The sequence below is a fragment of the Vulpes vulpes genome, chromosome 2 (genome assembly GCF_048418805.1).
Source record: "Vulpes vulpes isolate BD-2025 chromosome 2, VulVul3, whole genome shotgun sequence".
Taxonomy (NCBI): domain Eukaryota; kingdom Metazoa; phylum Chordata; class Mammalia; order Carnivora; family Canidae; genus Vulpes; species Vulpes vulpes.
The window spans coordinates 25,472,672-25,604,274 of NC_132781.1; the positions used below are offsets into that span (position 1 = coordinate 25,472,672).

General features: G+C 45.2%; 2 protein-coding genes across 3 annotated transcripts; one reads left to right on the top strand and one right to left on the bottom strand.

Moving 5' to 3' along the window:
- The first annotated feature begins 34,732 nt into the window (after positions 1-34,732).
- On the top strand, positions 34,733-39,091 carry NXPH3 (neurexophilin 3). The gene is made up of 2 exons (XM_025995854.2): positions 34,733-34,934; positions 37,317-39,091. The coding sequence occupies exons 1-2, from the start codon at positions 34,881-34,883 to the stop codon at positions 38,019-38,021; spliced, it is 759 nt and encodes a 252-aa protein (XP_025851639.1). The 5' UTR covers positions 34,733-34,880; the 3' UTR covers positions 38,022-39,091.
- Positions 39,092-54,981: 15,890 nt separating this feature from the next.
- On the bottom strand, positions 54,982-121,671 carry SPOP (speckle type BTB/POZ protein). Of its 2 annotated transcripts, XM_025995855.2 has the most exons (11): positions 121,380-121,671; positions 88,533-88,584; positions 76,036-76,179; positions 75,258-75,379; positions 72,070-72,221; positions 71,813-71,940; positions 65,261-65,438; positions 62,416-62,471; positions 61,821-61,943; positions 57,535-57,677; positions 54,982-56,225 (listed from the first exon to the last, which is right to left on the bottom strand). In XM_025995855.2, the coding sequence occupies exons 3-11, from the start codon at positions 76,111-76,113 to the stop codon at positions 56,081-56,083; spliced, it is 1,125 nt and encodes a 374-aa protein (XP_025851640.1). In that variant the 5' UTR covers positions 76,114-76,179; positions 88,533-88,584; positions 121,380-121,671; the 3' UTR covers positions 54,982-56,080. The 2 variants fall into 2 exon arrangements, with proteins under 2 accessions (XP_025851640.1, XP_025851641.1); XM_025995856.2 differs by lacking the exon at positions 88,533-88,584 and having other exon boundaries at positions 121,380-121,654.
- Between the last annotated feature and the right edge of the window lie 9,932 nt (positions 121,672-131,603).

Sequence of the window (131,603 nt, forward strand, 5' to 3'; positions counted from 1 at the left end):
TGGGTAAGCGACAAAGCTCAGATCTCCCCCTTCTGCCTTAGACCTAACCTCAGCATCTCCTGCTCTTTAGAGCAGATTTTTTAAATGTCTAGAGCAACTGCTAGGAAGCCCCCAGACTGATGGGAAAGGCACAATTCTGGTCTCTGATCAGCTCCCGGTCTGATGGGAGAAACAGGTCACACGCACAGGACAGCACAGAGACAAAGAGTGGTGGGCACCCGTGCAGGGGGTGGGGGAGGCAGAGGGAAGGCCACACGGACGGACTGGTCAGCAGCAAAGAAGGCTCCGGCTGGTGGTGGGGGGAGTGTTTTTGGCTGGAGGAAAGGCCTGAGGGAGATGGGGAGGCTTGCGTGGGTGGGGGACGGAGGCCGCCTGCCAGGACCAGCAGAGGGAGCCGAGGTGGGGGTGTGTGCAGGACCCTGGCCCTGGGGGCCCCCAGATCCTGGACTGGGCTCCCGCTGAGAAACCTAAGCCGTGGGCCCTCCCCCTTTCCCAAGGCTCCGGTGCTAAAAAGCCCACGACATTTACGACTTCAGGAGGGTAAAGAGCCTGAGAAACGAATAGCAGACCATATGGATTTGTTTCCTGGGTTTAAAAAAAATCCCTCTAATTAGGCCGGGAAAAGCCATTGGCCTCTGTCTGGAGGCCCCTGGATTCAATTACTGCCCGGCCTCCCCCACTCTCCAGCGACCCTCTCTGCCTCCTCCACGCGCAGGGTCAGGGCTGGGCCCTTGGAGCAGGGTGGCCAGAGGGGGGGGGGCACAAGGTTTGGATTCATTTCTGATGAGTCCACATTAAATCCCAGCCAGCAACCCCCACACCCCGTGCCCTCACCCCTCCCAACCCCTAACCCCTCCCAGCCCCCTCTTCCCCCCACTCCCTAGCCCCCTACATCTACTAGGCTCTGCAAAGGCCAAGGTCTTGGGACAGGACCTCCTTGGTTCTCTTCCCTTCTGCCAGGAAAAGCTTCTGGACATCAGAAGAAAAAGAAATCTTTGAGCAAGATGAGGGCTGTCATTATGGGTGTTTTCCAAAAAAAAATGTTTTAAGAGTTGGTGTCATACCTTTTCCACAGTAAATCTAAATTAGCCATGAAAAAGTCCCTTACTCCTCCACCTGTGCTCTGGATTGTCTCAGAGTCTGTCCTCTTAGTCTATAAACACTCTCTCACTTCCCTTGTCCTATAAACACCTTTTCTGAGCACTGCCACCCTTGGACCTCTGTCCTCTCACCTTCCCTGGCAAACTCCAGATTCTGAGAGAAAGACATTCCCTCCGTCCTCCCTTCTGCCCTTGACCAAAGCACCCTGCTCCCCTCCTCCCCCAGTTGGTGCCCTTCCTTGTAGGATCTGGTGGGGCCTCCCAGGACTCACCCCCCAGCATCTAAGGGCCTCATCTTCCCTGAGCCATGGCCTTCCCTGTGCAGCCATGACACAGTTACCTGTCCACTGCCCCAAGGCCAGAGCTCCTGGGTCCCCTTCTGGGCCTTTACTCTTTGGGCCCTGCTGTCTTCCCAGCTCATGTGATCCACTGCCATGATGACCCCTATGTCTATGATCTCAGCACCCCCTCTCTCCTTGGCCCAATTTTCAGGGTACCTATAAATGCAGACATCTCCAACTCCACATGCTCAAAATGCAAGAAGAATTCTGCACTGCCCCTCCAAAAACAAAACAACAGTAACAGAAGTTCCCTCCCTCAGTGCTCTGTTCTTTTTTGTTTAATTAATAAACTTTATCTTTGGGGGGTCTGGGTGGCTCAGTGGTTAAGTATCTGCCTTCAGCCCAGGGTGTGTTCCTGGAGACCTGGGACCGAGTCCCACATCAGGCTCCCTGCATGGAGCCTGTCTCTCTCTCTGACTGTCTCTGCCTCTCTCTCTCTCTCTCTCTCTCTCTCTCTCTCTGTCTCTCATGAATAAATAAATAAAATCTTTTTTAAAAAAAAGTTAAAAAAATAAGTAAACTTTATCTTCTTTAGAGCAGTTTTAGGTTCACAGCAAAATTGAGTGGAAATACCAGGAGTTCCCACATACTCTGTCCTCACAACACACATCCTTCCTCACTGTCTCCATCCCGTACCACACATGCATTACAATGGATAAACCTACATTGGCATATCACGTCACCTGAAGTCCATATCTACACTAGAGTTCACTTTCCCTGTACATTCTACGGGTTTGGATAAATGTATAATGACATGGATACACCACTGTGAGTATCAAGAAACTGCCAAATCATCTTCCAAAGTGGCTGTACCATTTTTGCGTTTCCACCAGCCCTGTTGCTCCACCATCTCACCAGCTTTTGGTGCATCAAATCTGGGCCAATCTAATAGGTGTGGGGTGGTGTCTCACTATTGTTTTGATTTGCACTTTCCTAATGACAGATGATGTGGAACATCATACATCCCTTCGTATGCTTGCTTGTCATCTGTGTAGCTTCTCTGGTGAAGTGTCTGTTCAGGTGTTTTGCCTGTTTTGAATTGGGTTGTTCATTTTCTTATTGTGGACTTGTAAGAGTTCTTTGTATATTTGGGGTAACAGTTCTTTATTAGATGTATCTTTTGCAAGTATTTTCTCTCTGCGGCTCATCTTCTTGTTCTCTTTGACGTCTCCTTTCCCAGAGCAGAAGTTTTAAATTTTAATCAAATCTAACTCACCGATGATTTCTTTCTCAGGTTGTAATTTTGGTGTTGTATCTCAAAAGCTGTCAGTGGGGTGCATGGCTGGCTCAGTTGGTGGAACATATGACTCTTGATCTTGGGGTCATTGATATGAGCCCCACATTTGGCATAGAGATTACTTAAAAAGAAAATCTTTTAAAATCTATTTTGAAAAGGGACACTTGAATGGCTTAGCGGTTGAGTGTCTGCCTTCGGCTTGGGTCGTGAACCCACTGTCATGGGATCAAGCCCCACATCAGGCTCCCTGCATGGAGTCTGCTTCTGTCTCTGTTTACTTATAAATAAGTAAAATCTTTTTTAAAAATTTATTAAAAAAATAAATAGAAGTCATCACCATACTCAAGGTCAACTAGATTTTCTCCTGTACTGTCGTGTAGGAGTTTTATAGTTCTACATTTAACATTTAGATCTACGATGCATTTTGACTTAATTTTTGTGAAGAACATGAAGTCTGTCTAGATTCATGTTTTTGCACATGGATTCCTACATTGTTCCAGCACCATTTGTTGAAAAGACTATCTTTCCTTCATTGTATTGCCTTTGCTCCTTTGTCAAAAGATCAGTTAACTGTATTTGTATGGCTCTGGTTCTGGGCTCTCTATTCTTTTCCTTGATTTATTTCTCTGTTCCTTTGCCAATACTACACTGTTCTGATTACCATAACTTTATAGTGAAGTCTTGAAGTCAAGTATTATTAGTCTTCTGGCTTTTTCTCTTAATACTGAGTTGGTTCTTCTGGGTCTTTTGCTTTTCCACATTAAATTTCAGAATCATGTTGTTGATATCCATAAAATAACTTGCTGGTATTTTGATTAGGATTATACTGAATCTGTAGATCAAGTTGGGAAGAATTGAGCTCTTGACAAAATTGAGCTTTTAAATACACGAACATGGAATGTCTCTCCATTTATTTAGTTCTTCTTTGATATCTTTCATCAGTGTTTTGTAGCTTTCCTCCTACAGATCTTATCCATATGTTGTTAGATTTATATCTAAGTATTTCCTTTTGGGGGATGCTAATGTAAATGATGATGTGTTTTTAATTTCATCCATTGCTGGTTTATAGGAAAGTGATTGCCTTTTTATATAGATCTTGTATTCTGTAATTACTTATTAGTTTCAGGAGTTTCATTGCCAATTCTTTTAGATTTTCTATATAGATGATCATTTCATCTACAAACAAAGATAGTTTGATTTCTTCCTTCTCAGACCTTTTATTTCTTTCTCTTGTCTTACTGCAGTAGTTAGGACTTCCAGGACAATGTTGAAACACAATGATGAGAAAAGCATCTTTGCCTTGTTTCTGATCTTAATGGGAAAGCTTCCAGTTTCTCACTATTAAGTATGATGTTAGCTATAGGTTTTTGCAGATGTTCTTTCTTCAGTGAAGGAAGTGACTTTCTATTCCTAATTTACTGAGAGTTTCTGTCATGAATGGGTGTTGAATTTTGTCAAATACTTTTTCTGTAATGATCAACATGATCATGTAACTTTTCTTTAACCTGTTGATGTGATGGATTATATTAATCAATTTTTAAAAAGATTTTATTTATTTATTCATGTGAGACACACACACAGAGAGGCACAGACACAGGCAGAGGGAGAAGCAGGCTCCAAGCAGGGAGCCCCATGTGGGACTCAATCCCGGTTCTCCAGGATCACACCCTGGGCTGAAGGCAGTGCTAATCCGCTGAGCCACCCAGGCTGCCCATATGAATTGATTTTCAAGTACTAAACCAGACTTGCATATCTCAGATAAATCCTGCTTGGTCAAGGTGTGTAATTCTCTTTATACATTGCTAGATTTGATTTGCTAATATTTTCTGAGGATTTTCACATCTATGTTCATAAAAGATATTGATCTGTGGTTTTTTTTTTTTAAGATTCTGTTTGTTTATTCATGAGAGACACACAGAGAGAGGCAGAGACATAGGCAGAAGGGAGAAGCAGACTCCCCGCAGGGAGTCCAATATGGGACTTGATCCCGGACCCCAGGATCACGCCCTGAGCCAAAGGCAGATGCTCAACTGCTGAGCCACCCAGGTGTCCCTATAATATTCTTTTCTTGTAATTTCTTTGTCTGGTTTATGTATTTGGGTAATGATGGTCTCAGAGTTTGTTAGAAAATATTCTCCCATCTACTGTCTTCAGGAAAATTCTGTAGATAAATGGTAAAATTTCTTCCTTAAAGGTTAAAATTTACCAGTGAACCCATCTGGACCTGGTGGTTTCTGTTTTGAAAGGTTACTGTTGAATCAATCTCTTTCATAGAGACAAGCTCATTCAAAACCGTCTATTGGTGCTCTGTTAATTGATGGCACTTCTACCCATGAAGGCTTAGGGTCTTGGTTTTCATTGACTCCATTTCACCCCAATTTCTAACTGCAAACTAAGCAGCAACTACCTTGGTTCAGGTTTTCCCCCACTCCAGAGTAACCAAGAGTTTGGAAGCCATGTTCTAGGAGACCAGAAGGGTTGTTCTGATGACACTGAACGTCTCTGATCTCAGTTTCTTCATCCATAAAATGATGAGAGCTGGTTGTCACAGTCATATTGGATCATAGCACACTACCTGGCTCTGCAGTAAGTGATATTTACATGGTCAGATACTGGTTTTGATTGTTGTTTTTAAACAAAGATCAACTTTTAGACAAATCACAGAGGACTTATCTATGGTTACAGCCTAGGAGGTAAATGTTAATGGCTTGATGTCAAAAGTACACCTCAGGGGCTCCTGGGTGGCTCAGTCCGTTAAGCATCTGCCTTCAGTTCAGGTCATGATCCCAGTGTCCTGGGATCGTGGTCCACAATCAGTGAGTAGCCTGCATCTCCTCATATAACTCCCCCTGCTTGTGTACTTGTCTCTCTCTCTGTCAAATAAATAAATAAAATCTTAAAAAAAAAAAAGTATAGCTCATAGTAGCTGGGAGGTGGAATGGAGAGAAGATAGGTGGTGACCAATGTGGAGAATCAAGCGATACCATCTATGGTGGGCTGAAAAAGCAATAGAGGTCCTGATGTGTGATGTTTGATGTTGCACAGATGAGGCATGGAGGGTCTGAGAACAGTGAAGTGTGACCACATTTGGGAGGGAAAGAGGGATAGGGAGGTTGAGAGCCAAATTTTCATCAGTCCAAAAAGGCAAGCAATCAATAATGCCTAAAGTTGACAAGTCAAAGAAGAGAAAAAATGTTTTAAAATAACAGTATAAAAATTAGAGATAAGAAGACAATCACTGTAGAACCTAAAAATAAAAATGATTCAAAAGTTTCCCTGGGGAGCCCAGATGGGACAGGGAGAAGTTGTTTTTCATTTTAGTCTCTTCAGCATTCTTTAATTTTTCAACCATATGCATATTTTACTTAGTTAAAATAAAGATGTTTAAATAAATTAATTAAAAATTTTGACTGAAGGATATTTTAGTTTTCCTTCAAGATTTTTGTTTGTTTATTGAGGTATAACTGACATATAAAAAGCTGCACAGATTTAAAGTGTATAATTTGATAGTTTTGATATATGTATACAACTGTGAGACTCTCCCCACAATCAAGATATGGCATATGTCCATCACCCCTAAGAATTTCCTCATACCCTTTTTTTTTAAAGATTTTATTTATTTATCCATGAGACACACACACACACAGAGAGGCAGAGACATAGGCAGAGGGAGAAGCAGGCCCCATGTGGGGAGCCTGATGTGGGACTCGATCCCAGTACTTCAGGATCATGCCCTGAGCCGAAGGCAGGCACTAACCACTGAGCAACCCAGGCATCCCTCCTCATGCCCTTTGTAATCCCTCCTTCTTCCATACCTTCCTTCAACTCAATGCAACTACCGATCTGCTTTCTGTCACTCAGGTTATTTTCTATTTTTTAAAAAAAGATTTTATTTATTTATTCATAAGAGACACACAGAAAGAGGCAGAGACATAGGCAGAGGGAGAAGCAGGTTCCCTGCAGGGAGCCTGATGCAGGACTTGGTTCCAAGGACCCTGGGATCATGACCCGAGCCAAAGGCAGATGCTCACCCCTGAGCCACCCAAGTGTCCTAGTTTCTATTTTCTATAGTTTTACATAAATGGAATCATCTTGCATCTAGCATGCAACTTTTTTGTGGGGGAGGCAGATCTGGCTTCTTTCACTCAGTATAATTACCTTGAGATTCATTCATCTTGTTGCCAAAATCAATAGTTTATTCCTTTTTTTTTTTTTTTTGGAGAATCATATTCCATTGCATGGATGTGCTACAGTTTGTTTATCCATTCCCTTGTTGATGAAGGAAACATTTGTGTTGTTTCTCAATTTTGGCTATTACAAGTAAAGATGCTATGAATCTTCGTGTGTGGATCTTTGTATGGACATATATGTTACTTTTCTCTTAGAAAAACACTGAGGGGGTGGAATGGCTGCTGGATCGTATGGTAGGTATATATTTTACTTTTAAGAAACTGTTGGGGCACCTGTGTGGCTCAGTCAGTTGAACAACCGACTCTTGGTTTTAGCTCAAGTCATGATCTCATGGGTTGTGGGATGAAGCCTCCCCTCACCTCCCAATTGGGCTTCATGCTCAGTAGGGAGTCTGCTTGAAGATTCTCTCCCTCTGTCTCCCCTAACTCTCTCACATGCTCTCGCTCTCTAAATTAAATAAGTAAATCTTGAAAAAAAAAAAAAAAAGAAACTGTCTGCTTTCCAAAGTAGTTGTACCATTTTGCATTCCCACTAACAGTGAATGAGAATCTCACTTCCTCTGTGACCACATTACTTAGCACGATCAGTTTCATTTTTTAAAAAATTTAGCTATTAATTGGTGTGTGTGTAGTAGTAGTATTTCATTGTAGTTTTAATTTGCATTTCCCTAATGACTAATAGCATTGAACACTTTTCATGTACTTATTTGCCATCCATATATCATCTATATTAAAATGTCTCTTTAACTCTTTTGCCTACTGTTTATGGGATTGTATGTTTTCTTATTGAGTTTTGAGAGCTTTTTATGTTTCTGAATATAAATCTTTTATGAGATATATGCTTTATAAATATTTTTCTTATCTTTAAAAAAATAAGCCTTTTATTTTAGAACACTGTTAGATTTACAAAAAAAAAAAAAAAAAACAACTGTACACAGAGTTCCCATATATCACATACCCAGTTTTCCCTATTATTAAATCTTACACCAATATGGTACATTTGTTACAATTAATAAATCAGTATTGATACATTAATATTAATGAAGGTCCATTCTTTATTCAGATCTCCTTCGTTTTTGCCTAATGTCCTTTTTTTTTTCTTTTTTTAAAGATTTTATTTGGGCGGCAGCCCGGGTGGCTCAGCGGTTTAGCGCCGCCTTCAGCCCAGGGCGTGGTGATCGAATCCCACATCGGGCTCTGCGTGGAGCCTGCTTCTCCCAACGCCTGTGTCTGTGTCTCTGCCTCTGTGTGTGTGTGTGTCTCATGAATAAATAAATAAAATCTTTTTTTAAAAAAAGATTTTATTTATTTATTTGAGGGAGACAGAGCATGTGAGTGGGGGGAGGGGGAGAGGGAGAGAGAATCTCAAGGAGACTCCACATTGAGTGTGAAACCTAACTTGGGGCTTGATTTCACAACCCTGAGATCATAACCTGAGCCTAAATCAAGAGTCGGATGCTTAACCAACTAAGCCACCCAGGCACCCTCCTAATGTCCTTTTTCTGTTCCAAGTGCCTATACAGGATACCCCATAGTAGTCATGTTCTCCTTAGGCTGTAGCAAGCAATGTCTCGGACTTTCCTTGTATTGATGACCTTGACTTTTTTTGGGAGTACTGGTCAAGTATTTTGTGGACTGTCCCTCCATTGGGATTTCTCCATTGTTTTTATCATGATTACACTGGAGTTATGGGTTTGGGGAAAGAAGTACCATTTTTATTGTATCATATCAAGGGTACATACTAATAACATTGCTTGTCACTGTTTCTGTTAACCTTGATCACCCAGGTGAGATAATGCTTGTCAGTTGTTTCTGCTGTAAAATTATTCCTTGTCCCAACCCCCACTTTCCATACTGGACTCTTAGGAAAGAGCTCCATCTCAAGAATGGGAAACTATGCTCCACCTAGAGTGGGGCATATATATAAATTTTTTGGACTTCTGCATGGGAGATTTGTCTCTTTTCCCCCATTTATTTACTTACTCAATAATTTATATCAATATGGACTTAAGGATATTTGTTTTATGCTTTGAGTTATAATTCAATACTACTTTACTTATTTTGTTGCTCAAATTATTTACTTATTTTGTTGCTCAATAGCCAGCTTTGGCTATTTCAAGCTTTTTCAGTTAGGTCCTATTTTCCTTTGACATACCATGATTGAGGGGTTTTTTTGTTTGTCTATTTGTTTTGCTTTGTTTTGTTTGAGCACTTTCTTATCTCTGGCACTACAAGATTCTCCAGCCTCATCTGGTGTATTTCCTGCTCAGGTCTAAAATCAGCCATTTTTTTTTCCCTCCAAGAACCCCTGGTTTCTTTTGTTGGAGAATGGTATTAGAAATTAAGAAATTAGAAATTTGTAAATGTCTTATCAGACCAAGGGCTAGTATCCAAAATCTATAAAGAACTTACCAAACTCAACACCCCCCAAAACAAAAAACTCTAGTCAAGAAATGGGCAGAAGACATGAACAGACATTTCTCTAAAGAAGACATGCAAATGGCCAACAGACACATGAAAAAATATTCAATATCACTTGGCACTGGGGAAATACAAATCAAAACCACAACGAGATACCACCTCACATCAGTCAGAATGGCTAAAATTAACAGCTCAAGAAACAATAGATGTTGGTGAGGTTGTGGAGAAAGGGAAACCCTCTAATACTGTTGGTGGGATTGCAAACTTGTTCATGGAGTTTCCTCAAAAAGTTAAAAATAGAGCTACCCAGCGAGCTAGCAACGGCACTACTAGGTATTTATCCAAAGGATACAAACATAGTGATTCAAAGGGGCACATGCACCCTACTATTTATCACAGCAATGTCCACAATAGCCAAACTATGGAAAGAAGCCAGATGTTCATCGACAGATGAATGGATAAAGAAGATGTGGTATATATATATATATATATATATATATATATATATATATATATACACAATGGACTATTACTCAGCCATCAAAAGGAATGAAATCATGCCATCTGCAAAAATGTGGGTGGATGGAACTAGAGGGTATTAAGTCAGTTAATAAGCAAAATAAGTCAGAGAAAGACAAATACCATATGATTTCACTCATATGTGGAATTTAAGAAACAAAACATGAACATAGGGGAGTGAAGGATAAATAAAATAAGACGAAAACAGAGAGGGAGACAAACTGTGGGAGACTCCTAATCACTGGAAAGAAATTGAGGGTCCTTGGAGGGGAGGGGGGTGAGGGGATGGGGTAACTGGATGATGGGCATTAAAGAGGGTGCGTGATGTAAAGAGCACTGGGTGTTGTATGCAACTGATGAATCACTAAATTCTACTTCTGAAACTAACAATACACTATATGTTAAGTTAGAAAAGGAAGTTAAGATCTGGGCACTAAGTATGCTTATTTCTAATTTGGTGTTGTTACTTCTATGGGCTCTCAGTTGACAGAGCACCAAAATATACGAATACCTAGGGATCCCTGGGTGGCGCAGCGGTTTAGCGCCTGCCTTTGGCCCAGGGTGTGATCCTGGAGACCCGGGATCGAATCCCACGTCAGGCTCCCGGTGTATGGAGCCTGCTTCTCCCTCTGCCTATGTCTCTGCCTGTCTCTCTCTCTCTCTCTCTCTCTGTGACTATCATAAATAAATAAAAGATAAAAAAAAACAAAAACAAAATATACGAATCCCAACCTATGTAGATCTTTTCTTTTCTTAAATAATTTATTTATTTAGGGAAGCCTGGGTGGCTCAGCGGTTTAGCGCCTGCCTTCAGCCCAGGGCATGATCCTGGAGACCTGGGATTGAGTCCCATGTAGGGCTCCCTGCATGGAGCCTGCTTCTCCCTCTGCCTGTGTCTCTGCCTGTCTCTCTGTGTCTCTCATGAATAAATAAACACATTCATGAGAGAGAAAGAGAGAGGCAGAGACACAGGCAGAGGGAGAAGCAGGCTCCACGCAGGGAACTCAATGCGGGGCCTGATCCCAGGACTCCAGGATCATGCCCTGAGCTAAAGGCAGATGCTCAACTGTTGAGCCACCCAGGCATCCCCCCTTGTATCTTGTAGATAGATATGACTACAAATATTTCTACCTATAACCATATAGTAATGCTTCCAACTCTAATCCATAAATCATTCTATCATTCTAACCTCCTTTTCCCGCTTACCTACACCACTACCCCGTGAGAAACCTGGGTCTTGCAGCCTGCCACTTATTTATCCTGCTCAATTCCAGGATACATCTAGACCAATAGCAGAATTGCTTACCGTACCTATGTGAGTGCAGTGCTAACGTACAGTTTCTGTTGACTTTAGTCTCACAGAGGCTACTCAGTTCCAAGGCGACTTAGAAAAGTACCCTTTTTTCCCCATCTCCTTTTGCGATGTTGTTTCATACATTTTTAGTAGATCGTTTTGTCACATTCTGCATTCTTTCCTGAGGTCTCCCAACCTCTTAAATGATTTTTTAAATTTGCATACATGATTCATCATTCTTTGTAAAGTTCTACGGGTTTGACAAATGCACACTGTCATGTGTCCACTGTGACAGTGTCATACAGATTCGTTTTATCACCCTAAAACAGAATGCCCTGCATTTCAACCATTCAACCCTTCCTTCTTCCCCCACAAACTCCTTGCAAACATTGATATTTTTTTCGCCATCACTATAATTTTGCCTTCTCCAGAATCCTATAATTGGAATCATATGTAGCCTAAAAGACTGGTCTCTTTGACTTAGAAATATACACTTAAAATTCATCCATATCTTTTCTTTTATCACTGAATAATATTCCTCTGGAGATATATATATATATATATATATATATATATATATATATATATATATATACAGTTTGTTTATCCCTTCATCCTTTGAAAACATCTTGATCATTTCCAGTTTAGGGCAATTATAAAGCTACTAAAACATGTGTGTGGACATAAAGTTTTCAAGTCAGTTGGGTAAATGCTTCAGAGTGTGATTGCTGGATCATATATTTAGCTTTGTAGGAAACTGCCAAACTGTCTTCCAAAGTGGATGTACCATTTTGCATTCCCACCAGCAGTGAATGAGAGCTCCTCTTGTTTCCCGTCCTTGCCAGCAATTGGTGTTGTCTGTTTTTAAAACTGGAGCCATTCTAATAGGTGTCTTGTTTTTGTTTTAATTTGCAATTCCCTAATGACATATGATGTTGAGTGTCTTTTCACATGTTTATTTGCCATCTGTGTATTTTCTTTGGGGGAGGTGTCCATCCAGACTTTTTGCCCATTTTTTAATTGGTTTGTTTGTTTTCTTGTTGAGTTTTAAGACTTCTTTGTATATTTTGGATACAAGTCATTTTTCAGAAATATGTTTTGCAAATATTTTTCCCAGTCTGTGGCCTGTCTTTTCATTCTCTTAACAGTGTCTTTGAAAAGAAGATTTTTATTTTGATGAAGTTCGAGTTAGCAACTTGCTTTTTTATGGATCCTGGTTTTGGGGTGATAGCTAAGAAACCTTTGCCTAACCTAAGATTATAAGATAAACAATATTTTATTAACATTAATCATTAATATTCTATTATTAAAATAAGAATACTTTTTCTTATGTTTTCTCCTAAGAGTTATATAATTTTAAGTTTTACCTTTAAGTCTGTCACATTTTGAGTTTGTTTTTGTGTAGGATGTCATATGTGGATCAGTTTTTTTGTTTTTTGCATAAGGGTATCCACTTGTTCTAGCACCATTTGTTGAAAAGACTGTCCTTTCTCCACTGAATTGCCTTGGTACTTTGTCAAGAATCAGTGGTCCTTACATGAGTAGGTTATTTCTGGAATCCATTCTGTTTCATTGGTCTATTTGTCTATCTTTATACCAGTACCACATTGTTTTGATTATTATAGTTCTATAATGAGACTTGAAGTCAGGTAGTGAGCTCTCCAACTTTATTCTTTTTATAAAGTTTTTATTTACTTATTTAAGTAATCTCTACCCCTAACGTAGGGCTCAATCTCACGACCCCAAGATACAGAATCGCACCCTCCACCGACTGAGCCAGCCAGACGACCCCATTCTTCTTGTTCAAAAGCAGGTCCATGGGGCGCCTGGGTGGCTCAGTGGCTGAGCATCTGCCTTCATCTCAGGTCGTGATCCTGGGGTCCTGGGATCGAGTCCCACATCAGGCTCCCCAAGGGAGCCTGCTTTTCCCTCTGCCTATATCTCTCTTTTTTTTTAATTTTTTTATTATTTATTTATGATAGTCACACAGAGAGAGAGAGAGGCAGAGACACAGGCAGAGGGAGAAGCAGGCTCCATGCACCGGGAGCCTGATGTGGGATTCGATCCCGGGTCTCTAGGATTGTGCCCTGGGCCAAAGGCAGGCGCCGAATCGCTGCGCCACCCAGGGATCCCCCTCTGCCTATATCTCTTATGAATAAATAAATAAAATCTTTTTTTTTAAGGAGGTCCAGAGCAGTACTTAGTCTAGGGCTAATTTCTCCCCATTCCTGAGTAGTCTACCCAATACTACATGGGTTGTGAGCTTTTCTAGTCCAGCTGGTGGGAACAGACACTATTCCCAGATGGACACTGTTCTCTCCTCCTTTCAGAGAAGAGATCATCTTTCCAAGCCTTGGATAGTTTCCTCATCCATGTGTACTGATCAGTACTCAGCCTGACACTCAAGGAGTCCCCTCTGAAGACCTGGGGGTGCTGTCTGTGCAGACCTCTCCTCCTGGGTACTCTCTCCAACCAACTGTAGACACTGTGTGCCTTGGTCTCCCCCTGGCACTCACTCCTACCCCTCCTCTCTGGGAGCCCCCTAGCCCCCTGCCTGGGCCCTGCCTCAGTGTCTCTCCCTGGGCCACAACCTGGAAACCTCGGAGCAGGAAGCTGGGGGATCTGAGAGCCCAGCTTGCCGTTTCCTGGTTCCCTATCCCTCGGGGATTACTGTCCTTCATCGCCTGACCTTGTTTCACATATCCTGTCTGGTTGTTCGGGTTGGTTTGAGAGGGAGGGCAAACACAATCCGTTCACTCCGTCCAGGGCAGAGCGAAGGGATTGCGAGGTCTCTTCCAGCTTGAAATCTCGCAGTTAATTAAGACTCCTGGCTGAGCCCCCTGCGCCACGCAAGTCTCCTTGCTGAATCTAAGATGACCCTGCCAGGGCGCAGGAGGGGGAGATGGTTGCAGCACGGTGAAGTGTGCAAGGCGTGGGGGTGCTGGGGGCGGGGCCAGGGGCGGGGCTACGGGCCAGATTCAAATAGGAAGCAGGAGAGAAGAGAACTCAGGGGAGGGAAAGTCAGGTACCTGGCGGGAGAAAAGAGCAGAAGGAAGAGCAGTGGGACCCCAGGAGGCCCAGGGAATCACCCTGGGGTACTAGCTGGGGCAGGCCCAACCTGCCTTTGTCTGACCCGGGAGCTCAAACTCTGAGCTGCTTGCAACCCTGTCTGCTCTGAGACCCTGGTGAGAAAGATCAGGGAGGAAGGGGCTTGCGTGGACCTGGCCTGAGGCTTGCAGCCCCCTGGAGGAGCACAAAGGGAGGGCAGACCCAGGTTTTCCTGGGCCCGGGGGTGCTGCTTCCCTCCGGGAGGCTGAGGCGAGTCTGTGCTGTGCCAGAGGCTCTGGCCTGGAGATCTCACAGGAGTCCAGAGCTCCCATCCAGTGCCCCGCGGGGGTGCCGAGGACTAGGCTCAGGGGCAGCTCCTGGCGGATGATTTTTTGCGCCCCTGAAGATTGTGAGGGTGGCGAGTGGTGTGGCCCTATCGTGTCAGCCTGGCAACTTGTTGAACATGCACCCCATGGGGATTTGGGTTCAGTGGGGCGGGGGTCTCTGAGCTCCAGGTGATTCTCCTGCAGCACATGGTCTGGGGTTCCATCTGGAGAAGCACCATTCCACACAGTGGGCATCTGTCACCCGCAAAGTTGCTAGGAAGGTGGCCTCAGTGCTCTAAGGATGTCCCAGCCAGGAGTCCCATGGAGATTGAGGTCTGGGGAGAGCAGTGGCCTAGATGGAGGGAAGGAGCCCAGGCAGGCAGAGGGAAGCCTGCAGGAGAGGCTGCTGACACCCCCTTAAAGTCTCCTGTGTCCTGGGCTCCCTCCCATCCCAGATCTTATCTCTGGGTGCCTGTCCCTGGAGGGAGCTTTCTTCAGGGCACCTCAGAATCCCTGGGGCAGGAGAAGGGAGCAGATCAAAGGGCAGGCGCCCTGACAAGGGAATCTGAGATGCCTTCTTTGTCTGCATCCTGGAGAGGCCCTGCCTGAGACAGGATGGATGGGAGCCCTGGGCCAGGGGCTGGGGAGGGGGTGTGAGTTGGAGAAACCCAATCCTGGGGTATTCACTGTGGACAAAAGGAGGGCCTTAGAGAGGGGGTGAGGCTCTTCTCACCAGCTGCTCTGGCTGGAGGCTTCCGGCAAGGTCTTGGGACATCCAGGTCAGGTTCTCTTTGGGGGCAGAGAAGACCCAAAAGGGGGTGGCGTTTACACCCCTCTCGGTCAGGGACCTGGGTTACTCATACCCAGGAGGAGGCCTAGGAGCAGAGCTGGGGTGATGCAGTAGGAATAGACTCCTCCCAGAGTGTCCTATCCCAGACACCCTTGACCTTCCTGCCCCTCCTGGGAGGGCAGATCAGCCACTTGGGTGTAACACTATCCCTAGGCTCTGGGTTCCCCCACATCTGGAGCCCCAGCTGCCGACCCACCATGGAGGCTGTGAACTCTTCCCCTGAAGCCGGGCCTGGTCTCAACAACAGGAGAAGAGCCGAGGGGAGTAGCAGCTGTCTGTGCGGGGCTGTCTGGGCCGTGGGCAGGCGCCGAGGCCCAGGAGGGGGGTCGGAAGGGGGAGAATCCATGTTTCACCTGCCTCTATGGTAATTTGGGACCTTACAGTTGGTGTTAGGATTGAGGTGTGTGTTTGGGATACAGTTAACCTTATCCCAACTTTGGTCTGAATTCAAGGAAACTCGGAGATGAGGGCCCCCAAACAATGTACCCCTCAAATCTCCCACTGAGACCTATGGGACTTCATACAGGCTCGCTGGACCACACCCTGATACTGCCAGGCCATGTCTGGAGGTGGAGCTGAGTGGGAGCTGGGGCGGGTATGGGGTTTCCTCATACCCCATGACCTCCCACCCCTACCCCTACATTATTCCCTGGGGTCTGTTGTTCTCAAGCCCCCTGGATGAGTTCCTGAGTAACAAATTATCACAAATTTAGCAGCTTACAAAAACAACACACGTTTATGGTGTCCATGGATCCATGGATCAGAGTCTGGGTCCAGCTTCATTTCAGGGTCTCACAAGGCTGCGGTCAGGGTGCTGGCCAGGCTGCACTCCTTTCTAAGTTCAGGATGCTCTTCCGAGCTCTCTCTTTTCTTGGAAGAATTCAGTCCTGAGGCTAAGGATTGGCTTCTTCCCAGAGGCTGCCTTCAGCTCCTTGTCATGGGGTCCTCTCACTAAGGACAGGTGACCTCCTCAAGGCTGACAAGAGGATCTCTCTGACTCTTGTTTTAAGAGCTTTCACCTGATTAAGTCAGACCCACCCAGAACAGCTCCCTTTTGATAACTCCAAACCAACTGATTCAGAACCTTACATCTGCAAAAGCCCTCACCTTTGTCATATTTCATCGGCTAGACGTGAGTCACAGTTCTGTCCACGCTCAAAGGGAAGGGATTATCTGAAGGCACGATTCACTGGGCATCACCTTCGCCTTGCCTCTACCACACCCATCCATGGGGGGCCTCTGTAACATAACCATGTCCCCCTCCTCAGACCTCTGCCATCTCTGGGCTGTGTGACAGTGAGCATGCCCTTAGCCTGAGGAAGGGGGCCAGGTGTGGACCTTTCCTTTTTTTTGACTTCCATTCAACAAAGGGCAGTTGAACATGCATAAGACATGCAGGTTGGTGAGGCCATGACCCTGGCTGCTGAGATCCCCATCCTTGAGGGGGAGGCCAACTCCACATAAAGAAGTCACTTTATACCTTTAGGGGAGTCCAGGAAAGTTTTAGGGAAGTCCAGGAAAGCTTCTGAAAGGAGGAATGCTCTGAGTTGGCTCCAGTGGGATTTTGAAGGTAGCCAAGGTTGGGGGTGGGCAGGGGAAGGGCTGTTCTGGCAAAGGGACAGCTTGAGGGAAGTGAATTTGGGGAACAATGTGGCTGCTGACCACAGGGCTTCAGATTGAAAGATCAGACTAGAAAGCCGAGAGGGAGGGCTGAGAACGGACCAGCTGGGGAGGCGGCAGGGAGCCACGAACATGAACTTCTGTGAGCGGGGGAAGGACATGATGATATCTAGTCACGGACACCTCCTGAGAGTCCTGTCTCCCTCTCTCCGTGGAGCCCCCGCTACGAGACAGACACTGGGGTTGGCGCTGTAAACACGATATTGAATCAGCAGAGAGGGGACCTCAGGATCTCAGACGAGTCGGGGCACACGCAGTAACCAAATCATCGATCACATCTGGAGTATGCGCTGGGAGTGTGAGCGGCTATCGGAAGAGCAAGGATCTGGACCCTGACCTAGTCTGCCAAGCCGCTGAGGCTGGGGGTGGGTGAGGGTGGCCCATGTGTCACACCCCGGCAGAGAAAAGAACGTGGGTGTGTGCCTGGCCTGCTCGCCCACGTGGGTTCCCTCTGAAAGCAGACTGTCCCTAACAATCATCCTCTCTCAGCAAAGGCCGCCAGTGCTGCTGCGCGCCCAGCCCTGGGCCAGCGGCCCGCTCCCTCCACCTTCGCAGCCGCGCAGGGAAAGCCCCTGTGCCGAGCCCCCTGCACGACACAGCCCACGCCAGCCGGAGGAGCTTGGCGGTGTGTCCCCAGGCCCTGGGAGCCCCTCTGTGCCTCCGTGACACACCAGGGGCCCGGCCCCACTGCCTCCCAGCTCTGCACACCCAGCCCCAGATGTTCTCACGCCCCTCGTCCCAGACACGGTCTCAGACAGCTGCACAGCTGGCCGGCTGGCCTGTGGGACAGCGGGCCTGCCAATAGCCCTGGGAAGGAAGGCAAAGAGGGGACACCTCAGGCAGACAGAGCCAAAGCACACACCGGTCAGAAGCCTGAGCAAGCAGGCTGATGGGTGTGGGGTGTTTAACCCCTTCTTTCTCAGCATGGCCCCAAGAAGTCCCCCACCAAGGCTTCTCTGCCATTCCCTGCTTCCAGCCGATGTCCCTCACTCCTTAACCATCCCAGCAGACTCCTTTGGCTGGACAAGGAGAGTCCTTCCTTGCTCTCTAATGAACAAGTTCACTCATTTTTACAAAAACAAAAACACAGGTCTTGTCCCCAAGGAGTCAGGGTCTGGAAGTTTTTTCTGTTGTCTGACCTTGCTCCCACTCTGACTTGGTCACAGCTGTCCCTCTGCCATGATAGCTGCCGACCACCCCTCCTCTCATCTCTAATTGTCCTCAACCTCCAAGCAGAGAGCCAGGAAATGGGCCCAGGAGCAGTAGGAGCAGAAGCGGCGGTGGCAGGGTCTGGAGGAAGGTGTTGCCTTGCTCTGGAGGCAGCACAGCATAGTGGGTGAAGCCTGGGCTCCCACTAGAGCCCCCCTGGCCCACCGGCAGCATGTCACTGGCCAAGCTGCCCAGGTCTCTGCTACCGTGTTTGTAAGGGGACATCCGTGCAGAGCCCCCAGCCCGATGTTGGCACATCGCAACCGCTCAGCCAGTGTCCTCGACCATCATTTGGGCCATAGCAGTGCCCAGCTTTAGGCAGACAGACATAAAATCAGAACCGTCTTGAATTCATGCTTTAGTGGCCGAGACAGACACTGACCATGTAAGCAACCAGCAAACAGGATCATCTCAGACTGTGGCAGGTGATAGGAAGGAACTCAGAAGGTGGTGAGCAGAGCTCTGGGTGGGTGGGTGGGAAGCAGTGTGGGGAGGGCTGGGTGTTTACCGGGGGGCCGTTGGCCTATCTCTCCAACTTCCTCATCCTGGTGTTCGGACAGAGGTTTGCAGGTGAGCAGGCCAAGACTTCTAGGTCCTGAGAGATGTTCAGAGAGACAGATTACAGGAGCACAGAGCCGGCAGGGGGAGGTGAGGCTTGGGGCTTTGAGGCTAGGATGCGGGAAGGAAGTCCTGTGAGGCTGGGTGTGAAAGGCTCTGAGTGCCAGGCAAGGAGTCGGGTTGCTCCTGGGGCAGTGGGGAGCCATGGAAGGTTGGAGGCCTGGAAGTGGCTGTTCAGGTGCGGGTTTTGGCTGCAGTGAGATTGGAAGGGCTGCCCCTACCCAGGGGGGCGGGTAGGGGGAGCCAGGAAGCCCAAGCTGGGGCCATGTCTGTGTTTAGGAGGAGAATCAGTAGCTCCTGGAGAGCATCCGGACCTCCCCCGCCCCCCACCCCACCCCACCGCCCCGGCCCGCCGCCCCAGAAGTCAGCAGACTGGGACTCTGCACACACTGTTCAATGCAACACCTCTCTTTGAGCATCTGCGGGGGGCCAGGTGTTGTGCTGGTGCAAGACACAGCCGTGAACAAATCCAATGAGGATCTTGCTGAGATCCCAGCCGGTGGGGGGAGACAGACATTAAACAAACCGCACTGGGAAGGATGACTTGTGAATTATTAAAGGAAAGTGGGACGGGCTGTCTGCTCTAGACCTGGGCTCCCTGAGGGCAGGGGCTGTGTTTCCCCTTCATACCAGAGATGCCTGAGGTCAGGGCAGTGTTTGCTCCGGAAGAGAGGGTCTGCTTCCTGCCAGTGCTGGGGCTGCTCCAGCCGCCAGGCACCCGCCCGGCTCCCCACTCCTCCCAAGGGGCCAAAAGCAGGGGGGATCGGGTTGTATCATCCTGAAACACCCGCGGGCTGCCTGTCATTTCCTGAGCCGGTCCACTGCAGCTGGGGTTGCAGGGCCCCCACCGCCACCTACCTCAGGCACATCTCTGGGGTGTGGCCAGGCCTGGGGACAGTCACCTGCCCAGGGAGTCTCCCCTGGGGCTCAGCCCTGCTGCCTGCTGCCCTCCCTGCCACTGTAAGCTCACTCGGCTGCTGACCCCAGGGGTGGGTGCTAATGGGAGCACTGGGCTGAGATGGCAGGTCCCAGCTCACCATCAGAAGGGGCCTGAGGGCAGGACTGGAGTTGGAAGAAGACCCGGGAGAGGTTACTAGAACAATGAGGGCCTGAGAACAAGCTCTGGGAGGCACGACTCCCAGCCTCTGCCCTCAATTCCTGCAGGCCTTGGGCAATCCCTTTTTACTGGTCCATTTTCCCATGACACGATGGGCTTAGGCTGGTCACTGAAGTCCCTCTGGCCTTCAGTTTTTCCCCTTTTTATTACAAAAGGGACAAGACATTGTGGAAAACTGCAAGGTCAGAGACCTCGTGCAAAAGCTCCATGAAGCCAAATGAGAGGAAGTGCTCCAGCATGAGAGATTTGAGGCTGATACTAAGAAGGACTTCCTGGAAGGAAGGGGTACAGGTCTCTGGACAGAGCCTGTGTCACTGCTTCCCTGGGCCCCACCTGGCTGAATAGCAGGAGGGACCTGTGGCCAAGGTAGCATCGGGAGGTAGGTGAGGCTACCTCTTGGCAGGATTTTGGCTGGGTCAGGCTGGATTTCCCTTCCTGGCACTCTGAGGCTTTACCTTTGACTCACCACCCCCAGGGAGCTCTCACCTGATGGGCCATATGCATCTTCTGCCTTCAGGACCCCCAGGGGAAGGGAAGAGTCATAGCCCCTGCCTCAGGGAAGAGAATTTTCCCAGGGAGAAACGACCTAAGAGCCAGACAAACACCAAAGCTCCCCTTCTGGAGGCAGCTGGACCCCCCAACTGTGTGTGAACCTGAAACTAGATCAGAGAGAGAGAGATGGCAACATGCCCAGCAGTGAGTGCAACACATTGGGGGGCTTTTGGGGGCCAGGAAACCATGCACCCCTCTGCCCGCCCACCCCCACCCCGGCCTGTCTGGAGACATGTGCAGGGGTGTAGGGGAAGAGGGGTGGGTGAAGGCCCTGCTGGACATCCATGGACCGATGTCTGGGCGCCTGTGCTCAGGCCTGGGGGTGGGAGTGCCCAGGTAAATGGTTCCAGGTGCAGTAACAGGCTCAACGCAGAGACTCTGCAGAGCGTTTGTGGTGCAGTTGTGTGCACTGCACAGGCAGTGCATGCGCATGTGTCGGGATGTGGACCCCTGGTGAAGTGGGGATCCTGGGCCATTGGACCCCATGAAGTCACACTGGGTGGTCTCTGTGTGGTGTCCCTGGGTCCCGGGTCCCCTGCACACAGAAAGGGGGTCAGAGGGTCGCATGAGGCTTCCCCAGCCTCATCTATCTGTGCTCTGAGCTTCAGAGAAAGCCCCACCGGAAACCCCAGGGGCCCAGTTGCCCACCTCCAAGGCTTCTGTCTGCCCTTGATCCCTGTCCTGGCGCCCAGCAACTGCGTCTGACCATCGAATGCAGGCTGGGCCAGCTGTCACTGTGACATCCATTCTCCTCGGAGGTCTGGGAGCGCCCACCCAGCTCCCAGCCGCCCCCCTCCCACCTTTCTCCCTTCTCACTGCACTCCCACAGCTGGGAATCAGTCTGAGGGCACCTGGCGCCGGCTCCCATAGCCACAGAGCCTCATGGGGTTCAGAGCCTTCATCCGTGACCTGGGAGAGACCTAGGGGACAAAGAGCTCTGTTCCCATCACCCACGGAGCCTCAATTTCCACTGTCCCTGCCCCTGAGGACTCTCCAGCCTCAGCCCTGGCCAGGAAGGAAGAAATCTGCTTATTTGCACATAACTTGCATCTGATTTACATGTGCCTCCAGGTTAGTCATTTCTAAGGGACTCCAAAATTCTGATCTCTGGGGTGCTGAGCTTTCTCTAGAGGCCTGCTTCTCTCTATCGCCTCCCCCCATCAGATGCATACTAAGGGAGAGTCACACACATAAACACACACACACACACACACACACACACACACACACACACGAAGAGGCCAAGTGCACCATACACGTGTGAATTGGTGCATGGTACACACGACTCAGCCTTCCCTAGGGCCTCAGGCCCTGTGCTGGGTCCCCCTGCCGCGGCCGGCTGCCAGTAAGTGCTTTAAACAGAGGACTCCCAAATGGGCAAGACTGGCAGGGGTCCTGCACAGGAGACTATTTTTAGTAGCTCTCCCCCCAGTGGGTCCCCAGGACACTGCAGTCAAAGCTACAGTCCTGCAGTTGGAACCTTGTTGCCCCTGCAAGACGCTCCAGCCACATTCTCTGTCTTAACTCTGCTGCTCCCCCTCCCAGACCTTGCCCTATGAATCCTCAACACGGTTCCCTTGGGGGGCTTTGCCTTCGGACTTCATTCACCCTGCTCCCCACCAAGAAGACCTCCCTGACCCTCCTCCATGATAAATACACCTCTTTGCCTTTGCTCATGCTTTCCTTCTTCTTGGATGGGCTTCCCTCCAGAGGGCGCACTCCTATACATCCTTCAAATCCCACCTCCAACGTCACCTCCAGGGTAAATCCTCTACTATTACCACTCACTCCGCAAATCCAGAGGCCGAGCAGCGGGCTGAAAAGACAGGACTGGCTCCAGTTATCTGTCTAGGGGCTGGAGAGGGCTTTGAGGCCTGCAATCCTCCATTTGTAAGAAGGGGCTAGCCAATTACACGGAGCGCACTTTGGTCTAAATTATATTTTGTTTATTTTAGGAGGAGAGCTGTGTGCCAGAATCAGACAATGCTGTTTCCACCCTTTCTGCTGTGAACCTTTGGGCAAGTGTCACAGACTCGCAGGGCCCTGGTTTGCTTGTCTGTAACGTGGGCTCACTGCAGAGGATTATGAGGACCAAACAAGAGTCTGAACATTTATGGTTTGAATTCTCATTTCATCAAACAGGATAGACTCATTTGGCTCTAAGGATTTCTTTAGTTTAAGATTTTATTTATTTATTTGAGAGAGAGGATGGGAGTGTAAGCATGAGCAAGGGGGAGGGATTAGAGAGACAAACAGACTCCCTGCTGATGCGGGGCTCAATGCCAGGACCCCATGACTTGAGGCAAAGGCAGATGCTTAACTGAGCCACCCAGGCACCCCTACTGTTCACTTTTTACAACAACCTTGTGTTGCTGAAGATATGTTTTCCCTACTATACAGGTGGGGTAAGTGAGTCTGTGTTTAGGGCTTGTCCTTGCCCAGATTTGAACCTGGATTTGGCAGAGTCTTAAGCATGGTGCCCTCCTGCGCACCACCCCACCCCATCATGGTGACAGTTCCCAGCAAACCGATCAAGTGCCCAGCCCATGCCTTCCTGATACAGCTTATTCACACATGGTCACCTCCTTCACTGTATCTCTAAAGTACATAGATGTGAGCTCCATCTGGACTCAGGAACCAATGACAGCATGGAACACCCTGAAAAGGAGCTGCCCATTGGTCTGATTCTCAGAGCCAATCAAGGTTCATCAGCATCCTGAGAAGAGGACTCTGCATAGGGAAGGGGGGACAGGGGATGGACTTAGGGTATGGGGCTTTGTCCACACTGGCCCAAGGGTGCTGATTGTTCACTTCCTCCCCACACATTCATTCAGCCTCCCCGCCCTGAGAACCTGGTGGGAGAGACACTGTCCACTCTGCATGTCAGGTGGTGAGGGCCAGGGCTCCTCCTGCGAAGCTTGACCTGGAATGCATTGTCCTGAAGCCCCACCAACCCACTACTGACCCTGGATCAACAGCTTCACGGGGGCCCTTGGTCCTGCTGAGGGTCATCCCGGGGACCACAAATGGCCGGGGAGGCATGGCCAACATAGGTTTCCCCTTTGGCAGCTGGGCAACAACCAAGCCAGAGAGTGATTCCTCTACCTCCCACAGCAAGTCTGGGCCTGCCCAGCTCCTGGAATTGGTGGGAGCCCCCTTTCTCTGGCCCTGCTGGGGGCTTGACCCACAGGCAACAGGAGTCCTCTGTGTTCTGCTGAGGACCTGGTCCATCTGTGGGCCCAGGCAGCTCCAGGGAGAGTAGCCCGGATAGCCAGAAACCCAGGAGAGTCAAATGAGGCATCGGAGAGGCAGCAGCGCTTCCTCTGATGCCAGGACAACCCACACCTAACAGCCTGCTGGGTCTGGAATGGCAGAGCCAATGAGGCATGAAATCAGGAAGGAGAAACTTTCTTGGGATGAGATGAAGCAAGACTCCGGAGTGAGAGGCCTGCAGCTCAGGGCTGATCCTGCCCACAGATGTGGGGCCTGGGGGCCCAGCCAGCTCTGGATTTGGGCAGGCCTGGTGGGGTTGGGCGCGGGGGGTGGGGTGGGGGGAGGTAACACCCGGGGACACTCCAGGGAGGGAGGAGGAGAGGTGGAGGCATGGAAGGAATGACTCTCTGAGCCCTTCAGGCTCCAGATCCAGCCTGCTCCCCTCAGCCCAGGCCCAGAGAACCGGACACCCGAGTCCTGCGGACACTGGCGCGACCAGGGGAGCAGAGAGAAGGATCCGGGGATGGGGAGGCAGTAGACTCAGGGGCACCCCCAGGCCCTCAGCCCGCAAGTGGCTCTGAACCGCGCGGAACCCGCCAGGCCCGGCGGCGCCGCAGCGCCCTCTGTTGGCCGGAGGCGGAGGCGGCCCGTTCAGGGCTCCAGGCGGGCGGGGCAGGGTGGATCCGGGCTGCGCAGGCTCCGGCCCCGACGCTGGTTCCCCGGGCCCCGGGAGTCAGCGCCCACTGATGCGGCCATCCAAGCTGGGAGAACCTATTGTTGGAAAAACTGAAGCCAGGAGAGGGGAGATGAGAAGTCCCCACGGGGGCTTGAGCCAGGGACTGGACCCTGGGACTGGCTATGTCCCAGGGGTGACTCCAAGGGATGGCCAGGATTCCCAAGTTCCCCACTAACCGCCCCAAATCAATGCTAGACAGGCTTCCTATTCCACCTCTGCCTCCCACCCCTTCTACCCAGACCCTTCCTTTTTTTTTTTAAGATTTTATTTATTCATGAGAGACACACACAGAGAGAGAGAGGCAGAGATACAGGCAGAGGGAGGAGCAGGCTCCATGCAGGGAGCCCCATGTGGGACTTGATCCCAGGTCTCCAGCCCTCTGAGCCACCCAGGCTGCCCTACCCAGACCCTTCCTATAACAATTCTAGAATCTCTCTGTCTCCCCCCAACCTCTCTTCTGCCACCATACCCTCGATCCTCTTCAGCTCACCCCAATCCCCAGCCTCAGGAGACTCTCTGTGCTCCCAGCCAAACAATTTCCCACATGAAGCCTTCCGCTTTTTTCTGATTTTTCTCCAGGAAATGAAAACTTTAATTTATTTCCTTTCTTTTTTTTATTAACTTTATTGGATTTTCTTTTTAATTATAAGCCATAGTACTACATGTTCCTTGTAACAGCTTAAACAAACCAGAGGGATCTAGAGAAAACTTTGATAATCCCCTCTCTCCCTTTCCAGCCCCACACCTTTGAGGTCATTGACTTGGTTGAAAGAGTGGTGGCTTTCTTTGTGTCTCTGAAGCCGTTTGCTCGACAAATTGGAGGCAGTGAGACCTGCCACATGTCTGCTGCCTGCCCTGCATGAACCTGGACTTCCTGGGGAAAATCAGACAGCAGCCTTGATGCCCACTGCCCTTAGGGGGCTTACATTCCAATGAGGGAGGGGAGACAATAGGGAGGAAATGAAGACATTTCTCTTTTTTTAATTTAAGATTTTATTTATTCATGAGACACACAGAGAGAGGCAGAGACACAGGCAGAGGGAGAAGTAGGCGCCCTGTAGAGAGCCTGATGGGGGACTCGATCCCAGGACTCTGGGATCATGACCTGAGCTGAAGGCAGATGCTCAATCACTGAGCCACCCAGGTGCCCTGAAATGAGGATATTTCAAATGGTGATGAACTTTCTGGGAGTGATGGTAGGTGATGGGCTGGGACTGATGGGTTCCCCAGGCAGGCATCCCCGCAGAAGGGCTCCAGGAGGAGGGAGATTATAAATTGAGCCCTGCTGGAGGGCGCTGTAGGCCACTGGGATGGGTTTGAATGTTCGAAGGGCTCGAGAAAGCCGTTGTCAGGAGGACAGCGTTGTGCAAGGATCAGAAAATGTCATCCCTGTCTTCTGGGGAGTGAAGGGGAAATAACAAAGTGCAACAGGTGCAACAGTGCAGTGCGGTGGGGACAGGTGACATGGGGGAACAGTGTTGGGAGACATGGCCACTGCATTTCAGGAAAGCTTCAAGAAGGAAATGCTAAAATAAATAAATAAATAAATAAATAAATAAATAAATAAATAAATAAATAAATAAGAAGGAAATGCTGTCTGAGCTGGGGAAGCCGCCACAGGTGAGCAGGTGTTTGCCCGGCAGCCAAGGGCCGAAGGTCCGGCGGAGGGGGCAGGGTGCACAAAGGCACCAGGGCCAGACAAAGCCTCCTGTGTCTGGGGAGCCACAGGGGGTGCCAAGGACCCAGCCAGGGGGGTGAGGGTGGGGAAGGAAAGGGAGAGGGCCGTGGGCCAGGTAAGCAGGGCCGGGGCTCTCGCAAGCCTGCTGAACAGACTGCCCTCCTCTGCTCAGCGTGCTTCTGCAAGGACACCTGCACCTTTTTCACTTCCACATTCCACCTGTGCTAGTGGATACTTAGTACTTGTCTTTCAATTAGCTACTTTTTCCCCTCTAAAATTCGTTTTCAAGGGACATTTTATATGCCTTCTGTAAATGGGGAAACAGTATCCCTTGCTATATGTAAAGGAAAATAGAAGAAAAGCCATAAAAAGAAAAATTTCTATGAAAATTAACATTGTTCATCTGTGCTATTAAAAAAAGGAACCTCCTCACCACCACCACAAATACCTCACTTCAGGACGCCCTGGTGCGGCAGGTGAAAGTATGGGCGCTGGAAGCCAGACCACCTGGGCTCCAATCCCAGCTCTGGAGAGTATTCCCCGTGGATCCTTGGGATCACCTTGTCTGCTGAAGCTTGTTTTCTCTTCTATAAAATGTGGCAGTGACAGAAACTACCTCATTGAGTTGTGCAAATAAATGAGAGAATTTGGGTAACATTTCAGCAGTGCTCTCAGCCTGGCTTGGCTAGTTTGGGGCTATAGCAAAACTTCCAAGGATCTGAAGCAGGAGAGGGACTTGGAGGGTGGGGCCCTTCGTGGAGTGGGGAGCACAGGAGGCCACACGTCTGCGGGTCAGCCTGTGCGGAGTATGATTTTTGCTTGCCCTGAGTTGACAGTTTGTGAAATCCTGGAGGTGGCTGACTTCAGGCAGGGCATTCAGGAGTGAGTAGGTCATGCCTTCAGGCTGAGGTCAGGCCCCACGAGCCTGCCTGCGAGGGCCAGGAGTAGGCTGGTGCTGAGCTGGCAGGAAGTGGGTGTGGGCAGCCACACTTCCCTGGTGGTCCAGGACAGAACAGGGCTCAGCAAAGCATTTCCAGGTGGCATCCTTCCCGCTGCCCCTCCAAGTCAGCTGCTGGTCTCTAGGCCTCTGTGCCTGCAGACTGAGGCCCCTTGCTGGCTGTGACCATTCTTAGGCTCACTCTCCATCCCACCCCCAGGCACTGCCCTGCACCACTCCCATTGAAATCTTGGGGGCACTGGAGCGCCAGAATAATGATGACCCCAAATGGGGTGGAGGGAGAGAACTAGGGAAGTCTTCCTCTGAAGTCCCCACTCCCCCTCTCCCCTGCCCCATCTCTGATCTGGCTTGGATGGAAGGCCTCAGATTCCATCTCCCTAACAAGGATGCTGCCCTGGGGAGCTCTTCTACCCTCTGGATCCCTCTGACAGTGCCTGCTCCCCATCCCCCCCACCCCCCAACGCCTACCTAGCCCTAACCTCGCCCAGCGCTGCCCCTGAGAAGAGCTTCTCAGCAAGGATTCCTTGCTGGGTGGAGGTCGCGGTTGTCCCTCCCTCTGCCGCCAGGCGTCACCACCGGCCTGGAAATGGAAGGCGCAGCCCAGGGCCTCTGGACGCCCCGGCGACTGCCGGCGGGTGAGGGGCAGAAGCGTCCGGCAGCCCTTTGCCCCGTGCAGGAGTGGCGGGGGGCAGAGACGGCTCCCGACCTCCTCCGGAGGCGGCGGCCACTTGGCGCTCCGGCCCAGTGTCTAAGGCGGGGGTGGGGGGGGGGTGTCCAGAGGGCCGCGCACCCGTATATTCGGGCGGGTGTGGCCAGAACTCAGGAGGCAAACCCGAGGACCAGGGGTGCGGGAGACCGTGCGGATCCTGGGGTGCCCTGCCTCTCCGCCCACCCGTGAAAAGGAGGCGGGAACTTCTCACTACAGATGTTATATTGACCCGTTGCAGAAATAAAAAACCTGAGGTGCTCATTTCCGGGCACCAAGTCATAGGAAGCCCCTGTCCCCCTGGCAGCTGAGGCTACTTCCACCATGGAGCTGCCCCCCCCGCCCCCGCGCCGCACCCCAGCTCCCGGGATTTGAAAATCCGTGGCTGAACAGTAACTGAAGGGGAATGTAACGACAGCCAGCATTTATTGAGCGCTTACTATGTGCCCGACGCTGTTCTCAACAACCGCGTGCAAGGACACTGTTATCGTCCCCTCGAGGGAACTGGAGCACAGACAGGTGAAGTCGTTTGCCCAGCTATAGCGGTCCCCGGGCCATCTGGCTGCGGAACTGGGGCGCGCAACGACGCCTCTGGGGGGCACACGCTTGTTTTAAAGGGTCTTTCGGAAGCGCCTGTCCGCGGGGCGCGGGGCGAGAGGGGAGGGGGGAGGTCGGCGCTCAGGCGGGCGAGGGGGCCCGGGGGCGCTGCGGGCGCAGGTCCTCGCCTTCCCGAGGCTCCCCAAGTGCCCACCAGGTGGCGCGCTGACCCCACTCGCCTCCGACACGACATGCCCGCGCAATCTCTCCACCGCCCCTTGCGGGGAGTCGGTGTTGACCACAGCGACCCGGGTCCAGCCGACAGGTGGCGGACAGGTGACCCGGTGCCAGGTGTCGGCTCCTTGCCAGGTGTCCTGCAGTTCAGCAGCGCAGCTCCGGCCTTGTTTTCTCCCCTTTGCTCCTCACCTTTGAAGATACAGAGATGCAGCAGCAGGGAGCATGGCCAGACTCCTTTTGTTCAGTGCTTCTCTGTTTACAAAGCATTCTCCACTAGCTCAATTCCCACGAAAGATGGGGGGGCGGGTACTCTGTTCCCAGGGGAGAGCCAGATACACTCATCAGTCCTCACCTCATGAAATGGGCACTAGGATTCCCCTAATCCAGGAGGCTGAGGCCTGAAGAGGAGGAGAGGTTCACCCGAGATCACCCAGACAGCAGATCTCAGAGATGCCCCCTGGTCCGGGCCTGCTGGACCGCATGTGCTCGCCTTCTCCACTCGAGGAGAGCACATACGTGAACCCTGACACCCAAGGTCCTTCTTGGCTGGTGCAATCCTGCCAGAGGCAGGGGCATAGACCACATGACCTCTCAAAACCTCAGCCTCGCAGGCTTGAGATGTGAGGGGGCAGCTTCCCTTGGGGCCCTCAGGGCCACGGGTCTCCCACCTGCTTCCTCTGCTCCCTTGCCCCTCCCCTGTCCTGGTGCCCCCTCTCTTTCCTCACTCCTGCCTCCACGACTGGCCGTGGCAGCCCCATTTTGCACCCCTGCTATGCTCTGTTCTGTGCAAGCTCCTTACAACCTCATCTCTGAAGATCCTCCAAGCTCCCACAGCTCCCAGTCTCATCCCTCTAGTGGGCCCTGCACTCGGCCCCCAGCTGTTCACTGCACCTGAGCACCCTGTAGCACTTGATACTCCACCTGTCGAGGGCAGGCGCTGCATCTCCCTGAGCAAACCTGCTCTTAGCCTTGTTCTCTGGACCAGAAAGCCAGAGGTTATCTTTGACGCCTCAGCCTCATGTCCTGGAGTCGATCTCTCCGTTGCATCCCTTAAACATCTTTCTTTCTTTCTTTCTTTTAGATTTTATTTATTTATTCATGAAAGACACAGAGAGAGAGAGGCAGAGACACCGGCAGAAGGAGAAGCAGGCTCCATGCAGGGAGCCAGATGTGGGCCCAACCCCGGGACTCCAGGATCATGCCCTGGGACCAAGGCAGGTGCCAAACCACTGAACCACCCAGGGATTCCCCCTTAAACATCTTTCAAGGCCATTCCATCCTTCCCATCCCCTTGTCTGCCACAAATCGGCCCATCCTCACCTCCCAGCTTCATTTTACCCTCTCTCAAATCAACCCTCCACATGGCTGTCAGAGTGGTCTTTCTAGTGATTGTTCTGAGTGCAGATTTGACCCATGTTTAAAACTTGTAATAAACCCAAACCACCTGAATCGCAGGATGAAACCCGAAACCTTTAACTGGACCCACGAAGCACCAGGCCATCCAGCCCCGCCTGCTAGCCTGGTTCCCAGTCTCATTCTCCCCTCCTGGGCCACACTTCAAAGTGCTGGACTCTTCCAAGTCCCGGGGTCCTCGCAGGTACTGTTCCCTCCGCATGGAAGACACCCCCCCCAGGCTGTGTGGTGGCCCAGGCCTCCTGGCCATTAGGTCTCAGCTGCAATGTCACATCTCACAGTTTTCCCTGGTCCTCTTTAGCTTCCCTCTCACTGAGAACTTGCTGTCCTGCCCTCACACCGCTTGCCACCATCTTCTAGAGCTTGTGTGTTCGTGGGCTTGGCTGGTTCATCTCTGTCACTGTCAGAGCCTGCGCATAAGGACTGCCGATCACAGCTGTACCCCTACACCCAGCCCAGGGCCCGACATAAAAGTCGAGGCCCAATGACTATTTGTGGAACAAATCATCCTTTCATCTAAGCTTCTCAGAACCCCAATCCCATTGCTCTCATCTCTGGCCTTTGCAGTTGCTTCCCCTTCCGGGAAGGTTCCTTCCTTCCCCTCCCACCTGGGCTGATCCTCTTATCACAGGACCGATTTCTTTGCTGAGTCCTCAGCCTCCTCATTTGAATTAGGATTTCTCTCTGGGCTCCCCTGTCCCCTGTACATAGCACTCCATCATGACATTTTAAACTCGCAAACTGCCAGGTAAACATGAGAGATTGTTAACAATCATGATCTGCTGCGATGTCCCCCGCCCTGCCCCACCCCCAGACTTCTTGGCTCCAGCTGGCTCAGGAGCATCCACTCTTTGCCTTTCAAAGCATCAGGAACCCCATTTCCCATCCATTCAATAAGCACTGGTCAGGCACCTCCTGTGCTGTTGGCTTTCCTGCAGCACTGGGTGGGGGGACGGAGGAGGAGAAGAAGGCAGACAGGCTCCTTCCCCGGGGGAGACAGAAGCAGGTGGAAGAGGAGGTGCTAAGCAAATGCCTACTGCGGCCAGCAGCCAGCGTGCACGGGGAGGGGGAGGCGCGGGGGAGGGTGGGGGCTGAGGGGCAGGCCTCGTGCATTGGGTTCTGCCCCTGCACTGAGCAGCTGCCCTCTGCCGGGCATGGAGGAGGGGAGCCTTGGGGACGATGACGACGAGGAAAGGTTAGCCTGAATGGCAGATGTGCAGGAGTGGGGCCTATGTCCTGCAAGCTGTGCACAGAGTTCACAGTATTTGGGGTCTGTGGTCTCCCTTCCCATCCTGGGAGCAGTTAGAGGCACCAAGGTGGGGTACAGTTACCAGAGGAATCTCAGCCAAAACCAGCGGTCACTTTTCTGTCTCTCCCTTGCCAGGCCGCCCTGTTCCTTTGAGCCGCTGCTGCACATCCCCTCTTTCCGGACCTCCCCACCCACCAGAGCTCATCAGTCCAGAGGTAACCTCCACTGGCATCACCTGGGACTGGGTCGGGGCTTATAAAAATACATGGTATTGGGCTCCCAGCTTCTGAAAGGCTCCCTGGGGTAGGATCCTAGGATCTGCAGGTGTTGCAAGAACCCTCACTCTGCTTGGCACACTCAACTGTGAGAACCCCAGCGCTGCCGCCACTTCCGAGACCAGTCAGCCTGCCTTTCTTGCCCCTGGCCGTCAGGTCCTTGCTGGGGTCCTTTAGGGGCTCTTCTTCCCTCTGCCCATCCCTTAAATGACAGGGTGCCTGAGGCTCCCATCCAGGCCCCTTGTGCCTCTTGTATATCCGCCCCTCCTGCACCCCAGGTTAGACTTCATTTGGCCCTTGGGTGACCAGCAGCACCCAGACTTGAGATGACCAAAGCTGACCCCCTCACCCTTTCAGCTCACCTCAGCAAGCATCCTGCCTTCCTGCCCATGCCAGAAACTTGGGTATCATACTCGACTCCCTTTCTCCCTTCCTCTCTTGTCTCAGCAACAACCACATCCAGATTATTTTGCCTCCTAAAGATGTCCTCTGCAGTCCTCTCTGTCCTCAGACCTTTGCCTTAATCCCCTAACTGGTTCTTTCCCCTTCCTTCCCTTTCTCTCCCTCTAGTCTCTCCTCTCTCCGGTGAAGAGAGAGGAGCTTTCCAAAATGCAATCCGACTATAATCACCAGCCCCCTGAAAACCCTTCCAAAGTCCTAACCCATGACCCGACACACTGAGAGCCTCCCGCTCCAGCCTCTTCTCCTCCCCTCCACACCTCAGTAACAACGCACAGCTTCTGCTTCCAACCTCCTGCCTCTGACCAGTCAGTGCCCTCTGCCAGGAATGGCCCTTGCTTGGCTGACTCTTCCTCACAACCTCAGCACCACCTCCTCCAGGAGGCCACCCCTGACCCTCCTGGACCCTGCCCGCACCAGACTTGGTGCATCCATAATGCCTGTTACAGGGATCCGTTATTCTGCTCACCACACTGAATTATAATCATCGATTTCCATCTCGGTTGCTCGCTAGCCAGTGAGATCCTGGAGGGCAGGGACGGCGTCCCATTCATCTCTGTATCCCAGACCCTGCCTGCCACCTGGCACTGAAGCCAGGCTCAGCTAGTGCTTGTCAGGTGAATGCAGAGGGGGCGCTCGAAGGAAGTGAGCGCCAGAAATGGCCGAGAGGGCAGGGAGGGCAAGCCTGGCAGGAGGCGCAGCCAGAGCAAATGTGTGGGAAGTAGAAAAGCGAGAACTTCCCTTTATTGCACTCCCACGACTGCCCGCCAGCCACTGTACCTGAGCTTTGTTTGCACATTTTGTCTCTTTTAGTTCTTGCAACAACAGATCAGGATACTGGCATCAGAGAACCAAAGCAACCTGCCCAAGGTCACACAGCCAGGCCTGGAGTGGAATCCAGGATTGTCTGGCCTGAAAACCTGTGCTCGTCCTCCCGGGTATAGGACCTTCTGGGGATGGACAGGGAGTGGGCCCGGCTCCGCCTCTGCCTAGCTGAGCACCGGAACCAGCTGCCCACGCTCAGGCCGACAGCTTCTCCCTCCCAGCCTGACCAGAGGCTCAGAGGCCAGACAAGGATTTATCTGTTCCTTCTTCCCCTGACTTTGGGGGTCTTTGAGAGACATGCACAGACCACCCCCCACCCCACCAGGGAAGGATGCTGCCTCCTGGCGCTGCCCAGGGCGCCTGAAGAATGAAGGGGGCTCTGCGATGCTGTCTGGGTTCTGCAGAATCTGTCTCCCTCATCGCACTTGGCCCAGGCTGATATTAAGATTCATCTGCATTCCCCGCGCACCCGCCTGGCAGATGGTGGGGGAGGAGGCTGGGTGCGTGCTGGGGGCTGCAGCCAGAGACCAAGCCGGGCCTGGAGGGCCACAGAGCAGAGTGCCCACCCAGCGTGCTCCCTGGGCCTGGCCCAGGCTGGGGCTGCTCCAACTGCTGGGGTATCTCCTCACTCTCACAGCCTCCAGAGGTGCTAGGACTTGACCTTTGCTTTTTCTAAGGACTAAGAGGGTCCTGGAATTCCAGCAAGGAAACACAGATATGAGTGGGATGATGGAGGACAGGACCCCTCTACCCCTCCCCCCTGCCCCCCCCCCCCCCCCCCCCCCGCCTTTGGGGATTTCGCATCAGGGCCCTGCTCTTCCTCCTGGCCCTGGAGGTTTGCAGAGGTCAGAGATTACAAAGGACCCCTTGGGATAGGAGCACCATGTCCCAGCCTGGTCAGTCCCTGGGTCCCAGGGAGGGTATGTAGTGAAAAGCACAGACACAGCTTTCAGGGAGACCTTACCTGCCTAGTCCTCAGCTTCTCACCCCAGCCCCAGAATTCAGCCTGGCCCCGAGTGACCTTTTCATCCAGGGCTCTGGCCAAAAGTTTCCCATCACAGTGATTGGACAGAGTGGTGGGGGCTGGTTATGGTAGCCCCTCCGAGTAAAGTAGAAGAGAAAGAAACTGACATTATAGCAAGGGAGCACAAGCTAGACATCTAGAAGAACTTCCCTCAGCACAAAAGCGAGTCTTGCAGAGAGAGTGACTTTCAGCTGTGGGGATAGGCTACTCGTTATTGACGTGCTTTTTTGGCTGTTGGAATGGGTTTGGAAAAAATGACCTTTCCCAAGTCCAGGTCTCCTGGGGTGCAGGGTAGGGCAGCAGGTTCCCAATGCCCGCTGCGGAGGAACAGGCGCCTTGCCAGGGGGATGCAAAGGGTAGGGTCCCTATCCCAGGGCCACCATCCTCTCGCCGCCTCGCCGACACGTCCCCCGCCCCCGCGTCCTGCCCCCTTCGTCCTAGGTCCCCCGGCTGCAGGCCGGCAGGGGAGGAGTTAACTCCGGAGGTACCGGCTGGGCTCACCGTACCTGCCGCCGCCGCCGCCGCCGGTGGGAGGGACGAGGAAGCGGGAGCCGCCTGGGCGCCAGGAGCGCTCCAGTCTGGCGGGGTGCTGCGCGGGGAGCGGGCGGCGGGGCTCGGCGCGGCCGGGGGCGTCCGCCAGGGGGCGCGCCGCGACGGGGCGGGAGGGGACGTCTGGTCTGGGGAATTAGCGCCAGGGACGGGCGCGCGCGCGGGTCCCCAGCACATCTGGGCGAGAGCAGCGCCGCTGGACCGAGGGGGGCGCCGAGCGCAGATCTGGAGCGGCAGAGGCAGCGCGCGGCTGGGGCCCTTCGAGGCGCTCGGGGCGCACATCTGGGACCTCGAGAGGGGGCCGCGCCGCGCGCAGCTGGGCCCAGGGAGGGGGGCGGCGGCTGCACAGCTGGCCCGGAGGGGGCGGGGTCGGTCCCGGGCGACCGGCGGAGGGGAGGGCCGCGAGCAGCGGGGGACCGGAGCATGGGACGGCGCGCCTGAAGCAGCAGGGGCGAGGCAGGGGCCTGGGAGCCCGGCAGGAAAAGAGGAGAGAAAGGGGCCCGACAGCAAAGGAGGAAGATGCAACTGACTCGCTGCTGCTTCGTGTTCCTAGTGCAGGGCAGCCTCTATCTGGTGAGTGGCCCGCGGGGAGCTGCGCCGAGGGGCGGGGGCCCGGAGGACGGGGGAGAGCCCGGAAACTTTCTCCCTGCCCCCGACATCCCGGGGATGGAGGGGAAGCCCGGAGGCTGGGGGAGAGGGCGGGTCCGAGGAGCGAGACCGGACCGCAAGGGTTAATAGGGGCGGGGAGAGGGTGCTCGGCTGGCCCACCCACTCGGCCGCCGGCGGCGGGAGGTGCGACCAGCACGAGGGAAAAGGCCGGCCGCGGGGCGCCCAGGGTTACCCGACCGGGTCCCGGTGCCCCGGGACGCGCGGAAGGGGAGTGGGGTGGGTGGCGGGGCCGACCACCTGCCGGGTCTGGGGCCGCGGGCTCTTCCCCGACCGCGGGGACCCCGAGGGCCCGGGACCTGGGTCCCTCGGCGCGCGGAGCCTGTCCAGGCAGGGGGCGGCCCCGCGGCCCCCGCTCGCGCCTTCCCTCCCGCTCCCTCCCTCCCCGCCTGTTGTTTTCCTCTCCTCTCCCGGCTGCGCGCAGCCCGAGCCCCACAGGACCTGGGCAGGCGGCTCCCGCCCCGGGCGCCCGCGGCAGCTGAGCGGAGCGCCCAGAGCCCGCTCCCCGTGCGCTCGCTCGCCGCGTCCTGCCGCCCGGGACGCCCGGGACTCCCACCCCGGCCCCCCGCCGCGGGCTTCACTCCCCTCCGACCGCCCCGCCCCCAGTCCTGCCGTAGAGAAGCCTCGGCCCCACATCTGGACCTGCCCGTTTCCTCAAAACAATAACCACCCGCTCTGTGCCACCTCCCCTTTGCCACAGTGGAAGCACCCTTCCCTTCTCCTATCCACACCTGCTGTCCCACTCCCCACCCTCCAGCCATTCAGCTGCGACCCCCGTGGCCAAGTAAACAAGGGTCTGCAGCCCCAGGTCCCAGTCCCCCTGGAACCCCCTCTCCTGGCTGCCCCTCTCTACCCTACCCCTGGGCCTAGCAGGCAGGGCCACCTAGCACATGTCTAAAGGCATAGCCAGCGCCGGGGTGGGGGGCATGAAGGCCCCGGGGGCCCCAGAGCCCTCCAGAGCCCAGCACTCAGGCATCCCCCTATCCTCACCCCAGGGGTCACCAGCAAACCTACAGGCTGCCCAGCTGTGAGCTGGTGCCCCTGGTGCTCTAACGCAGACACATAGGGGGGAGTACTCTCTTTAGAAGCTGAGTAAGCACACACCAGGCGGCTGCCCTCAGGAAACCTTGTCTACTCCCTGATGCCCTCCTGAGCTGTCCCGTGTCTGAGCTGGGTCACGCTGTCCTGCTGGCCCTCCCCATAGCTCCTTCAGGAGGCCTTCCCAGGTGTTGCCTGTTGCCATGGCTGATCCAGCAGATGCTGGCCAAGCCTTGGCAGTTTGGCAGAAGATTCCAGGTGGGGATGGAGCTTGGACAGAACCTCCATAAACGAACCTATGTGGTCCATGAGGCCAGAAGTGAGGGGTGAATCGGAGGGCTGACCCTCTGTGACTTAGCCTTCTAGGGATGTAACCTTTGAGTCCTGATGGCCTCATCTGTAGAACGGGTAAATTAAGAACTCCTGCCTCTTGGAGCAACGGTGTCGGGGCATGTCATCATCGGTGATCCTCAGAGATTTTGACCTTCCATATCTTGGCCATCCTGGGTGTGGAATTCACTCCTGGGCTCCTCTTATCCCTTCTGCCAAAACCTAAGCTGCATTTGCACATGGGAGAAAATGTCACTGGGTTCTATTAATTCTCTTAACCTCGGGGGATGAAATATCCTAGGATAAGGGGGGCGATGTCTCATCCCACAGACTAGGGAGTCCCAAAAAGCAGGGGCTGCCCTTCTCCTGTCCACCGGGGCTCTCCCAGCACAGGGATGGGGCTCTCCGATTCCACTCAGGGCTCCCTGAGGGCAGTAACTATGCCTCCCCATCGCGTTGTGAATTTCTCAGAGGCAGGGAATTTCCTCTGTGAAATCGTGACCTTATAACCTCTCCTGCGTCAGCACAGGGCTATGCTTCTGACATCAGCTGAGGACCATTCCCAAGATCGGAAGCTGAGCCTCCCCCATCAGACTGGAGACTCCCCAGGAGCAGGGGCTGTTTCTCTGGTGCCATGGCCCACGGGAGAGCATTCTCGACCATCTTTCCAGACTTGGAGTAGTGGCCAGAGGCAGGACAGTGGCGGGGAGGAGATGGAGGCGACCTGAATGTCACAAGGCAAGATGGGACCATGACACAAGCCAGAGTGTACACACCCAGCCCCTAGCGTAAGTGGGTGATGTGCAGGGATCCGTCAGCCTCAGATCGGTAGAAGGGTCAGGCTGTTGGTAGGAAACAGCGACCAGAACTCCTGGGTCCTCAGGGACAGGGCTCTCACTCTCCTCCCAACTCCCCTCACAGGTCATCTATGGCCAGGATGATGGCCCTCCCGGCTCAGAGGACCCTGAGCGCGACGACCACGAGAGCCAGCCCCGGCCCCGGATGCCTCGGAAGCGGGGCCACATCTCACCTAAGTCCCGCCCCATGGCCAACTCCACCCTCCTAGGGCTGCTGGCTCCGCCTGGGGAGGCATGGGGGGTCCTTGGGCAGCCTCCCAATCGCCCAAACCTCAGCCCCCCACCTTCGGCCAAGGTGAAGAAAATCTTTGGCTGGGGTGACTTCTACTCCAACATCAAGACGGTGGCTCTGAACCTGCTCGTCACAGGGAAGATTGTGGACCACGGCAACGGGACCTTCAGCGTCCACTTCCGACACAACGCCACAGGCCAGGGCAATATCTCCATCAGCCTCGTGCCCCCCAGTAAAGCTGTAGAGTTCCACCAGGAGCAGCAGATCTTCATTGAAGCCAAGGCCTCCAAAATCTTCAACTGCCGGATGGAGTGGGAGAAGGTGGAAAGGGGCCGCCGGACCTCGCTCTGCACCCACGACCCAGCCAAGACCTGCTCCCGAGACCACGCTCAGAGCTCGGCCACCTGGAGCTGCTCCCAGCCCTTCAAAGTCGTCTGCGTCTACATCGCCTTCTACAGTACAGACTATAGGCTGGTCCAGAAGGTGTGCCCAGATTACAACTACCACAGCGATACTCCCTACTACCCCTCCGGGTGACCCTGGGCGGGCCGCAGAGGCCAGGCTGGGGCTGGAAGGACAGGCCTGCCCAACGGAGGAGGCCATCTGGCTGGACACTGGGCAGGGAAGGGACCGGGGGGACCTCAGGCAGGGAGGGTGGGTGGAGAGGAGGAGATGCCAAGTGGGGCCAGGGCCAAGTCGCAGGTGGTGGTGGGGAAGGGGTCCTGAGTGTTGGCCCCAGCCTGAGGTGGTGGAGCGACTGGGACACAAGAGCACTGGAGGAGGAGTGGGTTCTCTGGGCAGCCCCACGGGGCTTCCCCACCAAGCAACGGGAAGATGTTGGGTCCAGGAGATCCCTGGGGAAGTCAGACCAGTGTGGCCCCAATAAAGTGATGGAGAGGAGCCTAAAGCCTTGGCTCCCTCTTTGCCATCCTGAGGAAGAACAGCAACAAAGAGAGGGGCGTTTCACCAGCGTGGACACCAAGTAGGCAACAAAGGATGGCAGAGATGGGGCTGCCTGGGCACCAGCTCTAGGTAGGGGGAGGGCCTCCCTGAGGCGGCCCCCCGTAAGCCCTTGACCTAGACTATGGACTGAGCTTGGCTTGAGGCTGAAGTGGTGACCCTTGAAGTCTTCTTGATGTCTTGACAAATAGACCATCTGTTCCCAGCCAGGCCATACCTTTCCAAGATTCCCTCTCCTGCCATTGCTGCCCACCCCCACACCCTGCTCACCCTTGTGCTGATGGGACACCCATCCTTAAGCTGAGACAGAGGGTGATTGTGGGTCTCCCAACACCAAGGCCACAGATGGAAGCCCACCCTTGCGCCGTGTCCCTCTGCTATGCCATCCCCTGCTGGCTCCTCTAGGAGTGTCCTTGTCCAGTGGGTGAACCTTGCCTGTCTGCCTGGGGCTCACCTGGGTAGAGCCAGCAGCTCCCCTCTTGGCCCATGGGGCTGAGGGCCGCCAGATGGTCAAGGGCGTGCTGGACCTGTTCCATGGTGTCTGTCTGTGGGTGGGGGAGGGGTGGGCGGGGTGTGACATCACCTGATTGTCGACTTCTGTGTGCAGAGTCTTGTTCTGGAACCGGGAATAAAGCTTTCCCAAGGCATTGGATTCCGAATTGTCTGGGGCAGGGAAGGGCCCTGGGTGCCCTATGTCCAGCCAGCCTTGCTCAGATGGCAGCAGGACATCTCCTGGAGACCAGAGCTGTGGTCTGGTCAGTGGCTGCTAGAGCTGCCACTCACTGACAGCTTTGGGGCTCCAGCCCCCTTTCTGGAGCCTTCGGGAAGTCTGGGCAGACATTGCTTGGCATGCTCCTGGGTGTAGGGGGGCAGCAGCTGCAAAGCAGTGTGGGGAGGAAGAGCTAGTAGGTGGGATGGGCCATTGTATTTCTTGGCTTCCCTAGGCTATTATCTGGGTGGGCCCGGGGTGGGGGAACCTTGCTCTCGCCATCAGTATTTTGCTCCGTGGGCTCAGATAAGTCCATTCTCTTCTCTGGGTCTCTTTCTGCTTCTTTGTAAACTGAGGAGCTTGCCCCACCCAGAGCTTCTCCAATGTGAGTGGGCATCTGAATCACTGGGAGCATCGTTTAACACATGCATTTCTGGGCCCCAGTTTCTAATTCAGTAGGGCTGGGGTGAGGTGCAAGGATTTGCCCTTCTGACAAGGACCCATGGTGGATACTGATGCTCCTGGCCCAGGGACCACACTCTGAGGACCACTCACATGACCTCTGTGTTCCTCTCTGGCTCTGGCTCCCTAAGATGAAGAGACACCTCTGAGGCTCTCTCCCCACTGTGACTTCCAGCTGCTTCTCCTGGGGAAACCTCCTGGAAGGGTCCTTTCAGAGAATCGGAGTGTTGGTTTCTCAGTCTGGTGATGTGCTAGTACGGCAACAGGCCAGGTTGGGGGGAAGTGGGGACAGAAGGAGGCCTGGGAGCAGCCATTCTCCTGCCCCAGCCTATGGGAAGGCCTTGGGAAGGATGTCTGCCCGTGGCGCCTCGCCCGGGAGTCAGCTGGGCCCTTTGAGGCTCAGTGCGCAGAACACTGAGCCCCGGGTACCAAGATCACAATGCCCTCTCTAAGGTCATCTGAGGTCTGCTCACTTGGGGGGGCAGCACTCAGGCCCCCTGGGTCCCTTTTGGCCGCGCAGCCACAGCTAGGAGAGTCATAGCAGGAAGGGAAGGTGGTCCTGCCACTCCTAGCTTGTCTCCCCTGCCCACCAGCACTCAGCACAGCCCCCTTGCTCCTCTCACTGCAGATTAGAGCTGGACGAGGCCTTAGAAGCCACCTTGCTCATGAAGTGACCCAGAAAGGGCACATGACTCAAGCTCACACTCCTGTTCCAGCTTTCCCCTGCATCGTGCCTCCTGGGGCCACCTCTCCTGAGCAGAGATTTGTGACACTCCTCCCACCGGGCCATGCCACTCTCTCCCTTCCCACCTTGGGACAGGTGCTTGGAATTCAGGCAGGCCCAGGGGCTCAGGACCCCCTGAGTGGGGGGCCCGGGGCTGCTGGAACCTGGGGAACTCTTACCTGTGGATGCCTCCAAAACACCACTGCCTCCCGCACCCTGTGGGCACCGGAGGAAGAGGAAGGCAGCGGTCCTGACCCTCCTCACCTGGCCTGGCTGAACTATTAGCAGGACCAGGGGATGCTCTGACCCACCCCCTCTGGCTCCTCTTTCGTGGAGAGCCAGATGCTGTGGACAGCTGGAGGGCTGGCCTGCCTGGCACACATTCCGTCTGAGCAGGGGATGGGTTCATTTTAATAACTTCATTTCACCCTCGCGCACACTCCACTGCCTCATCCCTCCTTTTCTGCCACACTAACCTGGCTGCTCTTCTCGGCTAGGATCTTGCTAATAGATTTTCTCCTGATTTGTAAGTCTTGTGGAATAGACCTTTGGGCCCTGATATTCTTGCCACCACCAATATTTCCTATGCCCCGTGGTCCTCACAAAGGTGAGGGGTCTACACAACTGCCTCTCGTCACGAGGGCGCCAACCTCTGCCCCCTTGGTGAGCAATGTCTGTGACATCCTCCCCAGGGAGATGGATCCCCCCCAGGCACTACATAAACTGCTGCTTGATCTTGCCAAACACTGGAGAGCAGATTCCTCTGGAAGGAAAGCTCCAGAAAAGAAGCTCTAGGTCCTTCCCTTACCCAACCCTTTGGCCTCCCCCACCTCTGCACTTCAGTGACAGGGCCTTTGGTCCTGTGGTCCAGCTGTGCCATCTATCTGCTCAACCTAGCTGGGGAGCTTCCCCAGGGCAGAGTCCTTGTCTCCTTCATCTGAGTGGAGCAAGCCTAGCAGATTGAATGCTCTTTGAGGTCATGGCCCAAATCACCCTATGAGACTGAGGAGCTGGGGTCTGTAACCCCACATCTGATTGAAGAGCCCGTGAGGCCAGCATCTGTGCCTCCCTCATCAGATTGGAGTTTCCTGAGGGCAAGAACTGCAATATGGACCTAAGGAGGAAAGCTTGCTCCCAGAACACGTGGAGGCTGCCTCTGACCTTTGGCTTTGGGCGCAGGTACTTTCTAGGTCTCACTGTCCCCATCTCTGATGGGGCGAATCTTCCCAGCTGTCTGTGAAGCTGACAAGAGGGAATCCATGTTAGGTCAACTGGCAGCAAAGCTGAGTCTTCCTCTGAATGAAGCTTAAGGCAAAAGCAATAGGTGTCTAGGTCCCTCTTCTCTCCTCCTTCCCCCTCATTTTTCCTCCCTAGGATGAGCAAGCGGGAACTGAGTCACCCCCTTCCCCGTCCTTGGCAGGGATGCTGGTGACCTTGCGTGTGGCAGTCTCCTGAGGCGAGGCCCATTGCTCAGAGATGCACGAGGTGGTGGGTGGGTAGGGAAGTGGGGGAAGGGTATGCATGGGGGTGGAGGCAGCTGAAGGTCAGGGGGTGACCAGGGATCTAGATTATCAAGTTGGGTAGCTATTGGGGGTTGTGGGAGACACAGTGAACCAGTTGCTACTGTGTTGGGAAGTGATCCAATGCCATGACTGGGAGTGGGAGAGAGAAATGTTACTTCTAGAGACTCTGAGTCCCGTGGTACAGCAAGGAGAATGGGGGTGGGGGATGGGGGGAGTGGGGTGACAGGCAAAGAGAGGCCCCACCAGCCCCACCAGGGAGGAGGCAAGATTGGGCGGGGGTGGCACCTGTCAATTATGCCAAAGTCCTGGAGTGGCAGCTGCCGTCATCCTTAAGGCGTAAATGCCAGAGGAGACCTGGCAGTCAGTGGTCGGGGGCTGGGCTCTGGTTCCATGGGGGCCCATTTCCTGTCGGCCTGCCAAGCTCAAAAGCTGACCGGATGATTCAAGTGACGGATGCCTACTTCAAAGCTTTCCAGTCCATCATCTCAGGGCCACCTGGCTAGATGGTCCCAAAGGACCAGCTGGCACCTCGCAAACCACAGAGGCTGCCCCTGAACCGGCAACATATGTGCTGCAGGAATTTATATCTGTGTCCTGATCCTGGGTCTGTAGTTCATTAGCTGGGTGGCTTTGGGCAAAGGACATCATCTGCCACACCTCCTTAGGTGAAAACCTAGGGACCTACCTACATTGGAGCATTGGGGGAAAAACTAAATGACTTACTCGACAAATATGATTTCTTCCTCCTTTGTTTTTGGATGTGGGCTTGTCAGCTTCACATAGCTGGGTGGAAGGGCCCTGGGCTGGAGGGAGGAGACTTGGCAGATTCTGCCCCATAATGCATGAGGCAGAGGCCACTAATTGTCCCATAATATGCATTTCCCCTTTTTCCATAGGAATAGAATCCTTAGTGTTTAGCTGGGCATATGGCTACCTGAGGTAAATACTACATCCCTCTGCCTCTCTTGTACCTAGATGGGGTCCTGTGACTGAGATCTGGCCAGTGAGCCAAAGGGTTATTTGGCAACTTCTAGAAAGACAGTTGATAAGACAGTTGAAAGACAGTTCTCGCTGCCATCTTAGACCATGGGCATAAGAGTCACATCCTGGAAGTGACAGAGCAATGAGTGGGGGAAGGCTTGGTTGCTGAACGCCTTGTGAAATAGAAAATGTTGTGGACTAGAAACACCATGTTAGCCCTAGGCTGCCTCCCTTCAGACTTTTATGTGAGAGAAAAATCCAATTTCTACCTCATTTACGCCACTGTGCTTTGGGTCTCCATTTCTTACAGTTACATCTATCACCACCCAACCCAGTGGATGTGTTTCAGTGCTTCCCTTCTGTGGACTCGTTTCCTCATCGGAGAAATGAGCTAATGATCACATATCTTGCCGCACATCAGAGAGGTCTTATAGGCTTGCGGGCAGGAATGAACTGGGGAGAGCTCTGGTCCTCCCCTCCCCCGCCACCCCCAACCACTCCCTGGCATGGAGGCCCACAATCTCCATTTTTGGAGGTGGAAAGAGTGGCTGCACCATGGCAGGGAGCCCCTGACGGGCTCAGAAGGATTCTCCACCCCTTCTGAAAGGCCTCCAGTCCCCAAATTCAACCCCTGCACGTCTGAGTCCCCATCCACATTCTGATGTTGGTGACACACAATCCTCGTTAAGGGCCTGACTGATCCCAGCCAGATGGGATCCTAATTTAATTAAAACCCTTTAATTACCTGCAACAACACAGCTTTGGAAGTCCAATGCAGGAGGGGCCCTGTGATGGGAGGGGAGAGGGCAGGGCAGCACAGTGGTACCTCCACCCGGTGGATACAAACTGCACGTAACAGTCAGCGTGGCCCCTGCCTCTGGCTTGGTCTGCAGCCAGGCGGGGAGCCAGGCCAACCAGGCCCTTGGCTGCAGAGTAGCAGGATCTAGAAACTGACACTGTCAGCGTTGGTTTGGTGCTTGCACTGGGACCACCAGAGGCCGCAGAAGTTCGGGTCTGAGCTGCCTGAGACCCTGGCCCTGCCTAGGACACTCTGGGTAAGAGCAGGCCCGCTATGGATTCCTCCCGAATTGGTCGGGCTTAAGAAATGGGGCTGCCTCCGCATCCACCGAAGGAAAGCCATGTCCCTGAGAATGGGGTCTTTCCTCGAGGACAGGCAACTGCCTGGGGAGGGGAACAAAAGCCAGTGGCCTAGGTGGGTTGTAGAGGGCTGCGTTGTTTCTTGGGCACCAGTAAGGACCTGCATGGTGCTGGGCGTCAGGTGGCTCCGACTTAGGAAGGCAGAAGGAAGGGACCCGGGCCAGGCCAGAGCCCACCAAGCCTTGGCAGGGGCAGATTCTGAAACCCAGGCTCTGTGAGCCGGGCTCTTCTTAAGCCTTGTGGACACCACACACTAATACCCATCTGTTCTCCCTTAGTGCTCATTCATTCAGCAAATATTGTTTAATAAAGCCTCTGAAAGTTCTAGCAAGTCTCCATGGCACCAGGAGATCCAGAAAAGGTTTCGGTTCACACTTGAGCCATGGCCTTCAAGGAAATGTTCTATTGGAGTCAGCATGATGTCAGTGGTTGGAACTGGAGCAAGAAACTCCAAGGTGAAGGAGAAATGCAAGGGGAAATATTGGGAGCCACTGGGCCCTGCCACACCACTCCAAGGGTTCTCCTTCCAAAGCTGAGCTGGGGAGACTCCGTCCTTGGCTCTGATGGACATGCTCCCCAGGAACCTAGGCCTTTCTGCTCCCACCCTTCCCACCCTTCCCCCTCTCCCTGCCAAGCCTCACTTGGCACTCTGTCTCGTGTCCTCTGCTGTCCCCTGACACCCACAGCTTTCTCTGAAGATCCTGCTCCTATCTCTGACTCAGGTTGAGTCTGGAGTGCTGTGTCCCTGCCAACTTGGGGACTATAACAATAGGAAATGTGGATTTCCCCCCTAGACTAATTGAGAGACTGGACACAGGAGCTGTTGGTGCTTCAGAATGGAGATTCTGTGAAGGCCTGGGGTATGTGCCGCTGGCCAGCTGGCCTGGAGTCTCCCCAGAGGCAGAGACCCTACCTCCGAGGCCTAACTGATGAACGACTTGCACCCCCGTGTCCTGCACACCAAGCCCTTCATGCTGAGGCATGCCCACGGCTGAAAGGAAGCGATGACAGGAGGACAAGCCACTGTCCCCACCTGGCATGCCTGACCTCCTGGCTAGGAGAGAGGCCCACCTCTCCACCCACCTGTCCCCAGTATTATATGTTGTTTTCTCTAGAAGGGTCTTTGGAGACCCAGGTTAGCTCAGAGGGCACAGTGAGAGGGGCAAGTTCTCGAGCTGAATCACTGAGAGTCATGGGAAAAGCCAGGGCCTTGTGGATCTTAACCCAATACCTGCTCTTTCCATTAGAGCAGGCTTCCTTGCCCCAGATCCCCTTCATGGCTTATGTGGTAAACCCACCTGGGGAAGAATGGCCTGCTCAGTCCCAGGGAGCCAGGGCACCCCTACCTTGGGGTCAAAATAAGGCCATCCCTCAGCTGTAATGTGTTTGAAGAGAGTTGGGTTTACACCGTAGTTGCCATGTGATCTTGGCCTGGTCTCAGGCTTCTCTGGGCCTTGGATGGCAGTTCTTTCCCTGCCTCCTCACATGGTTCCTGTAAGGAACAAACTGACTCTGTGAATGGTGGCACCACGTCAGGGCAGGGCTACTGTCATCTAGCACTGCCTGGTCCTCCTACCCACCTGCCAGGCCCCACGGGCATCCCAGAGCCTCACAGCAAGGGGGAGAAAGCTGGTTCCTCTTTCTTTTTGGGGTAGGCCATGTAGGGCAGTGGTCAAGAGGCTGGAATCTGAAGCCAGGCTGACACTTCCTAACTGTAGGCCTTGGGCAGGTTACTGAACATCCGTGTGTCTCAATTTCCCCATCTGTAAAATGGGGATAATCCTTACCTGTGAGGGGCTGTTGTGAATTAGAACATGTGTAGCAGTTGGAACTGTGTTTGGCACTGAGGCAGCGACCAGGTGAGCTGCTCTGAGTAGTCCCACACTACGGCCCTCCCAAATCTTGGCCAAGCCTGTGGGGAGGGAGTGAGGGGAAGAATGGCCATGGGTGCATTCATTTCTTGCTGCAGGAAGAATGTGCGGGAGAAGCCCACGCAGGGGAGGTCAGAAGTCTGTCCTGTCTATAAAAGATGATGCATACAAAGGAATCTATTTTTGTTTTCCTTGATTCCGGTGAAGAAATTGGGCCCTTGGTTGCCTTACTACTTAGCTCCTTGGGCCCAGAAGCCCCCTTCTGCACTCCAGAAGCCCCGGTGGTGCACTAAGGAGGTTCGTCTGTGTCCTCCCCTCCTGGGACCTCTGCTTGTAAACATACCACAAGGCTCAGAGAATGCAGGTGGCCACAGGGTCTTTATTTAGAAGCACAGGATTATAGAGCAGTCAGCCAAGCGTACTGAGGCAGCCTGCCCAGGGCCCCTCCTGCCTTACCTCGCCCTACCCCCTACCTTGTCTTTGTCACCTCCACTCGTCACCTCCATCTGTCACCTCCACCCCACGGATCAGTTTCTCATTACCCTGGATGGCCCATGGTCCCTTGCTGGCCCCCCTGAGAGCAGGGTATGCAAAACGTACCCACCTCAGACTTTACCCCTGAGGATGAGTCCCCTGGGGACTGGGCCTTGCGTGACCCATTTCTTCCACACTTTGAGAAGGGCCAAGGGCCTGGGGTACACGCACAACCTTGCTACTACATCTTGACTCACAGATGACGTCCGAACTTCATTGCTCTCATGGGAGTCTTCGACAGGGAGGGAGGAGACCCGGGTCAGGAGGTGGCTAGCCCCCGCCGGGCAGCATCTACACAAGACAAGAACGATGCTGGTTTGGGGAAACAGGGGCTAGGTGGAGGATACAGGAGCATGGAAGGGTATACAAATGCCCCATTTCCCAGTCTTGGCAGCGCCGGGCCTGGGATAGGAGGGGGCTGCTTACTCAAGCTCTGCCATCTGCCTCATCTCAGCAGAGATCAGCACTGGAGGGCTCGTTGTAGGCAGGCTTTTTTATTTTTTTAATGCGGCAGGATCAGGCTCAAGATGTCACTCCAGCGAGCCGGACGGGAGACAGGGGAGGGAAATGTCTAGGAAAACAGGGGAGAAATGGACGCTTCCATGCTCCAGGAGGAGGGAAGGACGGGGAGTAGAGAAGGAGGGGAAAAAAAGAGGAGCCCAAGAACAAAAATGGTGCGGAGGAGATGGGCTTGGATTAGCAGCTATGCATCACCCGTCTTTCCCTGGTCCCTCAGAAGCCAGCCAAAGCCCGAGGCGCAGGGCTCCCGGGTCCCAAAGTTCCGGCCGGCCCCTCCCCAGGCCCTCTTCTCACATCTGCAAGTCCAAGGCCTTCTGCCCCGCCTCCTACCTTCCTCCCTGGAATGCCTCATGTCAAGCGCTACTCGCTTCCTTCCCCGAGACTGTGACAGTGGCGATGGGGGTGATCATACATGCGCCATCCCAGGTGACTGAAAGATGTGGTACCGGCTGACTCCTTCCTGATACTTCTGGGGACTCCCCCTCCTCCACACACCACAGCAGGCCAAGGGCGTGGAGCTCACGGACGCCAGGCTGGCCGCTGGACGCAGGTCCTTTCTCCGCAGGGAATTCTCCCAAACCTGCCCATTTCAGTGTCTCATTGCAGATTTACATTCCATTCCAAGAAATCAAAAAAGGGAATGGGCCCCAAAGGCTGTATATAGCTTAGGCTAGAACCAACTGGAATTACGTGGTGATGACATTAACAGTAGCAGCAGTTTATCTTTCTGAAGCCCTGTTGAATGACAGTCACCGTATTAAGGACTTGACATATACTTTCTCATTAATTTCCCAAGAGAACTCTATGCCGTATGCCCATTTTACAGATGAGAAAATTAAGGCTGATGCAGACAAGTGCTTTGGCCAGGATCACGAGTGGCGGCCGGAGAGCAGAGCCAGGCTCCCAGACTCCAGCTGCTGTGCCACCAAACACCAGCCTGGGCTGGCCCCTCAGCGCTGCACTCTTACCAACTGCACACCCCCTGCCCACCGCCACCTGGTCAGACCACTCCTCCACCCCACCCCATCCCAGTCAATGGCAATTCTCAGTCATTGACCTTATTCTCTACTTAACACCGGAAAACTCACAAGTCCCCAGGGGCACACTTCTCTGCCCATCTTGACACAAACTGCCTGTGTCTGCAGGACCCTCCTCACACCCACAGAAGGTGTCCCTCCGCGGCCTTCTTAAGCTCCCCAGCCCTCTGTGTGCTCAGCACCTCAGGGCATGGACCATCCCCTCTCTACTGGAGACTTGCCACCAGCTTCAAACAGGTTTTGTCCTATGGGAAAGCCCACCACCTTCTACTCATTTCCCCCTCCAGGCACCGCCGGAACTTCTCTTCACAGCCATACCTGAATCCGGAGCCTGTCCTCCCTCTCCCGGCTCATGCGTCACCTCCCACCCCCTCCTCACCTCCCCCGACCCGGCCCTTCCCTGAGTGGCCCTGGCTAAGGTCACCAAGGACTTCCATGTTACTAGCTCCAATGGACATTTTTAAATCCTTGCTCTCAGTCGACAGCATTTGACACATTTAACTCTTTCATATTGGTCCTCTTCACTTCGATTTCTATTTCTGGCCACTTCTCCTTTGTGACTTCTCTTCCACAACCGGTCTTCAAGGCTAAGGATTCCTTAAGGTTTAATCCCAGGGCCCCTTCTCTCCTCACTCTGTACTCTTCTTTGGATCCAACACACCCAGGGCTTCAGTTCCACCTATAGACCAGTATCTCCAGAACCTTCCGACTAGTCCCGTCTTCCCTGAGTGCTAGGCTCATACATTGAACAGCCCACATGATGCCTCTCATGATCAACAAATAAGATGAAATCAGTGATCTAATTTCCCTCAAGCCTGTTATCTTCCCATCCGTCTCTATTTGGGTGAGTCCATCCTGGTCGCCTCCTCGTCTCTACTCATCCAATCCATCATCAAGTTCTGCCAAATCTGCCCCCTAAATCTCTCTCAAAAAGATCTACTTCTTGGCTCTGCTACCTCCCGAGTGCATGTTCTGTTAGCTCTGGCCTTCCCTCTCCCCACTGCCAACATTAACTTTTCTAAACTCTAGCTAGAGATCTTATTAAAATGAAATCTTGTCACCCTCTTCCACCTAACACTCTTTAATGATTTCCCACCATTCTCAATTAAGTACCTAAATCCTACCTGTGACCTAGGGAGGTCCTCCCAGCTCTGGTGTCTAACTCGCTGCCACACTCGTCCACAGTCCAGCCACCCAGACTTCCGGGCTCTAGGGGCTCTGAGTTCCCTCCCGACACTTAGGACTTGACATGTGCCATTTCTTTTGTGCAGAGTGTGCCTACCCCACCTTCCCAGGCTGATGGCTCTTTGGCCTTCAGCTCTCACCTCAAAAGCTGCTTTCTTAGGGAAGTCTTCTGGCTCCCCCCAGATCAATTCCCTGCTCACAGGCTCTCAATGGTGCCCCATATATTTCTTTCAGAACACTCAGCATGGTTTGAAATCACGTGTCTGTCAAATTAAGGACACTCTCTCATAAGATTCTAGGCTCCATGGAAGTCAGGGAGCAGTTAGTGGGATTTGCTGTTTACCCCTAGAAACCAGCACAGTCTCTGGCACATCATATATTGAATGTGGAAATGAATAATTAGTAAAGAAAACAGAAGAAAATACATTCTTAAAAGCTAAACCAAGGCAAGGTTCTTAAATTTAGGTTGGTGTGGAAGACCCTGGGGATCACCCAGTGGTATGTTGACCACTCCCCTTTTTCTCTTCTGATTTTGTTCAGAGGGAGTGGGGGCAGGAAGGATACTCAGTGGAGATCACAACCCTGGAATGACTCGAAATTATACTGGATCATGTTGTCAGGGGATATGCCCATTTTTCATTAGTGGTTCAATGAAATACTTCTAATACTTATAAGAGATAGAAGTAAAATGTTTATTTACCCAAAAATATATATATAGTAATAATAGGACTATTGGTTCATGTATGTCAAACTACCTATAGATTGCTTAATATGGGTTTGAACTGCGTGGGTCCACTCGTATACAGATCTTTTTTGATACAGTGCAGTATTGCAAATGCATTTTTCTCTTATGATTTTCCTGTTATTTTCTTAAGCTTACTTTTATTGTAAGCATATAGCATATAATACACATACAAAATACGTTCATCAATATGTTTATGTTACTGGTAAGGCTTCTAGTCAACAGGATATTAAGTTTTGCAGGGTGGGGGTCAAAAGTTATATGCAAATTTTTGACTGCACAATGGGGACAGGGGTGCCTCTAACTGCATTGTTGTTCAAGGGTCAATCGTACTTCATTTTACCATTAAACCACAGAGTTTAAAGCATTTTCAAGTGCTGCGGCATAACAGGAAATAATGAGGGGCACAGATGTTGAGAGGACAGATTTGAAACCATACCAATGATGTGTGCTGGAGCTGGTTCACGCTGGCTCTCTAGAGCCAACTGTTAAATTTTTAGGAAGGTTGAGAGTTGGTTAAATAGCCAATTAAAAATTAAATTATATTAACGTATGATTAACAGCAAAGGTAATAAATGTTCCAAATTCATCCCTAATTTTTTCACATTTTGCCATTACCTACACTCTTGAGGTTCTATATGTCTACTGTAACTGCATGGCAGAAATACTAAAAGCAGCAGTGAGCGGCATGCTTCCTAACTCTGTGCTTCATAAAGTTTGAACTGGGCCCCGGTGAGAGTATCTACACCATGGAAACTGGCAAAGCTACCCATTACGGGATACATTTTGGGGTACTGAATGTTACACATTTTGGTAGCTCACCACCTAACCAAACCACTGGCTCCTTAAAATATTTTAAAGGTCACTAGTAAACGTGAATCTAACTTTTACTTGGAAGATGGACAGATTGAAAAAGTATAGAAAACATAGGTCCATCTAAATTTAGGAAATCATTCTCAAAATTGTGTAAGGCTGAAGGTGGTGACTGTTTTCTTCAACTTAAACCTGTAATTATTCTATATACATTTTATTACAAATATCAGTTACTGGAGTGTAATTTTACGGAACCCGTACACCATGACTTCTAGACAAAAATAAATGTGTTGACTAAATTGAGGCATAAGTCCTTAAGAGTGGGCGGGAGAGATTCCTTTTTCCTCTCCCTGCCAAACTTCTGGAAAGCGTAGCTTCTACTCATTCTATATTTGCTTACCTTCTCGTCAGTCTTGGCTTCTGCCTCCTGCCTCCACCATTTGACAAACTGCTCTAAGGTAACCAGTGACCTCCTTACTGCTAAAATTCTCTTCTCTTCAGTCCTCAATGTCATGACCTCTCTGTTTCTGAGAGCCACTCCCCCGCCTCCTCCATTAGACTGAAGTAGTAGATGAGAAATCCCACTCTCTCCCCCAATCCTGGCTTGGCATGATGTTTGGCACCTTCTGGGTGCTCAGGCCATTGTTTGCTGGATCACTGGCCTTTTATATTTTTTAAAAAATATTTTATTCATTTATTCATGAGAGACACAGAGAAAGACAGAGACACAGGCAGAGGGAGAAGGCGGCTCCATGCAGGGAGCCCCTTGTGGGACTTGATCCCGGGACTCCAAGATCACACCCTGGGCCAAAGGCAGGCGCTCACCGCTGAGCCATCCAGGGATCCCAAGGACTGAGTTTTAATCCCTGTGACCTTGAACATGTCATCTCACTTCACTGGATGTCTGTTTGTGATGTCAGAAGAAGATGAACCATGGGCAGGGTGGGGGGGGGTGTCTTCTTTCCCTTTGGCTTGTCAAGAGCTCACCTTAAGGGGTCTTGAGAAAGCAGCTACAACTTCCCCCATTTCAACTGAGCCTCACGAGCAGGCATGTGTCCACTTCACTGCCAAGCAAACTCTCGGGAGTTTCATTTTTTCTTTGGGCCTTGGGCCTAAGCCCTAAAGCTACTCCTTTGCCTTCTGTTGCTTCTTAGCTCAGAGTCAGGTTGAGTGACCTTGAGGAAGTTATGCTATCACCTTCCCAAGCTATGATTGGGATGAATGGGGACCATGTAAGACAAGCTGGCAAGTGTTCAGAACTCCTGCGAGATCTGTAAACTGCGGGTCCTGATGCTACATTCCTGTACTTGAGTAACGAGTATTTTATCTTCATAATGTTTTCCCCGTAGAGTTGATCCCCTTCAACTCCTTAATCATTTCTGTTGCTTGTGCTGAATTCCCTCAAGTCTAAAATTCTTTTTTCCTGGAGCTGCAGGAATCAGAACCAAACAGTATTCCAGATGCCACTTTCTATTCCAGCATTACAGGATTTACAGAGGGGGAGCGCTCATCTTTCTAATGGCTTAGCAGCATAAAGATCTCATCAGTCAACAACATTCAAGTTTCTGCTCTCATCTGGAGGTCAAAGCTTCTGGTTCTCCCAGCTCATTATCCCAAATACTGATCATCCTACATTTGCTTTCTTGCTCACTGCCTCCGTGAGGTATCCACCTATCGGGTCAAAGGCCCCAATGTGGTGCGGTCACCTCTGAAATTAAAAGGGGGAAAACACATTCACCCTGTGCATACACGTACATAAAGAGCAGTCCAACGATCCTCACCTGAATGTTAGATTAGTCAGCCAGCCATTAGAAATGAATCTAAATGATGTAGGGCAGAGTTCAGTAAAAAGTCATGAGATAAAGGAAACACATGGGGCCCAGGCTGATTAAAAAGATAATTGGTTGTGGAAAATAAGGTTGGGTGCCAGCCAAGAGTTTGTCTTTGACGAAGATAAACCGAAGGATCCAATACAGTCCTATTGGGGGATTCAGATACTGTTCTCTAGGAGTTGAGGAGCCAGAACAAAGCAACAGTCAGTTTCAAAGTACAGCTTGACTCCCCCTCTGTTTGTTGTTCTGCTCATAAACATACAAGCTGTTTCCTTTCATCTGCACAGGCTCACACAATACAGAGAACCCACAATAGGTTTAAACCAGATTTATAAAGGGATGTGCAGAATGGGGAAGCCAGAGATCTTTCGGCCTAAGAAAGGATCTTGATGTCCTTGGCTAGAATTAAAAAAGAAAAAAGACTCTCTCTAAAGATCCACAAGCCCAGCAGACTTACCAGTGATAAGAGAAAGGCCTCTCTTACCTGAATTGTTAAACCCCATAAAGGTGTTTGAGATGCCTCACAGCAACACAGAGAGGTTTCATCTCCACACAGGGAATGGGAAAATTTTCCACGGATGGCCAGATATAGGAGGGCTGACAACAGGGAGGAGGGGAGGTGGGGAACAATGCCAGATACTCTGTTTGGACCTCAAACTGCAACTCCAAAGGTTCTGTGAAACTACTTGCCTGAAATATTGTTTTGATAAATAAGCTATATCCTTGTGGAATTGAAATCTCCAACTGTTCCACTGGCACGGACATCTCTGCAGTGACAGCACATGCCCCAGATTGTGGAGTTAACTTGAATTAAATTTCAGATGTGGGGGAGCTGAGGGAGGGGGTGGTGGCAGTGGGAGGTTTATGAACAGTATGCTGGGGCTCTGATGTTGTCATAACCAGATGGCTTCAACTGTATCATTTAAACAAAAACAAACATGTCCAGAAATAATATAATAATGACAGGAGAAGCATTGGGCAGGTTCACCTATACCTGAAATCCTAACAGCTTTGTACCCACAGTAAAGCCCACAATGGAAATCCCAAAAATATTAGGAAATCCCCAGAGACCTTCATCCTTATGGAAGCCCAGTGCCAGGACTTCGACCCTCCTGAGGACTTTTCTCTGAACCCACTGGCCCCCAACCCACAGCTTTCTACGAATGAGGAGGAAAGCAAATCTGAAGCCAGGCTGGAACCCTGGCCCCTGTGAAGAACAGGACAGGAGACCTTTCTATAGCTTTGCTCTTGCTATTCCCATAGGAAGGAAGCTTTACCTCAGATTTTATACCGAAACTTTTCAGAAATGGAACTTCCTCCCAATACTTACATAATCTTTTCAGGGTACCACATCAGAAGAACTGTCACTCGACAATTGTGTGATCTGTTGCATGTCACTTGACTTCTCTGGGTTTCTACTTCTCTTTGCTCTAGAATGGGAGGGTGCTGTCTGTCACATGGTGGTTGGGAAGTGTCAATGTATTACTGTATGTGAAGGTTCAGTGAAAACTGAGAAGAGCTGAGCAAATGAGCAAATGGCCCCAGAGTGTCCTGAGAGTGGCCCGAGGAGACTCTGTACATGCTGGATCCTGGGCCCAGTGTGCTGACCTGGAAAGTGGAAATGAGGTGGCCCCAGCCAGCAGCCACAATGCAGGGCACTGGAGGTTTCCTCATGTATGGGACATGTGGGAGGAAACCAAGAAGTACGATGGAGTGGTTTCCAACAAGCACATCCTGTGTTTGACTGTATCAATGCTACACCATAGCTAGTCCATTCTAGGACCGCCAAGAGAAATGAAAACTGGAAAATCTGCAAAGGCCAAAGTCACTGAAGGGAAATTGGAAGGTAGAATATGTTGAGGCTCCATCTAAGGTCAAATAGTACACATGTTGGCCAGGTGGCCAATGCATTTTCCAGCATGTCCCACTGTCCTGTCCTGTCCAACACTGCTATGAGAAAGGCAGAGGAGCCCAGGAGAGTCCTTGTGAGCCCATTGGGAACTCAGACATTAACTTTTCTGGAAACACATCAAGTCAGTGACAGAACCAGTTAGAGATAATAATTTCCCTTTATTTAATCTCTACATTCACGACCCCTTGATCTTTTTCTAGTTAGCTAGGAGAAGGGAGATTGGGAGTTAGGTGTTAGAACCCTGTAGGGCATAGAAAAAGCCCACTCCCATTACCTGCATTGGCAAAGGCAGGAGCCTGATCCCTCATTAGGATGTGGCTTGTGAGATACTCAAGAAGGACAAGACAGAAATAGATGACGGGAGCTCACAGAGGAAGCTTGAGATGAGGGAGACGTGATAAATCCCCACAGACAGACATTTCACATATAATCTCTGGAACTGAAGAACCAATCTAGGCCTTCGAAATCCCTTAAGGAACTCAGACCCCAAAAACCAGCCAGGTAAGTGAAACAAAAGACCAGAGATACCACACAGTACAAAATAGTAATTATTTATATTTTCAAAAAGAAAAAAATTAACATTTGGAAGTTCTCCCCTGTAGGAAAGGGGTGAATTGGAAGGAACAGGACTGGCTCCTATGCAGGTGGCAAGTCAGGTACAAACAGCTGAGCAATCTGGGCTGGGATTTTTGTCACACAGTATTAATAATAAAATTTCCTTTTCTTTTCTCTTCTTTTTGTTCTGTTTTTGTGTTTTGTTTTTTTAGAAAAGGGGGGGAGGGAAGAGAAATAAAATCAGAGAAAAATGCCAAAAAACATTTTCCACAATATCTAAAAACAGAGAACCATAGTTCTTGTCAAGACAGTATGAATTCTGGATGAATTATTTTTTCCAGTTTTCAACACCAATAAAGATTTTTTGCAAAAGCCACCACATCAGAACACGCATCTTCCAGCTCAAATAACCTCCTTCCCCTCTCGCCTTCACTTGTCATTTTTCATAAAAGGATAAAAGGATGTATTCTGTTCTTGCAAACAATAAGTGCTAACAACAAGAAAGCTCTTCTGATACTTGTATGGTGGTGAGTTGTCACAAATATCCAAGTTTTAGCACAGCTGGATGGACTAAAATTTCTCTCAACATAAATACTACTGGAATCCACAAACTGATTTTTGAGAAATTCTGCAAAAATCTTTTCTTCTTTTCTTTTCCCTTCTCTTAAAACTAAATGTCCTTTTTTTTTTTTTCCTTTTTGCTCCAGGCACCTGACGATTTGCTCTGCTCCGTCAGATGCAGACAGGTTTCTCCGAAGTACCACCGCTGGGATGTCCTCAGGGCTGGCGCCTAAACTGAATCCCCACAGTATCAAACTTGGCCAGGCCAAAGGGAACACAGTGACGCAGCAACAGGGTTTTCATTAGGTTGAGCAGCCCCAGGTCCCGGGCCCTTCCCTCCCCCCACTTCCCCCAAGTTTATTTAGTGCTGTTTTAAAAGTCTGGGGGCCACGATGCAGTCTTTTGCCCCCACAACAGAGTAAAAGCTCCACAGATTGCGCTGTCTACCTGGTGGTCAGTGGCAGCAACAGTGGCTGCTGCTTCAGGAAAATAAACGGAGTCTTACGACAGGCAGGATCTTAGGATTGCTTCAGGCGCTTGCGTGGGGGTCCCAGAAAAGGGCACTGTGCTGAAGCCAGAGAGCGGTATGCCTCAGCCACCAAGTGGGGATGTGACACCACCATTGACTTCCACCCGGAGGTCTCCAAGACATCCGAAGCATGACTAGGAGAAATGTGGAGAGATGGATTACCAACGGCGAGAGAAAGGGATGGAGTAAACAGTCCCTGGGCAGTCTAACTTCCCAGAGTTCACTATAAAGGATGCCACTGCAAGAACCTCAGGCCAAACCCTTACTCTACATGGAGTCTATCAGACAATGTGTGGACAGGTGATTAGGCTGGGGCTGCAGCAGCTCTGAAAACCTAGATTTTGAGTCCCTATACTCTCAAAAACGAAGGGTAGAATGCTGCTTAAGCTCTTCTCTACACTGTCAATGCTCTTTATATCCACCGGTGAGGCTAATACAGAGAAAGAGGAAGGGCTCTCTTGGTTGAGCAGCTCTGAGCTTGCACTTGGCTCTGCCATTATTGTAGTCCCTGACCACAGAGCAGATCACAGCCTGGGGCCTATTCGATCAAAAAGGAGGGGATCATAACCACACTCTACTGAATGGTTAACATCTAATAAGCAGCAGCCAAGTATCCAGCACAGAGCAAACAGTAACTAGAATGAACATTTAGGGGTCTCTTCCCACCCACCTTTGCCGCAATTGGTAAATTCCTTTGAAACAACCTTACCAACAGCCTTACACAAGAGGAAGTTGATTCCTGTTTGGGGGAGTTTTCTGTGTTGAAGAATGTTCATCCATTCACCTGGCAACCTTTAAGTCCCGCCTCAGCTGGGAACTGCTGCTATGATGGCTTTTTAAGTTCTGCTTCTCCCTTTTGGGTTTTTCCCAACTTTTGTTCTCCAAGAGGCAAGGTAGTAGAACATGCCCCACTGAGAATTACTGCAGAGTAATATGGCCAGGTCATTTGTCATTTTAGGATGAAGGAACTAGTCTACTGAGATGAATGCTTCTTTCTCCAAATAGTATTTAACAACTTTGACTACTGGTTATCCCTTCTCTTTTCCCCATTCCACAGTCAGTTGTGAGATACGTTTTACTAACATACAAAACACACTTCTGTTCTTCCAGAGATCTACATGCTCTAAGCCAGGGAATGGGAAGCAAAGGCACTACCATTCGGGGCACATCGCTTTTCCAGGCCAGCCACTTTTATCATTTCATCATTTCCCATCACCGTGAGGAAGGAAAACACCTCTCTCACCAATCGGATTAGCCCTATAAGACAGAGCAAAATCATCTTCCATTTTGTCAAGCGGAAGGGAAAGATGAAAACCCTCTACTTACTATTACAAGGGGTTAATGAAACCACTTGCCTGTTTTACTCGCTAATTCAAAGTCTTTCTCCTTTCTCTAGCTAGCCCAAACTCTCCTGAAAGAACAGCTTTGAAGATGCCAACTCACTAGTTGATGAAATCCACCGCCTGAGTTTTCAACTGATCGGCGCTGTGGAGGTCAGCCAGGATGAGAATCTCTGCAGCATTCTCCACGGAGAGGTTACTGCAGAGGGCGTCCTCACACATGACCTTCAAGCGCTCCAGGGCATACTGTAAAACACAAGCACTGCTGTGGTCAGGGCAGGAGTGCTTCTGGGCTGCCTCCGCTGAAGCTGTTGCTCCTCAGCGGGACCGCCAAAGAACTGGATTCCCAAGCAAAACTGCACAGAGCGTGACAAGGCTACTACTGCAATGATAAAGCACAAGCATGCCCCAAGGCTGAAAATAATGCGCATGGCTGCCATTCAAGTTCTAAAGTCTACCTACTAAGAAAAATGGCAATGAGGGCATATACCCACAACCTCAAGTTCACCCTGCCTCAAGTATGACTGAAGTTGTTTCTTGGACCACCACCATCTACCCTCCCTTACAATGAGAGGCATAACCCTGCTTCAAGCCAACAGGGCATTACATTTTACATTGCTGCTATCCTTTTAGTCAGAGGCAAACTAGGGTGATGCACAGTCCTTTCTACTTAAGCAATGTCACCAGCCCGGCAGGGTATCCCAACTGGCCCATCGGGCTATGAAAAGAAGCCCTGTGGTGACTTTCACCAGCATCTCTGCCACTAGCTGGTCCTGAATGAGGGTCAACCAAAGGCCTCCTTTTAAAGAGAAAAGGATAAGTGGAGTCTTCTTTACTGGGATTGAGGTCAAGATCCTCAGGGTAGAGGAACAAAGCAGCAGAGACCCTGGATCCAGTTTTGGTTTAAAAACTTCTATTTTCCAAGTAGAGTATAAATGTTCTGGAAATGAAGGTCTAGGTTAATACTGAGCACATCTGATCTAGCTGATTTGTTTTGATGTCACTATACTAAGTGCTTTCAAATACGAGATTATGAATTTACTAAGGAACTTCAGGAGTGAGGAGAAGGAAGGGATAAAAGAAGGCACAAAATAAAATGCCATTAATTGGCTTACAGGAGAACAGTTTGCTTTAAGGGTATCCAGTTTCCATATCAGTCCCACTTTAAGGACCTCAGAACTCAATGACACAATAACCCCTTCTGGCTGAATCATGGCAATCAAACCAAGACAATTTTATTTTTATGAATTCTGGGTGAGGAGGCATATCTGCTGGCACTGTGATCTCCTGCAGCAAAAAGAGTTTTATTGGTTTTGGTACAGCTTTAATTTTTTTACATTTGAGTAACTGGAAAACAGTTACCATGGAAAACAGGAATGACACCAGACAAGCAAGAAATTAGGTTGCTGTTTTTGTTTTAGAAGGCTGGAAAAGGTTGAGTAAATGTTCAGACTTTATACAGTGCCTGCACAGAACATTCCTCTTATCCTTTCTCGATACATTCTTTTAAAAGGACTTTTACTGTGAATAGTTCTGATCCCTACTGCATAATTAGACAAAAGTAGCCATTCTTATCCCTTGGGGGACAAAGTTTTTTTCTTAATTATGCTTCTGAAAAACCTGCCTAATGGCTGTACTTACCCAAGAGATTGAAATTGTGTCTCCCAGGCCTGGCCGACGTGTTTTGTTTTGTTTTTGGTCTAATTACACGTGTCCCCAGGAGACTGGAAAAGCTCAGAAGAAGCTGTTTCAGCCTCTGGGGTAAATTCTAGATGTTTAGATCCTTCCATGAAAGATTTCTTATTCTATTTTCCTGACGCTTACAACAAGGTGTAAAGGCAAAATGTTTTCAAATAAGCTTGGAGCAAAGACTGTCTGAGGGGAAATTCTGAATGGAATTTGAAAATGCACCCTTCACTTCTCATTCATAAATTTAAAGCACTGCTGTGATTCAACTACTTTATCTCTTAACACACTGTACTGAAAATACCATCCATAGAATGTCAGTTCAGGCTGATCCCTATACTCTGTGTACTTACAGGGGGTTCCCCAGTGGGTTCTCTGGCTGAGGAGCAGGAACGAAAACCGAGGAATGACACAGATGTCAAACCCTGGTCCTGAGAATATACACTGCTGAGCCTCAGTATTTCTGTCTGAAAAGTGAGCCTTTTGATACAATTTATCCTTATGGGGGCTAGAAGATGAGGGGGTAAATACCTGCTGTGTCTAAACTTCACTGAAAATCAGAGGGTTGGTAAGACAGGATCACTATAAACGCATGTTTACAAAAAGCTGTGTCTTCTACTTTCCCAGAGCTCACAGTATATATTTTCTTACTGCCTCCACTGAAAGCAAGATTCCTGTGGTCAGAACGGAACTAGACTGGGAGGGTGGAGTATGTTCGCACTGCCTAACTGGATTCACAAAATCTTGAAACGATACAGCTACCATCCAAACCTTTTCATCAGCAGGGCTGACAGTTTATGTGCCTCATCCTCTACCAACACTACAAAAAGCTGATCAATAAAGACAAAGCTTCCACTGTCAAAACATGCACTTTCTCTGTTCTTGAGGTGCAAAGAAAGGTGGAAGAGACTCTTCCTATGGGTAAATCCTGGGAGGGCTCTAGTGCCCTCAGGTCAGAGCCAGCTCTGCCCCGCAATGGGTGCCACAGCATGATGGCAGGAAGAGAAGCTGGCAAGTCCAGTAGGGAACGGTCTTTCTCACAGGGTCTACTGCTGGCCAGGTATAAGTACTTTTAAGACAAATTTCAGAAGGAAAAAGAGCTACCCACTCCCACCTCCTCAGCTTGTGCTTCCTCAGACCACAGGGGCCTTGGAGGACAGGTTATTGAGCTCTTTCTGACATGTCTACATAATGAAAATCAGTTTCCTAAGTTGTGTTTGGGGGACATTAATTCCTAGCAGTGGTTCTTGAGGAAAAGGATTTCAGGGCTAACTAAAGAAATGCTATCATTCTTTTAGAAAACTCACAGTGTACATTAACATACTAATAAGATTCTGAGAAATCTTGCAGTAAAATAGAAACACATGAGAACCTCAATTTGACTTGTTTAAACTCAAGTATTTCACTCACATTTTCCCCCAAACTTCTTTTAGGTATCAATCACTGGCTTACTGTTTTTGGTCTTTACCCTATTTCCTTGGTTCTAAGATCCATACTTTAATTTTTACACACTAACATTTCTCAAATCTTATGAAAGATGTATGCATGTACTGCAGTAGTATTTCTTTTTTCCAAAAGAGCTACTGATCATCTTGTAATTCTGAATGCGATATATTTCAATAGATACTTAGGTAAAAGTTGAAAATGCTAACCATGACCCTGGGTAAAAGATTATTCTCTTCCTGACAAAGTTTAAATCAAAACTCAAGGGGAGGGATCCCTGGGTGGCGCAGCGGTTTGGCGCCAGCCTTTGGCCCAGGGCGCGATCCTGGAGATCCGGGATCGAATCCCACGTCGGGCTCCCGGTGCATGGAGCCTGCTTCTCCCTCTGCCTATGTCTTTGCCTCTCTCTCTCTCTCTCTCTCTGTGACTATAATAAATAAATAAAAGAAAAAAAAAAAAAACTCAAGGGGAGGTGGGTGAGGGAAAAGGTGAAAACAGGGGATGGAGATTAAGGAGTGTACTTGTCCTGTGATGAGCACAGGATGTACAGGATTGTTCAATACATTGAACTATGTTGTACACATGAAACTAATATAACACTTGTATGTCAGTGTCAACTAACTGGAGTTAAAAGAAAAACTGTAAAAAAATAAACAAGGGATCCCTGGGTGGCGCAGCGGTTTAGCGCCTGCCTTTGGCCCAGGGCGCGATCCTGGAGACCCGGGATCGAATCCCACGTTGGGCTCCCAGTGCATGGAGCCTGCTTCTCCCTCTGCCTGTGTCTCTGCCTCTCTCTCTCTCTCTCTGTGGGACTATCATAAATAAATTTAAAAAAATAATAAAAGCTTTTAAAAAAATAAAAATAAAAATAAACAAAACCCCTATTTAGAAAGAAAAAGTTTATGAACTCAAGAACTTTGTAAATTATAAAGCCAAACGTTAGTGTTATCTTAATCTTTTATAACGCTATACTTATATGGGAGATAGGGAAGAGAAGAGAGGTAGACATCAAACTTACCCTTCTTTTCTATAATTAGGGTGACCACATAAATTACTTCATTTAAAGCAGGGCACTTCAGAAAATAAAAAGGGTACTACATGAATAACTGTGTTGGCACCAAGATGTAACCCAGGACTCTCCTGGCCACACTCAAGATACATCCTTAGCTTACCCACTATGTAACACAGAGGCCCAGTCATCAAACCCAAGAGGTCACAAACACTCCTCCCCTTGTGGTGCTCTGTCTAGTCTTATCTCACCTTGTCAGCAGCTGCCAACAAGTCATCAGCCATTTTGTCGAGGTTCGGAGCCTTCCCCGTGTAAATGAAGCACATCATTTCCTTAAAAACTTCAGGCTCCACATCATTGATCTCAACCCGATTCTATGCCAGAAAAACTGAAAATGAGAAACATTCCAACAGAACAAAATCCCTAAACAATTTTCATGATTTTAAGCTCTGCTGAGAGAAAAGGCTTGCACCATCTAAAACCTAACATGGATGGGAATGGAACTCTCTTTGAACAGTCTTCTCTCCCATCATATATGCACCACCTTTATCTTCTCAAATACAAGAGCAAGATAACTATCTTTGATTTTTTTGGTCTTTCTTTGCTTGAGTAGAAACACATGTCTAAAACCCTCACCCAAAACTGGATGATCTACCTGGGATAAAGTGAGTCTGCTTTACCTAGAATGCTTCCGGACCACCTATCCCTGCTCTCAGAAAGTGTTTGTTCAGGGAATGGTACTCCATTTTAATAACACGACTGGAAAAATAAATCTGGTGTCAAATTGGGAAATCATCTGGATCCAGTCACCTAGATAAAAAGACATATCTTCATTCTGTTACATACCTTTTTGCTCTCCTCCATTTCATGTTCAAACATGGCACTAAAAACTGGAGAACGAGCTACAAAGTGAAAGGGAAACAGAGATAGATAAGGTTATCACACTGAAACTCCTTGGTTCTTCTGTTATGAAGAGGAGATCGCTCTCCTTCCTATCCCATTGCTACAGGAAAGGGCTTAGCCTCAAATTATACCAGAATAATAAAATTCCTCTCTTCCTACATTATATCAAGAAGTGAATAATAATACAGAGGGGGAAAAGTCAGTACTTTCAAAATAATTTCTCATTAGCTCCATTCCAACCAGATTCATATTTGAAGGAAATTACTCAAGTGACCTATGTTAGATGACAATGATCTCCTCAGGGCAGATCTAGGGGTTCAAACGAAGACCCTTCATGGCCTAAGCAGGGTATCCTAATACCCAGATTTTTGCCTAGAACAATGACACCAACTTTCTCCACTTGTAGGGGACCACAGGGCAAGGAGACCAAGAACAGGGCAGGGCTTGACAGCATCCATTAACTAGATAAAGTGCATGCTTGTTTATGGCAGGTGGTCTGTTCCTCCAAGCCACGTGTTCACAATAGAGATGATTAATATCACAAAGAGGCAAAAAAAAAAAAAAAAATCTTAGGTATGATAACCATTTGTGGCCCTTCAAAGTTCAATCCTTCTTGATGAAAGCTTAATCCTTAGTATTTAATGTCTTCCACTAGGAATAATTTGATTTTTTTCCTTGGGGAGGTGGGGATAATGGAGAAAGTTGAGAAATGGAGTTCTAAGCCATGCCCACTGTGGTCTAATAAACAAAGAAAAGTAAGTCAACTTAATTTCAACCATGAAAGTTATAAAAGGCCTAAAAACCTCAAATTTTATCATGTTGCCCAATAAGTCAGAGATTTTGGTGAAAATGGAGACTAGCAATCTTCACCCAAGAGAGGAGGACCAGATGGAATATATAGTAGGACTCTGAGCTAAAAGGTAACCTGAATTTTGACCTATAGTTTATGTTAGAAAAGACTAATTTTGGATCTGTCATTTTCTAAACACATTATCTTGGGCAAATCACTTAACCCTTTGAGACTCAGTTTTTTAATCTATTCCAAAGGGACATTAATCCTCACTGCTCTTATTTCAGAAGCCTTATCAACTATAAGGTACTAAGTAAATACATCACAGAAGCTAAAGATTAAAAGGACTAGTGACTTTTAATAAAAAATAAAAAAGGAAGGGTCCAAAGCAGGAGTATGCTTAGAGGGTCTTCAGTGGCTAGATATGAACTGCTGCTATGAGAATAAACAAAGTCACCTGGGGGAGGGAGCAATAAGCAGAGGGAGAGAGGGAATAAGCGAGGCAGAACCTTAAGGACACCAATGTTGAAGAGGGAGGCCATATATCAGAAGGAGCCAGAGCACCAGGAGAAAACCAGAAGAAAGAAGTCAAATAAACTATGAGCTAAGGAATCCCTCAAATTTAGGAATTAGCAGGTCATAGAACTTTGGAAAACTGCTTTCGTAGCATGGAGGTGAACTGAGGATAAGTGGGAGGAAAGAAGTAGAGACAGTAAATGTGCTAACTCAAGAAACTTAGCTCTATTTAAAGAGAGAGAAGGAGAGAGAGGGAGACAGAGAAAATGAATATGAATGAATGAATAACTAGAGAGAGAAGGCTGAGCCTGTTTCCAGGCTGAGGGTAAAGAGGCAATTGGAGAAAGAGAAATGGTGGAGATACCAGACAACAAAGGGATAGCTGGCAGAGTAAGGCTTCTGAGAAGGCGGCGTGTGATATGAAACAGAAGTAGAAGAGACAGCCTGCTTTGGACACGAGGAAGAACACCTCCTCCATGGAGAAAGCAGGGAAAATGCACGTGAGGTGAGAGGCAAGAGCCAAGGGAGAAGGGCCTCAGTTTTCTCTCAGAAAAAGTAGCAAGCAACTCTTTCAGGAGTTGGGAGATTAAAAGAGACTAGTAAACAGTATGAAGTATCTACTGTTAAGGAAAAAGAAAGAGAGCTGTCTATCTGTGGAAGAGTTCGTGGCAGTGCCAAGAGCTTAGCTGAGCGTGCAGACACTACCCTAAGAGCTGGTGACTTCCTTGGCAATAGACAGTAACCACCTAGTTGAGAGCAGGAACAGGAAGACGGTGAGACTGAGCCAGACTGAGGTTCCGCCAGGTGTATTTTTTAGAATGATAGAGTTCAGAGTCTTAGTAAGAAATCTGGTGCCTGAAAGTTCACACAATTTCCTCTTACGTCTTAGGGTCTGAACAGGAGTCTATGGCTGACTGCTATGCCTTCCTTCATGGGGGGTAAAGTTAGTCCTGCCCCATCAGCTCCTGCTCTTTGTCAGCCCTTCTGGTCTTCAGGACAAATGCCTATTATTAAAGCAAGACCTGATCCTCCACATCACTAGCAAATTCTCATTCTGCTAGTATGTCTATATTGAAGGAAGGGCTAACACTCCAGGGCTGGGGGCATTCAGCTAGATGGTGGTTAAGTACCGAGCAGGATCTTCTCCACTACAACCCAAGTTCCTGTCTCGGGGCCACTACCTGCTCTTAACCAGTGTTTTGACATCCGCCCTCTAGGTGCAAAGGCATTCAATACACATCACCATCCAGTGCTTGAAAATGGTGGCCTAAGTCCCCTATAGAGAGGAAAAACCAAAATACCACTTTTATGGAGAGCAGGCTACTGGGTTATGATGACTAATGTCCCCACCCTAAAAAAATATATATTTGATTGCAGTTTTTTTGCACCAGTTCAAAAAGCTAATGTTATTCAAAAATGATTATGCAGCCACTGTTTTCTCTTGTTTCACCAAAACTAAAGCTCCTGTGAATAATGACCGACCTGCCAAGATAGCTTTGTGAGCCTGGAACTCCTGGCCAGCAACGCACAGACAGCAGTCCGTGAACCGAGAGTTCTCCCACAGCCCTCCCAGCTCATCAGCCAGCCGGCACTCAGGGACCTTCACCATGTTCATGGTGTTCTGGCCAGAAATGTTGACGGAATCTTGCACCACGCTCACCTGTGAAAGACAAGGAAACACAATCCGAAGGTTTTGTTACCAGGAATTTTCTTCCCAGCAGGAGGAGAGATGACTTTTACCTCAATGCTGTAGTACATTCGGATACAAATGTTAGTCATGTTCTCTTGAAACCACCTCCACAAATCAAAGCTTTATCCTGTGGATCAAGTAATTTCCAATCTGCCACAATCACAATCATACTTATTTTACACCATCTTAGGATGAGAGGCAAAAGCCCCACAAATCTCCTTCTCCTCCAAATGCTAATAAACTCTTCCTCCTCTGCCCTGAAAACCTGGGTAAAACCAGGGACACTGATCTAAACACATATTAAATATTTACTTACCGTATTCTGCCTTAAGCAAAAGGTTAAATACAAAGAACTCTATGGAAACTACCACTTAACACCCTATAGAAGAAAAAAAATCTTTGATAATCCTTAAAAGCAATTCCCTTATTTTAGTTAGGTCTGGAACATGAAAATAAAATACAGCTTCTATTGGGCCTGGTAAATAATTAGCACTTCCTCACAGATGTTAGTCTAATGAAAGAATTGGGCTTGGAATGATACCCTTCCTCAGTCCTTAGTGACAATGACCTATAAGATGGCTTGCCCCAGCTAGACATGCACTTATAGCTCTGGAACAGAATGACAAAAGATTTACAGAGGGATCCAATTTGCCACTATGACTTCAAGAGCAGCATGCTTTAACTGGTTGAACTAACTGTTCAGCCTAGATAAAAACCAAGGTAACTTCTAGACGGGTCAGTGAAACTCAGATAAATTTGTTACGATACCAAGTACAAGGATTTATAAATCATGTAGCATTCTGAAATATATGGAAGCTACCAAACTGAAGATAAGATCTGCAGTCTCTGCAGATCAGTCTTCTAACAACCACTGCTATGCTTCACCTCCTCCATCATATAGGGTTAGAAATGGTAATATCAAAGCAGATCTCACAAACCTTGAGAATCAGCTCCTCATTCTTGTTATTGCTACCAGTTAGATGAGAAAGACAGCTTAGGAACATCCTAAATGATCCAAATTTCTCTCAACCTTCGAGATGCAAGTCATCTTTTAAATGTAGTCATAAACCCAGAGGCAAAGTGAATGCCCTGGCATCCAAATGACCTGTAATCTCTTTTGTGAAGGAGTGAGATATTTACCATCAGGTCAAGAAATGTTTCAAACTAACTGTTATGATCTCAAGCAATGAAGAAGCCAAGTTAATCAATTATGAATGTACTTAACATCAGTAGCACATTAATCAGAGCCAGATTATAACATTATTTTAATAGCTCAGGACCCAGTACAAACTACCCCACAGAGATTTACTCTTGCCCTGTGTAAGATCTCTAATTTGGTTCAGCCACTTTCTCATACTAACACCAAAAGTAGAAGTCTCCGATTTCCAGTTACAGCCTCAAAATACTGATTTAAAAAAAAAAAAAAAAAAAGGAAAAGGAAAAAGACCAATTAAATCCAACTTCCTCATAGGGAAAGGCAGGAATCTCTTGGGATGCCCAATGGAGGGAATGGAGAATGCTTTTGGCACTGGGTTCCTAAGCTTAAATTAAATCTGGCTGACAGGAGCTCAGAGTCATTAACACTTGATGACAATTTACTAGATGGGGTAAAATGAACTGGCAAGAACTAACCTGAATGTCAAGCTATGGTTACCAGTGGACCCTCTGCTGGTCGGATGCATGCTTGGTAATGAGTGGGGCCCATAGACTGTGACTTGTCTCACTAGGGCAATTCCTCTCTCCAGACACAGACAGGAACACAGCAGGAAGGAGAATGTACCTTTACTGTCTGAGCCAGACTTGTTCTGTAGATATATGGATGCCTGGAGTCTCCAGAGCGCTGAATGTCTGGCACCTCTTACCAACATTAAATACGTTTAATTAAAAATAAATTTTAAATGGCATTCACAAATGAGTCTTCAGAGCCCAAACTTTTAACTTAGGAAGGGATTGTTTTCCTCTGCAAATGATGATGCTAAAATGAGACCATTTTGAGAAAAACGAAAGATTTTTTTTAATGCCTATAAAGTTGACTATGGAGACTCATTCAGAATTGCAGCTGTGAAGATGACGTGACTGTGACATTTATGTCGTCTTATAAATGACTACATGAAAATGTCTCAGGAAGGCTGTATAACCCTCTACATTTCAAGTCATAAACGGGCCTCACTTTTAAAGTCAATTCCTTTTCTTAAAAAAGAAAATTTCGTAAAAGATTACAGACTGTGCCAATTCTTGTACATTTTATCTAAACATAAAAAAGTCAAAAAGTAAGACCAATGGAAATATATTTTTTAACTTCTATATAATCAAAACAATCAAGGAAAAAATAGACTGCATATAGAAGGTTTATAGCAGCAGCATGACTTCTAATCAAAAGACTGGTCACAATCTAAATATCCATCAAAGAGAATGAGTAGACAAACTGTTTATTCCCACAACACACTATCACATAGCACTAAAAATGAAAGAACTATAGTTACACCCACCATATAAATACATTTTAGATGTATAATGTGAAAAAAAGCAACATTACCTACATGACCTACATACATTCTGATACCTTTTATAAAGCACAAAAACAAGCAAACCTAAAAAAGTACATTGTTCAGGCATACAAATAATAAACAAGGGAATGATATCCTACAATCTCCAACAGCTATTTATTATTATCCTCTGAGTGTGGGGACAATACGTCTAAGGGATAGCAAAGAAGCATATACAGGTTAGTTCCAAGTTACTGGTGATGCTGTTGGGTCAGGTGCTAGGTTTACTACCGTATGTTTATAACCTAAATAATGTTACATATTAAAATCACCTTTTTTGTAAGTCAAGAACAATCAAATATTGGCGTTATCATACAGTTCAACTAATATATCCAAATAATCCATTAACAAAATGATAAAAAGAAAAAAGAAAAGACCCACATATTTAAAATCTGATAAACATACATATTCCCAAGCTAGGAAAGGATAGTTTAGGAAGGAAAGGGATATTTAAAGAGACAACTAGTGTCTACATGAAACATTTCATATTTCAACTTTAACTACAACATTACAAAGAGACCCTGGAATCTTCTACCTGTCAAAGGTATGTACAGTGAAGGTGGAATATCTGCATCTTTAATGTTAGTAGCTATTTGTTTTTAATATAAACAGAGGGAAGGATCAATAGAAGCAAAAACGTTTCATGCATATTTTCTGTGAACCAAACTATTAAAGAGAAAATTTAAAGTGTAAAGCATTCCTGATTCTTTCATTACCAAAGTAAATATTCTTGCTAGGAAAATCTGGTAGCATTGGTGTTTCCTCAGGTAAATGGCTTTAGCTCCACTCAGTGTCTCACAGCAGACCAGAAGTGGAAAATGCGGAGTTGACGTGGAATGACACTAATTTGCTGTACAACAGTAGGAAAAATTACCTGACCTCCCTAGGCATCGCCTCTCTCTCCTGTAACATGAAATGAAGATAACAGGACTAATCCAGCTCAAAGGACTGTGACAAGAGAAATTCAGGGAATGCTTTGAAAATGTTTCCAAATAAATTAAGTACGACACATCAACTTGGAAGAATCGTCATGTTTCCTAACAGACAAAAACATCACTGAAAACTGGAGGTGAATCCAGTATGGCACCATTATAAACAAGACCACCCATTCATCATTTGGAGAGTATGCAGTCTAATTTCATTTAAATGTTCATTAACAGTAATACCACTGAAATAAAGCCCAAACACAAACATGTGATTCTCAGCCTTTCACCTTAGGGTTCCTTCCTGTGGCCTTTAGGAACAGCCAAAAGAATCCACAGAACAGGGACACCTGGGTGGCTCAGTGGTTGAGCGTCTCCCTTGGCTCAGGTCATGATCCCAGGGTCCTGGGATCAAGTTCTGCAGCAGGCTCCCAGAGGGAGCCTGCTTCTCCCTCTGCCTTTGTCTCTGTGTCTCTCATGAATAAATAAATCTTAAAAAAAAAAAATCCACAGACTGTACTTTTGTATCAAGATGCAATACATTTGTTTTTAAATAATCCATCAGCAGATAGGATGAAAGTGCCATGGCCAAAGCCTGAATGAAGAATGGAGCAGTGGAGAACTCAAGACCTAAATTTGTATGTGGCTGTCGACTTCATAAAAGCCTCTGAATAATAATAATAATAATAATAATAATAACTAAATCAATAACATATAAAATATAAACACGAACTAAAATACTTGTTTATAAATAATCCACTGACCGAAGGGAGCAACAGGTCAAAAGGACAGAGTATATAGCAAAGAATGATCCAGCTTTGAAAAGCACGAAGAACTCAGATGAGCTGCAGACATTTTTAAAACCCACACATCCAACACACACCCCCACGCAACCGTCTTGCAATGCTGAATGCTACTAAGTCCACAGAGAGCCTTGGAACAGAAACGAGTCTCACTAGGCACGAGCCCAAGTATGAGAAGCAACACTCAGCACCTGTGGCCAACGGAGAAGTGTGAGTGGAACAGATGGCACACCTGGTTCGCTGGTAAGAAACCGATGGCATCAGCAGAACTCAGCAGACGCTTCCCTGTTCAACAGCTCCTCATTTCCAAAGTGTCATCTCACTTCCTTCTAAGTCAGTAAGACAAAGCTAAACTTAACCACAGGATTTCTCCTCAGAGAATTTCAAATGGGGAAGTGAAGCCTTGGACTTAGCCACAGGATGAGAGACTGCCAAGTGAGGGTAGTCCAAGAGGTTCCCAAATCGAGACTGTCAGTACAGGGGTTGGAGCGGCTGGAAACGATCTGGGGGGATGGGGTGGCAGGGGGAGCAAGAGAGAAAAGGCTGGACTATGGACTGGAAAATGCAGCAATAAAGGTTAATGCTTTGCCTAAAACATCACAGGCAATATTTAGTAGAGGAGATTTCTCTTTCTTCAGAGAACAGTTCAAAGGCTGGCTTTCATTTCCAACAGGAATTAGAATTTTCCATTAGTTTTAAATCTTCCTGAAATATAGATCTCTAAGGTAGGTGAAGATTGAATGGATGGTCTTAAGTTTTCATATTGTCGAACCTCACACAAAACCACCTATTGTTCTCATTTCTTCACTTGTGCAACTGAGTATGATCTGTAACTAGTAGGACTTCTATTTATAGAGATGCCATCACTCTAGCATATACTTCTTTTACTTCGCAACAAAAAAGGAGAGGAGGTAACTATTATGCAACTACTAGTATTCAGTGTAGTACTTTAATAAACTCTGCATCCAAAGTTGTTTAACCCTCAGCAAATATTCTGCAGAAATACTCAATGAGCTGTGACTGGGGAGTGAAGCTGGTTACTGCTGGCCAGGCCTCTGCCATGAAAGGGCAAGATCCTTAAGGGACACCATCCCCTGCTGCACAGGTGGCAGTAAGCCTTTGGAACTGTCATTAACTCACAGTGTGAGCCTATTATTTGGCAGAACACGCTGGTAGTTGGGGAACTTGTTCGCACCCTCGCCTTGAAAACACAGTGGTCACTCTCAAGTGGTGCTGCTCAAGAAGTGGTTCTTGACCATACAGAGTACAGGGAATACAAAGATCCCATCAGACTGGAGGTTTTATTCACTTACTATGCTATGAGCTTATGAGTATTTGTAAATGTACTGAGAACAGCAGGAAGTAACTGGTTAGTATATACTCATTAAAGAAACCACTTTCCAACTCACTTTCACTTTGGGAATATTACTTCAAGGTTTCTCCCATAAACCCAGACAGGCTCTTAGGTCACTGGTAAGAGAAAGACTCTCCTGGCTGACAACAGATAACTCTCCTAGATGACCACAACTTAGAGAGCTTTATCTACCCTTCACTCTAGAAAAAATGGCTCTTGCCATCCTGTTTCACAACTATTCCAGCAGCACAAACTGGATATACTCAACTCCTGATAAGAGTCATCTAGTAGTGCAGAAAAGGAAAGTGATCTGTGGTCAAACACAGTGGACTTCATATTTCAGAAGTCAGAAAGTTTAAGGGACAAATACACATATCGAGCTGCTGGTCATTATCCCCACTTAGAGTACCAGTTCCTTCCACATACTACCTAAAAACACCCCCAGTGAAAAAGCCAGAACCCTAATCTAAGCAGTCAAAAATCACTCATGCCAAGATAGTGCACAATCTTTGTTTTTAAGAACAGTAACAAGAGGAAAGCTGAAGTGCCCAACAAGCCTGAAATCGTGACACAGTTTCAATCACAGAAATAACATTTATGCAGCACCACTCCACTCTGAGATTTTTCTCACTCTCCATCCCTGACACAGTGTAATTAAGTCACCCATACCCATCAGGTCTGGGAATTGCTACTCTCACCTTGGAGTAAAAGGACTCACCTCACAGAAGAGGGTAAGCTTGTCATCAGGGAGAAGCCCGTTAGCCTCATCCAAGAGAAAATCTCTACGGATGAATTTTTTGAATCCCCAGTCTTTGCCTTGCACAAACCTATATGCCCGTTGACTCTCTGAAGTGGAAAAAAAAGCCATATTTAGGTTTAGTAAAAAAATAAAAGACAGATCAAATCCATAACTTGTCTGCTTACAAAGTTGCTTGATGTGAAAATAAAGAGTCAAATGAAGATAAGAACATTTACCCATAGCTTTGGTTTCTTCTCCCTTAGCATTCAGAATGGAGAATTTGAATTTTGCCCGAACTTCACTCTTTGGACAGCTGACCAGTAACAGGTAAAGTGACAGGTAATCTTTGCTTTCTTCATCTAGCCCTTTTGGATTTACTCGCAAACACCTGCCCAAAACAGATAGGAAAAAAAATATATGTCGGAAGCATACACGTTTATAGGCTTTGTTAAGTGACAGGAGAAACACAACATCTATTTCTCAAGAGAGGAAGATGTTAAGGAAAACCAACTCAGGGGTGCCTGGGTGGCTCAGCTGGTTGGGACTCCAATTTTTGGTTTCAGCTCAGATCCTGCACTCATCGGTCATGGGACTCAGCCCCACGTCAAGCTCTTCGCTCAGCACAAGTTGGCTTGGATATTCCCTCCCTCTGCCCCTTTCCCCACTTGTGCTCCTCTCTCTCAAATAAATAATTTAAAAACAATAAGAAAACAAACAAACAAACAAACAAACAAAAAAACAAATCCAGGCCCCTTAGTAGGAGATTCTGATTCAGCAGAATGGCTACTTGGGAACCACTTTTTGAGAGCAACCTGAGTCACCTGTTGAACAACAAAAGTAAAGGGGCATCCTACAAACTGAGAGTACATCTTTTACATCTCTGCTTCTTTCCTAACCTCCCAAATCACCCTTTTCTCCCCCTAAAATATTTTAAAATTGAGCCTATTTCCACTCTGTTCTAATCCTCAATCTCAGGAAAGGCAGCCTCTTCTTTTCTCAGGACTACAGTGAAATAATGAAAAACAAAATGTTGGGGGCATCTGAGTGGCTCAGTTAAGTTGCCTCTTGGTTTCAGCTCAGGTCATGATCTCAGGGTTGTGAGATCCAGTTCTGCATCGGGCTTTGCACTGGGTGTAGAACCTGCTTAAAATTCTCTCTCTCTCCCTCTGTCCCTACCCGCTCTCCCTAAAAAATCTTGTTGAGCTCTTTACTATCACCTTATGAAAGAAAAATTTTCCACAGAAATATGTGAATAGTACCTAATCTTTTACAGATATTTTATCAATCTGGTAATAATATCCTAAGATTAAAATAAAGAAGACAGTATGTAAGAAGCAGAGACAAAAGTAAACTCTCATTACACAGGGTAGAGTTCCAAGCTAGGCTTCCAAATAGAGTTAGAGATGACAATCTGTTGCCAATGAATCAAAACAAATTTCAGGCAGATTTAATAGGTTCAATTGAGTTAAGTTCTAAATGTCATTAGCTGAACTGCATGTGGTTCACACTGCTTCTACCACATATAATACTTAGGCCATATGTAACCTTAGGCCTTGCCAGTGTTATGGCACCTCTCTCAAACAGGTGGCCCAATCTAGTGCCTCTCTGGGGAATGCAAATGCCATATACATTGTGGTCAGCATATGAATTTAAATACAATGCCTAAGCGGGGTGCCTGGTGGCTCAGTCAGTTAAGAGTCTGCCTGCTATCAGCTTAGGTCATGATTTCAGGATCATGAGATCACTTATGACCCCTTCCCCCTAGTGCTCACTATCTCCTCACTCTCTCTCTCATTTATTAAATAAATACAATGCCTCAGAATAAAGCATTCTCTCAACACCTAGCAATACACTGCTTAGTACACATAGCCAACAAATATTAAATGGAAGGAGAGTAGTTTAACTCTTCATGGTTTATCAGAGATCAAAACTGGGTGGCTGACACACGCGTTCTGGTCTTGCCAGTGAACATATGGTTGTATCCATAACTGCCAGCTCCTCTTCAAGGGGACACATGCTTTGGATGGGATTGACCCAACCACTCTCAGATTATATTCCCCTTGCCACAGAGATTGAGGGAACTCAAACCTAAACCAGGCAGTGCATGTATTCTTGGCCACAGAGTTAATTCAGAGAAATTTGTTGGATAGTAATGGGTTATACCCACTGCTACTGCCAGTCAGCCTTTAACCACAAGGGATGCTAGATTTGAGATGGCTAACAATGTGGAGAATAGAGAGAGATGGGATCCTTAATCTCACCACTGGGATGCTGGATCAAACTACCTTCAAAACCATCCTACACCCTGGGCATTCCAGTTACATAAGCAAATAGATCTCCTTTATTGTTTTAGAGCAGACAATTTAAAAGTTGAGATTTTTATGCCAAATTCTAAGTTTCTTGCTCTTCTTAAAACATCAGCAAAAACAATAATAGTCAGCCCTTATTCACACATAGCTAAAGACAGTTGGAGCTGAGCAGCTACCATCCCTTTTAGAAGGGTGCTCACTCAACACTCATATCATATATAAATATGATTTACAACACTGGCCCTCTTTATTCATTTATATTACTCTACAGCCATTTGAGTTTGCTGATCCCTGACATACTCACTGAACTAATTCAACAAATATACAGTGAGGGATGTATGGGTGGCTCAGGGTGTTAAAAGTGGCCAACTCTTGATTTCAGCTCAGGTCACGATCTCGGGTCCTGGGATTAAGTCCCGAGTCAGGCTCTGTGCTCAGTAGGGAGTCTGCTTGAGGATTCTCCCTTTTCCCAGGTCGTGCTCTCTTTTGCTCTCTCAAATAAATAAATAATCTATCCTTAAAAAAAAGATATGTGGGGCAGCCCGGGTGGCTTGGGGGTTTAGCGCCGCCTTCAGCCCAGGGCATGATCCTGGGGTCCCAGGATCGAGTCTCACATCAGGCTCCCTGCATGGAGCCTGCTCCTCCCTCTGCCTGTGTCTCCGCCTCTCTCTCTGTGTCTCTCATGAATAAATAAATAAAATCTTAATACACACACACACACACACACACACAGTAAAAACACCCATCATGTGCCAGGCACTGTTCTAGGCACTGGGGAATATATGAAGAACAAAACAAAATCTCTGCCTTCAAGGATCTTATGTTCTAGTGAGACTCTGTTGTAAAACTATGCAAGGGACACCTGGGTGGCTCAGTGGTTGGGCATCTGCTCAGGGTGTGATCCTGGAGTCCCAGGATCGAGTCCCACATCGGGCTCCCTGCATGGAGCCTGTTTCTCCCTCTGCCTGTGTCTGCCTCTCTCTCTCTCTCTCTCTCTCTCTCTGTGTGTGTGTCTCTCATGAATAAATAAAATTAAAAACAAAAACAAAATAAAAAATCACACAAAACAGGTGACTTTTAGAAAAAATTTTACAGCTAAATATAGTCTTCCTCACCATTTCAGTTTATCATTGGCTCCCGATGAAAAGGTTGAACTTTTAATGACTTCACCCATTTCCTCCCGGCAAAAGCTAAAGTTATTGATGGTCCACATGTAGGAGAATTTCACTACCTTGATCTGTTGACAGAAAACCAAGAAGTGATTAAATAGGAAGTGGGCAACCTGAAAAACAGGCCGATCAAATAATCATTTCCCATCCTCCCTCCATCTGCATGATTCCCACAGGAAGATAGCCCTGTCTGGCCAGAATGGAGGCTCAGCTTTTTCTGTCCCTCACCCACATTTTAAGAAATCTCACAGTGACCAACTGCTTTCCTAACATTTCTCCACTTCTGAGAAACACTGGGTGGAAAGTGAGAAAAACACAGACAGGGGTGGGCAAGTAGATAATAAAGCCATACCTAAAACAAGCTTCTGCTCAAAGCAGTGTTTGACAATTGAGATGCTGATGCCACTGCCTGGGGTTGCAAATGTCAAACCTGGTTTCCTGTGAGTGCCCAAAAAGGAACACATTTCCATCAAGGTGGATATAAGTGGATCTAGTTTCAAAGATGCCCCCGCTTTCAATCTCCAGTAAAAAACACTGGCCTAGGACATACGGATGCCATGTGGAAAACCGACAAGTACTTTATCTATCTGCCCTTTGACAGTTATGTCCTGAGACATTTCTGGAGAAAGCAGGAAACCGAGCGAAGAAAAGAAATCTTACTCTTTTCATTCACCAAAATCCTCCCAAGATATACAATTTACAAGGAAAAAAAGCATTAACTTACCTGTGTGTAGCACCAGCTCTCAGCTACAGGGCCACTCGACATTTCTGCCGGAGGTGGAGGACTTGGAACCCTTGACATCGCCAGTTTGAAGGTTAAACAAGATCTCCAAAGTCAGGGGACAAAGATTTCTGTTCTCTCTTCACCCTGATTGACCCAAGAAGCATGAGGATTTTATTAGATTAATGGTATACTATCCTATTTCCGTTTGACCTTGTAGACTGGAAACTGGGTCTCCTGCCTGGAATGCTCTACCTTATCATTTAAATGGCTCCTTAGCATTCAATGTTAACTTCAGAGAAGACCACCTATCTAAGGCAGCCTCCTGGTCACAATTCTATCACCCTATTTTAGTCCTCTACCCAAATCCTAATATTATCTTATCAAATGAATTTACCCAAAGTTCATATAAAGTACACCCATGAAAAGGCTGCCAAAGAGGAGACAGCATAATGAACACCACATACAACTGCCATTGGCTTCTTTCTCTGGGGGCACAAATACTCCACTCCTAAAAGAAACTGACCTTGTTACCTAACTACTGTCTCATCTTCTCCTACACTTCAGTGCAAACTTATTAAGAGCAGTCTTCTATCCAACTCATTGTTGGCTGCTCTCTTGAAAGGCAACATTAACCCCTTTCTTGGATGTGTTCCTTTCTCTGCAGCATTAGAGATCTTCTCACTGACATACTCCATCACTATCCAATTTTTCAGACTCTTTTCCTTGCTCTCTCTGCTTTCTGATAATTCCTCAATCTTTCTTATTGGATTCTCTTTCTCCAGTGTTGTTTGTTCCTATGGTTTAATTTTCAATCATTTTCTCAATCTACATTCTCTTTCATTTTATCCACCCCCAGTGTCAAAGTTTTGCCTTTATACAAATGACTCTGAAATCTGTACCTGTCTCATAACCCTCAGACCAACTTCAAATAACTGCACAGCTCAACAGGTGTTCCAGCAGCAAATCAAATCCAAATCCAAATTCTCCCCTCTAAGGCCTTTCTAAACACAAAGCCATTCAAAACACTGGTGAATTTGGTTACAATTTTTAAGTACCATAAACAAAGCCAAAAAACAAACTGGGGGAAAAAAAGACTTTGCAATGCATAATGAAGGGATAATTTATAAATTGATATGTAAGTATTTTTATAAAATCCATAAGAAAAAGGCCAACTACCCTATAAAAAATATTGTTTATAAAAAGGGAAATAAAATAGCCCTTTAAGTTTTACACCCTCCAGACAGCAAGAAAAAAAATCAACCATACCCTGTATGGGGATATGGGGACTCTCCCACACTGCTGGTGAGACTGTAAACCAGGATGTATACTTTGGACAGGAATTTCCTGTATGAGGTATATTGAATATACACGCACCCTAAGACTTAGTAATTCTACTTTAACTGTATATGCACTAGTTTAGGGTTTCTCAAACTTCAGCGTGCAACTCCATCACCATGCTGGGCTCCATCCCCAGAATTTCTGATTCAGAGGTTGGAGGGAGGACCACAGATTTGCATTTCTAACGAGTTCCCCAGTGATCTTGATTTGCAGGTCCTGGAACCACATTTTTAAGAACCACTGCCCTAGAGAAACTCTGCACGTGGGCAGAAGATGACACAGAGAAGGCTATTCAGGGTAGCACTGCTTATAACAGTGAAAAACTAGAAACAAACTAAAAATCCATTAAGAGGGAAATAGAAAACTAAATTGGGTTATTTTCATATAGTGGAAGGCTATATTTCAGGATTTAAAATTAATGAACTAGATCTGCAGCACCATGGAGAGGAGATCAAACACAATGCTAATGAAAAAAAGCAAGTTTTGGAATGTCATATGCAGTACCTTATTTATGCAAATTTAGGATTTATACATTATTTACAGATATGATATATGCATTCAGTAGAAGTAAAAAAAAAAACCAAACACTGACAAGCTACGCATCAGATTCACAATGGGAGAGCAGGGGAGAATGAAGCTGGGAGAAGAACAAGGCTGGGACAAGGATATAAGACATCTCAAGGGGATCTCTGGGTGGCTCAGTGGTTTGGCCCCTGCCTTCGGCCTGGGATGTGATCCTGGAGACTCGGGATTGAGTCCCATGTCGGGCTCCCTGCATGGAGCCTGCTTCTCCCTCTGCCTGTGTCTCTTTCTCTCTGTCTCTCATGAATTTTTATTTATTTATTCATGAGAGACAGAGAGAGAGAGAGAGAGAAAGAGAGAGAGAGAGAGAGGGAGAGACACAAGGCAGAAGGAGAAGCAGGCTCCATGCAGGGAGCGTGATATGGGACTAGATCCTGGGTCTCCAGGATCACGCCCTGGGCTGAAGGCGGTGCTAAACCACTGAGCCACCCAGGACGCCCCTCCTGTTGCTTTTCAAATGAGGATGATCTGAAGCAAATATGAAAATATATATGCCTGTTAGTTTGGGATGACAGCCACTTTAGTATATACCATTTTTCCTACTGTTCTGCTTTATTTAAAAAAATATATTGTATTGCAGAAATAGTGTTAGGGTGTATTCCATTATATCAAATACTGGTTTATAATATCTAAGGCAGAAATTTCTTTCCTGATCATCTGGTTTGTTTTCAGCTGTTCATAGACAATATGAATATAACTGATCATATCACCGTCTTTGCTTGGCTACTAGGAAGCCATGAGACAAATTTGTAAGCCATCTCTTGAAACTGTAGGATCACATGCTCATTCTATAATAGCTTTATTATTTTCTTTTTTCCATTTCTATTTATTCATTTATTTTAGAGAGAGAGATCAGGGGGAGGAGCAGAAGGAGAGGGATAAATAGGCTCCCTGAGGGCTGAGCTCAACCCAGGGCTTGATTTCATGATCCTGAGATCATGACCTGAACTGAAATCAAGAGTTGGATGCTTAACCGACTGAACTACCCAGGTGCCCTAGCTTTATTATTTTATACTTTTTTTTAATTTAATTTGTTTAATTTAATACTGTTACTCATTTTGCTATAATTCTCTCAACTATTTACTCTTTTTATGTTAACACCTCTGGAAACTGCCTCAAATCCTTTGTTGAGAAAGGTATAAATGAACAACAACAACAAAATCACTCAACTCCTACACATTCACTGGCTACTTAAGTAATAAGCATGGAAAGGGATTAATAGGGTACAGTTGTATTCCCGCAGAGTAATACCAGTGGTATTACCAGAGTCCCCACTGGTTTTAAACACTATCCTACAGATATTTACAACTAAAGCATCCCATGCAATCACAGATGGAGTTAACAGTTATATATACATGACATGCTATTTCGCTTAAGCTAGCAAACTAAGCCATACAGGGGCAACTGGGGCTCTCTGGTTTGTGCAATTCATGATTCCATGATATACTCAAGAAACCAAATGCTACACTTGATAACCTGTGATCAAGCTAGGCTTCCATTTGATGGAAAACACATTCTCAAGAATTGCTTGTCTAGTGACAAGTAAATGCACCTTAGTTTTACAAATCCCAGTTACCATTACTCCCTGTAAGAGCCAGAATGAAATTTCCAAATTCCCACTTAAAACTATCTTTTGGGCAGATTGGCAATGAAGATGTGAATTTTACACATTACTTAAGAGCATAAAATTTGGCTCTGGAGGTGTGGTGCAGCTCTATACTGAGGGATCATAAAATACTAACAAGTTTATTTTGAAGTTTAAAAAAATACTACATATTTATCTAACAATTGATTTAAGAATTCTCTAAGCCTAAGAAAAAGACAAGTTTAAAAACCAGTTTATTTTAATGGCTTAAGTGTTGTTACTAAACCATGGTCCATTATTACAATCAGAAAAAAAATACTACTTTTGTCTTGGCTATTTTTTCCTCTCTTTTTTGCTTCTCATTTATTTTGTGGCCAAGTCTTTTTGGTCTTTCTTTTCTTTTTTTAATACTATCACCTTTATTCCAATTTTAAAGAAATGTCCAACCCAGCAGCTAGTAGAACTGGAAGATGAGCTTAGACTCTGAGGAGCTCTAACCACACAACCTGCTGAGACGGAAATTGACTAGGATAGCACAAGTCTAATTAATTTCACTCATAGCAGGCACCATGAGCAAAGTGTTCATCAGCAAAGTAGCCTGGGGTTACATGAACTCTCTAGCACTTCATGCCAAATGCTGCAGGTGCCCAGAAGAAAAACAATTTCAGAAAAGAGGAGGTCTATTTGAGGGTCATGGTTTGAGTACCTTTGTAGGAGACAACTAGCACCAAAATATAGTGTCCCTGGTTTCCAACAAGTTAGGACAAGTCCATCCAAGTTCTCTAGTGAGAAATTTCTTTTCCAAAGCTTAGCAAATTTCCCAGTATGCTGACAACTCTGAGGCTGAACATATCTATTATATGCCACCATTTATTTTCCTGTTTACTCTATTAAATCCTGACCCATGAGGTGACATGTCTTCTGAGTCACACTAAAAAATATACTTTAAAATATCTGTCAACTGTAATACTGCTCAACTTCCAACGAAGGTAGTAACAAGTTAGCAACCAATAGCAATCACTAATAGAACGCATCTCAGCAGGTATTAGGAGACCATAAAGTTGTTAATTATTTTTGCCAAGAGACTCCAGTCAATCAATATAGTAGTAGTAATATTCTAATGAAAACATTAAATTCTGGAGAGCAGGGCACAGTGGCTGAGTGTCCGCCTTTGGCTCAGGTCATGATCCCAGGGTCCTGGGATGGAGTTCTGCCGGCAATGCGCTCCCCATAGGGAGCCTACTTCTCCCTCTACCCATGTCTCTGCCTCTCTCTGTCTCTCATGAATAAATAAAATCTTTATAAGAAAGGTAAAACTCTGGAGAGTAGACAAAAAAAAAGAAAATATATTAATGCTGTCATGATGCACATGCATGGTGCTTTCAATGGAGCCTATAGGATGCACTTCTTTTTTGCCATCTTTTACACTTATGAACACTTCTGCTGCCTTCAGTAGACTTGAAGCTCTTTAAAAGGAACTTGCCATTCTTCTTTATGTCTTGTCACCTAGCACAGCCTGCCTAAAACAAGGCATTCAGCGAAAATACTCTGATGACTGAGAAACATTTATCCAGTTGCATTCTATCTAGTTCATTAACTTTTCTGTTTGTTTCTCTCACATATCTCCAAAAGAGCCCTTTGAACAGTGCTGAGTATATTAGAATTGCAATGTAATGAGAATCATTAATTTGTTCTTTTCGGTGAGTTACACATAAAGCCAAAAACTCCTTGGCACTCTCAAGTATTAGCCCCGGCAAAACTAAGGTTCTCATCCAGGACCAAGTGTATCTGCATTCTACAAGGGGGAAAGAGTCCGGATAGAATTTCCTTCATTTTGAAAACATGAATCAGGAATTTGAATTAAACTCTTATGTAATCAGGATTCTTTGAGAACAGAAGATGAATACCCTGTACAATGGAGGAAAACGTCCCAATAGTTTAACCTGAAGTATACGCAGAGCTGGGTTAGGACTCTCTGGTAAGGGGATCCCTGGGTGGCTCAGCGGCTTAGCACCTGCGTTTGGCCCAGGGCGCAATCCTGGAGTCCCAGGATCGAGTCCTGCGTCGGGCTCCTGGCATGGAGCCTGCTTCTCCCTCCTCCTGTGTCTCTGCCTCTCTCTTTCTCTCTATGTCTATCATAAATAGATAAATAAATCTTAAAAAAAAAAAAAAAAGGGACTCTGATAAGTGTTACAAAGAGCTTCTACAGGGATCCCTGGGTGGCGCAGCGGTTTAGCACTTGCCTTTGGCCCAGGGCGCGATCCTGGAGACCCGGGATCGAATCCCACATCAGGCTCCCGGTGCATGGAGCCTGCTTCTCCCTCTGCCTGTGTCTCTGCCCCTCTCTCTCTCTCTGTGACTATCATAAATAAAAAAAAGAAAAAAAAAAAAAAAGAAAGAAAAAAAAAAACCAAAGAGCTTCTACAGTTCTTTTTTATCTTTCTTTTATTCCCTGTAAGCATTCCTCCATCTTCAATCCCATCCAGTCATCCAGAGAATTAAAAAAAGTATCAACAACCAACACAGGCATATCACATACATGATTATCTGTAAGTTAGCCATATAGATCCAGGAATTTAAAAAATTACAGTAATTAAAAAAATAAATAAAAATAATAAAAGAATAAGACTGAGGAGATATGAGACTGAACCATGAAATTGTTTTGTAAGTCCAAACTAGCCAAACATTGGCAATTTCATGGGGTTCAACATAACACACAAACATGCACAAGCTAATGGCTGGGAACATAGCTTCTTAAAAGAATGGTTTATTAGGGACTTTTTAAACACTTATTACTTTTTCTTCTTTTAATTTAAGGCCTTGTACAGTTTCCAAGTAAGGAAAAAAATCCCAATGTCATAACTATTTTAAACCTGAGAGACAGGGCATCCCTGGGTGGCTCAGTGATTTAGTGTCTGCCTTCGGCCCAGGGCGTGTCATTGGGCTCCGTGCATGGAGCCTTCTTCCTCTGCCTCTCTCTCTCTCTCTCTCTGTGTGTGTCTCTCATGAATAGATAAAATCTATAAACCTGAGAGACATTGTATTTTCCCAAAAAGAAGATGCAAAAAATAACAACAAACTCCAAAAACAAAAACAAAAAACCCAACCACAAAACTCTGGGAAGACTTGGATATATTCATTTTCAAGAAACTGATGTGACCTCAAAGTAATGTCTGTATTTCTTCTGTTACAGTGTCCTCCATAATATACAGCCTATGAGGTAATAACCTCTTTCTCATTACCCTAAGGATAGATTATTACAGGTCATACGGACTTCCTCTGTTGCAAGGTTTGAATGACTTTTGAAAAATTTGTCATAGGTAAACTTATTGCAATTCAGTCTAACAAAATACTAAGTACTTGTTTTTAGTTTAAGAAGTGTCGATAAATTAAAAAAAAAATCAGGAGACTTCAATAAACAAAGGAAAGATAGGAGTTTCTCTTATATCCTTTATTAGATTCACACTACATAAAATTTACAAGTTAAAGATAACTGTTTCTGTCTTTATAGAGACATACACAGTATTTGTTTTAATTCTTTTTTTTAAATTTTTATTTATTTATGATAGTCACACAGAGAGAGAGAGGGGGGGGGCAGAGACACAGGCAGAGGGAGAAGCAGGCTCCATGCACCGGGACCCCGACGTGGGATTCGATCCCGGGTCTCCAGGATCGCGCCCTGGGCCAAAGGCAGGCGCTAAACCGCTGCGCCACCCAGGGATCCCTGTTTTAATTCTTTAACAAAAGAATTTCATGTTATGTGAATCTAAAGATCAAAAAGAAAAGTCAACAGCCTAATGGAAAAATGGGTGAAGAATAGCCCATGGTTTGCAGAAATGTAAATACCAGTGGCTCTGGAATATATGAAAACATGTTCAACTCTCATTCATAATAAGATAAATGCAAATTAAACCACACACTGATTCACCCAGTGAATTGGCAAAGATCAAAATGTTTGATAACACTTGCTCAGGGTAAAGAGAACATTTCTGATTAGAGTATAAATTGTTACACTCTCCATGAAGGGAAAAGTATATCAGAATGAATAAGAAATGCACATATCCTTTGATCCAGCAATTTCACTTCTAGAAATTTAGAATTTCACTTTATCCTACTGATATATTTAATATGACAAATATAAAACATTTTTTCACTGTGGCATTATTTGTAATCACAAAAGAATGGAAACAACCTAAAAGTCCATCAACAAGGGTTTGATTAAATGAATTATGATACAGATAGACAATGTAACAAAAATCTGTGGAAAAAAATGAGAAGGTCCTATTTAAAGAGGCAAAAATATTTATTTATTTTAACATATACATAATATTCTCTATAAAGCTATGTAAGATTCTAGGAATACTGGTTACTTCCAAAAGTTGGAAACTGGGGTACTTGAGTGGGAATGAGACTTTCCATTGTATTTCCTTTTTGTACTATTTGAATTTTGAGCCATGTGAATATATTACCTTTCCAAATAAAATTTAAAAAATTTTAAAGCTATTAGTAGCCTTTACAGTTAATTTTTCTAAATGATGAGATGGCTTACAAATCAGACCCTTATGAGAGACAAGCTAGGAATTCTCCAGTGGTTTCCACTGCTATCTGAGTAAAATCTACCTCTGTCATGACTGCCAAGACCTCAGTGTATGTCCCTGACCTCATCTAACACTTACCCTTCAAATCACCATCCTTTAGTCACTCAGGTCTTTAATTCTACTTAGCACATCAGGCTTTTTCCTCAGCCTGGAAAGCTCTTTCTTCCCTCAGATCTTTTCATAGCTAGCTCCTTATCATTTAAGTGTCCTATCAATATAATATCTTCAGAGAGGCCTTCCTTGACCTCACACTCCCAGCCTGCCCCTCTCATTACCTTACCTTTTTTTATTTTCTTCATTATCACTATCTGAAATGATCTTGTTTTCAATTTCTCACTTGTCCATTGTCTTTCCCACCAGAAGTTAAGCTCAATCAGGGAAGAGTATTCCCCATGCTTAAAATGGTATGATAACAGGCACCCAGTAAATATTTGTTCAGTAAAATTGTTGAATAACTAGATTACTGTCTTTGAGAATCATATTTTTCCTTAATGAGCTCCAGTTAGAAGATTAAAGTTTGGGAGTTGCTGAGTGAATATCAGCTATAGGAATCCAGGCGCATTTTTAAAACAATAAAACATTTTCAAAAAGAAAAGTATCAGTTGATCTCATTTCAATTTCAAAGAACTCATTATGTTCCAAAACTATACTCTCCTTCAATTAAAAAAAAAAAGTCCAAGAAAACTTGGGAGAAAAAGGTAATTAAGCCTCTAAAGCTAAATGGGGAGTTCCCAAATCCTAAGACAACAGTAACATAAGCATATTTTCCAGAATAGGCCAGTCCTGATTATAAAAAGTATCACTACATTAGCTACCAGGAATTCAAGATAGACCTTGAGGGTTCTTTCAAGTTGTAGTCTATATAATAAAATCCCAACATATCAATAAAACTGAGGCAGATCCTTAGCATCTTTACTTAGATTTGACATTAAATTTTCATATCTGATGTGAGGTTTGATTTTCTTAAAAATGAAGTACAGAGAAAAGATATTTAACATTGAATATATACACATGTAAACATGTCCCTGTATAAATATATAGAGACAGACATACCTTTGAAACATGCCTAGACATATAACTAAGTTTTCGATACCAGGCTAATTTATAGAACATATTTTCTGCCACTGCCAAATATTTATCTAATTAAGAGTTGAATTATTCTTGCAACTATTATATTCAAGGAAAACTCAGAAACAAGTATACTAATATGTATGCAGGTCACTACCTTTAAGATTCTTCAGTTTACAGATACCTTAGGTGAGCATAGTTACTGAAATGATTGTACGGGTTAGATATACTTTCATAACATAAAAGGCTATTTTACCTTCTTCTCAATCTAAGTGTTATGAGATTTACAGAAATAGCCTGGCTAGTAAGGCTCATCCAGACAAAGCCAAGATGAAGACGAACAAGAAGGTACATGAAAGAATCTCAAGTCATGGAAAGAGTAGGATAACCAACAGACAGCTCCCACTGGCTCCCAAACCTTAGTGTGTGCTGGCTGTTTACAGCCTACTGCCCTTCTCTACAGGTTATAAATAACTGCAAAGTGTCCTTGTCCCCAAGGAGACCTTAGCAGCCAGCTCAAAGGTTAAAATATGGAATAATTCTCACTTTGGATGAAACTCTTCCAGTTACCAGAAAAATGAAAGAGTAAAAAAATTTATTGCCAATTTAAGTTAAGGGCTGGGGAATCATTCCCTCTCCCTAAAAACTATCAATTATATAAGGGTTGTTGATACAGACATACTAGCATAGTTCACTACCTCAAAAATATATCCAAGGAGAATGCAATGCATGCTGTTCCAAATGCAAAGGTCTGTCCTGAAAAGGGGCAGATGCCATTCAGCAGTCTTGTAGGATAGCATCTCTTGAGACCTTAAAAAAAAGACTTTTTGAATTGTTTTGCTTTTTAATTTAGGTAAAAATGACTAACTGAGCTAAATGCATCTATAGAACACGATCTTATCTCCTCTTAGATAGGGGATCCAGCACAACCAATCATGGCTGCAATAAGCATAGGTCTCACAAGGTCTGGGCTAATACCATCAGGTGATGTGCTGCTGTTGTTAATTACTGAACCCCTGCTAGGAAAACAAAAACAAAAACAATTCTTCCAACCACTTAAAAAAAAAAAAGGTAGATACGGTTCATCAGATTACGCTTCTCCACAAACCACTTTCAAAATCCATCATTTGGGAGATGTCTGAAATGGAATGACATGAATTCAAATCAGTAAACAAATCTGATTATAAAGGGGCTATTTCACTTCAAAGTGGATCTCAGTTCCAAAGGAAAACACCTTCAGAAATGAAGTTAGATAGGCAGAACCAAATAATCAGCAATTTCTCTCTTTCTGCAAATTATAATACTGTGTTGATTACACTGATGACTTGGACAAAAATCTCTAGGGCCACAAAGAGCAAACTTAGGAAAGATGAATATTTTAACACATCCCACGTGTTATCAAAGATTTCTCCTCTAGGTTGAGAAAATTCATTCTAAAACAAGAGCTAGAACAGAATTTAAAAAAAGAAGGAAGAGGAGGAGGAAGAGGGAAAAAACCTTATGGCTAAGAAGATATGTTTATTATATAATTATATTCTCAAAGCTGTTTCGAGATTTGGGAGATTATAGTTTTTCACCCTCAACTACAGAGAACCTCATAAAATTCAAATAGTAAACAAATGAAAGGCTTGGCCCTAATACAATTAAGTGTGTCCAATCTGCAAGGAATTCAAAAACAGAAGACTCATTTCATGAAGCAAACAGGCAGAGATTGCATAACCCTACAGGGTCCTCTGGCTTTTCTAGAAGCCAAATCTAACATACAGTTCTCTTCAGCCATCTATACTTTAGTCATGCCATTTAAAAATATTTCTTGCCAACACAAGTTGGCTACAGAAAGACCTCAAGGAATACATATCAAAGAAGATCGTCCAAACTGGTCTTAGGGGTACTGTGTGGACTAAGTTCATTAAATTCGAAGCTGAAAAGGCCCATCTACTCCAGAAAATTTGGTATACTACAAGGGCAACCAATTCTCTCTAGCATTTTTTTTTTAAAGACTTTATTTATTCAATCATGAGAGACAGAGAGAGAGAGGCAGAGATATAGGCAGAGGGAGAAGCAGATTCCCTGCGGGGAGCCGGATGCGGGGCTCGATCCCAGGACCTGGGGATCACGACCTGAGCCAAAGGCAGACGCTCCACCACTGAGCCATCCAGGTACCCTTATTTTCTTAAGTATTAACTACTACTATCTAGCAGTATAGAATGTGGTATTCTCTGAAGGTGTTGTTCTTTATAAGAGACGCTTACAACTCCCTTCAACTATGAAAGAGAGATCGAAGTATAGTTTTGCTTTAATCTCCTTTGACTGTGGTCTTGCTAGAAAAAACCTGATGACTTTCATATAGATCCATGTCCATGCTCTTTACTTAGAAACCATCTGCAGAAAATAAATTCCCTCTTATTCTAAAGTTATTAAGAATAAGCCAATTTCTGTGTTAATGTTAAGGTTCTAACTAAGCTAAATGGAACAAAGGACAAGCAGGAAGTTCTCAGTTTTAAATGTTCATTCCAAAATTCATGACACAAGGAAAAAGTAAAACCACACAGGCAGACAAAACAGGGGAAAGTTAGACAGAATGTCTGTCTTAACAGAATTTCCTGGCTCCTAACAATTTGTCAGATTTTAAAAGACCAAAATGCAATAATACCTATTTTACCCAATAAAACTCTGTAAAAACATACATAAACATTTGAAGCATTAAAAAAGTAAAATTTCTAAGATGCTGGCCCGAATGGTAGAAATATTTTTTAAGTTACCCATACAGAGATGAGCTCGACATTCATACACAAAGGCAATCTGCTCAGAATCAAATGCCTTGAACATTGTAAAATGAAGCCCCTGAGTTGCTTTATTTCTGTTTATAAACTGTAATTCTCATTTCCCTGAAGATCTTTTCTAGGGAGAAAAATCATCATACTCTAAGGTCTCTATATTACTGATTACAAATGTAAATCCAAACTTTTCTCCCTTCCACCATTAGTGTAAAGCCTTCTATTACAAGCTGTAGTCACCAGAGAAGATCTGAACAAATAGCTATGTTTACATCAAGAAAGAATATTTCGAATAAGACTTCTTTTGAAGTCACTTATGAAAAACGTTTAACACCATTTGTAATGCTCATTATTCAAAAAACCCAAAAACTTTACATGTTTACTTTATATGACTTCCAACTTTACATACCATTTGCACTGAAATGAAACAGTAGATTGTACTCCAGATGTGCATTTTTTAAAGTCATGGTAAATATCTTCGCGTATTTCATTTGCTTTTTTCCTCATAATCTTAAACTATGTTTAAAATAAAACTATGTAAAAACTCACCAAGTTAAGTCAGTAGGAAGAACTCTAATTTGTCTTGTCTAACAGGAAATCTCTGTTGGAAATAGAGATGATGAATCAGACTTAACTAGACTCTGAATCTCATACAAGTCTTTACTTATTTTGGCTATTCTGAAAGGGAAAATTTTACAAAAGCAGGTAATACATTTGCTAGGATTTACTAGTCAAAATTACCATTCTTCTGTTTTATCAATAGTTCTGAATATTCTATTTTCTAGTCATCTCTCAAAAAGATTATATACTTAGATATATGAAAGTCCGAAAAATCCAAGCTAATTCTTCTAATCAACTGGCCTATGAGTGCAGCAAAAACGAAGTAAGTGGTTTGCTTCATGTCAACACATACAAGCATGGGGGTGTTAGCATCACATGTGTCGGCTACCTCACAAACTGTTGAAAGAACGATTTTCTCTTTATGTAAAATGCCCTTTATAAAAAGTGCTCTGTGGGTCAATTACCCTAAGAAAGATACATTTAAACAAAGCCACTTATCCTACAGTTTTAACTGCTACCACAGTGAGGTTCCTGGTGAAGACTGGGGAGATGTCTTGGCTAAAACACCACCACCACCCTAATTATCTCCCAAAGTCTACAAAGTAACTCAAAACAGAAACAGAGATAAGAGTGGTTGCCAGGCTTCTAGAAGCCTAACATAGGCAGAAAATTCTAGCACCCTCTTGCCTTTTGTGGAAAAATGAAGTACTGAATACACACTTGAGTGATTTCTTAAAAATGGAATCTTTTCTTGCAAATGTAAACACTAACTTTAACTGGTACATATACAAATAAGCTTCTCTTATTTTCATAAATCAGTCAATACCAACATCATCATTAATAATGGAAGAAGCCCTTACTAAAAACTGTCCTCAACTACTGATGCTAAAACAGGTCAACCTTGATCAGAAGATTTAAGAGTATCAAGAGTCAGGCTGAATTCATTTAACAAATATTTACTCAACACCAACTGTGCAAGGCATTCTTTCAGACACAGTGGTAAAAACAATAACAACAACAAAAAACCAGACAAGGTTCCTGACCCTCTGAGAGTAGACAAATACCTCTTAAAACTCTGTTAAGTACTGCTAGGCAGAAGATGCCAACCAACTCTTAAGAAATAAAAATGCTCTGAATGTTGGTGATTCTTAAAACAGAAACCAATACCTTTAGTTCCTTACTCTAATTTTTTTAAGCTTAAGGCTTTGGTCTCTCAATTAATTTGCTACAATGAACACTTTCAGTCCCAATGGATTGGCAAAATTTAAGGAGTCTGACAATACTGGTGAGGACTGGGAGGAACAGGGACATGTCTCACACTGTAGGTAGGAACGCAAATTAATATTAATACAACCACTTTTGAAAAAGTTTATTATCTAATAAACTAAAAATCCAGCAATTCCACTCCTAAATATGGCCTAGAGAAATTCCATCAGGACATCCATCAGCACACATAAACAAGAATGTTCATAGCAGCATTGTTCTAACAGCCTAAAGCATCAACAGTAGAATGTATACATAAATTATGGTACATCCATGTACTAGGAAGCTTATATGGTAATGAAATTGAACTACTGTTCTATATAACAACATGGATGAAAGTTACAAACATATTGTTAGGTTCTGAAAGAAGACACAGAACAACATAGATATATTATTCTATTTATATAAAGTTCAAAAACAGACAAAACTAAATTATAATGGTTTCCAAGAAATCCTAGGTGGTAAAATCATAGAGAAAATGATTATCAAAAATGTCAGCCTCTGCACAAGAGTATGGGTTATGATTTAGAAGGAATGCACAATACAGCAAACTTCTGGGTGCTGGCAATATTTTCTAGGTCTAAGTGGTGGTTATATAGGTACTTGCTTTTTAGAATTCATCTTTATACAGTCATGTTTTATGCATTTTTGTTTTGTATTTCATAATAAAAATGTTCAAGACATATTAAAATAGAGTAGCTACATATGTATATGCATACATACACACATATATGTATATATCCTCCTGTATCAGTGAATACAATGTCTTACACGGAATACACCCCTGACTTTTTTCCAAGACAATTCATAATAAGAAGTCAGAAATAAAGAAGGGTTATCTAGGAATGAATACTTATAGACTGTCTTTCCTATCATACTTTCTTTGAATTTAAAGAAACTTTCTTTGAATTTAAGACCTATATTTTCAGGGAAATTTATAGTATGGACACAAAAGTTTAAATCTACATATGGCTACCAGGAGCCATTAGTTAAAACCCACATTAGTATAAGAAATAATCCAAAGCTTCTGAAAGCAAAGCCAAGATACAGTATTTTTTGTTTTTACCTTTATAGTTTAATCGTGGCCTCTGATGGAACCTCCAATGACTTCCCATCTCACTTGGAATAAAAGCCAAAATCCTTGTTAGGGTTGAAAAAGGCCTGGCCTGTCAATCGGACCTCATTACCTCTCTGGCCTCACCTCCAATTATGTTTTCCTAAGCTCACTATGTTCCAGTCAAACTGCCTTCTTTGCTGTTGTTTCTGAGACAGAACAGGCCCATTCCTGCCTCAGGGCTTTGTACTTGCCTTTTTCTCCACCTGAATAACTCTTCCCCTAGATATTCTCCTGGCACACTCCCTCACCATTGTTGGGTTTTTCTGTAATAGTCGCTATCTCGGTGAGGCCTTCCTTGACACCCTTAAAAATACCATCCCCGCCCCCAAGGCTACCATCCTGTTCTCCTTCACTACTTCATTTTTTCGTCTAGCACATAAAATCATCTATCCTACTGTATCTGGAATGTACAAAAGAAAAATTCCTGTCTGTTTGCACCCAAACTGTGTCTAGCACAAGGGAAGCCAGAAATAAACACTTATTTAATAAATGGCTGAATTAATCTTTTTCTTTTGGATTTCCATTCATGAAAGACTAGACAATACCTCCATACATTAAAGAAAAATGTTTCCTCTCTATGTCAATTTTTATTAGAAGATTTTATTTATTTATTCATGAGAGACACATAGAGAGAGGCAGAGACATAGGCAGAGGGAGAAGCAAGCTCCCAGGGCCCCAGGATCATGACCTGAGCTGAAGCAGATGCTCAACCACTGAGTCACCCAGGTGCTCCTCTATGTCAAATTTATTAAAGTTTGTTTCACTAACAAGTTGCAGGTTTCTTAGTATTAATGAATAACAGGTAAGGTAAGACTTACAAAAAGTTGATACAAACTAAGTTGCATTTTCCCCTAACAAATGCGCAGTACCTCTTCTAGTAATAACAATGCTGGGAAACCTCAGAAAGACAAGAGCTCCCTTATACTGTGGTGAGCTGTATACCAGTGGACCTGCTACAGGAACTTCTTGACAAGCAGCAGCACGAAGACAGACTGCCTCCTTTACTCTTTTTAAGTTGTTTTGTTTTAAATGAGCATGTTTTAATAGAAGGGAAAAAAATATGTTTTTAAAAAATTATGTAAACAAAATATAATTTTGAGAAGAAAGTTCTTTATATTTCTTACTCCTACAGAAACAGAAGGCTTCCGTTATATATCCGGATGAAATATCCCAAGAAGGTGACTACAATCTATTGTAGTTTAAAAAAGTTAATTTTAATTTTTTTTAAATTATTTTTGAGTTAGATATCAAAGACTGTTAAAGCAGTTTCCAGTGAAAGGGAAAACAAAACTCCATACTATTAGTGAATCATATAAGAACATAACCTTATTCTAAAGAAAGATTAAAAATAGGAATATTTCTCCCCAGCATATATAAATTGTGGGATTGACGTGAAAAAGAGCAGGTAAAGAACTCTTCAACCCTTGAAGGGCAGCCCGGGTGGCTCAGCAGTTTAGTGCCTCCTTCAGCTCAGGGCATGATCTTCCCACGTCCCGCTCCCTGCATGAAGCCTGCTTCTCCCTCTGCCGGTGTCTCTGGCTCTCTCTCTCTCTGTGTCTCTCATGAATAAATAAATAAAATCTTAAAAAAAAAAACTTAGTAATTACATTGCCTGCAGGAAATAATTCACTAAACAAAACTGCCTATTGAGTGACACAACAGATACATCTGAGCATATAGACAGAGCTTATACTTTTGATGGAATACTTTGTTTAAGTTAAAACTGGAGTTAAGTCTAGATCCAAAAGTTACTTTCCAACCACAATACTTGTGACCTGAACCATATCCTAAGATATGAATAAATTTGCAAGAAAATATACAGGCATCTGCTATTTCATAGTTATACTTATTACCAAGGCTTCTACATTAAGGTTTTATCAATTGTCTAAAAAATACTTCACAAAGAAATTCTTATCAAATCTTTAAGATAGTACACATATTCATGAGGTTAAAATGTCATGAATATATATTCATACATGAGGTGGTGGCCCAAATTAGTTAAGAAAGGAAGTCCTACTCAAACACTCCCAGCAGGGAGAGTGTATTATTAGAGAAGAGTAACAGTTTTCATGTGTAACACTTCAGCATTCCAAAAACGCTCAAAGCTCTGAATAGCATCCACATTTAAAGGGGAAAAGACAAGGAGCATAAAAACTAAAAATATACTCAACCTTGCAATAATAAATATAGTGGATTAAAGAGTCCAAAGAAATTATAAATGAAAGTCACTGAAACATATGGTCCCTGAATAAAATTTATCAATAATAATTCTAATATAAGGTGAAGGCTTATATTTTTTAATGCTTACTTTGGCTAAGAATGCTCTAAGAAATTCTTTCATAAATATCAGCTCTGTCTAGATCACGCTGAATTTAGGTAACACAAGAATTGCCTGAACTGGCCTGGAGATCAGTGAATAGGCCTACACTTAGTGGGTGGGAAGTATTCTAGGAGTTAAAAGGAATAAAGAAGGGAGAAAAAGGAAGAGGTGAGGAGTTATTGATGTTTATGAAAAACAGCTATTGGATATAATAAAAACAAAATACTGAAATGCAAAAGTTGCCAAAGTTATCAGATTCCAAAGAGAATCCATAGGAAAAGAAAATTTCAGAACCTCCCACCCTAATAAAAGAAATTGGTATTCTGAGTTATGAAAGGGTATCCTCATCCCTCCTTCTCCCCCAAATGATGATGTGAATACCAAAGTGGTGGGACAAGTGGAGAATTTCAGTAAGATACTTAGGAAAAAATCAAGCCACGGAAGCAGCAAAAACTATAACAACAAGGACGACGAAACCAACAACTAACAACAAGGAAAGCATAAGGGATACACATGTGGCTGCTGTTCACTGGAGTTCTGTCTGTAAATAAAAACAACTTAAAGATCCATCAAAGGGTTTGGAAAACTAAAATATTCATAGTGAAATAAAAATTAAATAGCTAAAACGAGGGACTGAGATTTATATGCATTCAGATAGACCCTGAAAAACAGTAAGAAACAAACAAAAATCACCAAATGACTGTCACAGAATTTACATATTCTCTCTCTCTCTCTCTCTCTCTCACACACACACACACACACACACATTGCACTGCAAAGATGCACACTAAATTCAAAATAATAGGGCAGCCCGGGTGGTTCAGTGGTTTAGCACCGCCTTCAGCCCAGGGTGTGATCCTGGAGACCTGGGATCGAGTCCCACGGGCTCCCTCCAGGGAGCCTGCTTCTCCCTCTGCCTGTGTCTCTACCTCTCTCTGTGTCTCTCATGAATAAATAAAATTTTTTAAATCTATAAAAATAAATAAAGAAATAAATTCATGATAATAGGCTGTCTCTAGGGAGTGAGGGTGGGGAAAAAGAACTAGAGGACTTCAGCTAGAGAAGTTTGTCAAAACCTCTCCACTTTTTGTTTGCCTTTTTAAAAAAATGTTTCAAAAACCATGAATTCAGAAGGAAAAGTAAATTAGAAAAGATTTTTAAAAAACGACATCAGAGAAATCTCTTAGACAATAATGTAGTCTGAATCAAACCAAAAAAAAAAAAAAAAAAAAAAAGCCAGTGAATTCAGTCCAGATATTCTCAATAATGAAAAAAACTAGCTCTTGTTGGTAAAAATACTTTTTCCAGTTGACCAGAATTACATAGCACTGGGCTTACTTAAGCAGAGGGAGGAAGAGGCTGACTTCATATATCTCAGCAAGAAAGCACATTTTGTTTTATTTTTATTTATTTTGGAGAGAGAAAAAGCATATGTGAGAGCAAGCATGAGGTCAGGGGGAGTAGGGGGAGAAGAGACAGAGAAGCTTAAGTGTTGGGCATGGAGCCCCACATGGGGCTCAATCTCATGACCCTGAGATCATGACCTGGGTTGAAATCAACAGACACCGAAACAACTGAGCCACCCGTCACCCCAAGAAAGCACATTTTACACACAACTAATACAGCAATCCAGCCTATCTTCAGAGACTGCATATCCTTATAAACCAGCCATGTTTCCACAAAGGACCTTCTCTTTCCTCTCCACCATCTTATGGTCTAACCTCCTGAAGCTCTGTCTTCCAGTCTTCCCTAATTTTATTCATTCCCCTCAAAGGATTAATCCCTCCTTTTGTAATCACCTCAAATTTTTGTGCCTGAACTCAAAGACAGATTTTTTTTTAAAGGAAACTTGAGACTTTTTGAAGTGATTGAAGCTTTTTCTCTGCTTTTAATTACATTTCTCCTCCCTCTTCCTTTGCTTTTTGCCATCCCCAATCCTTTTTTTTCCCCTTCCATTCTCTTGCTGACCAACAGCTGCTTTCATATACTAGCAAGCCTCTGGCATATTTATACTTTTCACTTCTTCAGGAAAAGATACTCCCAAATAAACCAAATGAAATCCCATGCCAGAGCCTAAAGGTCAGCTAAAGGGGAGAAAACTTAAAAGTAAAAAATACTAACCATATTTTGCTGCCTTTCATTTTGGCATGAAGGCCAGGAATACAGCAATACAGCTTCAACTACCAAATAAGACAGCAAAACCAAAATTTCTTTTATGTTTTATTATCTTTATAGTACTGAAATGTATCTGGGGCCGACTGTTTCATAAGACATTTTGGTTAAGAATTGTAAGACCACTGAGAATAAATAGGTCCATACAGTTAGGTATGACAACCTAGTGGAAACCACAGCCTCAAGATTCACAACAGAGGGTGACCCACGGCACTACTTCCCCATCCTCTTGGTCTTTGTTAAAAGGCCTTCTGAGGTCATCCTGTGTTAAATGTTTTAAGCTATATAACCATTTCCTCACAAACATCAGTCACTGCTTCAGTCTCTAAAGTATTTAAGATCTTATTTGGGACTTTTAACAGCTCCATGAGGCATGTGGGGCAAATATTTTACAAATAAGGAAACAAAAGCTCAAAGGTCATGGTCACATGGCTATGAAGAGGTCTGAGTTCAGAACTCAACTCTTGGAGTTCTCCTAATCCAAAACTTTATCATTCCTATGACTAAGTGATTCTTCGGTCAGGTATGGGTCTTTAATTCAACATGTAGGAAATGGAAAAATATCTGATAGGGGATCCCTGGGTGGCGCAGCGGTTTGGCGCCTGCCTTTGGCCCAGGGCGTGATCCTGGAGACCCGGGATCGAATCCCACGTCGGGCTCCCGGTGCATGGAGCCTGCTTCTCCCTCTGCCTGTGTCTCTGCCTCTCTCTCTCTCTCTCTCTCTCTGTGTGACTATCATAAATAAATAAATAAATAAATAATTAAAAAAAAAAAAAGAAAAATATCTGATAGAAGATACATTTTTATACCCTAGTTTTCAATTCCCACTTCATTTTCAAGTGGCAACACTGTTGAAAAGTATGCTCTTTTTTCTAATGAATTCCGAGCACCATTATTAAGGGAGACCAGGGCTAATCATTGATAGGCTCATGCCTGCTTTCAAGGTTGGACCCTGGGAACAAATCATATGTCCTAATACTTTAAGAATGACTTTCTATACTTTAGCATCTAACTGTCATTAATTTTTTTAAATAAAATGTCTAGTGTTCTAACATACCAGAGTACTTTTCTGGCCTGAGTTTCCAAAAAACCAGCATCTCTCCCCGAGAGCTCTCTCCATTGCCGTAAGCTAACAGAATTAAAAAGCACAATTTCTACCATTCCTTAATATTTATTTGAGATGTCTACCATGACTAAAATACTAAACAGCACCCTGTTCTACCTAATTGCTCAAGCCAAAAACCCTCTTTTCCTAGGGTTCCCATTTATCAGCAAGTCCTGTCAGCATGCTTGCTTCCTATCACATTCCACATTTATCCATTTCTATGTAGTTTTTTTTAAAGATTTTATTTATTTATTCATGACAGACAGAGAGAGAGAGAGAGAGAGAGAGAGAGGCAGAGACACCGGCAGAGGGAGAAGCAGGCTCCATGCAAGGAGCCCAATGTGGGACTCGATCCCGGGTCCCCAGGATCCCGCCCTGGGTGAAGGCGGCGCTAAGCCACTGAGCCACCTGGGCTGCCCTCCATGTAGTTTTCTCTCGCCTGAACTGGTGTTAACTGGTTTCTAATTGATCTCCATTATTAGAAAGGATACTAGAAACGGAGCAGCAAACACATCTACCATTGACATCCTCCAGTCTAGCAATCCAGTCTTACCTCATGTGGTTGTTTGAATTCAGTCAACTGTCAGAATATCCACTTCCATTGCTCAGTCTACATTAACAACAACAGAGCTAATAACATGGCTATACAGATTGGATTCCTCCCTAAGGGTGTGGGATTACATAAAATTGCCACTCTATTTGTTCTTGGCCCTCTAATGAGCCTCTTTTCCCTTTCAATTCAACCAAACCTTTACTGATTAAAACTGCACAGACATGATTTGACTCTGATCCTCAAGATATTTTCTTTTTTTTAAGGTTTTAGTTGAGAAAGAGAGAGCACACACAAGCACAAGCAGGAAGGAGGAGCAGAGGGAGAAGGAGAAGCAGACTGGAGCCTGACATGGGGCTCGATCTCAGCACCCTGAGATCAGGATCTGAGGCAAAGGCAGACACTTAACTGACTGAGTCACCCAGGAATCCCCTAACAACTCCTCTTAACATTAGTAAATATGTTTCTATTGCTGGAGCCCTAGAGTCAATCAACTATAAAAAATATATTCATTGAATATTTCCAGTCCCATGTTGAACTACTAGCCTTAACATTACCAATTTCTTTGCTTTTTTTTTTTTTTTTTTTAGATTTATTTTAGAAAGAGAGAGAGTACAAGTGCAAGTGCAAGTGGGGAATGGTGCAGAAGGAGAATCAGAGGGAAAGAGGGAATCTCCAGGAGATTCTCTGCTGAGTGCAGACTAACACCCCCCCCCCCCACCCCCCCGCCCCAGGGCTTGAGATCATGACCCTGAGATCTGACCTGAGCTGAAAGCTAGAATCAAGAGTCAGATGCTTAACCAACTGAGCCATCCAGGCACCTCTGCTTAGTTTGAATAAAGTAGAAAATGTTTCTGGCCTTGAAAAGCCAGGAAAAAGACTCAGAGGTTTTGTTTTGTTTTGTTTTTAAGATTTATTTATTCATGAGAGACACAGAGAGAGGCAGAGACACAGGCAGAGGGAGAAGCAGGCTCCACGCAGGAAGCTCAACGCGGGACTCGATCCCAGGTCTCCAGGATCACACCCTGGGCTGAAGGTAGGCGCCAAACCTTTTAGCCACTCAGGGATCCCAAGACTCACTTAGAGTTAAAAGAACTGCTCAGACTTTCAGGAACTGAGAGCTTCTCCTTAATATATAAGTTTTCTTCCTTTAAACAATTTTCCTACCATCTTTTACAGTACACTTTGCCTTTAAATAGCAAGCCCTTTTGAATCACAAAAATGATTTCTTCATCTATTCACCCCTGGATACCAGACAGAATGAAAATTCAGTAAAATCAATTTAAAAAATCTAGAAGACCGATGCCTGGGTGGCTCAGCGGTTGAGCATCTGCCTTCTGCCCAGGGCGTGATCCTGAGGTCCTGGGATCGAGTCCTATATCAGGTTCCCTGCATAGAACCTGCTTCTCTCTCTGCCTATGCCTCTGCCTCTCTCTCTGTGTCTCTCATGAATAAATAAATAAAATCTTTAAAAAATAAATAAAAATGAAAACTCTAGAAGAGTCAGTGAGGTATTCAAATTAAACAGGGAGGCTCTGGACAAATTAACATTCAAATATTAAAAGCTTACAGAACTCATATATAATTTCACTTTTAAGGGACTGGGCCTCTAAAGTTACAAAATGTGGGTAAAAGTTACCACTATCATTTTATCTTTACTGCCAGAGCTAGTTACCTTAAGAACTATCTTACAAAAGGTCAACATTTTATTGGGTCTTCCAAAATCAATTCTTCACAATGAGAAATGGACATCAGTTAGATAAATAGAATAAGAATAGAACAAGTCAACATATTCATAAGCTTCTGCTGTCCTTGGGACCCAAATTCTAGTGCAGGCTTTCTAGATGCTTTCCTAAATCTGAGTTTTCTCAGCCTTAAATGGAGGATGACTGTCCAAGGTCTCTCTCAGAGCACAAGTCTATGCCCCTCTAGAAATAATGTTAAAATTATATCTGCCTTGGGACACCAGCATAGTCAGTTGAGTGTCTGACTCTTGATTTTGGCTCAGGTCATGATCTCATGAGTCAAGGGACAGATACCTGTGTCAGGCTCTGCCCTCAGCAGGGGGTTCCTTAAGGATTCTCTTTCTCTGCCTCTCCCTCCACTTGCACTCTCTCTCAAATAAATCTTTAAAAAATCATATCTGCCAATCTTCATATATGGTTTCTGAAAACTAAAATCAATACAAATACGGTACAAATAATTCAAAAGCTATAGAAAGCTATGAATGAAAAGTAAAAGCTTCCTTCCAGACACCCAAATCCCTCTTTCTAAAGCCTAAAGACAACCACTGTTTTGTAGCTTCAGAAACAAATCCAAAAAATGTACAAAATCAAAATGGGGCATGTACCAACAAACACACACACACGAGCATGCACACACATATTCATGTTTCCTGGAGGCACACATAGACCTATTCTTTCTAAAGGTTGCAAAGAATTCCAGTGTACCCTGATATGTGGTTTCCAAGTGTATGCGACAGCAAACAACCTAGCAAACAAGTGTATCTGAACATATATGCAAGCAAGCCGAAGAGCCTGTACACTGTTTATTTTGACAGATAATGCCAAATTGCCCTACAAATGTTGTACACACTCCCCCAATGATTGCCAGATTCCTTGCATCTTTGAGCATCTATCCACTGGACAGATACTCATCATGGCCAAAGACAGAAAAACAAAAAGAACCAGTGAGACTTAGACAAAAAAAAAAAAAAAAAGAGATCAGAAATATCTTTTATGAATTAAGTAGACAACTTCAAATAAAAATATAGCAAACATGATATGTGGTACTTTTTTGTTTGTAAGATTTAAGTGCTGGGACACCTGGGTGACTCAGTGGTTGAGCGCCTGCCCCTGGCTCAGGGCGTGATCCGCGGTCTCAGGATCAAGTCCCGCATTGGGCTCCCTGCCTGGAGCCTGCTTCTCCCTCTGCTTATGCCTCTGCCTTTCTTTCTCTGTGTCTTTCATGAATAAATAAATAAAAATTTTTTTCTTCTTTCTATTTTTTTATTGGAGTTCAATTTGCCAAGATTTAGCATAACACCCAATGCTCATCCTGCCAAGTGCCCCCCTCAGTGCCCATCATCCAGTCACCCCAACCCCTTGCCCAATAAATAAAATCTTAAAAAAAAAGAAAAAGATTTAAGTGTTGCTGTTTCCTTGAGGTGTAAGAAGATATTGATAGAAAAGTAAATTTCAGGTGGGAAGCAAAAGGAGCATAGGTGAGCAACTTGTATGTATTGCAGAGTCTATGAATCCCAAGAATATGTAGCTTTTAGATCAGGTTGTGGATTTAATGACATGTACAGCTCAATTCCTTCACATATAATCTGGCCATTTTCACCTAGAGAGGTTTATCAACACAGTGAGGTCAATTTAGTTCTTTATCTTTGTCACTGGCAAAGGATCCCTATGAATTTAACTATTTATTCCCAAATTAAATGGGATAGTATATGATTCCAAAGGTGATAAAACTGCTAATAAAGCATATAGGAAGCAACTCGATGTATTTTTAAAGTATTCATCCACTTTGAAAATTACCATTTTAGTTTAGTAGGAAGTATTTACAAAGGACCACCTAAATATCAAGTGACTTTTAAAGTGTGTGTATATGCACATGTATGGGGGGAGCACATGTGTTTCTAAAAACATAATAAATATATACAAAAATTCTCATTTTACTTTCCTATAATTATCAGTATTACATCTTCAATTGTAGTATGCTGTCACATTCTGGAGAAAAAACAAAAAATACTTTTGTGTTACACTGAAATGTGAAAAAAAAAACCTTTTTATTTTAGAGTCAGGAAAATGCAGTATATCTAATGCAGTATACTTTGTTTTTGGCAGGAGCTTCTCCTAATTTTATAAGAACACTGGGAAAATACAATTTAGGAACACCTACTATGAGATTATTCCCAACACATTCTTTCCTCTCCTCACTCAAGTAAACCAACCATACCCAACACTAAATCTCTTAAGAAATTGCCAGTTTTTTATACTCTCAGAGGATCACGAAAAAACAAAACACAAAAGAAAACCTCACAATCTTAAGCACCAATCTGAAGCACTCAGAATCAAGGCCTACATACAAAACTAACCAAGCACAGCACATCCTACACTGAGAGCCAGAAGCATTTCTTTCAAAGTGAGAGTTTAAAAAAAGAGAGTGGTTTTCTCAGCCCTTGCTCTGAATACACCACAAATGATCAATGGGGCCCAACTACAGACACTGGACTTAGAGCAGATAGTTCAGTATCCAATGAGGCATCAAGTGGGAAAGGGAGGGGGAGCTGAACTAAATGGGATGCAGAGTCAAACACAAGGGTTACCTGGCAAAGGTCCTGCTCATGACACTAAAAAAAATCATGTGAGAGGTCCGCAAATTCTACTACTAATAAAGAAGCCCTTACCTGTAAGGCCTATGATTGGTCAGCCCTTTAAGACTGCAGCTGAAGAAAAATTAAAATCTTCTAGGTGCTGGCAAATTCTACCTAATGGAGTTCAATGTCCCATCTACCAGACTGAAGTTCACAGCTTAGTAGATAAAAATTTTAGGTTAAGAGTTTTCAAATAAAAATTATAAACCAAACAAAAACAAATATTCTAATTACATAATTGAAGAGGCAGACCTCAGACTGAGACGAAATAATTACGTCCTTCACTGCAATCTACTGTTTCCAAGACACACAAGAATCTGTTTCTTGGATTTGAGATTGGTATTAAGTGGCAATGAATCAAGGACAGAAAAACAAATGACTACTTGAAACTAATCCAAAAATCAAATCCAAAGACATTCAATTTAATACTGAGCTTGCACATACTGTCAAAAACAAACTAAAGCAGCATTTGGTTGAGTTGCTATGTTGAATGGCAGACTACTATGACCTAAAAGAAAGCAATGGCTTATGATTGGCTACGGACAGTCTGGGAATACAAGTACGTATTCATTGGTTACTGCCCATCCTTGCCACAAAAGTTTATCCAATCAGATCATGTAATACAAATAACTTCCAAAGTAAGTAGTTTGGTTTTTTCCCCCACTGTAATCAGTTTTTAACGCACATGCACTCTAAACAAGGCACAATAGTCGAGGCAGCCTAGTGGAGAAAGGGAGGGGTCTTATTTTTCTACTGTTGCATGATAAACGGTCAAAATCTGATGTCCAATGACCTTGAGACGTCCACTTAGAATTAACCCAATCACCGCAATAAATATCCCATGTCTATGAACTCTGACTTTTCATAACTGATGTTAATTTAGCTAATTCAGAATATCTTTAGAGTTGACAATAAAAATGATACTGTTATCCTAATTCTTTATTCTGGAATGAAATTATGACCTCTATTCCAATCCTTACAATATTTGAAGGAGATGGGAACTTATTCAAAAAGAAAAAATCATGGGCAGCCCCAGTGGCTCAGCAGTTTAGTGCCGCCTTCGGCCCAGGGTGTGATCCTGGAGACCCAGGATCGAGTCCCACTTCGGGTTCCCTGCATGGAGACTGCTTCTCCCTCTGCCTGTGTCCCTGCCTCTCTGCCTTTCTCACTCTCTGTCATGAATAAATAAAATCTTAAAAAAAAAAAAAAAGAAAAAAATCGTTTATTTTAAAAAGCACTATAGACATTTACAGTGAAATCATTCACAGTTTATAGGCGGGGGTGGGGGCGGTGGGTAGTTCAGAGACTGGAGTCAGAATGGTGCTCACTATTCAGTTTGTAGATTCTTCAGCTCTTTTCTTGCCTCTCTGCTTTCCAGTAGTGATAATCAAGTAAGAGAAGAATGGATACATTTAAATCCATCCATTTTAGTATTTGTGAGCTTGGTTAAGGAACTGGAGACAAAGTTTAGAGAAATTTGTTAAAATGAGGTTTTGGCATTATAAAAAGCTCTAACCAGATCCTCTTAAAAGGGTCCAAACTCCCCCCCGCCAAAAAAAGGATCCAAACTCTGGATGCACCTTTTTTTTTTTTTTTTTTACAGTTTTTATATGCAGTAAAATTAAACTTTTTGTGTACACTCTGTGAATTTTGACAAAAATCACATGTAAGCACCACTGCAATCAAAATACAACACAGTTTTTGTATAAATTTTAAGATAACCACCATAGATAAAAGAATTATTTAAGACACTTCAAAAAACAAGATTTCTACCAAGTCAAAAGCAGACAACACAGGACCTAAAAATTTAAACAAGGATTTACTGAAAACAGGAATATTGCCCCCCTCCACTTTTGCTCCTGCCTTCTAGCTAATCTACATCCCTACAAGTGCCCCCATTTCATGACTTCCCATGGCTTTAGTCACCATGTACATGCCTATCTCTTCTCCACTGCAAACCAGCTTCCTGCTGGTCAACATCACATGGCTATCTCATAGGCATCTTAAACTCAGCAGGTCCAAAATGAAAGCCCATCCTCCCCTCAAAGCCTGATCGTCTTGAATGATCCTACCATCCACCCAGTACTCAAACCAGACGTAGTGGAGTTAGCCTTAACTCCCCAGTCTCTCTCACTACCTGTACCTCCACTTCCCACTCCCCAATTTAGTCAATCACCACGTCTTGTCAATTTTACCTCAGAAATTTTTTTCAAACCCATTTGTTTCTCTTAATCCCCACAACCAACAGCTTAATTAGTTCAGGACATTATTATACTGCAGCATTATCATAATTAATGCAACACTTTCTTGTTTCATTCCTGCAGAGTAAGCTAGTGTTTGGCACAACATCTTTGCATAAAGTGTTTCCTCTACCCAGAAGGCCTTTCCTCCACCTCTGTAAACATCCACTCCAACCTCTCCAAGTAGAATTTAAATGCTTTTCCTCCTTGCTTTCAACGTGCAAATCTCTTGCTGCTCTAATTACCTGTCTTTGTCACTAGACTCAGTCCCAGGAGGGCAGCACTCAACTGTAGTACTGACCTCGGTAAGCCTGGTGTCTAGGCAATATCCAGCAAACAGTAGGTGCTTAATAAATGCTTTAAAAAGGAATGAGTGACTATATCAAGATCCAGATAAAACCGCCTCGAGGATTTTTACTTCCCTTTGCTAAGATTCTAGGCTTACCAAGTGACCTTTTGCTTAATACCACACAGTAGTTACTAGTTACATGATCTCAGGCAAGTTATTAAAAAAAAACCTCTGTGGCTCAGACTCCTCATCAGTTAAATACTGGTAAGAATACTTCCTTTGTAAGGTTATTATGAAGATCAAATGACTTATATACATGTAAAATGCTTGAAGCAGTGTCTGAGACACAGTAAGTCCTCAGTAAACATTAGCTATTAGTTTTTGCTAATAATACCTTGACACTACAGGAAGTAGACACTACAGGACTAAACAGACAGTTTTCTAGGTCATGGAAAAGACCACCCTTCAAGGAAAATTAATAAAATGGCATTCTTGGGTGCCTGGGTGGATTATTAAGTATCCCAACTCTTGATTTCAGCTCAGGTCATGATCTCAGGGTTGGGAGATCAAGCTCCACCCTGGGGATGGAGCCTGCTTAAGATTCTCTCTCCCAAATGAGTAGGAAAGATCAGGGAGGGTGACAGAACATGAGAGACCCCTAACTCTGGGAAACGAACAAGGGGTGGTGGAAAGGGAAGTGGGCAGGGGGTTGGGGTGACTGGGTGATGGGCACTGAGGGGGGCACTTGATGGGATGAGCACTGGGTGTTATGCTGTATGTTGGCAAATTGAACTCCAATAAAAAGAAATTAAAAAAAAAAAGATTCTCTCTCTCCCTCTGCCTCCCCTCCCCAAAAGGGAATGAATGAATGAATCAAATGGCATGCTGGTTTATTTGTCAACCCCTTGTGAGTTTGTTTAGCCACTCTTCCCTGAGACCAGTCAACTCTGGTGACACTAAAGAAACAGTTTACCTGTAAAACTTCAGAATGTATCCTGAATCTTGAAGACCCCATCACATTAAACGAATCCTGAGAGGGCTTATTAGAAGAGCTAGTTGGTCACTTTACAACATCTTACCTTGGTTCTCTCTGAAATACATTTTAGTCAAACGCAGTACAGTTTAGTGAAAAGAATGGGATGCTAGGTGGAAGGCATTTATAGTATGTCACTAATAGCTGGGAACCTGATTGTGCATTTTAAGTTTTATTTTATTTTTTTTTTCAAGATTTTATTTATTTATTCATGAGAGTACACAGAGAGAAAGAGAGAGGCAGAGACACAGGCAGAGGGAGAAGCAGGCTCCATGCAGGGAGCCTGATGTGGGACTCGATCCTGGGACTCCAGGATCATACCCTGGGCCAAAGGCAGGCACTAAACCACTGAGCCACCCAGGGATCCCTTAAGTTTTATTTTAATTCCAGTTAGCATACAGTGTTATATTAGTTTCAGGTGTACAATATAGTGATTCAGCACTTCTATACAATACCCTGTGATGACTGTGCAGTTTAAATAGGAAGTCTCTGAGTTTAAAAAAGTACTAGTCAGTTCTCAATTATCCATACAAAAAGAGGTAAAAGTGCTGTTATGCAATTCAAAACAAAGAGTGAAAAATAAATCCTTACCATTTTACTACTAATAAAATGTATTTACATAGCATGGCCATACATTAAAGTCATCATGGGATTGATTTCAAAATAAAAGGAGGCCAGCATAAAATAAATTCCTATGGATAATAACAGGAAGATCATTTAAAACTATTATTATATAATAATCCCTCTCAACCTCCCAGCATCCTCTTGAGGCTGAATCTTGGCCACAAAATTCTTTTGAACAAAAATCTCTAAATGTCACTCAGAAATAAAAGGTGAGAACAACTGAATTTCCAAAGGTGAATCATTCTAGACCTGAGGAGCCAGGAGACAATCATCCAGCAGAAGATTTTTGCTCTCAAAGATGTGGGGGTACATTATTATGCCTAAGGAGCTAGGAGTGGGTATCAGCCTAACTGCAGACCAATTTATGTCATAAAATCAAGGTATTCTTTTTTTAAAAAAAACATTTATTTATTCATGAGAGACACAGAGAAAGAGAGAGGCAGAGACACAGGCAGAGGGAGAAGCAGGCTCCATGCAGGGAGCCCGACATGGGACTCGATCCCTGAACTCCAGGATCCCACCCTGGGCTGAATGCAGCACCGAGCCATCCGAGCTGCCCAAATCAAGGTATTCTTGAAAGGTTACGTAGCAATCTCAGCACCAGAAAGTACTTCAGCAACCACCTTGTCTAAACTCTTTCGTTTTATAGAAGAAACGGAGATCTACAAAGTTGCAACATATCTGTGAAACTACATAATATTTAAATACTGGGAAGTTCACGTATTTATTTATGATATAATTGACATGTAAGAGTGTATTAGCTTTAGGTGCACAACATAATGATTTAATATATGTGTAATACTACAAAATGATCAATGTTAATGTCCATCATCACATAGTTACAAAATTTTTTCTTGTGATGAGAACTTTTAAGATCTATAGAAAGTTCATTATTTAAATAATACACTTATGTAAGTAAATTTCTTCTAAACCTCTTGTAAAAAAAAAGAGAGAGAGAGTTTAATGCATTCAGTTTAAATTGGGCCATATCTATGTATCTGCTCTATCTTCTAGTTCCATACTGAACAACTTCAGATGTGCTTAGAATAAAATCAGTCCTCTGGAATATAACTTAACTCCCACACAAACCTCTCCACTACACCACCACATGAACCCTGCTCTCTAGTTTGTTGGTTAGACTATAGCCTATGTGTCAGCTCATACACAATCATGTGGCTTCCTTAAATCTGGTCACACCATTCTGAAAGCCAGGAATATTCTCCTACCTCTTATTTGAATATTATCCTTCTGGATCCAGGTCAAGTTCCATATTGCCTTGAAGTCTTTCCTGATCACCCTAATTCCCTCTGAATTCCTATCATACTTACTGACACTTTCTTGGCAGTTAACAAAGATTACTTAGAACCCTTACCTGATAATTAACATAGTATGCAGAGTACTATAATTCTTCTGTGTATGTCTTTCCCTACTACCAAATTCTCTTTAGGTAGGTCTAGTAAGACCTAAAACTGGGTATTTAAGAAACAAAACTTTTCAGATGGAAAGAGGAAAATGGCTAACAAAATAATAGATTCTTTCCTTTATTAAAATGTTCTTTAATGCTGTTTAAATATCCAACTATAAAAGTATCAGAAGAATAATTAGGACAAAATGGAACACTGCATACCCCTTAACACACAATTCCACTTCCAGAATCCATCCTAACAAATTGATCTGATCAGTGTATAAATATTTATGTATAAGGATGCTCATCAGAGCATAATTTATAAGCAAATATTAGAGAAAAAGGAAGTTCATTTGTAGGGAATTGACCAAATATGATGCATTCATACAAAAAAAAACTCTATGTAGAATTCTATGTAGTTATTTTAAAAGATTATTTTTAGTGACATGCAATGTTTTTAAGTTTGGGTTTTTTTTTCTATTTCCTATTATTTTAAAATCAGAAAAAGTATCAGAAAAATATTTCTTATTATTTAAAATCAGCAAATCTTTTCATTCTGAATAAAAATACAGTATAGATTTTGCAATTACATACATCTCTTTTCAAAGGCTTGTGTGTATGGTGCATTACTCACATTTACTACTGTCACTACCACTTAAGGAGTGATGCACCAGCTCGTGAGAAGCAGTACAGTCCCTAACAATGCATCAAAATCAACATATAACTCATTTCCCTGCTGTTTTCATGTGTTTCTTCAAGCCAGAAGTTTCTGAAATAATTTACCAGCAGTTTTCACTGAAGGAAGTTTTTCACCTACACAGAGGACATTTCCGTAAGTGGTGACAGGAGGGCTATCAGTCAGGTTATCATCAAGTCAAGTTATATTTCAAAGGACAGGGCAGCCCGGGTGGCGCAGCGGTTTGGCGCCGCCTGCAGCCTGGGGTGTGATCCTGGAGACCCGGGATCAAGTCTCATGTCAGGCTCCCTGCATGGAGCCTCCTTCTCCCTCTGCCTGTGTCTCTGCTTCTCAGTCTCTCTCTCTCTCTCTCTGAATAAAATAAATAAATCTTAAAAATAAAAAAAAAATTAAAAAAACAAAGGACAACCACTACTCCATCATCAGATCACCAACGTGGAAGGGAACTACCACTGACTGAGCCTTTCTGGTCAACAGATTGGAGTCCTGCAGTACATAAGACCAGCATAGTGCTTGGTGTCTTGGTGTCAAAAGAACCCCAACGGTCTATGGCTCCCACCACCATTCTACTTCAGATGCTCACCCACACTCTCTACCCAAGCCAGGATCTCTTGGAATATTCTCTACTCCCCAGATACCAACTTCCAAAGTTTTTTCCCTGAACACCTATTCCCTTTACCAAGTGGAAAAGAAGAATCAAGATGAAGAGGTACAAAAGCCCTGAAGGAAGACTTAGCTGGATATATTGGAAAAATAAAAAGAAAGCCAGGGCGACTTGATCACAACAAAGGAAAACACCGTACATGAGATAGGCAGGAACCACACCACAGAGGACCTAACAAGTTATGATAGAGACTTTGGATGTTTATTTTCATAAAGTTTGCCGCTCCCACGGTGAATCAATTTTATATAAATGAGACCTAGATCTATCTTTCAAGCCTCATCTGCTCTTCGAAAACCCAGGGCAATAGATTCAACTGCATGCCTGCTAGGCAGCCTCTCCTAAATGTCAATACATGCAAAGCCAAACACTATCTTTTTTTCCAAAGCAGCTCCTCCTGACTATTTTATATCTGCTAACAGACCGATCATTCATCCAGGCTTGGTATCTCAAAGCTGTCTTGCATTCCTGGCCTACTATCCACCTCCACCCCTTCAAGGCTCCTCAGGGCCTCAAATCTCCAACTCACTTTCTTTTCTCCCAGTTCACACTAGCACCAATCCCTGTGCAAGTTGCTGGAACAGGCTAACCAGTTTCCACACCTCTAGTTCTTTCCATCAAATCTATCCTATGTGATGTCATTTAGATACTTCTAAGACCATCGTAAGCACATGATATACAAATTTATTACCTCAAGTTCTGACTTCACTTCAAGCCCCACTCATATATCTGCCTACTTAACATATTTATACTTAGCCATGTTCGCATCTCAAATTTAACATGTCTAAAATTGAACTCCTGATTTCTAATCTTCCCTCCAAAACCCACACTTGCCCCTCCCATTCTTATCTCCCACTCCCATCTCAGTAAGCGGCACCTCTACACATCCAACTGCTTGAGCCAGAAAGCTGGGAGTCAGTCTTGACACTCTTCTTCCTCAACCCCCACAACCAATCTATAATTAAATGGATTCTTTCTTTAACATACTTTTCAAATCCATCTACTCTTCTCCACTGCCTCTGCCACTGAGTCCCACCTGCAAAGGTTCTTATTTAAGTGGTATGAGGTGCAGCCCAGGCACCCAGATATTTAAGAGCTCTTCAGGTAACTCTAAGAGGCAGTTATGGGAGAGAACCACTGTTCTGCAGGTTCTGGACTCCCACTAACCTCTCTGCCCTCACTTCTACTTTTTCTCTTGCTCACTTAACTCCAGCCACACTGGCCTCCGTGCTTGCTCCTTGAACACACCAGGTGCATCATTCCTCATGGCTTTTGCCTTTGCTATTCCCTCTGCCTAGAGCTCTGGCAGCTTCTACAGATAATTTACTCAAATATCACCTCTGTAGTGCTTTAGTGAGACATTTCATGGCCATTCCACTTAATACTGCAACCCCCACATCCACCCCAACATACCCTATCTCTTTCTTAGGCTTTATTTTCCTCCTTGGGACATACTGCCTTTTAACATACCACGTAATTTATTTACCTTATTTACTGCCTGAATATGCACTTCATGAGAGCTGGGACTTTTGTCTGTTCTGTTCCTTATATATCCCCAGTACTTGAAAGAGTATCCAGCACAAGGGAGCTACTCAGTTAATGTTTAGCTCCCTCAGCAGGGCCTTCCCAGATTCCCTCAACTAGACCGAAGTATCCCATTATTCTCCAACAGTAATTTATTCTTTTCCTTCATTAATAATTTGTAATTACATTTGTGTTTATTTGCTGAAGTTTCTTTCCTAGATGGGAAATTCCATGAGAATACGATTTTCTATTTGGTTCACCATTGTATACGCTGTTTTTCATGACTAACTGGCACAGAGTAACTGTTTTATTTTATTTTTCAGAGTAACTATTTTAAAAAACAGTCAATGAATGAATGAATAAATGAATGAAATTGAATACATTTTCTGAAAGCACACTCAGCGTGTTATTTTTCGATCAAAATCTATCAAAGTCTCTCCATCACTTACCACATTAAAGCCTAAATGCCTGGCCTTGATAGAAGACCTTCCATGTTCTGGGCCAATTTCTCTCCTATTTTACCTCCTATTATCTCAGGCATCTTTTGCTTCAGTTCCACCGCACTGTTCATTATTTCCAGTACACACCCTATACTAACACACACTGCATTTCCCCACCTCCACATTTTTGCTTATGATGTTCCTTCTGCCTGAATTCCCTTCCCATCCCTGCCAATCAAAATTCCAGCCTTTAAAATACCTACCCTTCAAAACCCAACTCAAAGGTAACCTTCACAAAGACAGTCCAGACTCCCACCCCAGCTTTCCCAACTGAATGATCCCTTCCTCTTATAAATACCCAAGTACGTAATACTGGTTTACTTCCCCACTCATTTCACAACATGTTCCTTCCCTACGATTTACAAAACCTTTCATTTATAGTCACTCAATAGATACTTGTTGAAACAAAGTCAGTTAACACCACTACTCCTGTTTCCATCATAAAACATGTTTAAATGGGGGTGGGAGGTGGGGGAAGGGATATTCTCTTTAGCAAGACCTTTAATAATCAAAAAGACATAAGGCTGGAATGGCAGATTCTCACCCTTAATCCCCCCTTCTATGCCTTTTCTGCTAAGGCAAGATCTTCCCAAATTTTTGGATTTCATATTTTTTAATGTAGTCAACTTCTGGAAAAAAAAAACATTAAGCTGCATGTGCTACTACAAGGATATAAATCCCATAAGCTATATTAAAATGGGTTACCTTAAGATGATCACGTACCTGAAAGAATATCTGGTTGAAAATCTGGATACCTTAAACTCTGCTGTTTGAAAATGATCACGACTAGGAAAACATTTCTGTTCAACAAGAAATCTGAAACTTTTAAAGTATTCTATTCATTTCTGTATCATGTTAAATGATAGTAAATAATAGCAACAATGCAGTAAAATTCTACCACGAACACTTATTCTATCTCAAGTAATAGGCCTTTGTTTCCCTACTCACACCGTCTCATAAGGCTGTGGTTCCTAAAATGTAGTCCACTGATCCCTGGAAGTCCCTTTCAAGGAGTTCATAAAGTTGAAACTATTTTCATACTACTAAGAAATCATTTGCCTTTTTCCACTGCGTTGACATTTGCACTAGTGATACAAAACCAACAATGGTAAAACTACTGGTGCTCTAGCATAAATCAAGGTAATGACATCAAACTGTACCAGAGTCCGGTGTCTTTCACCATCTTGTACTCGTGATTCTCCTTTTAAGTCAATATCACTTAAGAATGGTTTTGATAAAGCAATAAATTTTCTTGATAAAATTTGAACTTTTAATCAAAAATTAGAATTTTGGAAATCTTGTAGCTCCTGACAGATTCCCAATACTTACAGACTTTTCTGATGAGATCGGTTATGATATTAACTAATGTGGGCTTTTTATTTGTTTTTTTAAAGCAGGTTCCATGCCCTGCATGGAGCCCAATGCAGGGCTTGCACTCACCACCCTGAGATTAAGACTTGAGCTGAGACCAAGAGTCAGTTGCTTAACTGACTAAGCCACCCAAGAGTCCCTAACATTTTTTTTATATTGCATTATGAAATGTGTCATATGGAAAATTTGCCTAACTCAATGAACCAATGTTTCCCAGACAACCAATGCGTGTTATCAAATCATGAACAGGTGAAAAACCCATTCAAACTGCAAGACAGACCAATGGATTTTAACTTAACAGTAACATCAATGATTTTATTTTTTTTATTTTTTATTTTTTAAAAGATTTATTTATTTACTTATTCAGAGAGAGAGAGAGAGAGAGACAGGCAGAGACACAGGCAGAGAGAGAAGCAGGCTCCCTTACAGGAAGCCTGACGTGGGACTCGATCCTGGGTCTCCAGGATCACACCCCGGGCTGTAGGCGGCACTAAACCGCTGCGCCATCGGGGCTGCCCAACATCAAAGATTTTAGATTCCATACTGAAACTTAACTTTTAAGAAACTACAACTGTCAAGTTTTGGTGTAGTATCAGAGAAGAATATGCACAACTGTTTGCAAATACTTCTTCCTTTTCCAACTACATATCCCTTGTGGTTGTATTTTCTTCAAATACTTCAATCAAAACCATCAGTCATATCAGATTGAATCCACAAGTAGATATGAAAATCTATCTTCTATAAGTAAGATATTTAAGAGATTTGCAAAAGTGTTTTAAAAAAGCCACAGTCTTCTAATTTTTTGAAAAGTTATTTTTCATGAAGATATTTATGTTAACATGAGATAGGTCTTTACAAAGTCATTAATTCTTTGAAAAAGGGGTTCCCTGGGTGGCTCAGCGGTTTAGTGCCTGCCTTTGGCCCAGGACACGATTCTGGAGTCCCGGGATCGAGTCCCGCATTGGGCTCCCTGCATGGAGCCTGCTTCTCCCTCTGCCTGTGTCTCTGCCTCTCTCTCCCTCTCTATGTCTATCATGAATAAATAGACAAATAAAATCTTAGAAAAAAAAAAAAAAGGAATCTGAATTAAGCCTCGTGCATACTGAAAGTTTATTTACAGCAGAACACCAGAGCCCATTAAGTCTCACAGCTGAAGTCCTTGGAACTGTTTTGGTTCCAGGAATTTCTAAGGTCTTGTTCAGCTTTTCCTTGGATTCTACTACAACTGTTTCCTTTTGATAAATCTTTTATATGTTATATTAAATAGGTTTATTTTCCTTACGATCAAGAAAGCCTTGATGCCACAGAACTTCAATACTGTTAACAAGAGTGCTTTACTGGTGTCCTTATCAAGGTTCTCCTCCATTTGACGATCATATCCCCATATAAAAATGAAAATCACTCCAACAAAACTAAAATTTGAATGGAAATTACAGGCTTATTCAGAACAAGAGACAAACTTAATGGTCAGCTGCTAGGTTAAGTAAGCTTGGTTTGTTTCTTTTTGAGAAGGCCATTATATATTATGTCAATATATTTTAGACAGCAAATGGCTTCATTAAAATATACCAACCTGACAGGGTTTTTCAGGGATGCTGATGAACAGAAAAAGAATAAGGTAGGAAGACCTGCCATACTAGATATGAACAATTATAAAGCTAATTAAGGCAGTGTAGTACTAGTATGAGACAGGCAAACAGACCAACATTACAGAAGAGGCAATGCAGAAACATTTAAGTGGCATTATAAAGTAGTAAGAGGCAGACATGACTATTCAGTACATAATCGTGGGGTACTGGGTTATCTTTACAGAAAAAAAAATTAAATTCCTACTTCAGGGTTATCCTTATGGAAAAACGTTAGATTCCTACTTCACGCCAAACATCAAAATAAATTCTTTTTTTTTGTTGTTGTTGTTTTTTTATCAAAATAAATTCTATGTGGATTAGAGACCTAAATGTGAAAAGCAAAACTTTAAAACCTTTAGAAGAGGGATGCCTGGGTAGCTCAGTGGTTGGGTGTCTGCATTCGGCTCAGGGCGTAATACTGGGTGCAAAGATCAAATCCCGTATTGGGCTCCCTGCAGGTAGCCTGTTTCTCCCTTTGCCTATGTCTCTGCTTCTGTGTCTCTCATGAATAAATAAAATTTTAAAAACAAAACAAAACAAAACAAAACAAAAAAACAGTTACAAGCTATAACTGTCAGTATAGGGGAGGATTCCTTCATTAAGACACAAAAACCACAAATGAAAATGGAAAAACATAATAAATCTGACTCTATTAAAATTTAAAACAATTTCAATAAAAGATAAAATAAAGTTAAAAAAATTAAACACACCCTTAGGATGACTACTATCAAAAAACCCTCAGAAAATAATAAGAGTTGGGAGCATGCAGAGCAACTGGAACCCTTGCATGCATACTGTTGGTAGAAATGTAAAATGGTGTAGCCTCTATATTAAACAGTACGCAGTTCCTTAAAGAAATTAAAAATAGAAATACCATACGATTCAGCAATTCCACTTCTGGGTATATACCCAGAAAAACTGAAAACAGGATCTCAAAGAGAGAGCTGAACACCCATGTTTGCAGCATGACACACGGAAGTCAAAAGGTATAAGTAACAACACAAGTGAACACTGATAGATAAATGAATAAACAAAACGTGGTATAAGCACACAATGGAGTATTATTCAACCTTAAAAAGGAAGGAAATTCTAACATGTGGTACAACAGAGATGAATCTCAAGCGCATTATGCTAAGGAAATAAGCCAGATACAAAAGGACAAATACCATATGACTCCACTCATATGAAGTATCTAAAGTAGTCAAAATGACAGAAACAGAAAGAAGCACCTATTTCTAAATACCTAAATCTCAAATTAAGGAGATGAATGATGACATACACATTTTTTTCTTACAAATAGGTATGCTAGAGAGGAGGAATTAGAGGCTTTAAGAGAACTACTGTAAGCCCTTTGTAATGTAGCTAGTGCCACAGGAGGAAGATTTGTGCCAAAAGCTTCTTAGAAAGACACAGTCAAGAATAAAGGTCTTCACAGTCAAGTAAGGGTTAGTGTCTGAATGTTTAATTTCCATTCTGAGGCCTGCATCCAGCTCTCCCCAAGCAGCATGACCAGCTTTGCCACACCGAGTGGCCAGGCAACTCCTGCCAATTCTATTAAAACGTGACTGTAGTTGTAAGAATGAAGGCCCAAGTCATTTCTTAAAGAAATTATAGTTCAGAATCTTTTTCCTATAATGAGTTTGTCAAAAACAAAAGTAAAAGAAGCTATTGGAACTTAGCGGCAAATGTGTTAGCCTTGCTTTTCATAGTGATTCACCACGCCTGAAAACAAACACAAGAAACAGGTGCACTTTCCTGAATACACAACCAGAATTTAGTATGGGGCCAGTATTGTTATGAAACCAGGTTAAGAATTACTTTACTAAGTCTGGAAGTAAATACGACAAGAGAGTTTTAAAAAAAAGAATTTCAGATAAATATTACAATACTGTTATTATCAGGCCTTGAGTAGCTCGAAATCAGTAAGATTACTCAAAATACCACTACATGGTAAGAGTCTAATAAAACATTTTCTAAGACAGGAATTAGTCCAGCCCCTAAAGCCCCCTTTAGAATGCAGTCCCACTATTTCTTTTGTTTGTATTAACCTTCATTAATGTGATGGATTTTAAGAAAACACTTTGGATATGACAACATTTCTCCTGAGTCTCAGGTCATGACAAAAATCCACAGGATTCAGCACTGTTCCAGACCCTGAGTTAAGACAGCTAGATATCAGAGTTCATGGCCTATCTGAAAATTTTCCCTAATTAAGAACAATTTGTCTCATTCCTTTTTTTATGATGAAAATCTAGTGATAATGAAAAAATTATGCTATCACAGCGTAATATTACATAACATTCCAACTATGTGGAGAAATGAGGAAAAGGGAGGAAAAACAAACATATACTTGTGCACGTACATGCTAAGATGCTTTTTCTCAACACTCAAACCCCACATCTCCAAGAAAGCTCATAAACACAATTTCTGTCTCTAAATTCCATTTTGTGTACCTTTCATCTCAGAAAGCAAGCAAGGTTACTCAAGAGAGAAGAAATTCCCAGACTCTTCTACAGCTAACTTTATTCTAGGGAGGTGGAGGGAGGCGGTGCTGTCTTCAAAGGTACTAGTACTACCCATCTTTCACAAAGAGTACTCAAGACAAGGAATCTGTGAGGTGCAGAGTCCAGCAATGCCAGTGGCACAGAAGAAATGAGTCCAACACTAGGTGCATTATGGTAGAACAAAGCCACCTTCAGGTTTGAGATGTTGGCTCCGTAAGCTCCATGATGAACAACATAATAAAAGGGAAGATGTGGTATACGTACATATCCCACATATGGGTGTGTATACACACATGTATATGGATATATCTCTCTCACACACACACACACACAGACACACACACAGAGATGAGGGTTCCACACCTAGGACAGGAAAGACACAAAAGTGACGCAGGAACTTCTTGTACCAGAGGGCAAGGAAGCACACACCAAGCTTAAAAGGCTTCCACAAGCCAAATATGGAACATTTTGGGCTTCAAAAAAATGTCTACAATTGTTGGTAACATGTAGAATAAATTAAAGTCCATGCATTTACAGTGGTACTAAAGCAAAAAAAGTGAGAAAAAGAAACAATTAATTTACCACCATTAGTGAGGTGATTATTATATCATCTCCTTACTCAGGAAATTGTTGAAAGGAAAATTAAGAATTTTCCTAACTTTTTGATAGAAATTATTATTCTGAACTGATGAGGGAAATCTTCATAGAAGACTGAAGGCTAATCAATGTAAAAGGAATAGAATTAGAAAATTAGCATTTGGCAACAACCAAAGAAATAACTGGTTCAGACAAGGATCACTATCATTAGGTGAAAGACTGCTAGAAAAGTGCAACAGTATAGTTCCAAAGTGTTACCACTCTACAGATTACTTACTAACTACAAAAGGAAAAAAATGTCTCCGCTGGAAATCTGGTATTTATCATTTTGAACAAATGATCAATCAAATTCAACATCATTAATAATGGCATAATATGAGATTATATTTCTCTTATTGTGACCCAATATGAAGTACAGAGCAACACCTATGAAGAATTCTTACCAAAAGTATTTAATCTGAATCTAATCAGGCCTTAGACTTAAATGCTAATTTGTGGGAAATACAGAGATAAAGGAACAAATTAAATGAAACTATGAGGAAACAATCAGAAAATTCCAGAAGCAATATATTCTATAAGAAAAATGGCCTAATCTCTTCATAAAGGCAATTTCTTGGGGTGCCTGGGTGGCTCAGTGTTTGAGTGTCGGCCTTTGGCTCAGGTCATGATCCTGGGGTCCTGGGATCCAGTTCTGCATCAGGCCCCCCTCAGGGAGCCTGCATCTCCCTCTGCCTCTCTGTGTCTCTCATGAATAAATAAAATCTTTAAAATAAATAAAGGCAATTTCTTGTGGTTTCTAAATAAAATATTTAAAAAGACTAAAGATATATGTTTGGAGAAAAATCTGAACATTAACTGGATATTAGATGGTTTTAGGAAATTACTGTTAATTGCCTTAACTGTGACAATATACCATAAGAACACTGAAGCAAAACAATCTCTTTAAGAAGGTATATCTGAGGTTTTTAAAGTATGAAAGTGTTAAGATGTCATGATGTCTGCAACATAAAAATTTACATATTATACATATAAACATATGAACATATGTACATAAAGCAAATATAACAAAATGTGAATTATGAAATCTAGGGGATAATTTGTATAAAGGTGATTATTGTACTATTCTTTGAATTTTTCTGTATGGTTAAAATTACAAACAGTTGTAAAAGGGAGGGTGAGGGTGGGCTCAAAATGCACTTCCTCCAGGAAGGCTTCCCAAAGGAACTCTCCTCTAAACCTTATCACTCTCTTACAAAGTCCTCTCAACATGGAACACAGTGTATTATGGTTCCCATTTGAACCGCTCTCTTACTATTTCACATATTCAGGAGACTTGGTTTTCTAACAAGACTGTGAGCTCCTTCAGGCACAGGCATTTTAAAATTATTTTCAAATTCCTCACAGCTTTACAATCAGCAGATTTTTAAAAAGTACTAGTACCAAGATTTTGTGAAAGCACTCATTAAAGCACCTTTAACTAGGTTAGCTTTTCAATTCCTCAACAGAATGGCAGTTCGCTTGTACAAACAATTTTGAGTCAAAGCTATCAAAAGGAGATCATAAAACATCACTTATGGGCTTAGAGAAACTAGCATCTAAGAGTTAAAGGAAGCATGAGTTTTACATGTCTTCTGAGCAGTGTCATGAATTTGCTGTTATCCAGGCATATATATGACTTTATTCTCATGACATTACTCTTCAGTCAAACAGTATCTTCCATCACCACTCCCATCTGCAAAACTGTGACGGCATTTATCCACAACTCCTGGGAGTAATGAAACTTAACAAGCCACGTAAAGAACTTAAAATCTTAGATGAAAGGCTGCACAAAGATAAAAAACATGTTGATAATACAGTGTTGGTGAGGAAGGAGGCAGCGTCCTACACTGCTGGCAGGAATATAAATTCGTACAACTTCTACAGCAAGCAGTTCGGCAATATCTAACAAGATTAAAAATGCATATATCCTCTGGTCCACCACTTCTGCTAGGAATTTACCCAAAAGATACCCATGTACCTAAAAAACACATACAAGGAATTAATTGTAGCACTGGAAACAACCTAAGTCCCCAATAATCAGAGCTGGCTGAATGATGGTACATCTGTACAAGAGAGTATCTGTCATCTTTCAAAAAGCAAAAGGTATTCTATTACTGTATGGAATGATGGCCAAGATATACTAAGTGAAAAAAGCAAAGTGCAGAATAATGGCTATAGTACCTTCCCATTTGTGTAAAACAATAAATAAAGACAAAAACTTAAAAGGGTATATAAGTAGTATATACTTGTAGAAGCGCTATCTCTGGAAGGGTAAACAAGATACGAGTAACAACAGTTTCCTTTGCAGAGGTTTTAACTAGAGGGATGAAAAGAGGACAAAGAAGGAAAATTTTTATCTCTGTGTACCTTTTGAATTTTGTTTTATGTTTATGTGTTACCCATCTTATTTTTTTAAAGATTTATTTTAGAGAAAGAGTGAGCGAGCGCATGATGGGGGAGGGAGGGAGAGGGAGAGAGTCTTAAGCAGACTGTGAGTTGAGTGTGGGGCCCTACTCGGGGCTCGATCTCAGGGTCCTGAGACCACAATCTGAGCCAAAACCAAAATGGGATGCTTAACTGCATACACCACCCAGGCGCCCCATGAGTTACTCATTTTAAAAAGCCTTTGAAAACATGGCTCTGCACCAATACAAATCAATGATACTCATCTTAATCCTAAAGGCAATCATGCCTTCACAGCATAAAATTTTTTTAATATGCCATTAGACCAGGTGAAATGTTTCCAGATAAAAACAAAGCACCAAAACATCAGAGATGACAGAAACCTTCTGAGAAATGGATATTTATTACCTCGATAGTTTTATTTCAAGATTTTTACCAGAACCGGATGCAAGTCTGGACACAGGCATCAGTGAACATCTTTCAGTTCACTAACCACTATGAAGGGCTCAAACAGAAGTCACCAAAGTGCCATTGTACACCAACCATTCCCACCCTAAGTGTGGAGCTATCACAGTAACTTATACTTCTCACTCTTCACACAAGGAAAACAAGATGAGTCTCCAGCTCTTTCCAGGAAACAAGATGATATATGCCCCCTAAATTCCTGTCCTGCTTCCATGTCATCTCTTGGTTCCCACTGAAACCATGGCAACAGGAAACAGCACAAAAGACAGCTGAACCATGCAAAGGCCAGGGTTAAAAAGGGAAGTGAAAATATGTATGTGTGTGTGTATATATATATATATACATACACACACACATATATATATATAAATATATATACACACACACACACACACACGTTAAGGCCCCAAAACATAAGGTTCTACAGTTAAGAATCTTTGCTAGAATACCAAAGAAAGGACACAAAGGAAAGAAAATAGAAAATAAGGCTTACTAATACTGCCCATTCCCAGTTATCCAGATAGGAAACAGGTTTGGCAAAGATAATTGAAAAACACACAAAAGGCTGCCCCCCACCCCAACAATTCAACTATATTCATTTCAATGCTATTCAGCAAATCCCCTGCTTGTAAGAGTTTATTATTTCCTCACCCTGTTCTGATGGCAGAGGGAAGAAGCATTGAAGTATCTGAGAGTGGCAATAAAGCAGCAAATTAAGGACTATGAATAATCTGCCAACTGAAAACCTAGGTCCTAGATCACAGAAATATCACTGTACTTTAGAATTCCTTATTTTATATTGCTCTTCGTTATCTGTAAATGTGCAAGAAACATCACTCCCACTGCTTCAAGTTAAAACCTCCACAGGGTAAGTTATTTTCCACTCGTAGTTTCAGATTGCTTTTGTTTTCATGTCATGTTCACAGAACATCAATAATGTACAGCTAAAACTGAAAGTGCTAAGGAAGATCCTTTTTTTTTTAAAGGAAGATCTTTTACAAAAAAAAAAAAAAAGAGAGAGGCAAATAGGTCACACGAGGGCTAGAGAGAACCCTGATGTCTTGATTTACAGTTACTGCTCTAAGCCTTACACTGTGTTCTTTATCGCTACCTTATCTACTTCTATGACAATTAAGAATTTTACTAAAAGGTAGTCCCCCTTATTTTTGTGACCCTCAGTAACTCCTTAGAAAGGCCACCAAAATCCCCTGCCAGAATTACTGAATGGGTTGGGGCACCTACTACTAAGTTTAGGGGATGTTTATATTAAAAGTACAGCATTACTATGAGAGGAAAGAAAAGTAATGCTGGAACTAGAAGTTGCAGTGACAGTTTCAAAAGAAGGGTCAGCGTGGGGCACGTTGGCTCTGGAAGGCGTTAGTAGCCTGGGAGTCTCTAGGGCAACACCAGATGCAAACAGTGCTTTGTCAGTAAGTCTGTCAGATAATTTAAACTCTCCGTTTTGGATACGAGCAACAGGCGCACTATCTGGCAGCCCACTGTCTGGGAAGAAGGCGGGCGCGTGGTCAAGGGGCTCTTTATCCCGCAGGTCCCTGCAACACAGCGATGCGCATGCGCCCCGGGGGCAGCGAACAAGCACCCCTAGCTCGTTCACACTCGCGCATGCGCAGTCACCCATCTCGCCGCAGGCGACAGCTCACTATTTGGCAAGGGGGATGGGGCTGGGAAAACGATGGGGGGGCTGAAGGCAGGGGGCGCATTTGTGTCTCCTGAATGCTTGGGATTGGGAGAAGGAACGGTTGATTAGGCTCTGGCATTCCCAGGCCACGTAACCCAGGATGTGGGATATGGGACAGGGAAGAGTATATGTGTGGCGGGGGGGGGTTCCGGGGGGGGGGGGGAGTTGGGGTCAGTCACCTCTTAAGGGAGGCGCCCCCCCACTCCGACAGGACAGCCCTCTCCCTTGACTCTCCTCCCCCCACTCACCTGAGAACGGCGGCGACAGCTGCTGGTCCCCGTCCCCCTGCGCTCGCTTCATACTGTCCGCAACATCCGGGACCTGCGGGACCGCCGATACACAAATACACACACACTCGGAGCGCGCACACTCACACACACACACACCGACACACACCGGCCGAGGCGTCATGGCGTCAGCACGTCGACGCAGCGAGCGCGTACCCGCCGGGCCCCACCCCGCGCGGCCTCCGCCCCTCTTCTCCCCTCCCTGGGTTCTCCTGCCCCTCCTCCCACTTCCTCAAGACTCCGCCTACCTCCCTTAGTGCGCGTGCGTCCGGGCGGCTTCCCGGGGCCCGAGGGATTTGAGGGGGAGGAGGGGCCTGACTAGAAAGAGGCGGGAACGCGGAGGGGGTTGCACGCGGGGCGCGGCGGACTACACGGAGGTGCGAGGCCCGAGTAGAGGCCTGGCAGGGCGGGGGGGGGGAGCGGAGGGGGGAGGGGGGCGGGCGGCGTAGCAGTAAAGGCATTGAACAATAGCAACCTATATTTGCCAGAAATTCGTGGATTACCAACAACTTTAACTTGCATTCCCTCGCATTTTCTAAACAGCTCTGTGTCAGCAAAATATTTTTTGGACTTTACCATGATGCTAAAGACTTTAGAGTAACTGAATGTTGGCATTTGGAAACAAAACCTCTCGGTTTTCTTGGGGGGGGGAGGACGGGCATGGGGGTGGCTTAACTGAAAGGGAGCTGATTCAATGACAGTTTGTTGTCTTGGACACCTGGGTCTCCAGTGGGCCTCACATCCTGGCTCCCAAGGGCCATCAGGGACTCCTCAGTGGAGTAAAAGGAAAAAAAAGTCACCCCCATGTTAGAGTGATGTCAGTGATAGGCTATTCATGATTGCTACCACCTTTTCCTTTAGCTTAAACTTTTAAACGTTGCTCCTACTGAATCAAGCCAAATCACTGGGAGCAGATAGTGTGTCTTCTCCACACTGAGGTAGTCATCACACAGACACATGCACTCAAGTGCCAGAGGCATTAGACCCAAAAGAGCAACCAGAAGTACCTGCAGGTCATGAGGTGATAAAGTGTGGGCCCTCCCTTGGGAACAGCTTCTGGAAGCTTTGCTGCCATGGGACTGTCTCCAGGAGACTGTGCTCACTTGTCTTCTGCCACACGCATCCTGGCGCCAGGTGGCGGGTGAGTGTGTTCATTAGGGAAGGCCAGGAGCTCGTGAGCAAAGCCACAGGGTTTTGGAAAGAAACCCCTGATGGTGCCAGGCTGCCCTCTGCTTTCAAGGACACGAGCGCGCCCTACAATCGCACAGCTGAAAATGTCCTAGGAGTCCTAGACAAAGCATTCCAAGCTCCTAGAGTTGCTCCAACTGTATTTCAGAGAGCGTGACGGAGAAATGGAGGTCCTGACTTTCACAGTGATGTAAATACTGGGCCTACCTTGCTTAAAACAAAAAGAGCTTTCGTCACCTGGTAGGCTGATGCTTGCAACTTTCCAATTAGGTTCCACTCATCATCATCATCCTCAACAGTCATTCCTTTAGCGGAAGCCAGCAAGGTTTTTGGTCCTTGTGAAAACTCGGAGCGCCCCACAGATAACCCGGTAACCCGGTTCAAGTAGCTGACTCCTGGTGGCACTGAGCATGTTCAGTTCCTGTACTCTACTTGAGAGTTCACAGATCGGCAAGGAAAGAAAGAAAAAGTGTACTCCTTGAAGGGAGGAGCACAGAGTGGGGAAGGGGTTCAGGAAAAGGAAATGAGGCATGGACAACATACTTTAGCTACCTCACACTTGGGGCTAATCAATTGGTATAGTCAGCTTCTGCCTGGAAACTGGGAGGAAACTCCTCAGAGCTAGTGAGTCTGTGCTAGCAGCGTGTCCAGGCTGGCCCTGAATCTCCAGAGATCTAGAAGGACATGAGTGCCATCTGTAGCCTGGTGCAATGAGGCTCCCGTTCTGCTGTGGGGACCATCCCGCCCACCTGAGATGTGATCCACCAGCCTCTGTGCAAAGGGCTTTGATTTGGTGTAGATCTGATTAAACGACTGTAGATGTCCTTGGAAACACTGTGTGGAAGAATTTTAAACAGCTTCTCCTTTTTAATATGCACTTCCTCTTCGGTTTTAATTATTTTGTTCCTACATTTTCCCTTTCAATTTACTAAAATCTAGAAATGTAATTAGAGCAGAGGCTGGGCTCAGAGAAAGCTGCCAGGATTTCTACAGCATGATTAAATATACGAGGCATCCCTTTAGTGTGGGACTGAAAAATAGGATTCTCATTATTATCTTTCCCTTATCCAGGAAAGAATCAGCGCCACGTACAGATACGGATTTATTGAAAACGAAGCACTAATTAAAAACTCACCCAGCCTGTTGACGAGGTTTGGGGAGGGAAAGTGGGGTTATTTCATTATTTCCTCCATTTACTGTTTTGTTGTTGTAACCGCAGACAAGCAAGAAGCCCCCCCCCCCCTCCTCTCTTCAAAAGAAAATTCTTTTCTCCTCTTGTGGGACTTAATGAGGGTTTTATCTATGCAACAACAATCAAGCTTACAATGGCACCAATTCAATTCACTGCTCCTTGTGGTGGTCGGAAACGTGCTGAACTCAGTTTTCTTAATTCCAAAACACAGATGACAAAGTATTCCTTGGCTGTCATGAGCCAGGTCTCGGCAAGGGCTCTGTCTCAAAAGACCATAAGACATCTGGTCTTTATCCTGCCAACAAGGATCTTCGGCTCCATTTTACAGTCCAGTAAGCAAAGGCATGATTTCCCTTGAAGCTATAGAGGAGGTAGAGGCAGGCAGGACTGAACAGATGAGTACAGACTCCCATCCAGTTGCAACCACTGTAGCAAGATGCAGTCCTTCTCTCCTCTCTATACAATAATTCAGTTGGCCAATCAGTGAACCCCAGCCCATAGCCTTCCATGGTGGAGCACCGCATGGACATCAGAAAAGTGTCCATATGTCCATGTGTCCATACCACATCTCATGTGTATGCAGGAAGGAATATCCTTAGTGCAGAGGCCTGGTCCTGTGCTCCAGAGGTTCCCAGTCTAAAGGAACAGAGACAGATGACACCCTCTGGGACACAAGTGTACAACCATATGCAAGGAAGCATGCCAACAAGAACACATTGTTGAGGTGGTGCTGAGGCCACAATAGGATTAATGGAAAATTGGCAATGGAGAAATATTGATTGATTAAATTTCACAGTGAGGTAGTTATGGCTTAATGAGTTCCAGCCTCCTTGTCTGGAGACTCAAGTTCAAACCCAACACTAACACTTATTATAATATAAACTTGGACAAACCTCTGTGAGCCTCAGTTTTTCCACCCAAACAATGGAGAAAATAATGTCCACTGGATCATATTGTTGTGAGGATTAACTGAAATAATATTTGAGCATAGCAGAGTCCCTGGCCTAGAGCAGACCCCATTTATTTATGGGTGTGTTACTGAATGTGGGTTTGGTGGTAAGTGTTTTACACAGCTGCAGGTCCTCAAGCTCTGCTTTACTCTGTATACCATTCACCACCACCACCACCCCCACCTCCCGTTCTCAAATTCTTTCAAGTTCTTTGGGAAGCAGGGAATCAAAGAAATACCACAGGTGTCTCAGCCAGAACATTACCACTTGCTAGCTGGGGTCCCTGAACAAGACTTGGAGTCTGTTTCCTCACAGATGGGTCAGGGTTTCTGGTTGCAAGAACTACACCAGCTCCGGCTCTATCAACCTAAACTGGAATTTCCTGAAGAGATACTCTGGTTTCCAGAACTGACAGGAACTGAAGAATCAGATTTGGAAATCTGGCTCATGGAGGAAGAACAAGTTTCTTCAGCAGGACACTGTGGCCAGGAGGTCCCATCTCTGGGCACTGCTACAAAGTGCCACCACCAGACATATGACTTCCACTGCTGCTGTGGCAAAAGATGTCTAAACCCCTTTCATCTTTGTGCGTCATGCTGCAAACCCAAAGCCCACGCAGTAGCACCCAGGTGGCCAATCCTGGTCAACGTCCTGGGCCCTGATGCCACGGGGAGCCCACTAGTCAAAATTACTAGTAGTTCATTTATTGACTTCTCTGTGCCATCAGATATCTCAGCTTGACCTGGGCCCTGACCACCATACTGCCATGGTGTTCATGGTGTAATGTTTAGCCCTCCTTCTCACTGATGTTATCCATAGCAGAGGACTCATCTCACACAGGAAGCAGATCAGATGCTAGATGGCCAGTTCTCCCGTCTCATCTATGAAGTGGGCACCCATCACAGGGTAATATGTGGCATCGAATGATGTAATATTTGTTCAAAATGGCTTGGCATACGAAAGCCATTATGTTACTTTACTTCCCCCTTTAATAAAATGAAAGGCTTAGAATGACATCATTATCTGAAGATTTGACCGATATGCTTGTAGATCAATTGGAGTTCTGAGTTTTTAACCCAGAAAAATGGCTGGCAAACATGATGGCTGAGGAGTGGGGAGCCAGGCAAAGAAGCAGCAGTGGGAAAGAGAAGAGAGGAAGTGGCAACTTTGAGTCGTAGCTTTTCTCTGATTTCTGCCTTGGACTGGCAACACAGTCATCTCATGCGTCTTTAACTTGCTCTAAAAATAACCTGAAGTCATTGCTTCAAAATAAGTTTTAGAGGGTTGATATTTGTTCTCAACAAAGAATATATTAGCAAATATAGATTATTCACTGTTATAAATTCTTTTCAGTGGGTTTTTTTGGGTCCTATTCTAAATGGGATTGACCCACCACCTGTTGGCATTTGTGCTAAAATAACATATACTTAAATGTAGATCATTAGTTTAGTAAAAACACATTTTTTCCTCTGCTTCAAGTCAAACAGAAATTACTTTGGATTTTACAATTTTAGATCATCCTTGCCATGACTCTACTTTATCAAGGTGAATTGATTTCAATTGAAAGTTTACTCTATGATAGAATCTTATATTTTTTAAAAAAGGATTTAATCTAAAATTCAATTATTGGAAGGTCTGTCCCAAAGTGAACAGTCAACTAGCACTTCCTGAATGCTCCCTGGGTACAGAGCTCTACCAATGTAACTACAAGAGAAGTCAGAATAAATAGGAATATTTTCCTTATTCAGATAGAATTTTCAGTTTAGAATTTAAGGAAACCCCAAACTGGCAGGAACTGTAAAGATTCTCCAAACCGGTGGTTTTGGAATGACACTTGCTTCTCAAGCTCTGGGCTTCTGAAGATTTGCATCAGGAGCTCCAAGGAAGGGGATGGAGGGACAAATGAGGCTGGGGCAGGTCAAGTCAAGCCATTCTGGTTCTCTTTCCACTCATTAAGGCCAGGAATCAGGAATCATCTTTCAACTCCTTTTTTTCCCCAATACATCAGCAATTCCCAGAATCTCCAGTTTCAAAGTATCCCTTGAATCCATCCACTTCTCTTCAGCTTCCCAGTCCCATTCAAGTCCTTAGCCACCATCCACTTTGGCCTGAACCACAGTGAGGGGATCCTAATTAGTCTTCCTAGTATTTGGCTTGTCTCTCCATCCATTCTTCACCCAGCCACCAGGGCAATCTAATTATAACCTAAGTCAGATTGCACTGCACCCTTGCTCAAAACCTTTGAATGCTTCTCGTTGCACCACGAATAAAACCCAAACTTTGTACCCCTGCCTACAAGAGTCTCATACTCACCCAGGTCTCATGTCCCTTTTTCCCTGTCTTTGCATCAGCTGTCCTGGCCATGTGTCAATTCCTGGAACTGGTAAAGTCCATCAAGACCTTTCTCTCCATAGACATTTTCAGTTACTGTTCCTCCTGCATGGAACACTTCCACCCTAACTTCTCACATGGCTGGTTCTTTCAGGTCTCAGTTTAATTTCACATCCACAGAGAGCATTCTCTGACCACCCACCCTGTCCCAAATGAGGACCTTTCATTATCCTCTATCATGGTACCACATTTACTTCCTTCACAATACTAACAACAATTTTTAATTTTTTGAGTATTTACTTGTTTACTGTGGGTCTCCTCTGATCAGCTGTCAGCTCCGTAGCAGCCTGTTCTGCTCTCCATAATGTGCCAGCATTCGGCCCATTGCGGATGTGTGGATGGAAGGTGCTTAAGTACATGCTGAATGAACAAAGAATGAATGAATGAATGGTAGAAAACTCTGGTCTTGTCTGGAATATCAAAGAAGGCTTGAGCAGAAGTTGGAAGCCTACATGAAAGGTCAGTAGGCTAGGGATGTGGAGAAGGAAAATGAAGAAGGAAAGTGACCCAGAGACAAGGAGCTCCTAGGGCCAAGAAGAGGAGGGAGACTTTGTGAAGCTCAAGAGAAATGAGTAGCTGGAGAGAGAGAACAAGTGGGAGGGGCTGCAGGAGGTGGGTCACGAGGGTTAAGCAGAGCCAGCCAGCCTCCCTCCCTAGGACCCAAACCTCAGGCCCCAGATCAGGGAGGAGTGAATTCCTAAAGAGAGTTCAGAGCACTCGTGGCAGGTGAACGAGGCTGACAACAGAAGACCATTTTTTCCTGGTTTCCCTTCTGCTCCTTTGGCTGCTCCTTCTCAGTCTCCTTTGGGGGCTCTGCCTTTGGCCATCCTTTTTATATCCATTTTCTTTAGCTTCTGTTCAGTTCCTCTCCTCTTCACACTGTCCTCACTTGCCTCCAAATCGCTCATTCACTTTCATGGCTCCACTGCCACCCATCTGCTAAAGAATATTCCAAATCCATCTCGAGCCAGGTCTTTCTCTTGATTTCCCATCTTAACACACCCAGCTAGCAGATTGGTATCCTCAGGTGGATGTCCCCTAGGCACCTCATAGCCTATCTAAAACGTGCTTCTCTTCCAAGGTTCTCTATCTCAAGTAGCTACGTCTGGGAACTGGGTCCCTGATTCCTCCAGCACACTTCAGATGCAACACCATATTCTGACAATTCCATACTTCAGTTATAGCTCAACTCTGCCTACTGCCTTCCATCCTCACTGACACTTCCCTAATTCTCCCCTGAATGATGGTGACCTCCTCACTGGCCTCCCAGCCCCTGGTCTCCCCCTTCCAGTTCATTTTCTGCTCTGCAGCTAGAGTGAGATCTGTAAAATGCCAGTCCAATCGACTCACTTCTTTGCAGGCAACCCTTCCATGGCTTCCTGTTACCTTCAAAATAAAGTCCATACTCCTTAATAGGGCGAAAGACTCAGGGGCGCCTGGGTGGCTCAGTGGTTGAGTCTCTGCCTTTGGCCCAGGTCATGATCCTGGAGTCCTAGGATCAGGTTCCCCATCAGGCTCCCTGCAAGGGAGCCTGCTCCTCCTTCTACCTATGTCTCTGCCTCTCTCCGTGTCTCTCATGAATAAGTAAATAAAATCTTTAATTAAGAAAAAAATAGGGTGAGAGACTCTTGACCAGGGACAGTGCCTTGTCTCCAGGGCCTCTCTTACCCTCCCCATCCCACTTAGCAATACAGTTTTCTATCACACACAGGACTACTTTTAATTCCCACCAGTAAATCAAGTTCTCTCTTTCTGCTCATGCTGTTACTTCTTACCAGAACAGTCTTCCCTACACCTTTCCCTGGCCCCACCCCCGACCTTCCCCTGGCCAATTCTCTGCTGGTTATCCAGGCTTTGATTTTACCCATCTGGTCCTCCAGGAAGCTGTGCGAGTCCCCCACCCCAGAACTGAGTTCCCCCTCCCATCTCACACACCCCCCTCACTCGGGCTTGCAAGGCCCCTGTCTCTATCCCTCACTTGGTGTAAACTACATGGGGACAGGATTTCCTTTTTCTTTTCCTCTGTCACGTTTTTAACACCAAACAGCCTTCCTAGCACATAGTAGGTATTCGGATAAATGCTTGTGTGATGAATGAACAGATGAATGAGTGATATAAACATTCCTCTTGAGACCTTGGTTCCTGTGGTTTCAGGCACAGAAGCCTCCAGCAGCTTCCTCTTCCTGCCTCCACTGTTGGGCCACAGGCCGGTCAGCTGGCTGGTCTTCGGTATTCTCAACACTGGCTCAGAGGCTCTTTGACTCATACCCTCTGCTTGGGAGCCCAGTCTTCCCTTAAAAGGCCACCTTATCGGAAAGTGCCTGTGATGGCATTTATGAGCTCTATTTTTATCTATGTTGGAAAAGTCTCAAAGTTAATTCCCAAGCCAAAGACATTAAACTCAGGAACGTGGATGAGCAAGGAAAGCATCTACGTGACGCCTTTGAGTCACAGCTTTGTTTTCTGTGGCAAAGGTCTCCAGTCCTCCCTATCACTGGGCTCTTGTTTCTAAGGACTGGCTGACTAAAAAGCTTTTGATCCTACATTCATTAAAACTAGATCCTGCAGCCCTTAATGCTCTGTAAAATGGTGTCCTCTTCCAGAAGATTCTCTTCCGGGGCCCTTGGACTGGAACGTAGAGCAGATCGCCAAATATCTCCCAGTTCATTCCAGACAGTTTTCCACCCCCATCCCCAAATGGAAATGAATTGTGAGTGATAGCATTGCCAGCAGCAGGAAGGCAGGAGTCAGGGTGGCCAGAGGAGAGGGCTCCCAACCAGCCTGGCCAGAGAGATCATTGGATAGAAGCTACAGAATGAGGAGAGTAATCCAGCAGGGCTGGCGAGCAAGTGGAGGGCCTGTGCCAAGGAAAGGATTTGCCATCAGAACTGCAGGGAGAGAGAGAGAGACAGAGAGAGAAAGAGAGAGAGAGAGAAGGTAGGAGTATGGAGAGAGGAAAATGATAGCAAAGGACCAAGGGAGGGAGAGCAGAGAGGAGGGGAGAGGGAAGCAGAGGTGGAAGGAATCAGATAGTTCGTGGCTAAGTTCAGGAGGAGAGAGGCAGCATGAATCACCCTTTAATCCAAGTAGGGTAATCTGGAGAAGAGGATGTTGGAGAGTCAGAGAGATGGTCAGCCACCACCTCCACCCGCATGGCAGATTAGAAATGAGAGCCAGGGAACATATCAAAGGATGTTCTCATTCCCAAATGCAAAGTACTGAATTAGCCCCATCCCTGCCTCTGGGAACGTGGAAAAGATAGATTTCATCAAAAGGTGCTGGAACCCAGGGGCTCAGGCCACTCCTGAGTCCCTTTCTGCATTTCCCTTAACAAAAGCTGAAACAGTTCAGGGTCCATGCCCCCTTTGCCCCCCTTTTCCGGCAGCTGGAGCGCAGCCCAGGAGCACAGCCCCCTATGCGCCTCTGCCTTTGCTGGCTAGTCCGGGACAAGGACCAGACTTAAAGCATGGAGTCTGGGCTGAGTCAGCACCGCCTGCAGGAGACATTGCTTCCTGGAAGTCTTGCTTCAAAGCTTCTGGCTGACCAAGCACCGGTAGGGAACAAGAGGCACCCTGCCTGGAATCTGGAGGTGGCTTTGGTTTTCAAGATACCTCTCCCCCGAAAGGGAGTCATGGGGCAAAATGTTCACAGTCCAGCTGGAAGAGTGACTCCTATGTGCTCCAGGCTGCCCCCATCCCCTCCACACTCTCTGATTCAGAATGTTGCGTTTTCAGACCTTACAAGAGATTTCAGGGCCAAGATGGAGGCTCTGATTCCTGAATGATCTAGTTAATTCTCCTGAAAATTAGACAAAAATATACATTCTAAGCCTCTGATGTCTATTTTCTGAAGAAATGTTTTTAAGCAGAGAGGTAGGAAGAATGTATATGAGATGCCCTGTGTGGGCACGAGGAAGCATCCTCTCCTGATAAAAGAGGACAACATACCATTAGCAGAAACCCGCAGACTGCTCCAGTGGTCAAGCTCCTGCTCTGTCTTTGAGGGGCTGCAGTGGGGGGTCCTTCTCAGCCACCCCTGTTTTTCTCTTTAACTCATATATGTTTGACCCCCCGGTGCAGGGTGAAGGGTCATTTTGATGATCTCACTCTGATCAAGTGAGCCCCCCGCAAACTGCTTGCTATGCAGTGGGCACTCGAGTGGGTAGGCGGTGGGTGGCAGCAGCTGCCAGACACCTTCCCCTGAGGATGTATCAGTTGGTGCCAAACGCCTATATAAGCTCTTTCTGATCTCTGTGCCAGCGACTACAGGTCCTGGAAGGAAGCCAGGAGGCTACCATGAACCCTGCATTCTTCTCCTCCCTCCCATCCGCCAAGAATGGGGAGGGATGGCTTGGGAGCCCACCAAGAGAGGAGCTGATGGTTCTTAGACACATTTTCCAGCTGTCACACCTGCTAACATGGGAACTCACTCACGCACACAGGCACGCTCAGCAACAAACTGTTT

Bases quoted from the DNA above. Each gene is read 5' to 3' on its own strand.
- SPOP (XM_025995855.2), bottom strand. From the start codon at position 76,113: ATGTCAAGGGTTCCAAGTCCTCCACCTCCGGCAGAAATGTCGAGTGGC. The intron at 75,380-76,035 runs GTAAGTTAATGC...TTCTGTCAACAG, and splicing joins AGAGCTGGTGCTACACACAG to ATCAAGGTAGTGAAATTCTC. The intron at 61,944-62,415 runs GTATGTAACAGA...TTTCTGGCATAG, and splicing joins AAATGGAGGAGAGCAAAAAG to AATCGGGTTGAGATCAATGA.
- NXPH3 (XM_025995854.2), top strand. From the start codon at position 34,881: ATGCAACTGACTCGCTGCTGCTTCGTGTTCCTAGTGCAGGGCAGCCTC. The intron at 34,935-37,316 runs GTGAGTGGCCCG...CTCCCCTCACAG, and splicing joins TGCAGGGCAGCCTCTATCTG to GTCATCTATGGCCAGGATGA.